Here is a 144,179-nt window from a genome sequence, read left to right as displayed (position 1 = left end):
CATTGAACCCGCAAATTTTTCCAGTCCCTATATTAATTATACGTCAACCAATCTTAGGAAAATTAAGTTAAATTAAATTTTAGTACCTAATACGTAATTGTCTTCTTTATTCGCAAGTTTCAGGAGAGTTGACTGGCAGCTGGGTGGTTGAAGAAAGCCCATTCGCCCGCCACCAGGGGCGCATGCACCCCTGGTTATACCAAATCCACGTGCGAATGCAAACCTAATGCGAACCTCGGGTCCAAGCATCCAAATAATGCACATTACAAACCTTCCTGTCCAGTTCACCTCTTCTCCTAGACCATCCTCTTTTGTCCCGTACTTAACCTGCACTCTCAATGCATGCCATACTGCACCCCGCATGACTGATTTGATTTGATTTTTTATTTCATTCAATAGACCATACAATGGTATAGAATATGTCAAAAGAAAAATTACAAATAAACATAAATACAAACACATAAACAGGTACAAGAACAGTATTAAAAGCATTACAAAATAAAAATAATAAAATATAACAGCTGCTCTTCCATGAATAAGCACCTATTATATATTATATATAAAAGATATTATATATAAAAGAAAAGTCATACATAAAAAAAAATTACGAAGCTACCTCCTGTTCATAGTCATATATATTATAAAAAGCCTTATGTGATAAATAAAGAAATAAATTATATTGGTCCATATTTTTTAGAACTGATGGTAATTTATTGAATAATCTAATACCAACATTTCTAACTGACTGTAAAGTTTTTTTCTTGTGAACCCTTTGCAGATGAAAATCTGCATTAATTCGTGTTAAATGCTCATGAATATTAGTATTTTTTAAATAAATTAATTTGTTTTTATGAATAAACAATAATACTTTGTAAATATAAATACAGGGCACAGTAAGAAGACCTAAGGATTTATAAATGTCACGACAACTGTCCAAACGTTTCATGTGGAGTATAATTCTGATTAATTTTTTTTGTATAATAAAAACTGATTGTAGATGATGTCTATTACTCCCCCAATACATAATTCCATAGCTGATTAAAGACTAAACATAGCCAAAGTAGGCAGACCATAGGCATTGTTTGGTAGTTATATGAGAAAATACTTTAAACATATAACACATACTGTTTAATTTATTTAGCAAACCAAACGTATGTTTGTCCCATGATAAAAATTCATCAATCTCAAGTCCAAGGAATCGTGAATGTGCCACAAAATTTAAGTTAGTATTTTTTAACAGAGTATTTGGTTTATTTGATTTTAATTTAGAGGGGAAAAAAATAAAATTTGTTTTACCATAATTCAGTAGCAGTTTATTTTTTGTAAACCAAGGTTTAATGTATGTAGTGTATTCATAACCAGAGCATCAAGTTTAGAAGCTGGATTGGCTTTAACCAGTACATTAGTATCATCTGCAAAAGAAATGATAGGAATATCGGTAAAATGATAACTTAGATCATTTACATAGACAAGAAAAAGAAGTGGCCCTAAAACGCTACCTTGAGGAACTCCTACATTCATAAGTTTAGGTAGGGAATTATAAGACTCTAATATGTTGTTACTATTGACTCTAGTAACTTGAACTATCTGCCCAGGGTTGGTTTTCCCAGTGCATATGCATGTTTTACCTGTGCCCAGCTTAACTAGTTATAGTCTAGAGTTGAGATAGGGGAGTTAGTCATGACATCAATCACTGCCATGGCTGGACAATCCCTGATTAAAACACATGATCCATGCTACTTTTTCTACATGGCATGATAAGGCATACAGGCTTCGTTCGGCCTGAGATGCACTCAAGAGTCTGCCCTAACCCGGCCCCATCCCAACCCAGTAAACTTATTAGAATTAGAATAAGTTAGGTTAGAGTAAAATATATTTTTTTTCACAGTTTTCTGAAATCACCCGCAAACAATACTGGGATGGTTACTGGTTACTTACTTTTTGTCTATAGTCTCAAATGGCCTCGCTGTCAACGATAAATTAAGCTAAGTCACGTCTTACATGTAACTATTCTGTATTTAGGTAATACTCGTGCTCCCAAAATTAATTTAGTTTCAAAAAGTAAAATTATTTGCAGTTAAATATAGTCAACTCGTGTGAAAGGACTTCCAAACCATGTTGTTTTATTCATTATTTGCATCTGGCTGATTCATAATCATAAATGTGTCCCAGGATATAGAGTGGCTTAAATATTATGTTAAATGTACTTAAATATATAAACTGGTCCAAACAATAACTTACAAATTGCCGTATTAAAAAAATTATCTTTATTTGCCAATGCATCACAAATTCATTTATTTAATTCAACAAAACTAACAAATATTTAATTATTAACAGTGACAAAAAACGAACGAAGACTGAGAAAAAAAGTTTACCCTAGACATGTCAACCCTCAGAGGTGTTAGTTTATATAGTGTGGGTGTCTGTTCTGAATTTTAAGTTAATTGGTTGTTAACTGGTTAGCAATTAGTTGTCCAGGTGGAAGAGAGGTTGGGGGTCGGTCTTTCTCATTTTGACTTCAATTATAAACATGGCAAAGCTTGATCACGCCAGGTACATTACTATTGCCTCCACATTGAAAACACCCATCTTTAAATGTGATCACCACTCAAAATAATTTAGAGGCAGTGGTCTCATTATACAATTTTTGACAAGGGTATTAGCAACTATATTTAGCATAGCCTATCTTATTGATATCTTTTTTTAATTATCTTCTTATAACGTAGGAAAAATTACAGCAAGTTTTTAACAAAAAACATAGGTTTATTTCTTTGGAAGTTTCTGCATAACGAAACACTACACAGGACAAATGTTAGCTTCGCTTTTTATGCTCAAAGATGATTATTTCCTGCAAAGTTTCATTTGCACATTTCCACAAATATTATGCAACTTCTTCGTTTTTATATCAAGTTATATCCTTAATTTTATAAATATTTGGTGTTAGTAAAAGACATTGCACAGTACTACAAATATTTGCTTGTTTAGTTTATGCTTTTAAATTATTCACATTGTTGAAAAAAATACATAAAATCAGAATTTACTGTCTTGATTTTGGTGAATACGTCAACACAACTGCATTCTTCCCTCCAAGTTTAAGTGATGATGTTTGTCTGGAACAAAATTAAAATGTTTATGTCCTTACAATCTTTAGCTTAAAAAGTATTTACACAAATAATATATCAAACGTAACCATTGGCCAACACCTTTGTAATTTATTAGTGTTCACTTAATCCAATCCTTTTGTCTTACAGGCTGCAGGCTAGAGTACCGGGCAATGGTTCATAGTTACAAAAAATTTATATCCAGCAGATACAAGACAAGATAACCATTCCAGTATTTTACATGGCCCAGGAAACAAAGGTTTCAACCTGTGAAAAATTTGTCCAAAGCTGAATTTTTGCACAGTGGTAGAGTCGACTATGCTTAATAACATACCGAAAGTTTACCGCTGTAGACCTTGTGCGTATAACTAAAAATTTGCAGTTAAGTCCTAGATGACAGCGACTTGCAGCAGTTCATTAAAATGCTTCCCATTTTCGCACTTTTTACCGTAGACTCTCGATAGCTATATGAAAATAATCTTAAAGCACTACTACTCACATGTATAATGAATAAAGTTCTAAAAGTTAATATTAAAGGTAGGAAAAAAAATGTTAAATTAATGAAATAAGTTTTTTTACATCAGTCAAGGCAATAAAAAGACAATTCACTTAAACATAAAGGGTCTTACGCAAATATTTCTTTAACAAAAGTTGTTGTATAGTTCTTAAGCTTTACAGGGACATATCTCTCAAAAGTCTAGCTTAATTTATATGATCAGTAGAGACTCCCGAGCTTATCAATGTCGTCTACGCACTGCGACAGAGCCACAGCCGCAAGCGCTGTGGCCACTCTCACTCCCACGAAATCGAAGATTTTTAATCTTTGTAAAATTTGCTCCTAACTGAAATTTAAAACAGTGGTAACATTCAAGTTTTCTAGCAACATTTGAAATGTTTACCTCCGCAAACCTTGCGCGGAACACCGAAAACGAGAAGTTAAGTCCTAAATAATAATTTATTGACCACTCAACAATATGGCACTATAACGTAATTACTATAGTATACTTTCAGAATAGCAAACCAAAACTTACTCAAAACATTATTCTCAATGATTAAATTTAAAAATCTTTCACTACGGTTTACTAAATATGATATTTATTCAAAAATATTAGAAGAGTGGTGTTCTGAAAAAAAGGGCACAAATGAAAATACGCATTACAAAAACACGTAGAGCCCGATGTGAAAACATTAAATAAAAGTAGTTGCCAAGTTCTTAAACTTTAAATTAGTTTATTTGTTGAGAGCTTGGTAGAAAGTGTCTGACCGCTAAAGCGATCCGAGCCGCGTAGTGTATACTACTGCGAGGTTGTCGAAGTAGGCTCGGGTCGGGACGAATTTCGCTGTAAAGAAACAAAGGTTTTTATTACATGGAAAATTATCCCAAAGAAGAAACTTTGTACAGTTGTAGAATGAACGTTTCTTAGTAACATATCAAAAGTTTACCGATGCAAACCTTGTGCGTCACACCAAAAACGAGCAGTTAAGCCCAAAATGTCAATTTTTTGCAACGATCCACAATAATGGATATTGAAAATGCAGTTTATGGACAAGACTAACAATATGGAACCCAAAATAATCTAGAAACATTGCCCTATCTGAGGATAGTGATAACAAGTACAAAGTTTAAACATCTTTCTATAAATAGACAATTTAAATCATTAAAGTCAATGAATTCACTTTCATTCAATTTTTAGGAAATATAAATACATTTTACATAAACTTAAAGAGCCCAAAATGGAAATCGCTTTCAATGAACGTTGTTGAATATTTATTCTTATTTAAATTGGTATATTTTTTAAGTGTCTCATACAATTAGTCTGACCGCTGAAGCGATCCGAGCCGCGTAGTGTATACTACTGCGATGTTGTCGAAGTAGGCTCGGGTCGGGACGAATTTCGCTGTAAAGAAACAAAGGTTTTTATTACATGGAAAATTATCCCAAAGAAGAAACTTTGTACAGTTGTAGAATGAACGTTTCTTAGTAACATATCAAAAGTTTACCGATGCAAACCTTGTGCGTCACACCAAAAACGAGCAGTTAAGCCCAAAATGTCAATTTTTTGCAACGATCCACAATAATGGATATTGCAAATTCAGTTTATGGAGTAGACTAACAGTATGGAACCCAAAATAATCTAGAAACATTGCCCTATCTGATGATAGTGATAAAAAGTACAAAGTTTAAACATCTTTCTATAAAATAGACAATTTAAATCATTAAAGTCAATGAATTCACTTTCATTCAATTTTTAGGAAATATAAATACATTTTACATAATCTTAAAGAGCCCAAAATGGAAATCGCTTAGAGTAAACGTTGTTGCATATTTATTCATCTTTAAATTGGTATATTTTTTAAGTGTCTCATACAATTAGTCTGACCGCTGAAGCGATCCGAGCCGCGTAGTGTATACTACTGCGATGATGTCGAAGTAGGCTCGGGTCGGGACGAATTTCGCTGTAAAGAAACAAAGGTTTTTATTACATGGAAAATTATCCCAAAGAAGAAACTTTGTACAGTTGTAGAATGAACGTTTCTTAGTAACATATCAAAAGTTTACCGATGCAAACCTTGTGCGTCACACCAAAAACGAGCAGTTAAGCCCAAAATGTCAATTTTTTGCAACGATCCACAATAATGGATATTGCAAATTCAGTTTATGGAGTAGACTAACAGTATGGAACCCAAAATAATCTAGAAACATTGCCCTATCTGATGATAGTGATAAAAAGTACAAAGTTTAAACATCTTTCTATAAAATAGACAATTTAAATCATTAAAGTCAATGAATTCACTTTCATTCAATTTTTAGGAAATATAAATACATTTTACATAATCTTAAAGAGCCCAAAATGGAAATCGCTTAGAGTAAACGTTGTTGCATATTTATTCATCTTTAAATTGGTATATTTTTTAAGTGTCTCATACAATTAGTCTGACCGCTGAAGCGATCCGAGCCGCGTAGTGTATACTACTGCGATGTTGTCGAAGTAGGCTCGGGTCGGGACGAATTTCGCTGTAAAGAAACAAAGGTTTTTATTACATGGAAAATTATCCCAAAGAAGAAACTTTGTACAGTTGTAGAATGAACGTTTCTTAGTAACATATCAAAAGTTTACCGATGCAAACCTTGTGCGTCACACCAAAAACGAGCAGTTAAGCCCAAAATGTCAATTTTTTGCAACGATCCACAATAATGGATATTGCAAATTCAGTTTATGGAGTAGACTAACAGTATGGAACCCAAAATAATCTAGAAACATTGCCCTATCTGATGATAGTGATAAAAAGTACAAAGTTTAAACATCTTTCTATAAAATAGACAATTTAAATCATTAAAGTCAATGAATTCACTTTCATTCAATTTTTAGGAAATATAAATACATTTTACATAATCTTAAAGAGCCCAAAATGGAAATCGCTTAGAGTAAACGTTGTTGCATATTTATTCATCTTTAAATTGGTATATTTTTTAAGTGTCTCATACAATTAGTCTGACCGCTGAAGCGATCCGAGCCGCGTAGTGTATACTACTGCGATGTTGTCGAAGTAGGCTCGGGTCGGGACGAATTTCGCTGTAAAGAAACAAAGGTTTTTAATACATGAAAAATTATCCCAAAGAAGAAACTTTGTACAGTTGTAGAATGAACGTTTCTTAGTAACATATCAAAAGTTTACCAATGCAAACCTTGTGCGTCACACCAAAAACGAGCAGTTAAGCCCAAAGTGTCAATTTTTTGCATCGATCCACAATAATGGATATTGCAAATGCAGTTTATGGACTAGACTGACAGTATGGAACCCAAAATAATCTAGAAACATTGCCCTATTAGAGGATAGTAATAAAAAGTACACAGTTTTAACATCTTTATATAAAATAGACAATTTAAATCATTAAAGTTGAGAAATTCATTTTCATTCAATTTTACGGAAAAGTTAATACATCTTACAAAAATATAAAGAGCCCAAAATGGAAATCGCTTAGAGTAAACGTTGTTGCATATTTATTCTTCTTTAAATGGGTATCTTTAAGGGTCTCATACAATTTGTTTGACCCCTGAAGCTATCCGAGCCGTGTAGTGTGTACTACTGTGAGGTTGCCGAAGTCGGCTTGGGGTCGGAACGAATTTCGCTGTTAAGAAACATGGAAAATTATCCCAAAGCAGAAACTTTGTACAGTTGTAGAATAAAAGTTTCTTAGTAACATGTCAAAAGTTTACCGATGATCCCTTGTGATCACACCAATAACGAGCAGTTAAGTCCTAAATGATAATTTCCCAAACGATCCACAAAATTGTGTTTCGTAAATAATTTAATAACTCTATAAATACTTTTTTTTAAGTAGGCTCCCAGTATACAGCAAACTTGGTTTGTCCTCAAACGCCATATTACTACGGTAATAGGAATATGAAATAACTACAGGCAAGATTTTGTTCCGTTTACTATGGTGAAGCCAGAGCTAACCGAGAAATGACCGAACGTCCCGGAAAGTTGTGATATTTGACGATATTGCGCGAGTAGCACACCCGTACGTGACTACAGAGAATGGATAGTTTCCTTAACCGTTAGGATTTCTGGTACGAACACCCTCTCACAGGTAGGGTCATAAAATACGGTCAAACTCTTGCAAAAACATCCACCACCGCTCTTTGCCACTAGCAATCCAACGACGTCAGCTAGGCGCAGTAGGCCTACTCAAATACATTAACTTATTAAAAAAAAAGCTGAATATGTAATGCTACCTATACGTTTTACAACACAACTCGCGTTTTATTTATTTTCTGAAAAAAAAAAACCTATTATTATAGGAATTATGTTGTAAAAGTGAAGAAAAAAAACTCAGAGTACATTTACGATGTATCGTTTTATTCAATTTTTATGTAGTAAACTGATTTTAAAGAAGTAAATATATAATTTTTCATTTTGTCGAATACAGGCTACATTAAAATTTTGCATTGTTCTGATCTAAAATAAAACGATGTATCAGAAATAAAAAAAAATTTGTTGCTAAAAAAATAATTTTTAATAATAAAATTTTTGAAACATAATAAATCCATGCAGATATAAAACCAGAGGTCCTCTAGAGTTTTTCATTTACAAGTTCCAAGCAGAAATCGTTTATTGTTAATTTTATTGTATCAAAAAACATTCATATAAGAAAAAAATGCATATCTCATTACATGTAACATACACCCTCTCATATGAATTAGCTATGTTTTAAGTAATCCCTAAATAAGACCCAGTTGAATGAGTGTCGCAGTACGCAGTGTGTCGCAATGCCGCGCTGGAACGGCGGTGGCCGTGAGAGATCAGTACGGCCGCAGTACACTGCAACGCTCGGGACGCTTTAATGAGCCAACTAATTACGTTAGACTCTTTATAAATATACTGTATTAAAGCTAAAGGTATAACCAAAAACATTTATTTGGACATTTTTCGCAATGGATTCTTCAAATTGGTGTAAATAGTATTTTTATCTGAGTGGCAAAGATAAAAAATAATATGCTATGAATTAATCGCTTAATATCACATCTTTAATATTAACAATTTATGCTTTTTACAACATTAATGGCTGTATTAGAGTCTCAAGATTATTTTGGTAGTTTTATGGATAGTCTAAATTAAAAACTGTACAAATGGGTAGCATTTTAATGGACTGATGTAAGTCGCTGTCATCTAGGACTTAAATGCAAATTTTCGGTGATACGCACAAGGTCTACAGCGGTAAACTTTCGGTATGTTATTAAGCATAGTCAAATCTACAACTGTGCAAAAATTCAGCTTTGGACAAATTTTTCACAGGTTTGTGCCTTTTTAAGTCTTGGTTTCCTGGACTAAATAGTGAAATGTGTACCCGCACATTTTAGAATACCAGTTTATATATTACACAAGATGCAAAAACGCAATGCAATCATTGGACAACAACATTTCTTGCATTTCGGCTTGCGTTTGAAGTGAAGTATTTCAAAAACTTTGAAAGATGCGGATGTCATTTGTATTGAAAGCTACAAATTTCTTTTCATTGCGTGCACAGCGTTTTAGCTTGTTTAACATTCGCGAAGTTAAAGAAAATAACACTTTTGAATCGAATTATTGAGAATGTCACACGTGTTCATGATAAAACACGAATTATTATCAATTATTACCTATTCGTGCGGTTATACAAATTCAATTTGCAGTGTTGACCAAGTCTTGGCACCGTCTTACGGATTTCGCACTTTTTGTAATAGACTGTTGTTTTCTTGCGTTAGTTGCGTTTTGCTTCCTTTAGTTTCTTGCGTAGTTTAAGTACCCGGTCTAAGAAGAGAGTAAACAAAATCCATCCGGACGATTTTATCTGATAAAGATGATGTAACATGATCAGAAGCGTAGCTAAGGTGACTGCCGCCCGTGGCCAAAATTTAAAATGGCGTCCCCTCTTGGTTTAAAATGGAGGGGGGAGGGTCGCGAAACCGTCGCGGCGACACCCCCCCCCCCCCCCGCCCCCAAAACTGCACCGGTGCCACTGGCGTGGGCCATCCCTGCTACACCACTGAACGTGATAATTTGCTAGTGACACTTACACTGTCTTGCCCGCGTCTTCGAGGTAATCAACGCTGCGTGCATACACTTCAGCCTCGCGGGGCACGTCTCGGAAAACGGACAGATCTGCGTCGACACTCGTGCTCCCCCAGTTCACCGCGACCAAGAAGCTTGCACTTCCTTGCTTGGACCTTCGAACACACGATCACGTGACATTTGAAGCTAATGCATGTCGTCTCGCCAGTTCGGCGGAACCATCCCCCCACATGGCGCGGCGCAGCACAAGATCGCAGCCTTCTGGTGTACGATGATCTCGTGTGTAGTCTGTCTCACACTTAAGACTGCAGTACAGAGTAAATGGCGAACGCTGTTGCCACATTTCACACTACCCGGCCACATTCGTACTACCTGTTAATATTGAACGTCTTATTTTGTATACCATCCTTAATCATAGTAAGTTTTACTATTTTTAATGTTACTATTCCTTGATTTTTCCAAGACCATAAAATAGTGTTCTACTGACAGTATTATTATACAGTTGAAGTCATTCTCTGTCAAAAAAAAAAATATTTAAATGCTAAACATCAATTTTTATTTCACAGGAGAAACTATTTGTAACAGTCAGCCACTACTGATAACAAGGCATTCTTTAAAAGTATATGCCATGCTGGAAAGCGCCAAAAGTTTTAAAACTAAAATATATATACAAACTGTTACAAAAACCGTTCAAACCAAGATGGTATCTTTCAATTATTTCTCCTTAAAAATAAAAATAAATATTAGAAGATAATGCTCTTTATGAAAAACAAGAAAATGTATTTCCACAAGCCTCATTTTAATTTAAAAAAATTGATTTAATTTAAAAAATATAAATTTTTTTAGATATCTCAAAAAAAAAATCTTTAGGTACGTTAGAAGGTTGTTTCTGAAACTTGCGCTCAATAGCGTACATCTGGCAACAACGCCGAAAAAAGGACAGGAAACTCAAGTCGTCCAACTTGTCAAACAAACATGGCTGCGCTAGTGACGTTTTCGGTGACGTCATAACCCTCCAACTTTATCGGACACAACATACAGGAAAAAGTTGGAAGCGAAAAATGGTTGTCTGTAAAGTCGGTTTACGGACGATGGTTTAACGTGACAACGTCATAACAAAACATTGATGAAATTATTGCATACTTTTATGAATAAAATTGAATCATTTTTATTGAATTATCACTTTTGTATGGATACAAAGAAGGAGTGAAATGAAATCTACAATTTCATTGATAAATTTACTTTAATTTGCACTCATTAATTCAAATATGTTTATTACTTTAACTAAGAGATTATTTTAATTATAACTTTTATACATGTTTGCCATTTAACTTCTTCCAATCTGTGTTATTCTGTTAAGGATAGGACGATGATAGGAAAAGTAGGAAACGAATGGGAGTGTTTCAAGTTTAATGTGCCTCGAAAAAAGTCAAATCGATGGTTGTTCCAATCGAGTGGGAAGAGAGAGATATAGATGCGGCGCAAGCGTACAATGAGCGTAACGGGACACGGCATAACGGGACAATGTGCGTTACGGGACACTTTTTTCGTGCGTGCAGCCGGCGTTCAACGATTTATTAGACGTTGTCACGTCAAAAAAATGCCGACAGTGCGACAGGGTCTAGACGTCGGAAAGAGAGAGAGAGCTACCTGGTGAAGCAGAGGACGGACCCTTGCAGCACCCGGATGTCTGTGGCGCCCTCCTTCACGGCGGGGGAGCTGCGCGCCTTCACCAGCGCCCGGTACACGCCCAGGTGGCTCCGGTCGACTCCCGCCTGCGCTCGCGCGTTCACCGTCACGTGGTTCCCGTTCACGGGCAGCCACGGCCTGTCCGCGCCCGTGAAACCTGCGCAAAACAACCCAGGTAACCAATCATAAAAATCTGTCTGTGTAATTGGGACGTCCTCTCAGCAATATTTGAGCACAAAATCAAGGGAATGGAATTTGAAACAATTAGAAATTAGTTCAGTTTATAGTTTTTTTTTTTTTTTTTTTTTTTTTTTTTTTTTTTTTTTTTTTTTTAGCTGCTCAGTAATGTTATGGCATATCAGAACAAGATTAGGTACTCTTGACATAAAATGGAACGTAATTTTTTCTTTTCTTCCTGGTACGGTTTTCTTTTATTTCTTTTACTTTGGAAACTAATCCTACCGTGAAAATACAGAAATACTAAATTATTCAAACCAATTACTGTTCCATCAAGTACGGCCATATGCAAAAAAAATAAAAATAAACGAGCTCCCATCACGGAAGCCAGCTCGGCAGATTATTATTTTCCGCCCAAAACGGTTTCTTTGGGTAGCCTGACTTGTTGCAAGGGATTTTAATTCGTATCAGACAAATGTCGCCACTTTTCTGAGAAAATCCGCCTTTGGAGGAGCCGAGCGGCGAACCCGGGTCCTACAAGTCACAAGTCAAAACGCTCTATACTCCAAAAGCCAAGAAGGTAGAGCAACGCAATCACTCAGTCGAGGTTGATCTGGAAGCAATGACGGACATGCGCCAATACGTCACTGCTGGGTAATTTTATGTCACAGAAATCCAAGAACCGTATGTACGGAACACAGAAAACCGGTCAAGAAAATACGGGATTCCAAGAAAGGAACTAAGTCAGTAAAATAGGCACATAAAATCAACTGAACTATAAGTCATATATAGTCTCATTAAATTTTATGCCATTTTTTTTTATATTTTAATATTGAAAACAGGAATTCTTTAAGGCGCGGATTTTCAAAGAACATGGTATAGAGACTCGCGCAATTTCGGGGTATTACTTAAGAAATGGACACAATACAAAACCAGGTGTATAAAAAATTGCAGTCATAATAAAGCTGTTTAAGAATTATATTTACCCCATCACACATTAGTTTACATAAATTAGATTTATTTTTCCCTTTGAGAATAATTTAAATTTCGAACGAATACAACCAACGACTTGGCGATGGATTTACCTACATTATCACATCGAGTGATTTTAAAATACAATTACAGTTGATAACTCAAAACGACAGCAGTGGTCTGATTGGCTTAAATTTTCATTCTCGTAGGAAAACTTCCAACAGCAATTCGTTCGAACACGACCGATTACCAAAACTTCCGTGAAACCAGGCCGACGCTCTGCAGAACGTTCCACAGAACCTGATGGCGTGGAAACTTCAGTCGTGGCACAGGGACTCTGGGGTCGCTCGTCGGACCTAACAGGTGGTCCTGCGGTGGTCACGCCTATGCCCTAGGAGGACCAACCCGCGTGCTTGTCGGCGCTCCACTGCATGGGCGTCCTGGCCGGGTCGCGGCTGTGCTCCGCGTAGCGGGCGGGCCCGGCCAGCAGCCCCGGGGGATCCACGGTCTGCTCCCAGCTGACGGGCGTGTCCTCCATGCCCAGCTCCTCGCCGTAGTAGGTGACGGCGGTGCCCGGCAGCAGCAGCAGGATCATGTTGAGCCCGTCCACCAACCCAGGGCCAAGCCGGCTGGCCACGCGCGGCTTGTCGTGGTTGCCCATCTGCGACACCGCCACGTCCCTGTTCCACGACCAGGTCTCTTATCCTTTCCCGGCCACAGCCACCAACTACTTCTCTGCTCCCAGTTTGAGGCCTCGACCATGGAAACAATGGTGCGCCCGACCGCCTACCTGGACACACACGCGGTGTGCAGAGCTTCTGGTAAAACCACGCCATTTCAGAACTTGTTTTCGGGCATGTAAAATTCCGGTACAGATCCTTGAAAGCACTCAAGAGACTTGCATTACACCATATAATGTCATGACCACCACCCAAATCTCATAAATGCCCTACGCACGACGGTAAATACTGCGCGCCAGTTCAGAGGCGACACCCCACTAGAAGCACCAGCGAGCGTCGCGCTTATCATCCCGCCTCACCAACACAAATTCACCCCTGACTTGGCGGATCAGTTAAGATGGCTGCAACAAGTCATGCCGAAACGTCGGGCACACCATCATTTCCATGTAAGTGGACTCAACCTTTAAGCCAAGATATAAGTTTATTACTTATGGACAGCGCTTTCGCCAACAATTACAAAATAATGTATCCTTCTTAATTGTTCCAATATCAGCTTTATCTCGAAAATATCTCCCAAGTAGTGATAATTGAGGTTCTGACATTGTAAAGGAGGAAAATGCCATATTTCACCACATTTTCATTTCCCCAGGAAAATAAGGATCTACTGGAGATGCGAAAGTGAACATGAACCAAAAGTACCACAAATTTTATCATAATACAACCAAATAAGTCAGTGGTAGTGTATTTCATTGGTTCACACTGAAAAACGATGTGAATCCCGACTCCCATATGGAGGTCGACTGAAAACGACGTCATTGCAGATGGACTACTCAGGCAGCGGCGCACTCCAAGAAATTTTGGAGGAGGAAATGGCCTTGGCCTACCAAATAGGAAATAACACATCCATCAAGGTTCCAGTAAGCTTGTTGTGAGAAGCCAACAAGACCGCAGCAAGCTTACGTTAAAATTCCCTTTCAATGTAAAACTCTTCAAGTCAAGTGCAAGGATTTTAGTAAGCTACTTAAGATTTTACAAACCTTGGTGGAACACGTTTAAGTCTGCAAGTCAAAGGCAAGGTTAGCCTAAAGCTGACATTTAGCTATCTATGTTTGATCGGAAATGTACCAGCTTTCATCTGGAGTTATTTTGGGAATCTATGAAAAACTAAAATTAGGGCACCTGGATTGAAATGTAATATTCCCACAAACGTATTGTTTTACATACACCTCATAGATGTATTGTTAACTTACAAAAACAATGTTACGTTTCTGCAACAATGCAGAAATATATCTTAAACTAAGGTGCTGTATGGGTAGTGCCAAATCTAACTTGGTTATAACAGGTGCTTTCACTGCATATAATTCCCACATGCACCTGCTGAAATTCTACACGATTCGGCAGAGATAAAATAAAAGCAACATTGTAACAGCAACACTTTGCCAAACAAATATATGTAAGTGCTAAGCAGCTGCGATTAACAATAATTTAAAGGGCATGCATTTTGTGTAATTGTTTCGTTTATATTTATAACCGATTCATCAGACTGTTCGTGAGTCTTCTTGGGCTATAACCTCCTTTACTAGATTACTGTTACTATGATGTTACTTTAATTACAATTGTTTGATATGAAGAATATATTTTAAAAAATTATAAAATAACAAGAACTTTCTAAGGGACCAGCATCAAAATTGCACGAAAACAGAAATTAACATGTTTCTTACCACCCAGTTTGGCCACTTCCCTTGCGGCACATTCTTCAAGTACAGTTCGATCTTAGCCTTCACATCGTCTGCCGTGGATTCTTTTTTTACTTCGTCGATAAAAACAAAGTTAAACGGGTAGTCCGCCAAAGGTTGATCCTCGTTGCCATAGAACTCGACAGTTTTTGGCACAGTATCATACACCTCGACCATCAAGAGTCTGTAAACATAAAATAAATAAATAAATTCAAAACTCTTGGACTATGTCTAGCGCTAGTGGAGATACTTATTTACTAACAGTATAGGCATATTTTATATTCATTGTGACATTTCATTACCCCAAGTTAATGGCATCATACATATTCGAACACGTGGTCTAGACCTACACAGTTGCGTGCTGCTATGAACTCACTAATTACTTTTTTTCATTGTAAGCCCAGCTTAATACATAATTGGTAAATAGTCTCCGCCACTGTGTCTTGCACTGGAGGCTAATCTACACAAGACGCTTTAGAAGACTGTGATGTTGGCGGAGCTCAGCGTAAAAGATTTGTTACTTGTTTACCTCGCTTATCTGGTGGTTACGAATTTACACACAGTCGAGGATGGTTCGCAACACAAAAATATAGTTTAAAAAACTAAATAAACATGCTTTTAAAGATTATCAAACTAAAAAGTAAAAAATAATTTTAAAATTTAATTTATGACAATAGTATATAAGCAATACTAGTATAAATGAGAAAAAAGCTTGAGGCGCTTTGTGCCATATTTTTTGTATATTAAGCGCCCCATGCTTTTTTCTCATTTATACTAGTATTGCTTATATACTATTGTCATAAATTAAATTTTAAAATTATTTTTTACTTTTTAGTTTGATAATCTTTAAAAGCATGTTTCTTTAGTTTTTTAAACTATATTTATTTTTAACTTTTTAGTTTGATATTCTTTAAAAGCATGTTTTTTTAGTTTTTTAAACTATATTTATGTATAATTATCATAGGGAAATGAGTTACCGACACTACCTATTACCATCTGAGATAACTATTTGGAGTTGCAACGTCACAAAGAAATGGTAAAGTCTCTCCGAATCATTTACAGTTAGATGTATGGATATAATCTTAGAATTTACCGAAAAAAAAAAAAAAAAAAAAAAACATTTTTTTTTTCGGCGTGGTTAAGCAAGCTGAAAGGCTAGCACAGAGGAAGGAACAATTGAAACTGGTAAAAGTATGTGCTTTGCAAGAAAAGAAAACTTAGTCGAAAGAGTTACAGACGGACAGACAAACATATACAGTACACTCCCTATTTAACGCGGTTGTCGGGGGACATAACTTTTACCCGCGTTGTTGCATAACCGCGATGTTTCGATGTGACCAAGGTCAAAAGTCATAAAACACCGCCTGTGTTCTAATAGGTCGGCAAGCACGCACAGTATAGACGGCCCGCCTTTGTGCGGACTTTGCATCCGCAGTTTTCACTAAACGCGGGTGAAAAAATAAAAATAATAAATTTTAAAGATAAATATTAAATGTTGAATTGTTTTTATTTTTCCGCGTGCCGCGCACAGTTTGTCGCACGGCCTACGAGCGCGCCACACGCCGCCATACACACGTGCGGCACACAAGCTGCTGCCAGTCTCGTGGTGTCAGCCACAGTATCTGCTTCGTCTGAGTGTCCGTAACAAAGTAAGGGCAGTGTGTGCGGTTACACACGATTCTGTGGTCAAAGTCTTCTAAATAGAAAGGCCACAGTAATACTTCAAACCGAATATGAATCGCAAAGTACCGAGTTTGATTGACAAAATAAAAATTCTAGATTTACGTACTTACAGATAGCGTGTCTTTTGCAGAAGTATGCAGCAGATACGTGAAAAACGATTCTAGCATTCGTACAATATAAAATAAAGAATCGTCTATCGTGTAAAGTGGCTAATCTTTGTTATCCATGCTTACATTAAATTATAAATGGTCACATGTGGGATACAAAAATTGCGCCAAAATAATTTTAGCGCAATAAGTGGCGCCGTATTAAAAAGTCTGTTAAACGTTGTCTTTACTTATTCCATCAAACGCTGTGTCGAGTTGCTGAGTGTGTGTGGCTCGGATCGGCAAGTGTTATATTCCCTAGCCTCTGGTTAAAGGTCGGGAGTCCGCTACACATAAACATATCCGGGGCTTGTTTACTACCTCACGGCAAAAGTGGTACAGTATGGTTCACGTAAGTATTGGACCACTGGGAATTCCTCGGCAAAGATTAAAAATACGCTAGCTGATTTACTTTACTATTTAATGTTAAAACATTATACCAAAGTAAAAAGATGAACGTGTATAATACAACGAATAATATTACGTATGTAGGTTCAAGTTATAACAAAACATTTATATGTCTCCGCTTGTCAACACACGTGACCACGAGAAGTGTGCCGACGGAAATGAGTGAACTACTCAAGGTCACCAGAAATTTTATTTTTTTCCTAGCCTAAGTTAATTCTAAGTGTGTAGGGGAGGGTCCAGGTTAGGGGAGGACCTAAGTGTGTCTCAGGCCGAAGCCTATACACTCTACCATGCGGGTTTTTAACCATGCAGGACAAGGGCGCGTGCATCGTGTGCTATTGGGGTTTACTGGCCAGCCATGGCTGCAATTGGCGCCATGACTGACGCCCCATTGGTCGCCTAGCTTAAAAGCTAGCTAATGTGACCCAGGTAAAACCTGCATAGACACAGGGAAAACCCTGGGCCGGTTCATGCGGGGATCAATTAACATGCATTAAGCAAGCAGGTAACTACTGGACAAGAGGAAGAAGGGTCCAGGTAAGAAGAGTTGGAGGGGCTGAAAAATCAACCATGCTGGAGTTGGGTGCTTGGGCCTTGCGGCCCGCATTTAAAGGTTGGGAACTCCTGGGTTATTATTAACCAGGGGCGCAAGCACCCCCAGGGGCGGGCGACTTCACTCGTCAGCCCAGCCACAGCTGCCCAGGCAGCCACAGTTAAAACAGAAGTGGGCAGACGAGCCAGTAAACCGGCTCGAACTGCTGGCTCTCGGAGCGAAAGGCAGCCTGACATTGCACCATCTTCATCTTCCTTCTTCCAGTCAACAGCCAACGACCTTTCAAGCCAGGGTGGGGGTAAGTCGTTCAGGCGAATGAAGTATCTTGCGAGTCGGACCCTCTTGCCCCCCAAATTCCCGGGTCGGTTGAAGGTCGCGCCGCCCAGGCTACCACTGGCTCCAACAGGGCCCCAACTTGAAGGCGCCGCCATCTCTTCCTTCAGAATTCCGATGCTGTTCAGTTCCGTTGCGCGCGCGGCAGTCCACAGCTCCGCAAGTTCCAGCCCGCAGTTCGTCTACACTTCGCTACTAAGGCACATCGAGCTCCCCTGCGGTGCCTTCGCCGACGAAGCTGCTTTCTGCCGCGCGCCGAGCTACATTCAGGCTACCTTTCTCCCCGACAGCCGTGATAACGACTCCAAGGTCACCAGACTTCCCCCCTTTCGGCTTAATCGCCCCTCTCATCTCTGGCGCTTATATTCCACTCCTCCCGTCTACCCGGGTGTCTTGGTCGCATATTCTCGGCTCGCCTCTCCCCTCCCAGCGCTTGCCGTCAACCAAACCTATCCAAAATCAATCCCCAGCCGAGTCACGCTGGATAATGTCGCTGGACGGTGGGCTTAATCGGGTCCCCTGTCCGATGCTTTATTTGTGGGTTAAAAAAAATGTTAAGAACTAGTGTTTCAGAAAATAACACTGGGCTGGATTGGACCATAATTTGAAAACACTACAAGATAGAGGAATAATTTACGGAGATATCTTGTTAAGAATTTCACTGCGGACATTTTCTACGCCTAGGCTTTTTTCTGCCCGTTGCTTAGTTTGTTAGTGACAACGCAAAATTATCCTAATCGGCTGTCAACCATTTATTGCATTATTATTACAGTAGAACCTCGTTAATCCGTGACGCGCTAATTCGGGAATCGGATAATCCGGGACGATTTAAAAGTGCAGAAAAAAAAAAGAGAAGTAAATATTGTCAGCGCCTAAAATTAACGTCACGCGGGCCGGCGGCCGGCAAACACTGCAAGCCTTCGCATGGGCCGCCAAACTCTGCAACGAAGTTTGTACCGACTCTTTGTGTCGCCCCCCTTTCAGCTGTCACATTTGTCACTCTTTAAACTTGAGGGGGATGTCCTGACTTCTGCTTCCCGTCTCCCTTTGTTTGTTTCCACCCGCCAACGCACGGCAGGCGCCTGGCGAGTGACGTGTCTGGCTGGCATTCGGCTGGACGAAGTTTTGATGAGGGGGGAAGGGGGGGGGGGGGGGGGCTACCCAAAATTTATGTGTGCAAGTTCAGCACGATCTTATCTTTCTCTCTTCGGCTGTTGTAAATGACCGTGAACTAATGGCTAGGCAGTGCCGTATTTTTTTAAGCCGAGACTAATTCGAAGACGGCCCTTACCGTGAACGGATTATCCGTGTTTATTACTTTTTTTTTTACAGGATTTTAATTATCCGGGCATCGGCGGGTCCCAATTAACACGAATAATGGAGAGTTTACTATTTTTTATCCATCTGCTGCCAAGGCGCAGTAAGCCTCGGTAGATGTTACGTCACATGACCTTGGCCTTAACCCAGCTGCACGCCGGTGTCTGAGAAGCTTGACAAGACCTTCCGGGCTTTTAATCGCTAGTCCGTGAAATTCGGTAATCCGTGATTATCTCGGTCCCGACCATCACGAATTAACGAGGTTCTACTGTTGTTATTATTATTATTATTATTCATTTATGATTGGGGGACATGGTTTGACCCGCGATATACCCGATTCCGCGATCTATCGGGGCGCGGTATACCGGGAGTTTACTGTAGGTGAAGCTAATATAAAGCATGTAAAAAAGTGATGAATTATGTTTACATTTGGAGATGATTTCGCATTTAGCACTAAAGGATGTTCACACTATTGTTTGTTTACTCATCGAGTTTACTCAATAGGAAGCTTTTACGAAGAAATTAATGTGTTATGGGGTCGATTAGAGTTCGTACGTATGTGCAAAAGAAGCGTTCAATGATATCCGATTTCCAATTTTTTTTAAATCCATAAATTGCACAATACTGTCGTGTTTCGCGATAGTACATAAATTATAATATCGTTCCGGTTGACGTTTTTTTTAATGAACTTTTTTAAAAAAAAAGGCGGCAACTCACTGCTACAGTAAATCCATCAGATAGCATTGTCGGCAACAAGGGTCACACGGGTCAAGAGAGATAGACTGCCCGAATGCAGCAAACACTTAAGGCTGGGTTTATTAACTTCGCAACGAACGCAAGAAAATAACAGTCGTTCATGAAGAACGTAATTTGCAAGACTTCACCAAACCTAGGCATAACTTCAATACATAGAACATATTTCCACCCAGGGCTTTTTTTATCATTCATATTTTAAAAAAATTGACAAAAAACATTTATTTAATTTTTTTTCTTCCAAGTTTAATAAGTATAGACATGGTGTGTATAATCAAAAGAGCATCGTGGTTTTCTATGCACATGACGTCTGCGTCTTTGAAAGCTGTCGGAACACTTCTCTTGAAATATGGCCGAAGAAAACGCAAGAAAGTTGGAAGTTTAACATAAATGCCTTGCGTAGTTCATGAACAGGTAATCTTACTACGCGATCGCTGAACATTTTGCAGGTTGCGTTTCTTGTATAGTTAATGAACCCGGCCTCAGTGGAGGAGCTAGACTTTGCGGGGCCCTGATATTCTGAAGATAGGGCCTTTCCGGGGGGGCATTCACGTGGTGAGGTAAAGAATAGTCTTCTAATAAAAATGGAGAAAAATTTCACAAGCAAAACTCTTGAAAAATATGTTTTTAAGCTACCCCAGTTCTTAAAATTCGACGATTGAAAATTTGTGTTTCTTCTATAGAAAAATTAAACCACGGTTAGTTTTATTAATACACGAAATAATGCAAACTCAATTGAAATAGAAAGGCGGGTACTTAGAATCATATGCGAATAAAAATTCTTTTCCTTTTCTCCGCCTCGTCAGAGGTGTATCTGTGTTAGTGAGGCGCGATGATAAGCGCGACGCTCGCTGGTGCTTTTAGCGCGGTATAGCCTCTAAGCGCAAGGCTGTGACTGGCGCGCAGTCTTCTCATCGTCACATGATAAATGTGAAATTTGAGCGGTGATAGTAACATTATATAGCAGAAAAATGAAGATAAAGGTGTAATGCAAGTCCCTTAAGTGCTTTCAAGAATCTATACTGGTTGTTTTACGCCAAAATATTACTCTGAAAACATGCGTTTTAGCCATTCTAACTCTTCTAAAAATAGGGTTTATAAACTTAATCCGAAATCAAAAGTACTTTTTGGCCCTAGGGCGAACTCTTAAATGCTTTTCGTAAACAGACCACACTCGGATATCTTGAGTACTTTTGAAATCGCGTTGGTTTCCCTTGAAGCTCTGCGCACCGTGTGCGTGCCCAGGTTAGGCGGGGGCACGGAAACACCAGGCAGACGAGGACCACGACCACGACGGCGGCATGGCGAGGGGGGCCCGCGCCTGTACCTGCGGACGAGGTCCGTGCGCGCGGAGTGCAGGTCCAGCAGGCGGCGCAACTCGGCCAACACGTCCTTCGCCTCAGGCAGGTTGTGGGTGCGCGCGTGCCGCAGGCTGCCGTACCCCGGCTCCCCGGGGTCCCCGGGGTCCTCGGACAGAGGCTCGTCCCGCAGCTGCTCGTCCTCGAACAGGTGCGCGACGGCATCCGCGCGGAATCCGTCCACGCCCAGGTCCAGCCAGAACTGCGCCGCCGCCTGCCCGGGGCCCGGGCGGGGGGAAACAGGGAGACACAGACCTGAGACTTTGAATATATCAGAGGTGCCCACCCCCCCCCCCCCCGCCCCCCCAAACGCTGTGACTCACCCCCCCCCCCCTAACCTAATGATGCGCCCCCCCCCAACGAAAATTTTTATGCCATTTTCTCAATGATTTACTCAATTATTTTATAATATTAATACTTTTTTAGTATTATATTTTATCACATTTTGCATTAATTAAAACTGATTTTCTAATAATAATAATTTTGGTCATATCAGGTAATATTTCCATCCCGAACCGACAGATGCCAAACTGCTTTTTTTTTTGAGGAAAGTGCGGGGTTGCCAATTTGACTTACAAGATCCCTTTCAATTATCAAAGCACCAGAAACGTACTTTCACATTAGAAGCTATAATTATGTAAATAATATATATTTTTTTTCTCGTCTTTTAACCACCCCCTTCCCCCCTGAAATTTTAATACGCAGTCTGCGTCGTTACCATCCCTTGTGGGCACCCCTGAATATATAATATACTGTATAGAAGTCGCAAGTGGATAGGATTTACTCTACGTTTTTTTCAGGAGCGTGTGACGAGCAGCTTGGGAACTTTCACCGCTGCAGTGCGCTGCCGTAACGCCCTGTATCGTCTTGGGTTGTTATTTACACGTTACAGCGCAGCACTGTCGCCCGCTGTCATTCCCCCATATCCCCCCCCCCCCACCTATCATTCACTGCAGCTCGAGGTCGTTCAACGAAAGGGGGAAGGGGTTGTTTGAAGAGTTCGACACTTGTCCGCTAGGGACCAACCACAAGTCGATGCCCTAGAGATGGTGGCGATTGCGGCGGTGAATTAACCAACTACCTCAAAACCGTATTAGAAATTTTAACCTGGGCTGCCCATTCCCGATTACAACCCGAACAATTCACCTTCGGCCAAACTTCGGGATTTTTTTTAGTTTTGCGCATGAAAAATGAATTCAAAAATATTAAAAGTGGTCGGTTTAGGTTAGCTACATTAAAAACACTTTAAAACACCGTGGACGGATAATCAGGTTGGTATAGCTACGTTAAAATAAACAGAGAAATATAAATATTAATAAATAAACCCGAGGTTGGCCGAAAGTGAATTGTTCGGGTGTAATCGGGAATGGGCAGAACTTTATGTGCGTCTTAGGCTTCCCGCCGGGGGACAACGTCCGACTGCACGCTTCCTCACCCCCCGTCTGTTGTCACGTGGTCGGGATGCGTTCACGTCAGCTCGCCAATCAAGAGCCGCCCGGCGTCCAAGCAAGCGCGTCCTGAACGGCCCGGTCAAATAGGGCAACGGCTTCTCCTGCGGACGGACGCCAGTTAGAAAGTGAACAATCACTGCTTATTACTGTCTGATTGTTTATCTTCAGTGGTGTAGCCAGGATTTGTGTATGGGGGGTGTTAAGAAGCATGCGCCCCCCCCCCCCCTCCGTATTAAAGCGGGGGGTCCGGGGGTCCTCCCCCGGGAAAATTTGGATTTTAAGGTGTAAAATAGTGCTATTTTAGCAGTTTTCGGTACTAAAATTTTAATATTGTAATGCTAAAATTTTTATTTATATTAATATGAAATTTGTTTGACTGATGAATACGAAATTAATTAAACATTTGGTGCTAAGGTGGGGGTGGGGGGGGGGGTGGTATGAACCCCTAAAACCCCCCTGGCTACGCCCCTGGTTATCTTGTTTGTTTTTTTTTTGTGAAAATAAATACATGCCCCTACTACAGAGCCTAAACTGTAGCAGGCATCAGCGTAGGGAAATCAACTCCAAGCTGTATACAGTTAGAAGCAGCAAAAGAAAAAAAAAAGCCTTGCAAAACTTTTTCCAGCCTTCGTTCAAGAGATATTTCACAAAATGTGATATTCCAACGTTGCACTACCTTACAGTATAAAAAAACGCTACTAATTTTAGATATACTACTTAAAGGGTACACCAAATACGATCCCACCGTTTCCACGACAACACAATACAGAAATAATTTAAGCTTCTGCATGGTTATTAATTGACAAAATTTCTACAACCACCGCAAAACGTGACGCTGTCGTAAAATATGATTTCACTGAAACTGTGTGGGCAGGTAGCAACACGTCACAAAACTTTGGAGAAAAAAAAGTTGTTACCTCCGCCAGCAATTACGGTACATCTGACACAGTTTACGTAGCATTAACTCTCTTCACATATCTATATTATATTCACAAGTATTTGCCAATCGCGTATTTATGACGGACTCCGCTGGCAACGAGGGATTATTAGCATGCATTCATTTCAACGCAGTGATTAGTACACTTAAATTATGTACTATAGTTTGTGTCATGAAACTTGTCTCAAATTTAACAGTTCTAGAAAGTATTAGTAGTGGTATCCATTTCCCAACTGTCACTTGCAAAGTCGCTATATTCAGGCACACAACCACATGAAATCAAAACATTGAAGGTTAACACTGTATGTCACAGAGAAAACTCAGAAGAACGGGCAAAAAAAATTTATGAATACACAAACACAACAGAAAACGAGCCCAAATCAGCCAAATTTTGAAACGTTAAGCTTTCTGTGTTTTTCTGTGATGTCGTTCCGTTGCCAGAATATCCGTTTCATCTCATCGCTGGGTTCGCCTGTGCGTCGCTGTATTGTCCAACGTTGTTGTTCGTATTATTTTTTTTTCTTGTTGCAACTGTCTCGTCAATCCACTGTGTGCGTCTGTGCTGAGATACTGCCCTTCCACGGAATTCTCTGGGCTGCCTATATTCAGTAAACATTTTACATCGGCTGATTGTTTTTTGGGCTTGTTTTTCTGTGTGTTTGTGTATTCATCTTTCTTTGTCCGTTTTCAGGTGTTTTTTATTTCCTCAGTTACATTAAGTGTAAACCTGTAACGTTCTTGCAGACTATATATATACATTTTTTTTGACGTGATAACGTCTTATAATTATAAATCGATGAACGCAGGCTGCACGCACGAAAAAGCATGACTCATTGTCACGTTCCGCCTGAGCCGAGCGTGCAAGAACCGGCCAAGAACCGTGCGAGAAAATCTTCTATAATATCAAACAGGTTAAGGCGGGCTTTTTAACTAATTGTTCGTGATTATATCCAAACAAATTATTTAAATTAAATTTGCAAAAATTTTAAATAATATTTGAAAAAAAAATTGTTGTCTGTAAAGTCGGTTTATGGACGATAGTTTAACGTGACGTCATAACAAAACATTGATGAAATGATTGCATACTTTTATGAATAAAATTGAATCATTTTAATTTTAATAATAAATGAATAAATACTTGAAATTATACTAGTAATCAGATTTTTTAAAATGCAAGAATAATTAACCTTTATTGCCGAAATTGTTGATGTAAGTTGTGTGCTGCCGCTGTCTTTCTTCTCCTCGGACGCATAGGCCAATCGAGTGTAAGAGAGATAGATGCGGCGCAAGTGTACAATGAGCGTAACGGGACACAGCGTAACGGGACACTTTTTCGTGCGTGCAGCCGGCGTTCATCGATTTATTAGACGTTGTCACGTCAATAAAAGTATGCAATTTTTCAGCAATGTTTTTTATGACGTTATCACGTAAAATTATCGTCCGTAAACCGACTTTACAGACAACCCCCCCCCCTTTTTTTTAAATCAATCTTCCCCATTGCAAGGATCACTCAAAGACGTTGGCAGAGTGGCAGGAGGGTACTCGGGGGAACTGCGACGTCTGGGGCGGACTAGTCGGCGCACCAGCATCTCCCGCAGCACGGCCGGGTTGCGGTAGTTGAGGTCGGGTTGCTCCCTGGCGAACTGGTGCAGGTAGAACTGGCCGCGCTCGGGACTCCACTGCCACGCCGAGCCGCTGAACACGCTCAGCTGCGACACGGGAGAGACCAGCGGGCTTCGCTTCGAGGCCCGTGCCAGAGACAGATGGAGCATTAGCCATCACACCTTACAAACCCTTTTTTTTTCCCCATTATGTTTTCTGATTTTCACATTCCAATATGGCGGACGTTTGTTTGCATTTATGTCAGATGTTCTAGCGTACTCTTATTAACGAATATAGTTAAGCTGTTCGGATGAAAATTAGATCAAAATATTACTGATTAATATGTTTATATACAGCCTATTAAAAGTCCAAACTAATCTTCATAATAAATACAAATGTAATTATATGAGTTGACATTTATTTCAAATTTAACCTCCAACTGGTGCATTTGTAAACAAATGTCCGCCGTTCTGGTATGTGACCTACACTGAAATCCCCCCTCCCCTTTTTAATTCACCCCCCTAGTCTAGAGTGGGACCTTATGCTCCATCTGTTTATTTCCCTAGTCTCTGACCCAAACACGCTCAGTTTAACTGTAAGTTTATCTGAATCCTGATCGGAAGAGAAAAAAACTGAACGATTAGCTGAACTGAGCGTGTGTATCCACTCCACAGATTTTAGTCCAGGTTCTTCAGTTGTGTCAGTTATACCATGTGTTGAACATCAAATATGCGCGTTATGGGCGATATGAGAAAATTATCATTTTGCCTTTTGTTAGTTGTTTCATTACTGCAGAAGGAAGAGAAAAATAGAAACCAGCCGGGGGGGGGGGGGGGAAGCACAGAAGACAAAGATTTAATTAACTATCACTGCTTTTAATGACGATACCTGTACGTTTCGATAAAAATAAGTAGGTTCTCCTTCTCCGTGGTCATCGCAACCGACATTTTCAAGTAAACAAGCAATAAAAACTGAACAGAGAACAACGGACCGACCTCCCGTTGGGAAGAGAAGTTGATTCCACAAGTTGCCTGGCGTGAAACAAGCCCAAAAAGAGCCTTCACACGGCATTCAACCAGGCAACTTAGTTGAATCAACCAAATCGCCTCGTCTGAAAGCTGAAAGGGGCTTAATACTCACTAAATTTTATTAATGTGGTACGACCCATTTCACGTTATGGGCCCCACCTCTTGAGCATAAGTATGTTAAATGGTGCGCAGTATTCTCGTCGTGCATAGAGCAACAATGAGATCTGAGCGATAACAATAACATTATAAGGCGGAGAAATGAAGATAAAAGTGTATTACAAGTCCCTGGAGTGCTTTCATGCTAAAAAAAATTATTATGAACATTCGCGTTTTAGCAATTTTCACTATCTTAAAAATACAGTATGAAAACGAAATACGGAACCTGAACTACTCAACAGCCCTGAGCGTATTCTTAAATGCAGACATCACTCGGATATCTTGAGCAGTTTTACAATCACGTGGTTTCTTCTAAAGGTTGGCGAGACCCTTACGACTTTGTTTATAGTTGCAGACAATTCGAGCAGCTTAACTTTCACAAACTGGAAAACACACAATTTGTTCCAGAACTCAACGTCCAGCCGAGAAATTGCCATCTTTTAAAACAACTTTTCAAGTTGGCATAACTTAGCTCATATATAGGGGCCTATATATATTTTTAACAGAATGAATAGTCAAAGTTACGCGATTAAAAATGGTTGCCACATTAGTGATACACAAAATATTTTTTTTTTCCAGAAGTACAGCATGGTATATTTATTTTGAATTGTTATCTTTAGTATTGTTATTCAGAAGTCTATAGCATGATAAAGTTTGTAATATTATAATATGAAAATTAATAGTCATAGTCTTTAATGATTTGGTTCAGTGTAGGGATTTGAAAATTTAAAAAACCTACAACTCCTGAAATGCGACACCTTTTTTGTTCATAACCATCATAAATTGCCCTAGGCTTGATGTTGAGTTCTGAGGAACTCTGTTCACCGCATTCCTTTTTTATATGAGTAGCTGTCAAAGTTACATTTTTAAAAGTTTTTTGACAAACAGTTCTGGTTTAAAAGTAATGCTACTGGCTACTTCATTATACAGTTTGAATTTCATTCCCAAAAGTTTATTTAATTACAATTTGTGCAAACATACGCGAGTCACGCGTAGTTTCCGCACCCGCCGCTAGAATTCGCTGCTGGAGCAGCTATGTCGAGTATCGAATCATTCGATTTGCAGACCAAGATTTTAAACTAAATAATGACACGGCTACGATAAAAAAACGAAAAAGATTTGAAAAAAAAAATACTAAATACCAGCTTTGGACCAGATTTTCGACAAGGAATTTGATTAAAATACCGCCCATCATGTTAAAATTCACTAAACAAGCAATACTAATAAATTTTTCCCTTTAGCTTTATAAACATTGTTTGTGCCATCCGCAACAGATGACATCACCGTGGTTACGAATTTCCGTTACATTCACGAAATTACTGTTGCCAAATACCGCATACCGAGAGCTAAGATGTTACACATGAAAAAAAATGGGCTGTGGCTGTCATGGACACGGCCGTGTGTTGTACGTGAATACGTGTATGTAACAGGTAATATTTTCTATACAAAATATAAAATACGCTATTTTTTTTCTTTTAACACCACATATATTCACTGTAACTATTTTACACCAATGTTTCATATATGCAATCGATAGCTTTTGACGAGAGCTGACGATTGAAACTGAAACGAACGTCGTAGCTTCTCCGAGTCAAAAGTTATACTAGATGGAAATCTCGAAACGCAGCAAAATGACCTCAAAATGGAGGCGCTTCCCCCCTCCAACGAGCGCGATGCGTCACAGTCTTCACTTAGCGTGACGAATTCTTTGATCCTTTAGCCATACAGTGGAGTAATTAAATTTTGGATGGAGATGATAGATGTGTAGCTGCAACCACCAAACTGTATCCCCCCCCCCCCCCCGATTTTGTTATCATTCTTTTTGAAGTGAAACTTCTAATGCGACTTCCAACAAGGTTGCGTTAAACGTTTACCGCTTCTGGGGAGGGGGAATATAAAGAGACAGAGCGAGAGTGAATGCGTGTTTCATAGGCCGGTATTCCACTGTAAAATATTTTATAAAACATCTTTTATAAAATATATATTTCCATCTTTTAATCAAATATTTGATGAGTGCTTATTTTATAAAAGTTCTTGGCTGTCAAGTACACTACATAAAAGATTGTTGTCAAAGAATTAGTCAGTAATTGCATAGCATTTGATTGTTTGTAGTGTATTAAGTGTTAATTAAACATTTAAACTTATTAACCACATTGAATTGTTTAAAGAAAACATTACTATGGATGACAGGCCCCCCACATCATTCTGTGGGCCCCGTTGCTAGAGGTCATGATGATCACACCCCCCCCCCCCAACCCATTTTTTATACTAAAAAGATTTAAAAGATTTTTTGGCTTCTATGTATATTAATTCTTAACCTTAATCACAATAATTTTTGTAATCTTCGTGCTTTGCACTGTATAGCATTTCATTACATTCATACTCAGCAATCAACATTTTTGTCGTTTCCAGACTCCAAATGTACTTATTTGAGGGCTTAGTGGACATTTTTAAAATTTACTACCATGAATTGATGTAAACAATCAAATTCTTTTATAAAATGTAATGCCAACCTATTACATTTTATAAAATAAATTTTATAAAAGATATAATTTATAAAATATGACCTATTACACTATAAAAGAATCTTGGTCAAAGAAGTTTTATAAAAGATGTTTTATAAAATATTTTACAGTGAAATACCGGCCTTAGACACATAAATAGTGAGTGTGTGTCATTTCTCTATGTCCACGAGGTCTCGCCGCGTCAATTTTCTCCTTGGGGCGAACCCGTCCGCTTAATTATATAAACAGCTTTTTATCGTTGAATGATTTCATGATCTATTTTTTTTAGTTTGATTTGATACAATATGATTTCACTAAAAATCAATTTCTACCCCTTCCTATTTTCATTTCCACATTACGAAGTTTCACTTCTTCCGCGCGGAGGGACTCCACGCACTATTTTTTTTTTTTTATTTGCCTCCCACTGTGGAAGCAATTTTAAATACGTATTCACGTCAAAAAGCTTTAGTAGCCTAATGTTTAAATATCTCGTGGCAATGACCCAGCGGAAGTGCGGCCTACCCAGTTGTTGGGGGCGAGGGGCCTGTCCCCGTCGTGCGCCTTGGCCCGCGCCCACACGTAGTAGTCGCTGTACGGCTCCTTCCTCCTCAGCGACTTCTGGAACCACTCGTGCTGGTCGCTGGTGTGGTTGAGTACCAGGTCCATCACCAGCTTCAGGCCTGGACAGGCAACCGCCGGGCTGGCTGGCACCGCGCCGAGCAAGGCTCGCTGTGGCCGAAACATCGTACACTCGCCCAGGGCCGGCGCGTCCATATAGGCGAACTAGGCAACCGCCTAGGGCGCCAAGTAGCTGGGGGCGGCACAGCACGACACATAACAGCTGATATGATATGTTTAACGATTATAGAAACTAGATGAAAATGGATTTTTGTAACAGTTTGGAATGTTTATATTGATATAAGTAATTATTTAAAGTCGACGGTGACCTGTTTATGATTTGTAATAAGTAAAAAAAGTTTTAAAAAAAAAAAATACAAGCCTGCTTACATTTGATTGTTGACAAAATCTTAGGCTTACGTGATGTATTTTGAGGCAAGGAAATTTTTTTTGGGGTGTCCGGCCGGGGGGGGGGGGGGGGATTAAGGTTTTTCGCCTAGGGCGCCAATTTACCTTGCACCGGCCCTGCTGCCCATGCTTTCGAAGAATATATTTCTTTTTAAATTAAATTGATATTTTGTAATCTTGATATGCAATCTCATTTGCTACGTTTCCGTGCATTGTGGAAGCATCAGACGGTTCCGGGAGATTTGTCTCCGTTTACGTGATCCGTCTCAATTTCCGTGCCATTGTAGAAGAACGGGCCTTAGTGAAGCTCGCGGCGGCTTGCTATCTGACCGAGTCTTTATCATTGTGGAAACTCATAATCTGTAATCGACGTCTTAAAAACGCGGCAGGATTACAAATAACATTACACTACAAACGAAACTCACATACATAAAAAAACAATGTTAAGACCGGACTAACCTACTACTAGCGCCATTAGTTCGCAAGCCGCAACGAGCTTCATCAAGCGGACAGAGAATAAAGGGAAGTTGCTAGACCTATCTATATTGTCACGTGCACCTAGCCGGTGCCACCGCCATTTCTGTCACGATCCACTTTCAGAGGGGGGAGAGAATCGTAGCTCTTTACATAGAAACAACTCGCTTGGCATCAACTAGTCTTAACTTCATAAAATACTTTACTGTACCTAGGATCATAGGTTCGTCATCCCGTACAGGATGTCTGGTGAGAGCTGAACTAAGGAGATTTTGCAAAATAACATAATACTTAATTAAAATTATTTTATTCTTAAAGTCAAATACTCAACATCATTTTAAAGAACATTTAAATAGCGGGATTACAATTTAAAACAATAATCTCTTTACTTCCTTAACGATTGAACGACCTTACAAGAGAGAGAATGAGAGAACTTCACTAAACACTTCCCTAGTCCTTCCGAATACCTCAAATCATAATTACTACTTAAAATTAAAACAAAGATAAGTCCATACTCACATTTTCCAAAAAGCCTTTCTTGATCGATTACTTAAAACTAACGTAGGGGCCTCTCCTGCCCTTAAAATCCGAACGAACATTACATTTTAAAAATTATAACTAAACGACTAGTGACGAGGGCCATTGCCTCCGCCCAAAAGCTTGAAGATGACTACATTATGACCTAACTTAAATTAAACGACTCGTGGCCTCTGGCGTCGGCCATAGCTTCCGCCCGAGAGCCTGAATTCCTACATCACGAACGAACTAACAACTCGTGACCACAGGTGAGACGCATAGCCTCCGCCTGAGTGAGCCTGAATTCCTACATCACGAACGAACTAACAACTCGTGACCACAGGTGAGACGCATAGCCTCCGCCTGAGTGAGCCTCCGCCTGAGTGAGCCTGAAGTCACCACTCACTTGCGCTTAAATTCGCGCGCCCTGCCGCGCCTACCATAACAAAAGCTCGTTATTGAAGTCAAATTTACTAAACAACTAACTAGAACATCTGGGAAGACTACCCCCCCTCTACCCCAATGTGCAGGCCACACCGCGCGGCTTGTTACGACAGCGCGCCCCAGTAACTGCGGCCCGTGGCTGCGCCAGCGCGCGGCCAAACAAACAAACAAAATTCTGCAAGCCCGCAGCGCGCCGCGCCGGCCCCGTGCCCCAATTACATGGTCACGCCACTTGCGCTGACGAGTGAACAGAGCAGCCAGCCCAGAGTCCCGTCAGTAAAGTCCCTAAATTTGATTTCAACAACCCTGCAAAATTTCAACCCGCGACATAACCCTCCCCTCACAGAGCTCGAGCCCCATCGAGCTACCTCAAAATTACAAATTGTCTTTTTCCATTAAACCATAACTATAAATTCCTCATTTCACAAAAATAATAATTTTCTTAGTTCCTTGCTGTCTGAACATACATCTAGATTCTGCATAAGATTTATTTTAAAACAACAAGTATTCATAAAATTAAATGTAAAACTTTTATCTGGTTTGTTCTCACAGGAACCTTCAGAGGCTCGAGTTCTCAATTCTAAAAAAAATTGTTCTGTTAGTGAAGCTCTCTTTACAAATTAAATTACTGTTCTTAGTTTCTCAGTATTCGTTAAACAATGTGCAAATTCTTGATAATTATTATTATTTTTTTTTTTTTCGGTTTCCGTTTATTACCATACTTCTTTCGTTCTTCAAAAAAAATTAAGTGTCCTTACAGTGTTTCAATTAATTAAACTCTTATCTCGTGAAGGTTGGTGCAACTCCTCGAAGTCAGTGTTGTCGAGAAGAGTAGCTCCCTGGGCTGGCCATCAGCAAACACCACTCAACTCCAACAGCTACTGGACTGGCTTCCAGGGCAGCTCACAACTTCTCCCCACATCTGCTTCGGAGTTGTGCCATCCTCATCACGAACAGATTACAATTCTGAAACATCATCAACAGGCATTACCATCACGCCTGACAAATACAAAACTAACTACTAAACTGCAATCGATGGGCAAGGATGTAAACACACAAAAAAAATAAAATTAATTAATTCAACTGCTAACATAAAGTATCCCACCCTTAGCATAATCTAATCAGGCAAATAATTTGATAGGAAAAACTTAAGGAAGGGAAACATGACCTCCAATGATTTTCCCTAACTCTTGAGTCTTGATCTTCTCTATACAGCAAATAGTCCCCACGAAGTAACTGGGTTGAAGGTCAGTTCACATGACCCACCCATAACCTTTCTACTCTTCTTTTCTTCTGGGGGCAACCACAATGCCCACCAATCTCTCTCCATGGTGCCGAACCAGCTATCCCATGAGAGTAAACAACGTAGTCAATAGAAGCGCAGAGGGGAAACACCAATCTCTGGCTTGTCGAGTCATAAAACTGCTTTATCTTCTTCTTCTTCTTCTTCTGAGTAAAACATCTGATTAATCTTGCTACTATTCTTCCCAACAATAAAAAAAAAGTTCATCAGGTATCTTCATGAAAAAACATTCTAACTAATACTAAGTCTTCTTTTTCTTCTTTTTTTTTCTTCTGTTAGATGTAATAGAAGGCCATGTTAGGGAGGTTATAGGGAAAAAGAGTGGCCAATTCCCACCCCATCACCCACCTAGATCATGACTAATTAACTTTTAAACTTTCTATTTCAAACAAATAAAAAAAAAACATTTTTTTTTTATTCAAACTTTTAAACTATAATTACTTTTACTTCATAACCTCAAAAGCTAATCAATAATTCTAAATGAAATTGTGATTTACTGCATCCTTGTTCCATCCGATCTGTTTGTTTATAACCTTTCTTGTAAAGTATAAAATTTTCAAACATTACTAATTAAAAAAAAATTAAATTCTGGTGTCCTTTGAGTTACAATTAACTTTACTATTTCTTAGCTTGAAATAATTTAAGTTTTCAGAACTATTTCATTGTCTAATTCACAACACTTAAAAATCAACTCAAAACAACAAATCATCAAAATCAATAAGATCATCTGACCTACCTATCAGTACTGTGAACTTGAACTGTTCGTACACATTTATAATAAGCTATTGTATTTAAATTCCAACCTAAATAAGGTTTAAAAAAAACTACTAATCCCTCTGTAAATTAAGAAAATTAACTTTAAAAATTAAACTTAAGGTATTAGTTCTTTTTGACAGCTACCACAACTCACTAGTTCCATTACATTACTATAACCTAAAAAGTTCTGTAAAGACTGTTTATAACAAAAAAAAAACTCCAGTTACTGTCTTCCATAAAAAAATATAACTTTACATGACCTTATTAATCTCCACTTGTAAGTCCATGGCTGCCAGCTTTCTCTTCTCTTGAATCTTCAGTCTTGGCTCTTGTTTCAGTGATCTTGTATCTTGTCTCTCGAACTCTTGTCATCTTGTAAACTGGACTGCTGCTCAGCTCATCTTAAGGAATCTGTAACAGTTTCAAAAATACATGTTAATTTAAATTACATAATTCCTGTTCTTTGGTCCTAAAAAAAAAATTGTATTATTAGTACACATTACCCTGAAACAACATTATTATTCATTGTTTATTACTTAAAAAAAATGCTTTACCATAAAATCCTTTTTTGTTCTTTTCATTAGGCCTATTTATTTTCCTTCTTCTTAATTAAATTCTGCTTCAAATGTTAATCCTAACTTAAGACCTACCATCTATTTATTATTCATTACCTACATTATTTATGTTACCCTAAAATTCCCATAAGTTTCTAATACTTCCTATCAAAGACATTCTCTCTAAAAAAAAATTTACTTGTGACTCTTAACTTAACAAACTTAAAAAAAACTTTTACACTAGACTTAACTTATTATTCATTCTTAGTTACTAAATTTCTATATGTAAACTTTAGTACTTACAAACAAAAACTGCCTATTTCTCTCTACCTCTTAATCTCTTTCAATTATTACAATAATAATGTTACCTTGCATCTTTAAACTTTCTTCTTTTCAATTAAATTAGACATCTCATAACAATAAAAATTCTGCCTATACTCTTCTTATGGGTGTACAAACCCAACAACAAAATTTCAAATTCTCAAGTTTCCTTATATTTAAATTATGCAATGCACATAACCTCTGTGGTGCCTGTACCCTTTTAGGCCTACCACCTTCTCCTCTCACAGCATGACAACTCTTATTCCTCGGGGTCTGTATTCACTGTTACAAATCAAATATCTCAAAAAAATTAAAAACAAATTTATTATTTTAAGAAAACAAAAATTTACATTGAATTTACTATGGAGCCTGGAAATCTTAATGTCTCACAGCAGCTAACATGACTAAATCCCATGGAACCCCAGGTTTACATAACCTGTGCCCAAAAATTTAAGCATACCAGGCTTTCTCTGCACTGGTTTTACAGCATCACACACTATTTAGGGCCCCTGATCTGCCATCAGTCCCAAGGAGTTTTCCCACAACCCCTCTCTACACAAGCGCCTACCGCATTCCTCTCAATTGGCTATCGGTTTTACGGCATTCTTTTGGGATCCGACCATCAAGTTAGGGCTAATCGAACACTAAACCTCCATACTTCCAAACTAATGTAAATCAATTAAATTTTCTCTGTAAATTCTAAAAATCAAAAAAAATTATTCCAACATGCCAAAGAAACTTCCAAAAAAAATTCATAATCTTATCTTCAAACCATTAAAATAAAAATAAATAGATTACTCTGTTTTCTCCTTAATAACTGTAAACTGTCAACAAATATCATGTCGTAAATTTTAACTATGCTTACTGACTCTTAATCATAAAATCTCATTTGTCCTAATTAATAAACAACCGATTTCCTTAAAATCTCACTGTATCTCTCACACTCAAACTTCACTGGCTGAATATCTCAATAAATTCAAAAACAATTATCTAAACTCTTAAAGAAACTCCTCCCCAATTATTCAAATTACTTCACCTTATTTTATTTCATTACTTAAAACACCTTACTCAAAAAAAATTAATTAATTATCTAGCTATCTTCCATTATTATTTATTTACCGAACAAAACTTTCTCCTAAATTAATTTAGTAAAATTCAATTTCACATTAGGCAAGTACACTAACTCTCTACAGCAATGTTTCTCATTTCCCTCCTTCCTAACTGAATCCAATCTTACTTAACCTCCAGGGAATTTACCTCACAAAATAACCAAAAATTTCACTGTAGTGCCTATCTGCTATAGGCCCACTACACAGCAAGGGACTCTAACCCCACCAACAAACTTCATTGAAATGGTACCCTATCCCATACAGGATAGCCACTTCGGTACTACCATGGGGAACTCCTGCCCCAAACTACTCACAACTCTCAGGATTCTCCTGACCCTTAATTCCGTAGTCAGCCCATCTCCTATGGTCTGCGCTACAATTCCCTTTCTTCCCAGGGACACAACGCCTCACCTTAGGGTCCCTCGCCCTAATGAAAACATTAATTTTGTCTCTCTGTTCTTTTGGAGTAAATTCCCTCTACACACAAAATCTAGCCTTCCCAGTTTTCTCAATGCTTATCGATTTTATAGTGTACCTCCTTAATAATGTTTACAAATCCCAAAAAAATATTTTTAAAACCGAGGTAGAATTTAACTAACAAAAACATAAACAACTTACAACGAAACACTTCTAGCCTATACATCATACACTTCTTAAATTAAATTACTTACATACTGAAAGTTCCTCTTCTCCTAAAACACACTTAAATTTAAATGTATTTAACCAATAGTCTATTTTCTTATCGCTAAGTTACCGTACAGCTGATCAAAACAAGGTCACGGCCTGTCCACGTCTCCGTATGAGCCCGTGACGTCACCGAATTCCATCAGGTGCGCCAACCCTCGCTTGCGGTTCCTCCGTTCTCCGCTAGGTCTCAGCACCTCCCCGTCACGTGTTCATTCTGCCACGTCCACTGACGTGTCGTTCTGAAACAACTCTCAACATTTTTCTAATTAAAACAAAACATCACTATAAATTCTATAACTCTCTTTTACATAAACTCTCGTTTTCTTTTTAATTCCTTTCTAACGTTTATCCTTCCCTCGACTGATTTAATTCGTACGTCTCGTCTCCTACGCGCACGACAACAAAACAAACTTCACTTGAAAATAATTCCTATTTACGAAAAAAACTTTATTTTAAATTTTAACTCTCTTAACCTACAATCTTAAAATTAATTTCAATTAAATTAAACCACTTGCATTATCTCTATTAATCATTTAAATTATAACGTATTCTCCTCACGTAAAAATCCCTGATAAACTCAACGACTTAAAACAACTTATCACTATAAACTTTATCCTTACAAGTATACTCAAATAAACATCTGTTACGTCAAAAAAAAATCTCAAAGACTTCCTCCACTTAGATTAAATTCCGTAATCCTCTCCTCAAGTAAACTCTTAATAACCTGCTATCAGAAGCTGAAACTAACTTAATAATAAACATAAAAATCTACCTATCTCTCTCTCCAGAAATAGAACCTATCCGGCGAACTCTACCATTTCTGTCACGTGCACCTAGCCGGTGCCACCGCCATTTCTGTCACGATCCACTTTCAGAGGGGGGAGAGAATCGTAGCTCTTTACATAGAAACAACTCGCTTGGCATCAACTAGTCTTAACTTCATAAAATACTTTACTGTACCTAGGATCATAGGTTCGTCATCCCGTACAGGATGTCTGGTGAGAGCTGAACTAAGGAGATTTTGCAAAATAACATAATACTTAATTAAAATTATTTTATTCTTAAAGTCAAATACTCAACATCATTTTAAAGAACATTTAAATAGCGGGATTACAATTTAAAACAATAATCTCTTTACTTCCTTAACGATTGAACGACCTTACAAGAGAGAGAATGAGAGAACTTCACTAAACACTTCCCTAGTCCTTCCGAATACCTCAAATCATAATTACTACTTAAAATTAAAACAAAGATAAGTCCATACTCACATTTTCCAAAAAGCCTTTCTTGATCGATTACTTAAAACTAACGTAGGGGCCTCTCCTGCCCTTAAAATCCGAACGAACATTACATTTTAAAAATTATAACTAAACGACTAGTGACGAGGGCCATTGCCTCCGCCCAAAAGCTTGAAGATGACTACATTATGACCTAACTTAAATTAAACGACTCGTGGCCTCTGGCGTCGGCCATAGCTTCCGCCCGAGAGCCTGAATTCCTACATCACGAACGAACTAACAACTCGTGACCACAGGTGAGACGCATAGCCTCCGCCTGAGTGAGCCTGAATTCCTACATCACGAACGAACTAACAACTCGTGACCACAGGTGAGACGCATAGCCTCCGCCTGAGTGAGCCTCCGCCTGAGTGAGCCTGAAGTCACCACTCACTTGCGCTTAAATTCGCGCGCCCTGCCGCGCCTACCATAACAAAAGCTCGTTATTGAAGTCAAATTTACTAAACAACTAACTAGAACATCTGGGAAGACTACCCCCCCTCTACCCCAATGTGCAGGCCACACCGCGCGGCTTGTTACGACAGCGCGCCCCAGTAACTGCGGCCCGTGGCTGCGCCAGCGCGCGGCCAAACAAACAAACAAAATTCTGCAAGCCCGCAGCGCGCCGCGCCGGCCCCGTGCCCCAATTACATGGTCACGCCACTTGCGCTGACGAGTGAACAGAGCAGCCAGCCCAGAGTCCCGTCAGTAAAGTCCCTAAATTTGATTTCAACAACCCTGCAAAATTTCAACCCGCGACAATATGACAGTGTTCGGGAGTTACTTATGATGCAGAGTGGGGATTATATAATATACACGAGACATAAAACTTAAAATAAATAAATAACTACAATAACAACTAGCAGCGTCCAAAACTAGGTTTCGTTCGATATAGCTGTCGCCATATTAAGAGTGGCAGAAGACTGCTAGCCTGAAGATGGCGACTGCAATGTTGACCGAAAAGTCGATGGACTATTCGCCTTCGAAGTGAATAGGACCCACAGGCCAAGCCACCTCATGAAGCGGTCGCGAAAGAATACGATCATTTTCAACAGCCTCATGGCTAGAAACTAAGTCCACACTGTGCTTCTCCAATGGAGCATTTCGCTCTGTGAATAAAGGCTTAGTTGTTTCGTGGTAATGTAATCGGATTGGATCACGGTAAAAAGTACAACAAATACTTCATTGCAGCACAAACCTTTTTTCTTCATTTCCTTCACCAGAGTTTTGAAATCTTCCAGCGTGCCGAAGATCGGGTCTATGTCCTTGAAGTCCTGTATGTCGTAGCCGGAATCTTTCATTGGGGATTTGTATATGGGTGACAGCCATATCGTCTTCACGCCGAGATCAGCGATGTAGTCGAGCTTCGAGCAAATTCCTGAAAGAAAAAAAAAAGTGGTTGTCTGTAAAGTCGGTTTACGGACGATAATTTTACGTGATAACGTCATAAGAAAACATTGATGAAAAATTGCATACTTTTTAATTTTCAAATATTATTTACAGTTTTTGCAAAATTAATTTAAATATTTTTTTTAAAATATAATCACGAAAAATTAGTTAAAAAGCCCGCCTTAACCTGTTTGATATTATATAAGATTTTCTCGCACGGTGGTTGGCCGGTTCTTGCACGCTCGGCTCAGGGGGAACGTGATAATTTTCCGTGCGTGTAGCCGGTGTTCATAGATTTATAAGACGTTATCACGCCAAAAAAAAAAAATATATATATATAATAGGTGCGTGGTCACCACGCGCGTTAGAAGTGAAACTTCACAAACTGGTAGTTCTACGACAACTCATTGACGAGGCTGCAAGTATTTGAGTTTTCGGCAAGTAACTTGATAGCTAAAAAATGGTACTTAAATTCGCAATTCTAGGGGTTTTAGTGTTACTGCTAGTGCGCTACAGTACGATTACAGGTTAGGTATGTTTAAATAATGTGTTTTTAAATTGATGTAAACCTGAAAATTCAGTTTATAATGTTTTTAAGAGATTGTTCGGAACAGTTTGTGTAATATGCAATTGACATAGCCGCAGCCACAAGGTCTCGTCACACCCAGTTTCTCGGTGTCGCCATATAAGTGTAAGTGGAACAAACATGCGACAAACAGCAATACGGTTACACAACACTCTTCCAGATCGTTATACTCATCGTAACGCTTTTAGAATTACACTTTATTTTTCCTAACACTACTGGTGGTTACGCCTGCCTCGATCGAATTATACGTACGTATGCAAAGAAGTTTCACTTCAAAAATTTGAAATCATTACTTTCCAATTTACGAAACTCAATTTATTTACCACAACCTACTCTTTGGTTTACGATCCAAAATTACGGTGCAGTTGGTTCAAAAGCGCTTATTTCGGTGCGAGGGGTTCTGATTTCAATCCTCGGAAAAGGCATGAATGTGTGTGGTGTTTGGAATTGTAATATTAAATATCTCTAAGGCCCGTAAGTCACCTGTCACCTTCCTTCCCCAATTTAAAGCTCCACCCTGTAGGGTCGAAAATCATTCGAGGTGATAAAACACTAGCAGGGGCGCAAATCTGTAGGATTCGCGCGTCCCGCGAGTATTGAACGAAAAATTTAAAATATACAGAAAGTTTTCCATAAAACATAGTTATGACGTTTACGTCTATCAACCCAGTTTCACGGTCACGATATTGCAAGCGCAAGCGGGCAAACACCCCCCCCCCCCATCACCCCATGGGGGTCTAAGCCCATGGAAACTACCATGGAATGCTGGTCCGGATTAGGGGATTCTTGTTCGTTTCCCATACTGAGCTCCAACAGCTTAGTTCTTTTTTTTTTTCTTTTTAAATATCTAGTACAGAGTTATTGGCAAAGAACACAGCCTAAATAGTTTAAGTCAACGTTTGAGATATAGTTTAACTAATATGACATTTTTAGTCGTTCGAAGGAAATAATAAATTAACTACTTCTTTCCGAATATTTCAGGCTGGAAACTGTTAGGATTTGAGTGTAGGCGCGTAAAAGAAGCATATATATATATATATATCCAATTTCTGATTTATAGTGGAAAATGTGAATTACAGCTAACAACTCTGATATACGAACGCGCAGGAATAAAAACGCTACGTACCTAATCGACACGAGCCTTTCACAAACAGAACATTATAGCCATCACACGACTCGTGTATCATTTTCCATTTATTAGATAAATCTATCAAATAAATATATGCACATTAAACAATCGTAATTTATTATATTAATGTAGAAATATTTGTAACTATTTACTATTTTTAGATCAATATTTTTGATATGATTTTTTTTTTATTTACTGCAAAAAAAATTGTTAAAAGCATGTTTAGATGACTGGTACAATTTGAAGAGGCCACTGAACACGCCCAGACTGCTCTTGTACGTAACGGCTACTTGAACTTGACCACGACCTCATTTTCAGAACGGCAAGTGAACGATGAAACACCCAGACACTACCTTTCAGGTCGCCGACGCCGTCGCTGTTGGAGTCCAAGAAGGAGCGAGGGTATATCTGGTAGATGACGTCATGCCGCCACCATTCTTCCCTGTCGCCGCTCTGCCTCTTGCTGGTCTTCGGCATCGCGGAACAGGCTGGAGGCAACAAGCCACGGGTCGTTAGGGTGACGACCATGTGGCGTAGCAAGCGGATGGCAGGGATGGTCCTCGCCAGGGGTGCCTGAGCTGTGGTGGGGGGGGGGGGGTGGAGAGGGGGGGTTTGGAGGGGCGCCGCCACGACGGTTTCGCGGATACTGAACCCCCCCCCCCCCCAACTCTTTTAAACCATGAGGGTGCGCCATTTTCAAGTCTGGCCAGGGGCGCCACTGGTGACGATCTTTCGGGACCGCCAAAATAAGGGCCCCGGGGAAAATAAATTCATCGAGCTCCCTCCCCGTTACTTAAGGGCCCCACCTACCTGGGCAATCTTCAGAAAGCAACCACGCAATTAAAATAAAAAATAACTGTTTAATTCATGCGAGTGGTGTCTTCGTAGCTGCACCTCCGTACACATCCACTCTTCTATTTGTGGCATCCCCGGCGACTCCAAAACCACAATCTCCGATCACCAATTGAAATTTATCTATGTAGACCTAATGGCATGGCTGCTATGAATTGTAAATACGTAGTATCGTACAATGCCGGAATGACAATTGAGCGACGGTGGCGACCAATCCCACCAATCTAGTTCGACAAATCTATGAATGACATCAACGCGACTGAAATGGCGGACACGACAGAATTCCCGATTATAAATATTTTCTGTTTTCATCGCGTTGTGGGCGCGTTGTTACTGAAATGAGTGACAGAATTTAGTTTTCGAAAGAGGGTTAAACTTGTACATTGGTAATACTATTATTTTATTTTTAATTAATTTATTTTAATATATAACTTTTTTGTGAAATCTCTTAAATCTCACGCACAATGATTTTTACAACTGAATTTTAAATCTGAATCAAACAAATTACTCTCTCAAACACACACACACACACACACACACACATATATATATATATATATATATATAAAATTACCCATGTTTTGTGTGTAATAGCAAGAAAAATTTTATGTACAATCGTTTATTTTTGGTTTCGCGCGGGAGAAAACAGTATGTTCACAATAAAGCGATATTTTGCTGTCGCATCGCCGTATTCGCATCTCGCCGTCGCGCTGTTATTATTCCAGTACAAGAAATAAAGAATAAAAGAAGGGGTAAGGGAAAGGAGGAATACTTTCAAAAGAAAAAGTCAAATTATAATAACTTTTCGTACAATTAGGTACACTTGCTTACGTTTAGTACGTACGTATTATTAATACGAAAAAGTTTACCTTCACAAGTTTTATAACGTGATTAGGTATTGTATATGTTTATTGTTCATATGGTCGGAAACGTAGATAAACGCTGGGTGGCTGAATGGTTGAATCATGTGAGTTTTTCGTCCAGAAGGTTTCGTTTATACTCAACCCAATTACAGGGCAATTCTTGTGTCCCTGACTGTTAACTAATTTAGCCAGAGAACTTACGGCGGTAAACACAAACATATTGCAACATTTTTTCCTATCGATACTTAATAATGTAAGAAGTTTAGTGTGCAAAAATTAATTGCAAGTTGTTAGATTCGACAAATTTAAATTAATAAAAATTGTCAATTTTTCCACTTTAATCTGAAAATCTGAAAAACGTAATAATATATAACTACAGCCTCTAAGTGAAAAATAATTAACTTTCTTCATATGTTCACAATCTACGTACCGCATTTAATACGTTAAGTCGAGATACCACTTAATAACTTTTTTAAAAATTAGAATTTCTTTGTGTGTAATAAAACGACTAACGCATTCTTTAGCTAATCATTAATTCCGGTTTCTCTGGCGCGAAATTCAAATGGAAGTGAGTCCATTCGTATTGGAATATGACAATGTTTTAAAAATATGTTGCAAATAACTAATATATTATAGGTACAACTTCGTGAATACTATTTAATTTTTCTACAGAATAAATAAGTTACGCTATACTTATAAATTATTGAATAATACATGCATGTTTACAATTATCCTTCGTTCCAACCTGACAGTTTAATTCATTACCATATATTATTGCATCTGTCTGATACTAGTTTATGTTTTAAAACAGATTAACTTTTTCATTTCATTAAAAATCATTTGAATTTCGAAGGCCATGCACATAACATTAAGCATAACATATTAGAGGATTTAATTTTACATTTAATATTAGTCACAAATATTTTGAAATTAAAAAGTCACAAATGTTTAAATTTCTTTTATGTTACTAAAACGACCAAGCCCGACAGTTTATTATATGATCGAAGGCGATAAACGATTTATGTAGTCATATTTGCACTATCGCAAATAACTAGACACAGCAAGATTAGTTTCTCATCAAACTAATTAAAAGTTGTAATATATAGGTATGCTTAGTACACGTATATTTCACTGTTTAGGAGTTATTGTTAAGCACACAATTAAGGTTTGAATTGTATTTCCGAAATTAAATTTCCACCTACCAAAGCAGTGCTGAACAGCTGATCAGAAAGCCAAATAGTTCTTATTTTAAAATTCTTCTATCTTGCCAAGAGTGGTCGTTGTTGCCAACATCTTTTGGTTAAAGTTGCAGCGAGGCTATTTAGAAGGTAGAAAATCTGTGTAGAGATTCACGAAAAAGATATATCTAGAGTCACCATGTTTGATATTTGCACGTGATAACTTTAATCTAATATTTAAATCAAATAGTATTTTTATAGACATTGGCGGCCTGTATAGTTTCAAAAACTTTTCTTCCTTTATCATTCTAATATTTTTTTTCTTTCTTTTAATTTATTAGACACCAACAAAAGCATTACTTTATTTATATCAAGCAAACTTTAAATATATAATTATTCCTAATTTGTTTATATAATCTGTGTGAACTAGCCAATATGTTTATGGTGAACTTTTACATCATTATAGTTAACTTATTTGAAACTCATTAGTTGTCTCACGTACTCTATGATCTCACATGGTCTCAAAAATTGCAAATAATAAAATAATGTGAATTCAATCCATAATTTTAGAGTAAAGAAAGCTATAAAAGGGTTGGTTCTTGTAGGGGAAAATGTTAAGCTATTAGTAAATCACAATTTTATAGTATTTGCAGGCAATAAATAAAGATGACTGGAGTCGAAAATAATGTTAATAACAGTTTCATTATTGTGTGGTATGGAAGTAGATGTTAAATGTGGTTAAAAATTGGTAAAGCCACCTTCAACCCGACATTTGTGGCCAACTTATATTAGTTATTGAACTGTCTTCGTTTATTTCAGGTAGGCATTATTTCTCACATAGGTACCATTAATCTTGTTTAATAACACCTGAGGTCGTACCTCATAGGAGGCCTGGAAGACCGGCTTCCCACTTACACAAATTTTCCAACCTCAATGGCGGAGTGTGCCCACCTAACATTTGCACATGTCAAGTTGTGTCCCCAAGTGATAATAAGGTGATTGCCCATGACTTATTAACTTACTGTGTGCCAGAATGCTAAAAAACTGTGAACACCCATACCCGTTTAATAATGAGAGAATGCTACCAACCTCAAAATGGGTTGGAAAGTCAACAATTTGATCATACTTATGAATATTTCAGAGGTGCCCCCCCCCCCCCCCAAACACTATGACTCACCCCCCCTAACCTAATGATGCCCCCCCCCCACAGAATTTTTTGTGCCTTTTTCTCAATGATTTTATAATATTATACTTTTTTAGTATTATATTTTGTCACATTTTGCATTAATTAAAACTAATTTTCTAATAATAATCATTTTGGTCATATGCGTGTGTGCGCTTATTGTCGAAGCGGGGATAGGGACCATCCTGAACCGACAGATGCCAAACTGCTTTTGTTGAGGAAAGTGCGGGGTTGCCAATTTGATATACAAAATCCCTTTCAATTATCAAAGCACCAGAAATGTATTTTCACATTAGAAGCTATAAGTATGTAAATTATATATATATATTTTCTCGTCTTTTGACAACCCCCCCCCCCCCTTAAATTTTAATGACGCAGTCTGCGTCGTTACCCCTCCTTGTGGGCGCCCCTGAATATTTAAATAATCAGTTACTGTAACTATTTAAAGTAAATCCATAAGCATAGCTTTAAAGTCACTACTATTTACTCAGGCATGTGGTCATTTAACTGATGTGATCGGGGGATTCACCTTCTGTTGTTATGAATGGGCGCCACCATGTCTGGGGAGCACAGACCCAGCATTGAATCTGTCCTCTGGGCATGATGTGTGTGAGCATGTCGAATATCCCTCTTATCCCAATTACCAACCAGGGGCGTAGCCAGGGGGGGGGGGTTTGGGGCTCAAACCCCCCCCCCCCTTATCAGCAAATCTTTAATTAATTTCGTATTCGTCACTCAAACAAATTTCATATTAAAATTAAAAAAAGTTTTGCCATTATAATATTTAAATTTAAGAACCGATTGCTAAAATAGCACTATTTTACACCTTAAAATCCAAATTTTCCCGGGGGAGGACCCCTGGAGCCCCTGCTTTAATACGGGGGGGGGGGAGGGGCGGCCATGCTTCTTAACACCCCCCATACACAAATCCTGGCTACGCCACTGTTACCAACTATACCAGGACCTGGCCTGCTCTCAGCATCGGGCATGCTATAAGAATAAGATTTTAATCAAGTGTACCTACTCTTAGTGGTGTCCCACACTTTGGTACCTATATGAAAATACATGCACATGTAGGCGAACAAAGAGGAAACACAAGAATTGCATACTGATATTTTATATGTGTTACATGCCTCTCATACAATTAATTGCAAGAAAAAGTTATAACTATACAAACGCCTAACTGCAATACTGGTTTACATGATGTCCAGAGCCACCTTCTGGTTGGATACTAGATTCGCGTTGTGGTTCCAACACTGGCTAACAGATTAATAAATAATTATTTAAACAGTCGAGCCTCCGAGGTAAGCTCCGAGGATGAAAGAAAACGAAACGAATAACTTAAGAAGCTGGGATGACGAATCTCAGTTAAAGTACAAAGACTAAGTCCTGGGAGTGCTGGAAGCATCTTATCTCAGGTGGCGATGAGAAGCAACTGGGGCAAGCGAAGGCCGCCGAGGCCGTTGGACAGCATGTCAGAAGCTAAGTTGAAAAGACTGTTAAACCATTCAAATTCGTATCATTAACATATTAATAGACTATCAAAACAGAATTGCATTCCTGGAATTATGCCATAGCTATTACAGACTCTAAAATATGTAGTAAATTTAAGTACTTAGATTACAGCTCAAAAATAATTAAACACGTAGGTGACCTTCAGCAAGTTCAGATTTGTTTCTGCAGAGTTGTAACTTAAATATGATAAACATGTAGAATGTTTGCATGTTCCTGAAACTACAAGAACTTAAGAGATAAGTGAAAGGAAGTTTACAATATGATATTATTTACTAAGGAACAAGGAAATGGCTCTACTGCGCCCTCTTGCAGTAGTTTATGGTATTTGAGGTTCATCTTTTAAAACACATTGATGCCAACCATCGGTGCTGCTCTGATGCGCACGCTGTTATGCCACATAGACACTTGCCCTTTAGTGTGTGCATACAGCAAACACACTGGTGGTGTAAGTGAGTGCAGCGAAGGGAACTACCCCGAGGTCAATGGGTCGATAGCCACTCGGGTGGTTATCGAATGTTGATGTGTTCATCCGCCTCTTCAATGTATGTATTTGTCCACCAGAAATAGATTCCAAACATTGTTATTTATAAATCACTATTTGTTTATTAAAGTACCATCACTTGTCTTTCCTATTTAAAGTAATATTATTTACTGTGCAACTATGCTGCAAATCTCAGCCCGAGACATTTCCGCACTCTGCGTACTTCGCGCAGGAAACATGACCCTGGTAGGCTGCCGGGGCCACGTCAGTCGTCGCTAGCTTGGCACAGGAGTCGGACGCATCAGCGCACCATGGGGTCATTTTGCCATCATCGACTGTAACCTTCATAGAATAAGTTTCCTAATCATTTTGCATCGGCCCCTTGGCCGGCCGCACTTTCAGGGCGATTTGAAGGAACCTGCTGCATAACTTAATTCTTTAGTTCTGAATAATAAATTTTTGAGTTTTACATTTCCTTCCTTTGTAGTTGACAGGCCGCATTCACACACCTATCCTTAGGTAGGAGGTAATATTTGTGTACTTTCCAACATCACCCAGGGCGAACATGAATTCTTTGGGGTAATAAATTTGTCGAAGATCACCGATCATTATGCTGTTAATTATAATTCCACTTTAAACCTTTACTTTGAATAATCACCATGTGTCCTAAGGTCATTTACAGAGCAGGAATTAATCTTGCTGCTTCAATTTAACTCCTCCACACGACTGTGCCACGGAGTTCTAACACATATAGTACTAACTCCATGACTGACAAGTCTTATTAAATTTACTCATGCATACAACTGCTGGAATCAGTAATGCCGATATTAACATTTTACTAATATCAAGTCAGAGCAGTGACACCTCGCGTCTAGTCTCTGAATTAAATTTCTAAACTTACAGTACTGGCTGACTCCAATCATGTACCAAATACAAAGAGACTGTCGCTAGCATATGTATGTTCTTTTTCCGAGTTCCTGTGTTCACATCAGACACGAATCAGTCGCCTTCACTGATTAGGTTTAGTGCTTTTGTGTAGTAGCGAGCTTCGATCCAGCAATCTTCTTCAGCCACAAGTATAGTACACTAGCTGGGGCTGACGACCCATGACATTGTTTGATTGTACATCACTAACTAGCCTTTCATCTCAAAGCCATGCCAGTAAAGTACTATGATCATCTCACACATCGGTTACACTAGTCCAGGTAATAGCACACCAAGTATAACTTATTGTTTTTTGTTAAAAACCAAAATGTAGCTAATCTTTTGCAGTATAATAAAAATGTAAGAGATGTCAAAATTACATCACTAATTAAAAACTTCCAATTTTTTAAACTTATTTTTGTTGAATAATTAAAATGTCGCCACCATGCTCCACAAGGTGTTAGGAACTAGGAAGCATGGCAACATCTCCGATCATGGAATGAATGGTTAAATTGAAATATGCTCGGCACCAATTTAGTGTTTAGCATTCGCATGCAGATATGGTGAATTCGTGGTCCAGTTTGCGATCGGATCTCGTGTGGATTATAGCTCTGAGCCATTCTTCAGCTTCCTCTGGCCACATGGCCAAGAACCCTACCCTGATGTTTCTCGTGCTCTAGCACTCAGTATTTCGCTAGTTGGCTCTTCGGGCACAACACATTGACAGTACATTAGCGGAGGCATATTTCATGACATCATAGCATTATGTTATGATAATTTTGCAGCGCACCTCAAGATGCTTTGTGTTATGTGCATCACTGTACTCTCCTATTTACCTGAGGGTGTTTAATGTAATTTGTTTCAATAATGTTTTAGGTAATTTCATTGCATCACTAAGAACATCAGATTGGATACTTCACTGTACTCTCTTACACATGTCCCCGAGTGTCAAATCATGTATCCCGTACGGAAATACGGCTAATGGGAGTGTATTTAGAGCAGAGGATCCGACAGTGCCTTCGTGGAACGGTTGCCTTCGGCCCACCATATCAATATGTGCAACAACGAATCGCCGACTTCGTGCAGGGTCATAGCCGAGCGTAGTTGTTATATGTGTACACCCGATAAATAGAGTGCACCAAGGCTGCGAGTGTTATTCATAGTAAAAGCAAGTACCATGGGGGGCCCTTCAACACCCCGGGATATCTCTGTTTGGTGTAACATGCTACTGCCCGAGATCTATGTGGCGACAACATGCCTCTTACCAGAATCTCATCGCTTTGTGAGTTGATGAATGGCAATCACACATCAACTGGCGCCCTGGCATCTTCCCCTTATAATATTCGCAGGTTGACACCTACTGGAAAGCGAACATATACACAATGAACATTAACTACGTCTATCTTCTTTGTACTCAGTATTATTAACAATGAAAGCAAATAACAACATAATGATCATTTTCTTTGCTTTGTGTTACTGTCATCTGACCGTGGTAGAGATTGCCAGTGAGCGCATTCCGTTAGCGTGGCGCGCGGCAGGCTGAAATGACATGGAGATTTAATATTAGTATCTAGTGTTTTGTGAAAACAATTTTCAAGTTTATTATACAAAGTAATAATATTAGGACTTTTAACTCCATAATAGTTTTTGTTTGTTTGAAACATGTTATAGGAAATAAAATAATCTCATACCAAAATTGTATATGAAAGTTATCACAACAGAAATCTAATATTAATTAGAATAACAATGAATTAATAAGTTTACTGTAAGCTCATAAGAGCTTATTAAAAAATATTTAATTAAATATAAATTTTATTTTTTTTTGTACTGTGGAGAAATTAATCTTACTTTCCTTTTGTAAAGACAATACTATTTTGAAAATACATACTGAAATCATCATCACTATCATACATTTAATTTTCTCCCGCTTAAAATTGTTAGGTCCATTTGTCAATTTTATAAATCAAATGTTAGCGGATATATTTGTGCGGCCATTTTATTGCTCCCCCGAAATTGCGCGAAACAAAGTTAAACAATATTTTGTGTAATCTCCGAGATCTCCCTCCTTGTTCTGTGTCCCCGAGTATATTAGTGAAATGAAATTAATAGTTAAACATTGCTTAAAATTATAACTGTGACAAAAATTAATTAACTATTGTACTGTAATTGGCTCTAAGTCAAGTTATTCTTCGGTTGTAAACCAATAGTACTTATAAAAAACATATTTTTTATACAAATTATTATTTTGTTTCTGAAATTGACTTTATTAAATGTATATAAAATTTCGGAATAATTACTGTTTATAAGTCTTTCTGTATGTGAAATATACTTGTCTAAATAATATTCTGAGTAATGGCCAAATAACCTTTACTTTGAGGTTATGTTTTTTTTTTTGACAACGAATGAAATTTGTACATGGGAAATTGGTAAAACTCTCCGATGCATAATAGGTCAAATGCAACAGTGACCTGCCAATTTTTATTCATTTGATCATAAATAGTTATGTAATACATATTGATTTGTTGTGTGTGCTAAAGTAGTCGTTGAAGCCGTGTAAATCATCACAAAAAGCTTTTGAATCGAAGCCTAACATTGTTAATTGCAAGTTTATTGTATGTAGCAGACGATGTCCGTCCCGGATAACACAAGGTGAGTGCCGAGCGGGAAATATTTAAATTGTTGTATTTTGGTTTTTTATTTGTTGCAAATAATGTAATGTCTAAATCAACTGAATACAGTTATGAAAAGAGGCACTATGCCGTTCATGGTTAAACTGTATTATTTTTGTAGCTTTAAAAATCAACTGTAAACAATTTCAAAAAGAGGCACCATGCCGTTTATTGTAAAACTGTTTTAATTTAATAGTTATATTTTTAATAGTGCATTTGCCGTGTGTTATAATAAATTCCGCTTATAACCTATAGAATTCTATTATGACAGATAAAACATGGAAAATAGTTACTGTAAATTCTATTTTTTTTAAACTAAATACAGCAAATTGTTTTTTTTATAGACTGCACATATTGATAAATTATATAAATATATCGTTCGAATGCTTAATCTATATCAAATTCATGTCAATTTGAAAAACTAAAAACATTATCAACTACAAGAAAAACAAAAAAAAACAAAACAACTTCCACAACAAAAACATAAAACATGGCCTCTCCAATGTACCTGAACAATCGAACCTAGCCAACCTAGGATTTTGAGGAGTGAACTTTATGAGATCCATGCCAACTTAAACGTAGGTTTCACAGGCAAAACATTCGAGTCAGTGTAACCGATCCTTATACGAACATCAGTTTTTTTTTGTTAGCGGCTTTTGCTCGCAACCTGAACAACTCATAATGGTTCGTCGTTAGTGTTTATGTTGTCAGTATATCTCATAACAAATTCCTTTAATCACTTGCTATCAGCCAATTGCTTATAAACATCAGAGAATACATGCTAAGCTATTTGGGTGAATCGCAGTGAGGCCATGCGAACATAGGGACGGTACGTGGTTTCATTAAATGGGAACAACACTAACTAATATTACTGCAGAGCATAACAACACAGCAGTTCACAAATTATAAGCAACTGTAGAAATTAGACCAGTGACATATGAACGAAATATTTTGTAATTCCCACCATGTAAGTGGAGATTTTAGGGGCTTTTGTGGGGGGAAAATATAGATATTGTTACGATTTACCACGGGGGGTTCGTAAAGGATAGCCCAATTAATAGATTTTATTTCACGCACACAGTTTTATTTATTACCACTACTTGTCACTTACAAATAATCTTCTAAATAATTAATTACACTTAAATAAATGTCAATTCCCTGGTCACTCGTTCCACACACCTCGCTGGGCCGCACCTCTGGCGCAACTCACGCCGCAGCACCCCTCGTGGGTCTCCACCGCGGGACTCCGTCGCCGCACTCCGCCGCTGCCCGACGCACTTCCACTTCGTCGACGATCCCACTCGACGCCTTGCTCGCAGCTTCACTCGGGACTCCGCCGCGCCCGCGACTCTATCGCCCAGAAACTCCGCCGCGGGAAAACTCCCGACTCCACTGAACTCTCTCACTCCCTGCCCTGGAACCTTCGTCCAAGGACTTCGCCACTCTGCCGCACCCGCGGCACTATCGCCCGGAAACTCCGCTGCGGGAGAACTCCCCACTGAACTCTGACTCGAAGGTCTGCCCAACCTCCTTATATAGCCCTTGGGTTCCCGTCCAGAACAATCGGGCATGTCTCCGAGATATCGCGCGACCTTCGCCGTCGAAATGCCCAGAAACGCGTCGTGAGTCCTCGAAGGACGCGGCGGCTGCTCAAAGAACGCCGATAAACGCAACAAGCATCGGGTTCCCACAAAACGCGCCGATAAACATGTCTGAATCCTTTTATTCCGCAGTGCGGCCTCTTTTAAGTAACTCGATCTGAGGCAGGCGCTGCGACGGTCAGGATGTTGCGAGACAGTATGACACGAGATACCAGGGAGAGGATGCGGGTGGAAGGGGGCGCAGACAGGCCGAACGAGCGCGGCGATGCCAAGCACTGCAGCCAAGCGCGATCGTAACATTGCCCCCTCCTTAAACCTGTTCGTCCCGAACAGGTAATGCATCTCCTCCTGGAGGTCCCCATGCTACTCGAAGTTTAGGCCTCCTGCCTTTCCTCCATCGCGGGCTGTACAGTCTCACCAGATAACCCTCTCTCTCATTAGATGTAGCTTCTCTTGTCACCCGGCGACACTTCTGCGTCGCAGATGCCCCATGTCGTTCAGCCAGCTGCCCGAGACGGGCTGACCGATGCCTTGGACGGACCCGATACTCTTGAGTGCATTGCTTATTGCCTTCCAACAGTTTCCTTGTTTCTTCCCTTTTTCTCTCCATTTCTTCTCTCGCAGCTACTTGTTCGCACAGCATTTCTTCCCGGCTCCTCTTTGTCTCTTCTTGGTTCCTCATTCCCTCTTCATTCTTCTGAATATCTTCTGGACTGCACTCAGTTACTCCTTGCACCATCTTCATCACTCTTTGTGTTCTCATTGTCTCTTCTCGGTCTTCCTTCCCCTGTTGTTGGTCTTTCTTCATCTCTTCTTGGTCTTCCTGCATCTCTTCTTGGTATTTCTTCGTTTCTTCTTTGCACTTCTCTATCTCTTCTTGACTCATGTTCATCTCTTCTCGGCTCTTCTTCAGTTCTTCTTGGCATTTTACCCTCTCCCTTTGGTTTATCTTCATTTCTTCTTGTTCAATATTCCACACTTTGTAACCCATCTTCACTACTTCTGTGCTTTTCTTCAGCTCTTCTTTCATATTCATTTCCTGGCTGTTATCTTCTCCTTGGCTAATTTCCTCATGACTGTTTTTCTCTTCACTGTTCTTCTCTTCACTGGTCTCCTCTTCACTGGTCTCCTCTTCGCTGGTCTCCTCTTCGCTGGTCTCCTCTTCGCTGGTCTCCTCTTCGCTGGTCTCCTCTTGGCTGGTCTCCTCTTGGCTGGTCTCCTCTTGGCTGGTCTCCTCTTGGCTGGTCTCCTCTTGGCTGGTCTCCTCTTGGCTGGTCTCCTCTTGGCTGGTCTCCTCTTGGCTGGTTTTCTCTTCGCCGGTCTTTTCATTGCTGTTCTTCTCTTCACTATTTTGCTCTTGGCTGTTTTTCTCTTGACTATTCTTCTCTTGGTTTATCTTCACTTCAGTCTTCATTTCATTCTTCATTTTTCCTGGCCATTCTTCATTTCATCCTGACTCTTCTTCAATTCCTCTACACTATTATTCGACTCACTCTTCTTTTCTTCATGGTGGTTCTTACTATCCTTCCTTTCACTCTTCATTTCTTCCGTAAATTTCTTTATACTGGTTACCATTTCTTCCTTAAAGTTCTTTGTACTAGATACCATTTCTTCCTTAAAGTTCTTCATACTAGCTAACATTTCTTCCTGACCCTTATTTATACTGGCTAACATTTCCTTGTTATATTTCCTCACACTGGCCACCATATCTTCCATTTTATTATTGATCTCTTCTAGGGCAACCCTTATCTTCCCGATATCTTCTACACTTAACTCTTCAGCAGCCATCTCTCTCTAAAGGATTTACTAACTAAACAACCTAAATAATTTTTTTCTAAAACTGTTCTTATTTTTAAATGACCTAGCCGAACCTTCTAATTAAACTAACAATAACTCTATTACATTCAAAACTAACACTGACTACAGTATACTCAAACTAGCTCTAGAAAATTACAAATTCACTAAATTTCTAAATGCTAACTTTACTCTCGAAAAACTAAATCCTATTTCTTAACTGAATCCTAAATCTATTAATTAGGGCTATCCCACTTCTGACACCAAAATGTTACGATTTACCACGGGGGGTTCGTAAAGGATAGCCCAATTAATAGATTTTATTTCACGCACACAGTTTTATTTATTACCACTACTTGTCACTTACAAATAATCTTCTAAATAATTAATTACACTTAAATAAATGTCAATTCCCTGGTCACTCGTTCCACACACCTCGCTGGGCCGCACCTCTGGCGCAACTCACGCCGCAGCACCCCTCGTGGGTCTCCGCCGCGGGACTCCGTCGCCGCACTCCGCCGCTGCCCGACGCACTTCCACTTCGTCGACGATCCCACTCGACGCCTTGCTCGCAGCTTCACTCGGGACTCCGCCGCGCCCGCGACTCTATCGCCCAGAAACTCCGCCGCGGGAAAACTCCCGACTCCACTGAACTCTCTCACTCCCTGCCCTGGAACCTTCGTCCAAGGACTTCGCCACTCTGCCGCACCCGCGGCACTATCGCCCGGAAACTCCGCTGCGGGAGAACTCCCCACTGAACTCTGACTCGAAGGTCTGCCCAACCTCCTTATATAGCCCTTGGGTTCCCGTCCAGAACAATCGGGCATGTCTCCGAGATATCGCGCGACCTTCGCCGTCGAAATGCCCAGAAACGCGTCGTGAGTCCTCGAAGGACGCGGCGGCTGCTCAAAGAACGCCGATAAACGCAACAAGCATCGGGTTCCCACAAAACGCGCCGATAAACATGTCTGAATCCTTTTATTCCGCAGTGCGGCCTCTTTTAAGTAACTCGATCTGAGGCAGGCGCTGCGACGGTCAGGATGTTGCGAGACAGTATGACACGAGATACCAGGGAGAGGATTCGGGTGGAAGGGGGCGCAGACAGGCCGAACGAGTGCGGCGATGCCAAGCACTGCAGCCAAGCGCGATCGTAACAATATCTACGTATTTTTAATTCCGACTGGATTCTAAGAAACTGCATACATTGGAAAGGGGTATAAAAACCAGGACAGTTATTGTGGAGTGAAATACATTAGAAATGAATACATATAAAAGGAAAAGTGCTTAAAATCATTATGAAAACCTTTACACGATTAAATAACGTAAAAAAAATCATCTACAAATTAAAAACTGCTGCAAGTGAGTGACACTGCGGGGGGTTGACTAAAATGGACGCAGCTCGCTCTCAAGGAAGCAAGAGGGCGGAAATAATCAATTTCCCTTTTAATAAATTATTTTGAATCAATTTCCTTACCTCAGTTTTATTTCGTGGAAGGGTTTAGTCAGGGTCAGATCTAGGCAAGAAAGGCTAGTAGCTGGGTTATGTGCCACAGTTCGGAGGGTACCAGATTTGGAGGTGCATGCCTGCAGACGTACCAAAAAAAATAAATTGACACCTTGCCCCTCACTAATTTTGAATTAAATCAAGGTCATGTTTATGTTAAAAAATTATTTTTTTCAACAATATAATTATTAAATATATCAAATTGCAACAAGTCTCCTTTATTTCATAGCCTCTGGCATCTAGCGAATTTTCCAGAATTCATTCGAAATTAAAAAACTCACTTTTCCAAAACTTTTAATAATAAATAACGATTTGTGACTTATTTTTAAATTATCCAACCTGACCAAAGTTTTTTTTTTTTTTTTTTTTTAATGTGGTAAACCGTTTGAAATGTACTTGGGAGCTGACGAGAAGGCATGGCTCGGGGGTGGGGTGGGGTGTTGGGCCGCTTCTCCCTCTGTTCGGTTGAAGCGCGCTGTAGGATTATCTACTAGCTAGCAATTCTGCCTTCTTGACAGTCAACGCCCGTCCACAAGAGTCCGAACATGTGGGGGGTCTGTGTCCTTACCCTAGTTTGAATGACGTCACATTGTTGCACGGAAAACGCCCTGTCCGATGTCCGAATCTACTGTTTTATAAAGTGTAGTAAATATAAAGCACCAAAATAAATGTTTTTCCAATGTTTTTGTTTATTGTTCTGGTGCATTGTAAATGAGCTGTGGGAGTTGTAGGAAGCCAAGAAGACAGAAAAAATATTGATCAGTACTGTCCGTTTGCGACCGGCGCTTAACTCCTCTAGCTCCTTAAAATTAATACCGTTCCACACGCTATGTTGATTTATATTTTGTCATTTTGTTTCAGGGCTGATTCTAGAATTTTATCGAGTTAAAATTCTATAAATAGCCTTTGAAAAAATAAATGATAAAAAAGCGACACATGACGTGCTAGACTGAGTCGTAAAGCAAGAATTTCGTCAAGAAAATGCAATAAACCTAACGACGAACCAACTTCAAGCCAGCTATTGCTCATCGGAAAATTAATGTAGTTCAGCTCTTGTTGATAAACAGTCTTCCATGCTCCGATAGGATGTGTAACCGTGACACAAATTTTGGAGACTGATTTCTTTGGCCTTATTTCTTTCATTGTTCATGGTTGCAGAAGAAAGATTAAGTTTAGCGAGATATTGTCTTCCAGTTTTGTATGTGACTTTTCTATCAAAATGTAAGTATGGGTTTATTTCAATGATCGTGTATAGCCTCCAACAAAAGTTTAAGATCGGTATAAAATTAAATATAAATTAAGGTAATACATTTTTTATTGAAATCGCTCTTTACCGAAATAAATCTTAAAAGAACTACAGTTTATTGTTTTTTTACATCCAGTTAGTAATTTTATAGTAAAAAACGAAATAACTACTATAATAAATATTTTTTTCTGAACGTTAGTTAACGTAAAGTTCTTTACTAATTAATAATTTTTAAAAATCACTGTATTTCTGTAGCAGTTATTTACTATATAGGCCTACAGGTTTGTCCAAATATACAAAAATATATGCAATATTAATTCAAAAGCCTTTTCAAAACAAAAATTTCTACTATAGCAAAGATTTTTTAACACTATAAATTTTGTTTTGTTTAGCTAATAATTACTATAATAAGAAATTATTAATGAGTTATTTTATAATGTAAAATTGAGTTTTTAATCAAGTTTTTAAATTCATAAATAATGTTACGATTTCCCTGCGGATTCGTAAAGGATAGCCCAATTAATAGATTTTATTTCACACACACAGTTTTATTTATTACCACTACTTGTCACTTACAAATAATCTTCTAAATTGGCAGATAATTAATTACACGTAAAAAAGGTCAATTCCCCAGTCACTCGTTTCACACACCTCGCTGGACCGCACTTCCGGCGCAACTCTCGCCGCAGCACCCCTCGTGGGTCTCCGCCGCGGGACTCTGTCGCCTCACTCCGCCGCCGCCGTCACACCCTTCGCCGAGATCCCACACGACGACTCGCTCGCAACTTCGCCCGGGACTCCGCCGCGCCCGCGACTCTATCGCCCGGAACCTCCCGACTCCACTGAACTCACTCACTCCCTGCCCTGGAACCTTCGTCCAGGGACTTCGCCACTCTGCCGCACCCGCGGCACTATCGCCTGGAAACTCAGCCGCGGGAGAACTCCCCACTGAACTCCTCACTCCCTGCCCTGGAACCTTCGTCCAAGGACTTCGCCACTCTGCCGCACCCGCGGCACTATCGCCCGGAAACTCCGCAGCGGGAGAACTCCCCACTCAGACTCAGACTCAACCTCCTTATATAGCCCTTGGGTTCCCGTCCAGAACAATCGGGCATGTCTCCGAGATATCTCGCGACCTTCGCCGTCGAAATGCCCAGAAACGCGTCGTGAGTCCTCGAAGGACGCGGTGGCTGCTCTAAGAACGCCGATAAAGGCGTCTGAGTCCTTTTATTCCGCAGTGCGGCCTCTTTTAAGTAACCCGATCTGAGGCAGGTGCGCGCTGCGACGGTCAGGATGTTGCGAGATAGTATGACACGAGATACCAGGGAGAGGATGCGGGTGGAAGGGGGGCGCAGACAGACCGAACGAGCGCGGCGATGCCAAGCACTGCAGCCAAGCGCGATCGTAACATTGCCCCCTCCTTAAACCTGTTCGTCCCGAACAGGTAATGCATCTCCTCCTGGAGGTCCCCATGCTACTCGAAGTTTAGGCCTCCTGCCTTTCCTCCATCGCGGGCTGTACAGTCTCACCAGATAACCCTCTCTCTCATTAGATGTAGCTTCTCTTGTCACCCGGCGACACTTCTGCGTCGCAGATGCCCCATGTCGTTCAGCCAGCTGCCCGAGACAGGCTGACCGATGCCTTGGACGGACCCGATACTCTTGAGTGCATTGCTTATTACCTTCCAACAGTTTCCTTGTTTCTTTCCTTTTTCTCTCCATTTATTCTCTCGCAGCTACTTGTTCGCACAGAATTTCTTCCCGGTTCTTCTTCGTCTCTTCTTGGTTACTCGTGCCCTCTTGGTTCTTCTGTGTCTCACCTGGACTGCACTTAGTTTCTCCTTGTACCCTCTTCATGACTCCTTGTGTTCTCATTTTCTCTTCTCGGTCTTTCTTCCCCTGTTCTTGGTCTTTCTTCACCTCTTCTTGGTCTTCCCGAGTCTCTTCTTGGTCTTTCTTCGTTTCTTCTTTGCACTTCTCTATCTCTTCTTGACTCTCTTCTCGGCTTTTCTTCAGCTTTTATTGGCATTTTCCTCTCTCTCTTTCTTTTATCTTCATTTCTTCTTTTTCAATGTTCCTTACTTTGTAACTCAACTTCACTACTTCTGTTCTTTTCATCAGCTCTTCTTTCATCTTCATGTCCTGGCTAATTTCCTCTTCGCTGTTCCCCTCTAGGCTGGTCTCCTCTTCGCTGGTCTTCTCTTCACTGGTCTTCTCTTCACTGGTCTTCTCTTCGCTGGTCTTCTCTTCGCTGATCTTCTCTTCGCTGGTCTTCTATTCGCTGGTCTTCTCTTGGCTGGTCTTCTCTTCACTGTTTTTATCATGGCTATTATTCTCTTGGCTGTTCTTCTCTTCTAGGCTTATCTTCACTTCGGTCTTCATTTCATTCTTAATTTCTTCCTGGCTACTCTTCATTTCATCCTGATCCTTCTTCATTTCCTCTAGGCTATTATTTGACCCACTCTTCGTTTCTTCATGATGGTCCTTACTCTCATTATTTTCACTCTTCACTTATTTCGCAGAGTTCTTCATACTGGTCATCCATGCCCTCATGTCATTCACCATTTCTTCCAGGATAACCCTTATCTTCCTGATATCTTCTACATTTAACTCTTCAGCAGCCATCTCTTTCTAAAGCATTTACTAATTAATCAACCTAAATATTTTTTTCTAATACTGTTCTTAATTTTAAATGGTCTAGCCGAACCTTCTAATTAAACTAACGATAACTCTATTACATTCAAAACTAACGCTGACTACAGTATACTCAAACTAACTCTAGAAAATTTCAAATTCACTAAAGTTCTAAACACTAACTATATTCTCGTAAACTAAACTATATCCTTAACTTTTATTCTAATAATGTAACTGAATCCCAAATCTATTAATTAGGGCTATCCCACTTCTGACACCAAAATGTTACGATTTCCCTGCGGGTTCGTAAAGGATAGCCCAATTAATAGATTTTATTTCACACACACAGTTTTATTTATTACCACTACTTGTCACTTACAAATAATCTTCTAAATTGGCAGATAATTAATTACACGTAAAAAAGGTCAATTCCCCAGTCACTCGTTTCACACACCTCGCTGGACCGCACTTCCGGCGCAACTCTCGCCGCAGCACCCCTCGTGGGTCTCCGCCGCGGGACTCTGTCGCCTCACTCCGCCGCCGCCGTCACACCCTTCGCCGAGATCCCACACGACGACTCGCTCGCAACTTCGCCCGGGACTCCGCCGCGCCCGCGACTCTATCGCCCGGAACCTCCCGACTCCACTGAACTCACTCACTCCCTGCCCTGGAACCTTCGTCCAGGGACTTCGCCACTCTGCCGCACCCGCGGCACTATCGCCTGGAAACTCAGCCGCGGGAGAACTCCCCACTGAACTCCTCACTCCCTGCCCTGGAACCTTCGTCCAAGGACTTCGCCACTCTGCCGCACCCGCGGCACTATCGCCCGGAAACTCCGCAGCGGGAGAACTCCCCACTCAGACTCAGACTCAACCTCCTTATATAGCCCTTGGGTTCCCGTCCAGAACAATCGGGCATGTCTCCGAGATATCTCGCGACCTTCGCCGTCGAAATGCCCAGAAACGCGTCGTGAGTCCTCGAAGGACGCGGTGGCTGCTCTAAGAACGCCGATAAAGGCGTCTGAGTCCTTTTATTCCGCAGTGCGGCCTCTTTTAAGTAACCCGATCTGAGGCAGGTGCGCGCTGCGACGGTCAGGATGTTGCGAGATAGTATGACACGAGATACCAGGGAGAGGATGCGGGTGGAAGGGGGGCGCAGACAGACCGAACGAGCGCGGCGATGCCAAGCACTGCAGCCAAGCGCGATCGTAACAATAATTTATATTAGAAAATTATATAAACAAATCTTAACTGTACTGATGGCCTTAAACTTTTGGTGGGACCTGTAAGTCATATTTGGTGTTCCGAAATGTGTTGTAAAAGCTTATCGTAGTACATATGTCAGGTGAGTCCATAACACTCCAGGTCAAGATTTATACCTATTATATAAGACCGTGGTGTAGTCAACTTTGTAAGAGGTTCCCAGTCCAACGTAGAGCGAATTTAATGGTAGAGTAGTTATGAAATAACTGAGCATGTCAAAATATGATCACGGGTGCATGCAGGCAAAACTTTCGTTCTTCCTGTTATTTCAGTGGTAAATTCTTAGCCCACATATGATAAATGAAGGTTTTTTTTCCTTCCTGTTTTGTGTTACTGGTTTCCTGGTGTTTGGTGATCAAGCGCAAACACAAGATGAAAACATGAGTTTTATATCATTATAACGCACTGATGAAGTAGCAGCGATAGCTAGCTTCATTTGTAATACAAAAAGGTTACTGTTGGTTGTGATATTGATTACGAAAAAGAAAATTTAACGAATAAATACAGAAAAAAAAAATTAAACTGACTTTCGGCACGTGTACATGTTGATGTTGATTGGTCAAGCAAAATGTGTCATGCAGGTGAAATCACCGTAAATTTTGCCACAAAAAATTGAGACCACCGTGCAGTTTGCAATCTATCCTTACATTCACGCTGCAGCTTCACGCTGCGTGCACAAGGACGTATCCAGCTCAACACGGAAAAAAGGGAGAAAGGCATTTTTTTCTTTTTAATTCGACAAAAAGGGGGAATTTTTCGAAATTATACTTATTTCACGGGGTAGGTGGGTCAATGATGCCATATAAATAATAAACAATAAGAAAGGGAAGAACCAGATTTATTTTAAAAGGTTATTTTTGAAACAATAGTTTTTGTTTGACGTTTGGTTCAACATTTTTATAGCTACACCAAATTACTCCTCGTTTTGTTTTTCTTCACTTCTTTAGAAGATGAAAATAAAAAAACCGGGGGGGGGGGGGGCTTGGATACGCCCTTGTTGGTGCCCTATTCGGTTTTGTTCGACCCTCGCACGTGATCGTCACGCCATAACACGCGCCATAACACGCACGTAAATAGAAGTGCTTGGGTGACTTCAGGACCAATAACAGGTGACATCGCAGTAGACAAAAATAAGATCGTCAAATGATCACGTTATTCCTGTTGCGCCGTAGCTATCTTGGATATAGTTAGGGACCGGAAAAATTCGCGGGTTCAATGACCTGTAGGATGAACTCCAGAGTTCTACGTACACTCGGTCAAATGTCATCCACTCATTGGCTGCTGTCTCGTGAGACGTTCCAGCGTAGAAGCCTGTGATTCGATAAAGCTTTGGTTGAGTGTTTCTCATTGGCCCAGAGTCACCCAGGTGAGTTGAGAACCAATAGCAGAGGCAGCACTGAGGTATAACGATTTGTATTTTAGCCTATCGCGAAATGAATTCGCGAATTTTTCCGGTCTCTAGATGTAGTTCATGACTGCGCTCTTTAATTCTGTTGGGAAAAAAAAGTGATTCGTGACGGAGCGGAATAAATGGACCAGAATTACAAGCGTTCATTTTAAGTGAAATATTTTATAACAAAATGAAAGGTAATCGTATGGCGTTGTGGCCATGCGAAAAAAAAAAACGCACATATGTGAAGCGCGCGCGCTCGCAGCGATGACGGGATGAGCGACGAAGCGCGCGAAGTTCACATGGGTGCGGCGGAGTGCAGTGTCTCGAAGGCGGCGTGTCTGAACATCTGCTGTGAAGGCTGATAACCGTTACAGGAACGTCAGTCATCATCTCTTCAATTTATTCAATTCAGTCATGAATCACTTTGTATATTTCCCAGCTCAACTCTGACTTTGAACGTAGCGATCTTTTTAGTTTACTTGGTTTATCAGCTTCTTAATTTAAAAAAAAAAAATGTAATGGAAGTGTTATAGTACGGTTCTAATCTAGGCCCATGTTTTTTCGCGAAAATATTTGCAGTTCGGCTGTGTGTTAACACTTTGTAGATTGGTCTGTGTTTCGTGGTTGGCTGGGTTTATTTCAAGTGTACGTCACTTCTGTCAGCGCACCAATCACAGCCATCCAGTGCTGAAGCAAAAAAGTCCTGAATGGCCCGGCCGAACAGGGCAATGGATTCTCTTGCAGACGGCCGCCAATCTCAAGGAAACAAGTCTCTAGCGCGAACATACCTTTAGTGCAGTCTAATGAGCGACGAGATTTTTTTTGCGAAACATACATGCCCCTATTCATAACAAGCCTGAAAATTTTCCAACTGCTTAATAGTGCTTCTCGGTGTTTATCTGTACCTTAAAAAAAAAAGGCGTGACTGGCGTGACCTCTAAAGCAATAAGCGCAGGCCAAGGTCAACTGAACTGAAGCTTATTTAGCGGTTTTCGCTGGAGTTTACTGGTTTCACCTTCGCTTAATCCTTGGTCATCGGTTTTTGGAAAATCTGCGAATCGTTTCCGTTGCTACAGAGCGTGCACTCGTCACCCCGCGCCGACGACATTGCTGATGCTCGACGAAACCTTCATTTTGTGTGCCGTCAGTTTTCCTGCCCCTTGCGCAAGCTATTATGTAACAACCCGGGTTTTCTTTTCTGTTTCGAGTCTGCTTATAAGAATAAAAAAAAAATGCGTTATGAATATTACCCAAGGTTTTTTTTTCATCCGTATAATTAACATTTTCTAAAAAAAAATTTTTTTTTTTGACGTGACAACGTCTAATAAATCGATGAACGCCGGCTGCACGCACGAAAAAAGTGTCCCGTTACGCACATTGTCCCGTTACGCTGTGTTCCGTTACGCTCATTGTACGCTTGCGCCGCATCTCTTCCACTCGATTGGAACAACCATCGATTTGACTTTTTCGAGGCACATTAAACTTGAAACACTCCCATTCGTTTCCTACTTTTCCGTTAAAGTAATAAACATATTTGAATTAATGAGTGCAAATAAAAGTAAATTTATCAATTAAATTGTAGATTTTATTTCACTCCATTGTATCCATACAAAATAGTGTAAAATCAATAAAAATGATTCAATTTTATTCACAAAAGTATGCAATCATTTCATCAATGTTTTGTTATGACGTTGTCACGTTAAACTATCGTCCGTAAACCGACTTTACAGACAACCAATTTTTTACGATTTATCATCATCATTGGTGTGATTTAATATTCTATCTGAACCTGTAGAGTTATTATAGTATTTTTTAAAAATTGTATTAGATAGTTTTATTTATAAAAGTGTGATTGCTTATAGCCTACGGTACAGCCATGGAGCGGCACTTTTCGCCGGGGGGGGGGGGGAGAGACTTTGTTACCCGAGTTCCTTCGCTTTAGTTTGTATAGCGTTAAAGGGGGGCGGAAGTATTTGTTAATTAATTCTGTCATAGTTGGGTTAACAGATAACTCCCCGCCAGAAACTGAGCTTGGAACTCGGGAAAATAGGTGAATTGGGGGGGGGGGGGGGGCAGTGATCTGAATAATCAACTGTTCCATTTCATAGTTGGTAATGGCGTGCGTATTACCAGTGGCGGATCTGTAAGTTCGGGATAAATGGGGTTGGCTGTGTTCAAGTTTTTTTTTCCTCAGTTTCCCCGAAATAAAAATATTTTACTGACAGGAGAAAAGCAGGGGTTTAGCCCCTCAAGAAGCGCTTTCTCTTTTTTTAATCCGCCTCTGTATTTTTTTTTTCTTACTTTACGGAATTGTCCAATTTAATAGCTGCATTTTATACTGCGAGTTGGGCAGTTACAGAAAAGTGGAGTTGCGGTAAGGGGGAGGGGATGAGAAGTTAGGCGAAATTATGTTTCTGCGGGAATCGGTGCTTCAAATCAGTCGTTTGAAGGTGTTTTCGTGTCCCAGCTCTAGATCGTATGAAAAGTGAAAAAGTCTCGGAACGTATTTATTTATTTTTTAGTTAAGTTTTATCTGGCAAGGAAATAGAAAACGAGCTGCCCAGTTTGCAGTATGGATGCTCGATCATATTCCACGTTTGTGTAAAGTAACTCCGGACGAAAGGTGGAATGTTACATTTATTCTACGTAAGAACACTGATCTATTGGAAGTCTAGCTAGAGCCTTATCTCTCAACTTTTATCAGTTATCAGCCGAGAGCAAGGTTTATCAAACCAGGGAGATCAACTTGTAGATAGTGTGCGGTCTAATAGCCGGGTTGAGATTTAGTGATGTAATTTTTTTTTTTACCACGTTTGTCGTGAAGACCACAGAGTGACTAGCGATAAAAAAAAAGATTTAAACAATACAGATTTACTAAACCCTCACGATGTATGCTATCATGAATTAGCTCCCAAAGAACTGTAAAAAAAGAGTGAGGTATTATATGAAGAATATAAAACGTTTTATTAGGAAATATGGCGAAAAGTAGGAAAGAAGGTGGACAAGCAAGTAAAACAAAAATTGAAAAACATCGGCGAGGGGTCCCGATACGCGCGGGACCCTAGCCCCGGAGCCGCCCTGCACTGCCCTACTACTACGCGTCGCTGTTAGTTCGCAAACACGGGGGTCAAATCTTGTGCATACCACCCGTGTCCTGTGAGAATGTTCTTTTCTTTCAATTGTGAATCCACCTTAACCCTTTGAGGCACACAGAAATATATTAAAATAAATTAGAATCTATTGTGTGACTTTTAGCAGATGTGGCGGAAGGAAAATTAAAGCAGCCAATGTTGCTTGTTCTTGTTAGGGTCGCCAGATAGCAACACAAGGCTTACTCACGCGAGGTATTTCGGCAATACCACTGAAACATTGCGAATAGTAACATTTTTCAAAGTGGTATCATGGCAATACCACTGTAAAACAAAGGGTTAAGAGGCCACTCCAGTGTTTCAGGGGCACTACGCAACCCGCGTTAACCTCATAAGATTCAATGCTATTTTCATTTTGCTTATAACTTATTAACTAATATAGATTTCGAAATGATGCTTGCTTGATATGTAAGACAACGATGCTCTTATCTAAGCCCCTTTCTTCAAAAATGTGCATAAATTATGGTTTTATACTAATCTTTACTAATATGCATAAGTGTATTGTCTAGGTTTGAACAATAATTTATGCATGTTTTTGAAGAAAGGGGCTTTGATAAGAGCATCGTTGTCTTACATATCAAGCAAGCATCATTTCGAAATCTATATTAGTTAATAAGTTATAAGCAAAATGAAAAAAAGCATTGAATCTTATGAGGTTAACGCGGGTTGCGTAGTGCCCCTGAAACACTGGAGTGGCCTCTTAAGGTGGTCGGGAATGTAATTCTCCTTCGTCACGTCTCGGGGGTTTTCCCCGCCGGCGCGTCGTTGCCGTATTGTCGAGGGCTTCCCGTTCCAGGAACTTCGGTGGGATACAGTTTCCCGTAAGCTTGCGTCACCGCAGCCTTCAAAGACGGGCGCGCCAGGTCTCCAGTGTGTGCCCGCGACCGCCGAGCTGCTTCTCCAACGGATCGTGTCTCTCAGCTCTTCTACAGTTCTACAGAGCAACATGGCGTTAGAGGCAAAAAAAAGGGGGGGGGGGGGGCGCTCCCTACCGTGCAACGTAAAACTGTTCAAAACCTCACTGCCCTCGATTTAAAAAAAAAACTTAAGAGGCCGTGTCAGTAAATTTTTATTTCCAATATTCTGGTCTAGAAGTTCTCTCTTTTAACAGTGAGATTTAGTGGCTTATTCAACCGAAGTAACTGTAACCGCAGCGCGTGATAAAGCTACTATACCGCCAGATTACTCGACGAAAAATGTATCTGGTTCCTCGACAATCTGAGAGGATGACAATCTGACCGGCGGCTCACTAGGAAATTGCGGATGCAGGGATTCAGAATCAAGAAATCTCACATTTACAACTGTAGTATGAGTCGTATCTAAAAATTTTAATACTTTAAATGTATCGGAATACAATTAATCTTCAAACATGTGGTAATTATTCTTTATCTGGATGTAATATTCCGTGAAAAATAATGGTAGTTGACATTAAAAAGTATACGAAATTCATAGTGTAACGTTTTAAAAGGATAATAACATAAATTCTTATGCTTAGATATTGCATATGCATTACACACAATCTAAATACAATCTCACTTAAGTCAGACTACCTAATTTTTTTACAATGCACCATCATACAGTTTAACAGAGGTAGGAGAACCTCTTATCGATGTTGTTTCAAAGAATCTAAATTTACAAATATTACTATTGATCTTATTATGATATGTATCTTTATGAATAAGAATTTACAAAAAAAATGAATTGATTACATTACACTTTAACATTACAAAAGACTAAAACACTAACAAAACTTAGTTTTATATATTGCTGTAGCATATTAGAAGACGAAATAACTCACTAGACTAACATTAAGAGGGCTGTATCACAAATTTACTTTACAGAGGAGAAAATATCTTTTAAATATATTTCATTACCTCATTGATTACATAATACTGCCGTTGATGTGATCGTAGATATAAAGTATTGAAAAATTAGATTTCATTATGTTTATGTAAATATTTAGAAAACGTTATTGCTTATAGATGCTCATTATTTAAATAATAGAGAATCTTTTACTTTAATGTACTGGACAAACAAAATACTTATAAGTTAATAAGCTTAGTTGAATAACATCTTCAATTTGTATTGAATTCAATGTACAAATTGAAAATCATGTACAATGAATGCAACTGATTGAATTCAATAAATATTTGATCTTGTGAAACGGCCATAATGGTGATGTAGATATTTATAGATACTCACATGCATTTTGAGAGTCCTTATAAAGCCTATTACAATTTTATAAGTATACATTAAAATGCTTTTAAAATAGACATGTGTAATATAATTAACACTTGTTTAAATAAGATCATAACAATAAAAAATAAATGAAAATCCTTCAACAGTAAGTTATGTTTTATAAGATTTTAACAAAACACACATACCATAAGAGAATATTAATCATGCCACATAATTCAACACAAAATATTCATTCCAATAGGCGCTACGTAAAAATAACTTCTATTTTTATGCTGATAACTTTGCATTGTTTTATATATATCATTATTTTTAACTTTTAATATTCTCCACACATTAACTGAAATTAAGTATTTTCAGAGCCTTAGCAAATGTTGGTCTGTACCACATACAGTTCGTACGATATCTCTACGTGAAACACATACAGTTCATTATTTGTAATTTTAATTATATTTCCATGAACATAATGAAATTAGTATAGGGCCTAGGTTGTTCACTGTTGAGTACTTCTGAAGTATTTTCATTGTGAGTTAACATACATACCAAATGCCATTCTTCCAGCAAAGTTACAAAGAAGACAACAAGATAATATATGTATAATATATATAATATGTATAATATATATAATATGTATGTAGTACCATATTTTAAACCCCTATTAAATGCATAATAACTCAATCTCTTTTCTGGACTATTAAGTAATAGTTTTTGATTACTGTTATTTGTAACTTAAATAAAATGACAACTAACAAATTAGTAAAATATATAATTACGTGCGATATAGTGTGACAGTTTTACTTGGACGGCAAACGAATATAATAAAATGTCTATGACAATGTTAACTTTACTCATTATTATGGAAAGAAACAAAATGGGCAGATAAGCATATTCTACGCTGACATTTAAAAATGCTCAATTCAAAATGAACATTTCTTCCCGATGACAAACAAAAAAGTTGTATGGTCGCGAATAATACATTCGTATGGCGTCACATCAGCGGAATATTCCCTTGGCATAAATGTGTGAAGTCTGTGACACAAAAACAAATGAACGAACAGCTTTTTTTTTATCGGATGTGCAATCGGAGACCCTTGGGGTGGTTGAAGAGTGTCAGGTCGGTCGCCAGACCAGATAGTGAAAGCTCAGGGGCTTAGGATAGAAAAGGCCTATCTCCAAATTATTAAGTATAAATGTTGTCATGAAATAGTTAAAGACTTGATTACAACCAGGTTTTTAAACCCATCATGATCATGAAGACACTGATCGGAAGGTAATGTACAATACATTTCAATGGCCTTTTCAGTTTTTGCTAAATAATTATAAATATAAGCAAAATTCCACTGTATCTGGACAAATCAAAATATTGATTATATTTTTTTCATCACAGAAATAATATATGATATGATAACTAAATTTGAAAAAAGCGGTTATGTTAAATGTATTGTATACTTTCAGTAGGCAAAATTTCTGGCCCCTACCTCTTATAGACTTTGAGAAAAACTGCCTTTTAAAATAACATTGATATAGATAGGAGCGCAAATTTGTGACACGGCCTCTTAAGGACTAAAAATTACAGCGGACGTAACTGTGAACTTGCTCTGTGGTTATCACGTTTCTTGTAAGGTTTCCCGTGAATCATATTAACGATAGGCTTGTAATTTTCGGCCTATCAGGGTAAGTTCAAGCCAAGCCTAGTCAGAGGTGTATCTGTTTTAGTGGGCGGTATCGCCTCTGACCTGGCGCGCAGTCTTCTCGTCGTGCATAAGGCAACTGTTACGAAATTTTGAGCAATAGTCGTAACGTTAGATAGCGAAGAATTGAAGATGTAATGCAAGGCCCTTGGTTGCTCTCAACAGTCTTGACCGGGTCTTTCTTGTCTAAAAAATTATTGTGAAAACAGGCGGTTTAACCCTTTTCACTCTCCTTAAAAATACAGTTTAAAAAATGAAAATACGGAAACAGAACTACCCATCCGCCTTCAGCGGATTCTTAAGAGTGGTATATACCCCTTTTTAAAACCAGTTATACATGCGTCCACTACTAGCCTATTTTCTCGAGAATTATGATAGCTACAGCTTCCAGATTATTAATCTGACGAGAAAAGTAATGCAGTTTTTCCAATATAGTTTTATATTTTGTAAATCGTGACGCAAAATATATTTAAAAAAATGGTAAAAACAAGCAATTCGTTGACGAATTTCTAGTTATTCGATGAGAAAAATTAAAATTTGAATCTATATTGGAAAAGATTATATTTTTCTGAACAAAATGGTATATTAAAAGTATAAGGTCACCGCATTAAATATCAGTTTATTTGGTTAGGAAAACTGGCTAATTTGGCATTTTTAGTGTCTGCCTTGTGCTGCTCGACGTGAAAGTTGATGCCAAGCTCCGGGAAGACGAGCAGGGTGGGGATGACACTGACACGCCTCAACGTCGCCCGCTGTAGGGGAAGTGCTGATCTGTAACGGTGATAAACCTCCCTCCTCCCTTCAACCTCCTCCCGCTACACAGCAACACCGTTTCTCTGAAGGATTCATAGTCCAGGCATTTTATGAGAAAAAGGGGTCGATTTACGGACAAATTGCAAGAAAAGGTTTTATTATATCAAAATTTGCAGAAAAATTTGTAGAATAACATATCAAAATCCACCGAAATCCACTTTATTTTGGTAACGTTTTTTCCGGGATTTGTCCCGGAAAAATGCGGAATAAATTAATAACTGGAAAACGGTGCGTTCTACGAAGAAAGGTAGAGACACTAAAATTAAAGAGAGCCAAATTTACCATAACATACAAAAAATTTACAAAAATACACTAATAACTACTATTTTGTTTTCTGGAATTCGTCACGGAAAAACCTAAAATATTGAAATAAATTGAAAATAGCGCATTTTACAGCAAAATGTTTCAGGACAAAGTTAAAGTACACAACGATTTTCATAATATATTACAAATTAACAAAAATCAACACAAAATAGGTTTTTGGTTTTCCAGAAAATTTCCTGGAAAAAAAAGGACAAATCGAAAACGTATCGTACGTCAAAGAAAGTCGTGACTAAAATTAAAGACTTTTTTTTGTATTAAATATAATTTAATTTCACCAAAATCTGCTCATATATATAAATGTATATATTTTTATATGAATAGTTTTTTTTGTGACTCGTCCTGGAAAATCTTTAAAAATTCAATAAAACGAAAACGGAACATCGTATTGAAAAAGTTTCGGTGGGACAAACAGAAGCACACAAGATTTCCTTTACCAGATCCTAAATTCACTGAAATCTGGTAAATAGATTTTATTTTGTGATCGGCCACGGAAAAAGTATTGAATATGTAGGCAAAATAACAGAAAGCATTGTATCCCATGTCAAATTGTCAGATCCGAACTATATTCATTTTCCATAATATATATTTAAAGTCACTTAAATTATATTCCTTTTTTCAGTTAGTGATGTGTTAAAACGTTTTTGAAATCTACCAAAATTATATTCCAGAAAACAAAATCAGACTCATTTCAACTGCTTATCGTTTGAAAGAAAAATTCGACACGTCCATTCTCACAAAACATACCATACAATTAAATTTACACAAGATTTCCAGTGACCTGTATCGAGAAGAAATTGAAAAATATACACACATTGGGATGCACTCTAACACACAATACTGAATAAACATGCATTAGGTAACATACATAAGTACTTTAATTTAAAATATAGGTTACCTAAACAAACATTAACGTGATTTTATATTTCTATTAATGTTAACAAACTGATCCAACAATTCGGAAAATTACCTACATATAAGCTCGAAATGTTATTTAACAGAATCATCCTGTTTAAGAGTGGTATATACCCCTTTTTAAAACCACTTATACATGCGTCCACTACTAGCCTATTTTCTCGAGAATTATGATAGCTACAGCTTCCAGAGTATTAATCTGACGAGAAAAGTAATGCAGTTTTTCCAATATAGTTTTATATTTTGGAAATCGTGACGCAAAATGTATTTAAAAAAATGGTAAAAACAAGCAATTCATTGACGAATTTCTAGTTATTCGATGAGAAAAATGAAAATGTGTAACTATATTGGAAAAGATTATATTTTTCTGAACAAAATGGTATATTAAAAGGTCACAGCATTAAATATCTGTGTATTTGGTTAAGAAAACTGGCTAATTTGCATGGATATGTAGGAACACCCTACCTTAAAAAGCCGTCACAGTAATTGCAGTCCTCGGGAGGTAATTCACGGTTTTTACAGGTTGATCCATGACAGTTTCCACAAGCCGAAGAACATGAGATGCCGTGTTTCCTAGAACTGCAGTTGGATGCACCGCAACCATCTTCCTTGCAAGTGCACCTGATTACCTTAAAAAGGCATTCCGGAACTGTTGGCTTGTCTGTCGAAATTGGCAAGAGAAGGTAGCCACATTTTCTCCATCCCCATTCTTCTGGATTCATCTTAATTCCCTTCCATTCTTGTATCTGATAGAAAACCCTTAAGAAATGGAAACGAGCTGAAGCACTAGTTGGAGGTAATTGTTCTGGTTGTACACATTTGGAACTAGTAGCTGCATTCTCACTAAACACTTTACAACGCAAAGTGTCGAGTGTGTCACTTCTTGACCCATTGTACAGGCGTACTACAGCTGTTCTGCCGATTTTACAGTGTCTTCTTTTGACACACTGGGAATACTATCTGAAATACTTTCGCAAGTTGCCTGAAGGCACTGTCATTCTGGAGCAGATCCAATGTTTTCCCCTTTCCTATACCATAGATGTGTGATGTGTCACATCCCATGAATGCATGACAGAAAAGAATATTACTACAAATTTCATCACCGAGCTTCAGCTTTAGCTCCTTAATGTGATATGTTTTCTTCTGCCTTTGTTCACTTTTTAAACACAAACATGTGTTTGTGAGCCAAAGTAGTAGAGTAAAAGGACAAGTAAATCTGTGTCTGTTCCTATAACTATTGTCAACTGTTATTTTGCACATTTTAAAGCTTCTTGGACAATGTAAATATCTGCATCACCTGGTGCTTCAACAACAGGACATTCTGCTTCGCGTAAATGTATTGCTAATAACCTTACAAATTGTCCTTTATTTCGCTCGTTCAAAAGAAACATATCTTTACGGAGTGATAGATGCATTTCTCCTGTGAATTCAACTACGGGTGATGCATTACCTCTTGTTCTTCTCATATGTGCTGTGTCTTTAGTACTGTGAGTTTTCCCATATCCATCAAATACAGTAGTTGCTAATCCATAATTTTTCAAGATGAAACTCACGTACAGCTGAGCGATCTCGTTGTATGTTGCAGTATGGGGCCAAGGTAACTGATGAAGTAAATATCCTCCGTCAATGACATATTTAATTTAATTTTATATATTTTATCGTTTGCAGAGTTATAACACATGGATACATAAAATCACTCAGTACAAGGGAATGGGAATTCAATCGTATAAATAGTAACTACATATACCAGCCAGGACAATAGTACACAAATTTTAAGCACAATTTGATAAAGGTCAATTATATAATGCAATTTTTTTGCCCATAATTTAATTCACGATTTATTTTGAAGTACAGTGCACGATTTCCGTTTTTTTTTGCTTTCGATAACTTTTTACCGGGACATTTCCTGAAAAACAAAAAAAAAATTAAATGTTGATCTGTGTTAAATTCTCATATATTATGATAAACATTGTTTACTTTATCTTTTTCCTAAACCATTATGCTGCAAAGTGCACAATTTGCGATTTATTTCATTTTTAATATTTTTTCCAGGACTAATCCCGGAAAACGAAGCAGAATTTATAAGCTGATTTTCTTGAACTTTGGATATGTTATGGAAAAGTTAATCTTTAATTTTTGCCTCTACAGGTTTTGTCGTCACATGCACCGTTTTTGAGTTATTATTTTATTTCGTGTTTTTTCCGGGACAAACCCCGGAAAAAAGTTACCAAAAGAAAGTGGATTTCGGTGGATTTTGGATATGTTATTCTGCAAATTTTTCTGCGAATTTTGATGTAAAAAAACCTTTTCTTGCAATTTGTCCATGTTTTTTTCATATCTTTCCTGGACTATCATGGGACAGACGATTTCCTTGGCGAGTAGCTTGAAAAGAATCTTCACTCGGTAGCAAACTACATTGTAAAAGATTTTTAAGTCTGCTGATTCGTTCAATGGTTCGTTAATGCTGTTTGTGAGCTTTCGCATAATATAAAAAAGACGCAATTATCTGTTAGTCGGTACGCATGGAAAAAAAGCAAGACAAATTAATCGGTAAGTTAGGGCGACTTTATTTAAGTGCGAAACGGAAGAAAAGAAGACCAACGGATCTGATTGAGTACCAGAAACAAAGGTAAGATATAGCGATACCGATATTAATTTTTCTTTTATCAATGTAAAAGAACACCGGAGAATTCCAAAACCGGCTAAAAACTATTTTAAGAAACATATTTTACAACTTAGTTTGTACAATGCATTTAATTTTTTAGAAAAATCCGAAGAGTTGAAGAATATGGTGCAGTTCAAGAGGAAGTCAACAGCACAATAACTGATCCCCAAACAGCTAACTTGACGGCTCATTTTTCTTTACCAGGATCAAGCAACGCAGGGAATGAAAATATGGTTCTGAATCCTGATGAGGAGTAAGTAGCCAGTGTTTTATACTACACAAACTGCGAACTGTATTTAACGATAACATTTATGATTAGCATTTTATTACGTTCAGAGTCTAATGAAAGGCTTAAATTTTTCATATAAATAATTTTCAGTTCAGTAATTGAACTTCTATGGATTTGTTCTTGGAAAAATATATATATAGGCCTAGTGTTACGGACAGATTAAAGAAAAGTTAGATACTCGGTATTACTGTTGTATGCAAGTCATAGGAAGTTATTATGGCTTGACGACCATACATACGTCATCGATTATCAATTTCAATTAGTAATTTTAAAAAGTGAACTAATAGGGCATTTATTCAGTCCAAGAAAAGTCCATGTGACGTGAAAAATACTAGTGCTATTATAAAACAAGCCGAAAGATAATTAAATTAATCAGTATGGGTGAAGTTATGAGGGTGGGGGAATAATTGCGAGAATGGAAGGCAAGCTATTGATAACTCACTGTGTTCGGTTCCAAAAGACAGTTTCTTCATCCCCCACCTCATTTCCCTTGTTTGAGCGTGTCTCAGTTTACAAATGCGTTCGACTATCAACAAATTATTGTGTTACTTGTGGTAGCCGCTAGCTGTAAAAACGCCAGGAATCCTTACTGCTGTATGTTGCAATATTCAAGTGCGTCATTGGGTGATTGTCCATGTTTCCTTATAAAAAATATTGAGTGCGAAAAATTTTCGCCTCGTAGGCTTTCTAGTAAAGGACGATATACAATATGGCTCTCCTGCAAACAAAAAACATTCAGTAAATATATGATGACATAAATTATTATTGTTCCACGTAGCCTTTCCTTTTTTTTGAATGTTACTTCTTTGTATGCAAGTTTGTACGTGCATGCATGTGTATGCCCGTATCTCGTGCTGTACCTACATTCTGGAATTAGACTTGTCATATTAGTGTACAATAAAACTCTCTTACATCATATCCCACATTTACTGATTAGTTTGCGAACAGTGGTAGAGTTTATAGGCAGGATTATAGAATTAACTGAATATTTCACTACCTTTAAAGAGTAATTCATCAACATTTTGAGCGGAACACACAACTATAAAATTGTACTCAAATATGAGAGCCAAAATAGGAAATTTCGTTACTTTTGGAATTTTGATACTCAACATGTCACAAATATATTTTGTTTTAATCTTTGCAGGACAGTCACCAAATCGTACGCCAAACTTCAGCCACCAATCCAACTGCTGGAAACGGAAGCCGGTGTTTTTCATTGGTCCACGGAAGTGTCTGACACCATCATCATAGAAAACATCAACATCGTTGAAAACTTAATAAAATGGCGTATGAAATGAGCAGTGTTCAACAGGAAAGAAAGGTATTTAGAACAAACATTTATTGCTGATTTAGAATTTTTGTAATAAAACGTTCGAACCTATTTGAAGCCAACAACAACCTGCTAGAACCTAGTAAGAGCCATAATATACTCTCATGACATACTTAATGTTCCAGCAGTACAACATGGCAGGCAGTCCGAAGAAATAGTCATCAAACAGCTAGAATACCAGGAAAAAATTAATATAAGTAAAGCTGGTCTTTTTATTGACCAAGAACACCCATTTCTTGCCGCAACACCCGATGGCCTTGTTGGCGAAGGTCGTCTCGTAGAAATAGTGTCCTGCTTCGGCATATGGAATGGACATAAATGAAGCCATGCGAGAAGGCAAAATAAAGTATTTGAAATATTCTGAAGAAAGTCCTACTGTCATTTCATTTAAAAAAGATCCTGAATATTTCTACCAAGTCCAGGGTCAACTTCACATAACCAGAAGGGATATTTGCTTGTTTGGCATCTGGACTTCGAGCCAAAATAAATTAAAAGTACCTATTGGAAATTTTCAGAGACGACACATTCTGGAAAAAAAAAAATGGAACCAAAACTCGTTTTATTTTACACACAATGCGTTCTTCCGGAATTAGTTGATCCTAGACACACAAGAAATATGGAAATTCGGGATCCGCCGCACATAACAGAGGCTATCAGAAGTCATAAGATAAAATGCATGGGAAAACGAAGATCGTCCAAAACAAAACCGAATATTACACCCTGATTACATTAAACGTGAACATTTTTCAAGCTTTTGCAGAACTTTCAAGAAAATGTTGGTCTTGGATAATCATTCAAACTAATTTTTATAGTGACCTGTTTGATTTATCAATCTAAGTCGCCTGCTCACTTTGCTTCATAAACTATCACCTTTCATACTGGAAATTATTCTTGCTCATTGTTTCTAGAACGTTTAACCATGCCAAGCATTTTCATGAACCTTCATTTTTAGTATGCCAGCACCTACGTGTGCATAAGAAAGTATAGCCCGTGTGGTCACGTTCAGTGGCTACCTAGAGAATCATTACCGTAATTATTTTGGATATGTAAAAAAATAAAATGTCTTACCTATAATGTAAATTTTAAAGCTGAGTTAAGCTTTCCAGAATGGTTAAATGCTCAAGTGAGCAATGGTGTTTAAAATTATAGAAGACATTGCTTGTTTAGGTGAATAAATACTGAGGTGTTCGTAACTGTTACTTTTGAAGGAAATTAATTCATTTGGCAGCCAATTGAGAAATTTTGTAAAATTTTTAAATGAGAAACAAGAGAATTTCATAAAAAGAGTGTTCGGTATGCATAAACTTCTTGTCTGGTAAGTCGTAACAAAAAGGAGAAACGAAATAAATGTATAATAGCGACCATAAAAATATTTTGCTTCAGTGGTAAGCTGAATTAAATTCTGTGTTTTGTTGTTTTAAAAGTGTGTGTGCATTAAATCGAATAGTATAAATGCCTGTCTAGTTAAAAATATAAAGCTTATGTACATTTTTTGTGCGTCACAGGTAAAAACCAATTTGTGTGTAATTCTACTAAACTTGTTTAAATAATCTGTTGTCGTTTACTGTATCGGATTTGTAAAATTATTTCTATTTAAGCATTTGTTTCTCTTAAATACCTCTCTAAAGGCCATCTACATACTTTTAAGATTGTTGGACTTTTCTGCAAACTGTTTTGAAAAAGGTTTTTGTGATGTAAAAATATTTGTGTTTAAAATGTCTATTATACCGTACAGTTTTTTTTTTTTAATTTGTCTTTCTTGGAAGTAACTCGTGCCCACGTTGGTTTAATTTATAGTGCTCTTTTTAAATTTATTTGTCTTTTATAACATAATGAACATTGTATATTGGTGTGAAACAAAATGTATGAATTACGTGTGAAATAAATACATGTTTTATAATGTGGAATTATGTAACGATTTTTTGTATAGTGCCTTTTTATACCACGTCCAAATAAAATATATGCTACCTGCATGATAACTCATTGCCATGACACAAGTGAAACAATTACAAATGAGATTATTCCATGTTATAAAAACACGAACACTTTTTTTAAAAAAATAGTACATAATATGTATGTATTTCGAAAAGCTTTTACAACTATCATTGACAGATGCGAGTTATAAAAAATACATAACATCGATTCGGAAAATATATTTAACTTTGGCAAGATTTGTTTGCAGAATAAGGTAATTTCATGTTCCTTGGAGGATATGTAACGTTTAATATCCACGTGACTTCGAAAATTACGATGTAATATCACTTTTCCCACTTCATGTAAAAGTTTGTGTTTTTAGCAAAAACATAGTAATCCATTTTATCTTTTTTTTTTACTTATGAACTACTAAACACGCGTAAAAAAATTCTACCATTACGACAAACATACTTTTCGCGTTATTTGACATTTGTGTTGAATGAAACGTTGTGTGTAGCCACAGCTCGCGCGGCGCTCCGCTCGTACGGGGAAGGCAGGCAGGCAGGTAGCAATGCTGTCGAGACATCCCGACCCGTACCGCGCCGTCATGAGGAGGGAATGACCATGGAGTGAGGGAGGGTAAACCGAGTCTATCCCCTCCACCGACATCATTTCGCCAGGACGCGCTCCTAGTAGGCCACTCCTCCAAGGCTAAACTCCGCCCAGGCTAGAAGTATTTTGTGCTGCTCGCGCCGGATTCTGAGTAGCCGCTTCTCTATATACCACTCTTAAATGCTTTTAGTAAACAGACACCACTCGGATATCTTTTCAAATCTCCTATTTTTTTCTGAAGCTCTTCACATCTTAAAAACCAATTAAATAAATAATAACTGAATAAATTCAACGCGCGTCGGTTTTAACCAGTAAATACATGGCGCCGAATTTGTCTATTTAATCTGACCTGACGATTTTGCTATCCCGATAATAACGAAACACTTTCAGTAGTAGAGCGTATATGCAACAGACATGGAACTATAATATTGTCAGATTTTCTTTGTTAGAATCCCTTTTGAAATTTAAAAGAATCATCGCCCATTATTAATTAGTTTCGGGTTACAAACCTTTGACGGCAAGAAATACGGTGAAGATTCAGGTTAAATAATTCGTGAGAAAAGAATATTGTTTTGGAATGGTTCCTAGCTTAATATTAATGAGAGACGTCTGTTGCACATATAACACGAAACTAGTGTTTGGCCAGGTAGTGGTCACGACCGCATTACTTTATGAATATTGCGTGAAACTATAGATCTTCCCCATGATGGCGGGACAGCGAAGGATATTTTTACTGTGGAGGAAGTTTTAAAGGAATGTATTTGATGAAAATGATTGTTTCATACGAGGGCGTATCAATAAGTAACGCACATAATGTACAAAAAGAACAACGCAATTAATGGCAATATTAAACAGAAATGGAAGTATTACCCATTTATTTCTTTTCCACATAGCTTCCATGCATGTTGAGGCATTTGCCCCAACGATGGATCATTTTGAAAAACCCGGTCTCAAATAACACCGTTTGCGAAAAGAGCCACATTCGCACGGGCCGTTTGAGTTCGTCGTCAGAGCCGAACTTCTCACCACCGAGGAACTTACTTCGTGGTCCAAGCAGATGAAAATCTGAAGTTGCCAGGTCCGGGGCTGTAGGGTAGGAGCTCCAAATCTTCCCAACCGTATCCCTGCAGTTTTTCCAGGAATTGGCACGGCCAATACAGTCTTTCCCGTAAACTCCCACCATCTCCGAATGGATCCCTCCAGCTTTCTTTCCTTTAGCACAAAGAAGTCTTATCGCAGCCCGTTGCTCCTCCACAGTTGACGATGTAATAACTAACGCCATTTTACCGGCGGCTGACGAACGCTATCGGTAAGTGGACTCACGAGATCTTGCATTGCGCCCTCCAAATTCCCTTGTCAGTTAGTAATTATTATTTTATTAATTATTTTCCTACTTAAAAATTGAAATGGGCGTTACTTCTTGATTCGCCCTCGTGCTTATAAACCATCATCAGGCGTGGTCAAGCATCAGGTCCTCGGTGTTTTGGGTGTTGCCATAACGGCGATGGTGAGGTAAAAAGTGACCTCAAACACACGCCACAGCGCGTGCGATCTCCTTAAAATGTCAGCCCCGTATGTATGGCAATGTTAGGTTGGCCTAGAATTGATTTTGTTGTCAGGAGCCATTTTTACTCTACGCATTTTGATGTCTTCCGGCTGGCTTGTTCCGTCGCTAACGACGCGCCGGAGATTTTGCCCCCTCTGCCCCTCCCTCTTGATGGTCCTGCTCTCACTAGGCGGAGCGGCACCCAGTGACATTCAGATAACATGAACTGACGGCGACCTTGACATCCGCGCTGATGGCTGCAGTCGGCGGCGGACGCGATCTTCCAACTCTAACATGTGTGACATGCGTATTAGCTTAACACTAAACCACGTGTAGATAAGCAGGTGCATGACATTATGTCGAGTCTGTAAACTGATGAAGATTGATTCGTATAGCTCTACTTTTAAAAATATTGCCGGTGAAGTAAGTATCCATGCGATGCGGGCGGTGTTATTGCATGTGACGTCACGGGCTGATTATATTAATCCGCTTGAGATGTGCTGGTGCTAGCAATGCAATGTATGACTTAACGTTAATCGGTTCGTACATTGTTTTTAGGCTGCGGATATTTCTAAGCGCACTGATGCACATGTTCAACTTTTTTTTTCAATTGCTAACTCGAAAGTTTCGGAAGATGACGTGTGTTCACTTTCGGTGCCTAAATAACACCCTAGTGATTTTTTACGGACGTATTAAAGCGATGGGAATGTTTTATTTTTCTCAAATATTTGATCCGTTGCAGAGGGATTTTTGTTGGGAACAGAACGACTGTGTTATTATTTAAACAGCTTTGCGTTAAAATTCTTTACCAAATAGTTTAAATCGGCGATCGTCAAATTTGCATTGGTGGCACACCTGGCAGACAAACTCGCCGGTTTCGCTGTGTCCCTGTTTTCCGTGACAAATGATCGCCTGGGTGTTTTGCACAATAAATTTCCATCACCAAAAAAAGGTGATCATCTCCGAGGTACATTATTTTACGTATAAAAAAAACACATCTTCTATGTTCTTAATAATGGGGAATAATGTTAATCATTAAGTTTTATCGATCGCGAGTCTCAATTCAAGAGAAAACACTACCTATAAATTTAATTTTCCTTCCCAAGTAGTGTCCAGGTATATTAAAATAAATAAGTTGAAATCATTGAGTACGTCTATGTTTCATCTTTGTGTTTTTACGTGCAGTTTAGAATCGTTATGTGTTAAAAAATAACACGAAAATTTACGATATTTTGCTCTTGATTTATCACTTTTTTTCTGTGGGTATGCTATTTAAAAATACACATCACTAGTGGCATCTCAAAACAAATGGTTAAATGTTTCACCTCGTGGGGAAACTTCCCGCAAAAACTGCACACGAGACACGGCCGAACTTCCAGCAACACTTCCATAGAACATTTTACACTAGCGGCCATGAAACTAGCAGGAAATGTTCCTGGAAAACTCCCATCGGAGGGGCTGGCAGGGAGATAGCGAGCACTCGAAAACCCGAACATATCAGAAAGAGTATTTCAAGTTTCGTTCGGGACGTGAGTGCATACCAATAATCGAGAAAAAGAAAAAAACGAAAACATTAAGTGGTTTGTGGTAAGACCTTGAGTTCCTCGCACTCCACGACGAGTACTGTACACACGCAAAACTACAGTCCGAAGTCCGAAAGGAATGTGTTAACGAGCTGCAAATTTTCACGACCAACATGGAGGATTACTACAGCTTCCACAACCAGTTAACAGTCAAACAGCCCTCTCTGTGACGTCAGGAGTTTGCGAGAGGGAACGAGTGTCCTCTTTCGACCAATTGGAACACGACCTTAAGCTCATCGCACACTAGCGCGCCGTCTCTCGCCACGCCACACCACACCACACCACACCACACCACACCACACCACACCACACCACACCATAACCACGCCACGTTACACCACACCAAGCCACGCCTCATTTCGGTTTTCCTTTGTTTTTTCCCTTCCGAAATATTTCCAGGCAAATGTTGGGATGCTTCCTTAGTCCTTACCATAGACCAGGGGTCGGCAGGCCGCGGCTCTTTCCACAGGATTGTACGGCTCTCCAACTCACTGCGCTGCCACACCACAAAAAAACATATGCCTTACGAAATCAAACGGCCCAATCACAGCGCATGTCCTCAACCTGCGCTCGCACCTACCATCGCACCGCCCGCCAGCACTCGCCTAGGTGATTTTTATTATAATAATCAATTAATTAAAATAATTTAGGCTTTCTTTTTTAACAGTTGATCTCTTTTAATGATCACCATTATTTTTACAATTTTTTAAGTAGCCTTTATTTTAAAAACTTTATGTTCAATTAGTAAATAAGATATTTGTATTTTATCTTGATTTTTATCGTTTTAAAATTTCATGTAGATACAGAGAAAATACATGTGGCGGCTCTCTAAAACATTGTAGAACGTGTTTTGCTTATATTTGGCTCATCTCACTCGAAAGTTTGCCGAACTCTGCCATATACCATGGATACATTTTCCAGAATTCCGTGGTCTGCATCGCGGTTTGTTGAAGTCTCTGATAACCTCGATATTGGCGAAAGGTTAGGCCCAAGTTAAAAAAAAAAAAAAATCAACCTTTGTACAGATATTGTGAATGCAGTTTGCGAATATACATTTCTGCAAGTCTTTTGCTTTCTAATGATTTATTTTACTTGTCTAAATGTTCAATACAAGCATGATGCCAGTGACAATACAACTTGAAACTGCTAATGCATTGTACTGAAACGGAAATAAAAACAAACTACTTTAGTAAAAGCCAACCCCACGTGCTCCGAGACGATATTTTGGAAAAACATTTCTGCTTATTTACCGAAAAATTTTCTGCAAAACTGGAACATTTTCCTTCTAGTTATGATTTCACATAAAACCCAAAATAAATTTTGTCAACTTTTTTTCATGCAAACAGAACCAAATAAAACATTTTGATTTTCTTTACCACCTAATGGCTCACTTAACGTTTGAGAGTTGGGTGGGATCCATTCTACCCTCTACGAACTGATAGGAACAAAACCTTTTTGTTTGAAGTTTTAGACTGTACCTAGTAATCTGCAGAAAATAAATAATTGCATAACGTGTATCAGCATATCGGAAGTTATGAAAATCTATGTTGGTAATGGGGAATTAAGAAAAACTCGCATCTCTTTAAATGATGAACATTCGAAATTATTGAGTAGGGGACTCCAGTAAGGGTCAGTAACGTCAGAATTACGTAAAACTACATAATTTTTCATATTTTCTTTTCTTTCACAAACACGCAAGTAGTAGGATATTTTACTGGTTAGACGAAATAAGCCTGTTTATTGTTCTTTTGTTCTGATGTTTTAAGTCCCATCTCCGTTAAGTCTTGTTTGCCCACTAACTTAACTGTGGCAGCTTTTCAAGCGTGCTTACTGTTGATATATGTACATGCCTACGCTATCTACAAAGCGTGTCATAGTTTGTGGTGGATTACTCAGAAACACAACACTAGCTATTGTTAGCGGTAACGTCTGTTACCTACCACGGAGCGCAGTCTTTAAATACTTTGTGAGTAATGCTCATTAGAAATTTATTTTTAGACGTTGGACTGGCGTATTATTCCATGTATGCCTAAGATCGTGAGATTCTACAGGGGAAGTTGAAATACCGCGGGAATAGTTTTCTCAGAACTTAAATTTTCAAAACTTACGGATTGAGCCAGTTAAAAATAATTTATAGTGCCAACTTCTTTATTGCTGTACAGGACATCACCAGGGGTCATTTTTATCCTAAAAGTGGGCTATAGTTGAAGTGCGTCAGACACTTTGTAAATCATACAAAAAAATTGTGTTGTCTTGTGTAAGGTAAGTTTTTAACTAGCTTTCTTGCAACGTCTGAATTGAACAATTTTCTCTGTAGATGATAGGTTTGTACTTTGTATGTTTCTCTCACTTTTTTTTGGTACTTTTGTTAGCAATAACAAGCATTCTTTGATACCCCGGTGTTCACAAGTAAATCTAGGTTCCTTTGGTTCATTAGCCAGAAATGCTTCATCTCTCTCTCGTTCTCTCTCTCTCTCTCTCTCTCTCTCTCTATATATATATATATATATATACACATATACATATACATATATACATATACATACACACATATACACATCTTATTAATTCAATATAAAAATATTTTTCTCGTTGGTAACGAGTCAACCATTTGATTGACATCCACTTTTTTATTGTGAAAGTTTTATCGACTTTGATAAATTTTGTGACAAATCTACTGCCATGCCTTACCCGTGACTCGAACCCATAACCCCTCACACTAACTCCGTCACGGGGGTTCACCTTCAAACACGTCCGACTAGGCGACAAGGTAGTGGAAGATTAAGGTAACTTGTTTGTTTGACGTCACACAGTCGTGCGCAGGTAATGGGATCTCCCAGTTTGTAGTGGATTCTTATACCTCTGTGCTCAGAATGTTTGTGAGCTGAGTCATGCTGTGGAAAGTTCCTCGCCAGCTTCTTTTTTTGGCTTTTGTGTGCCTTTTCACCAGACACGATAGAGCACACTAGAAACCTAATACATACCTTGAGAAGCTCTGTACTAGCTACACGGAAGAGCGTGTGAAAAATATCCTGGCGGTAAGAGGTGTGACTAGAAAAATGATTTTATTTTTAAATTGTGTATTATTTGGTGTAAAACATCATTAACTTCTGTGTATGAAACATGAAACACGGGTGGTTTATTTCCCCCATAAATCTGTACAATTATTATAAAAAAAATAGTATTTTCATTGTCATATAGCACCATATGTATTAAACAGATACATTGTTCATACTGGGAAATTCGTCTGCCATCTATTGGCCTGACATGTAAACAACGCCAGGTTGTCACACAAAGATCTTGTAGCTTTCCGATATTAGTATGTAGAGTATTTGCCTTCACCAATCACTGCAGAAGCTTCAGTGAAAGCGTGAATGACGCCATATTGGTTTGAACAGATTTTAGGCAAAATACATTTTTTCTATCGATTTATTTTCAAATTTTGGCTTCGTTAAAGCTTATTATATAATTAATGGGATGCCTGAAGATAACGATCACTGGCTGCCACAAATAGTTGTCCCTGTTAAGTCTGAATTAATTTTTGAGGGCTGCCATAGACGCCATGTTAAATTAATTTTGAAGGCCTGTCTGGTGTTTTGGCACAGTGTGTGAAAGGTAGAGACCTGCAAAATTCGCTGATTCATTCGGTGATAGGCTAGAATTCAAACACATATACCTCTTAGATAATTTTGCTATTGGCTTACTGTTCATCTGGACGAATCTCAACCAGTTAGAAACCCTCAACCAAAGAAGGATCGAATCACAGACAAACCAGCTGAGACGACTTACAAGTCGGCAGCCAATGAACTTGCGTTATTTGCCCGAGTGTACAGGGGTATGTGCAGTCTATCCTGAAGGCCATCGAAACCGCGAATTTTGCAGGTCTCTAGTGATAGGTTCCAGTGGGCGATCATGATTGATGGAGGTTCTGGAATGTCAGGATAAGTTAAAAGTGCTCAATTTTTATTCCAGTTGTTTGCGGTGTCGGAAATGATCTTGTCCCCATACAGACAGGGTGTCCACAGTTAGTACTTTCGTACTAGATCTAGTACTTTTTAGTGGTCTTCTACATTTACGCTCAGATCTAGTACTTTTTTCTTTGATATAATAATATTACAGTAACTCCAATATGTTTTATTATTAAGCGTAATTATTTTTAAAAACTATGGAATGTATGTGTGTGTGGTGTGATGTTTAAGGTCAAGCATTGCAATGTCATCATAACATCCTAAACTGTTAAAACCATAACAAATTATAATTTAGTACTTTTTTCAAATCTAGTACTTTTTTCTCGCCTAAATTGGTACGAAATATTTTTTCCTTGTGGACACCCTGCATACAGTCTTTCGTCGGCTTCGTGTGAACAGAGTATTAACTTACGTCATAGGCACGCCATGATTTACACGGAAGTGTAGGGTTGCAGGGAAATTAAATTTGTCAGAGATTACCTGGAAGAGTCAGGAAAATCACAATATATTTTTGAAATATTTTCTCGTGACAGCAAAATTAATCTGAAAATACCGTTTTCTTCCGACATGTAGGCGTCAAGAAATGTAGTTAAAAACTCACGTTTGCGTATATTTATCACGCTCGGCATTATTTTAAAGAGTTATTATTTAATTTCGTGTCCGAGTTTCGTATTACTAGTGTATTTGCAACGTGAGTACACGTGAACTTGTTCGTTAACGAGGATAGATGTTACACATCTCTGGCGAGTTCTAAAAGACTCGCTAGCATTTTTTTCTTTGTTTTTTTCTTTTCTTTCTCACCCCTTAAATTGTTCACCTTGTTACACCGCGCTCGTCTTTGACACAACGACTCGGGAGGAAATTGGTACCAACCTATGGGAAGTTTACATACGCATTATAGCAAGACAAAAAAAAAACTATAAAAAAAAAGATGTTGTTGGCCTGTGTATTTTCTCCGCATGAAACGTTTCCGGCCATCAACCATAACAAGTAACAATCATTATTTCGGACGACTGAACCCGCTGCTCGTCAAGACTGCCAATCTCCGAAAAAATCACATCCCGTGCCGATACTGTATGAACCCCCATTGTGCCGCGGAAAACTGTCCCCAATCAGAATGGGTTGCAAACACAGTAATAAAGAAAACATGTAGTCTACACAGTGTGTTCATAATCAGGGGGGGGGGGGGAAATCAGTGTAGATTTTCATTGTCATAAGACTATAAGCCTGTTTTTATTCACTTCTGAATATAGTGGGTTGTGACTTTCATTTTAACGATTTACATAGGATGTATAGCATGTTATTATATCTGGTTGAATATTTTCATATGTTCTCGCAAAACAGGATGTAGAACAGTTTCGGTCTACCACCAGTAATAGTTAATTTATGATAAAAGTATCGTTAGAGAGAATATTTTTTGATAATTTAAATTATTTTATGAAATATTTGGTTAGTTGGGTTTCAGTGATTTTTGCATTTTGGACTTGTAGTTACTTTTCCTTTTTTTTTGATGACCATTATAAATTTTATTCATGTGTTTAGTGAAACTTTTCATGTATGTGGTAAATATTTTAGACTAATTAGACGAGAGCAAATCAATAATTTTATATTTTATATACCATTGGATGATTACGGAATAGTTGCTATGCCTATTTTTTTTATCGTTTTCCCTTGTATGGTTTAATGAAAGGGTTGTGAAAACATAGCGTTTAAAATGTTCAGTATCGTACTATGATATTGCTATGCAAATTAAGCCTGGAGCTTAAGGCAAGTTTAAAAATAACTACAAAGGTGGGTTACAGGTGCGTTAGTTGAACTTTGAATAGCACAACCAGAGTCATGCATGGGTGTATTTTGGAACCTCATCCATAGATGCATTTAATAAAGTGTTGATGTTGGGCTTTATTGGAAATTGATTTGTATAACTCCCAACAATAATGCATAAAAAAAGTTACACTTCAAAGTAAATATTCGGGAGAACTGCGGAAGTTTTAAAGAGACGACCAACTGGCCCAATTGTATTTTGGGACTTTTTTTTTTTTGTAATTTTCACTAGTGTTCGGAAAGCTAGTACAAAGGTAGAGGAGTGTGGGATAGTAGCGGGAACGATCGTAAGTGAACTTTTAGTGAGGATCAAACGTGTTATAGCTAGAGACCGAAAAAATTCGCGAATTCATTTCGCGATAGGCTAAAATACAAATCGTTATACATCAGTGCTGCCTCTGCTATTGGTTCACAACTCACCTGGGTGACTCTGGGCCAATGAGAAACACCCAACCAAAGCTTTGTCGAATCACAGGGTGCTACGCTGGAACGTCTCACAAGACAGCAGCCAATGAATGGGTGGCATTTGACCGAGTGTACGTAGAACTATGGAGTTCATCCTAGAGGTCATTGAACCCGCGAATTTTTCCGGTCCCTAGTTATAGCATTTACAACCACAATGACCCAACAGAGCCACAGAACCATGAGTTATATCAAAATACACTTTAGTTTGATTTTTTTTTTTAGCATAGGCTAGCATATTACTAGGAATGCGGGCTGTTAGACTTGATACCTTCGCCAACTGCGTATACCAAAAAAATGTTAAGCCGTACTTAAATTGTTGTGTGTACGCTGATTACTAGTTCTCGGAAGTGAGCTGCCGTGCTGCTGCGTGTCCCAGAAAGACGGTTGGTTCGTCTCGTAATGGTTGTTGACCCCCGGGGCTACACAGCCCAGTTCCTCCAGCTGCGACCGTACACTCTGTCCGCCGCGGCGCGGGGTCGGACTCCGTGGTGCGCTACACCCCGTCCGCCGTGCGACGTCCAGACAACGCGCTCGCGTTCCCTTGCGCTCGGATTCCACTCTGTCCAACTCTTCTTCCAGAAGCATCTTTCTGTTTCCCGTGAGCCTGCTGCTCGATATTAATGCATGGAATTTTTGCACCCCGCATGTCAGAGCCCAGGGTTTTCCCTGTGACTATTGCAGGTTTTATTTGGGCTCAACTTATCTGGTTTTAGTCTAGTATAGTCAGTGAGGGGAGTTAGTCATAGCGCCAATAGCTGCCATGGCTGGCCAAGCCCCCTCCTAGCACATGATGCATGCTACCTACCCCTCCTGCATGGCTAACACCCTGCATGATTAGAGTATATAGGCTTCGGACTGAGACGCACTTAGTCTCCCTCCCTAACCCGGAACCCTCCCCAACACACTTAGTTTTTAGTTAGGTTAGGAAAAAAAAAGAAGAAAAAAATTGATTCGCGTGTGCGACGCCGACGAACGCATCGCCGTTACGCATAGCGAATGTCAAGACCAACGACGTATACGTTCTTGGAATTATTTTAACAATAGTGATAGGTGATTAAAATAAAATATATTTTTTACACACACTATTGCTGTTTTTGTACTGCATGCCATAGAAAACAAAGAGAAAAGAAATCTCTTCGGTACAGCCTACAGGCGTAAGTATATTTCGAAGTAACTATTTTTTTTCTTCTGGAAATGTTTTGGAAACTTTTATAAACTCTAGGAACATTTTAAGAACTTAATGAACATAACCTATATGTTCGCCATATTCAGAAAAGATTGATTGAACATTTTGTCATATTCCATGCAAGAATATATTTTGAATGTTTTTAACTTGATGTATCCAGCATTGAATGTCTTAAATAATTTAATATTATGCCTACTAACGTAGTTTATTTTTGTCATCTAAACAGTATTTTTCTTCCCTTGCACTAATATATGGTCGTATATTTTTTTTCGGACAAAGGTTTAAGATAATATTAAGAGGGTTATTTATAAATTCTGACTAATTTTATACTAAGAAAGTTTTTTTAATACAACCCCTGTTTTTACAGTAATAGTTCGTTTCATAAAACATTGTTTCAGCTAAAAGATTCAGATAAGATTCTTATCGACGCACGAGGCACTCACGGAACAATGATAAGTTGGTTCGAAAGATTACCAAACTATTCTTAAACATATATATATTTTTTTACCCTTACCACTGACTTACACCACTATGTTTGTTGATTAAAAACGTGCTAGTCTATGAACGTAGAAAATAGTTTAAACATTATTTTTAACAATAAACATTACCAATAGTTGGAAAAATGTTTCACTAGTATAACGTTTTGTTTTATTGTTCTGCTGAATCAAGGTCTTCATTAATTTTCTCATCTTGATTGAATATTTACTTCCCTTAGGCAGGTATTCCAATACACAAAAACAAGGATTTATGAATTAAATATGCTACACCTGTACACTAACCGTATTCCTAGTGCACGATAGGACACGGCCAGTCCTTTATTTTTAGGGAATGGATTTGTGTCCTATCCGCGACCTCTTTGTTGGGCCAATTTCGCATTTTAAACTGGAAATTTCAGTGTTAATATTTTTACTTTATTTTATACATTATATTTATTTGCTAAGGTATTGTCCAACAAAGTGACGCTAAAATTTTACTTAATATCCATTGAACCAAAATAGGTAAAATTTGATTGTGATGCAAGATGTATTTTAAATATTTTATATAGCATAGTTTGTTATTAGCATATTTTAGGACTGAGTAAAATGAAATATTAAAGATTTATCGTCACGATTAGTTTATTTGCAAGAAAGTACCAAACGCCAGAAATATATATTTAAAATGTCAGTAGAGATCCATTATTTAAGAAAATAAATCTAATTTTTCATATCAATTTTGTCTTTATATTTGGGTACCGATTAATGCTTTAATAAATTGTAATAATTGAATTTGATATTTTAAAATATTAAATTTGTTTGATCAACATTATTACGAATTGATAAATAATTTAATTTTATTTGTCTTTTGGTGTATTAACTTACATTTCAGTTTTTATGGTGTATTGTGTATTGGTGTGTTTTTTGGTGTTTTTTTTTAAGATTTACCGTAAGTTACCATCAATCCATGTCCCTAAAGCTGGTATACAAAATCGATCAACTCATGTCTGTCTCCTTCCTCTTCCATTTTTTTTTTCATACAAGAACTGTTTATTAAAATATGGTCTACTGAGAAAAGTATACTTTTAATAAAATATTATTTCCATAGTCGTCGTGTCTGGAGCGTGACGGAGTGAATATGAAAACCGAGATAAAATAAATCGAATACATTAACGTTAGTAGTCAACTGCGTGAGATTTCGGAATACCAACGGCATCTTCCGATATCAGTTTATTTAGGAGATTATTCCTGAATTCAGGTCCACCTTATTTCTGTCGTGTCCACCGTCGTCTTATTATTATTTTTTTTTTCTGTTTTGAGTATGAAAAATAATTACCGCGGGAGCCGGCCATGAAGAATGTTCCAACACACACACACTCGGGACTGCAGTCGTGAACGCCTGGGCAAGTCTCCATATTGTTTCGCAACTTCTTCACAACAGTTTACAGACGACTTCACGGCGTGCAGAGCTCCCCGTGTTTCGACGCGCCATTTACAAACCGTTCAAGATGTTGAAAGTGTCTGATCACGAATAGCATTTGAAGTCTATGCACTCATCTTGATTTTTTTTTTTAACCACGACAAACAGTGAAAAACTGAAATGGCGTATGTCCTAAAAATGTTTTCACTAAATCGAAATTCCCCATTCCACGAATCATTTAAAGGAGGAAAAAAACACTTGATAGTCTTAAATGTAAGTAAAATAGAATAGCTTGCCAAACACAATATTCAAGGCGATATAGGTAGGTAAGTCCAGCATATAATTAACCCCCCCCCCCCCCCCAACGCACGATGGAGGTTTCCTTGGAAGGTCTTCCAGGGCAGCAGGCATGAATGGTTCTGTGGAAGGTTTCCAAGGAGGTAGACATTTTATCCAATCAGAATGAAGTGTTAAAAAAACGGTAAATTATTTCGGAGGGATTGAAGTTTTATTTGATGATTGATTTGGAACGCGGTGAACGTGTCTGTTTTGAAGCAGTTGCAGTATTACGCGTCAATTGTGAGAAATTTCGTGACCGAACATTGAAAAAAAATGTGTTGACCAGCGTAACAAAAAAACAATTTGGCACACGCTAGGCCCAGCGTCAGCCATAATTTTACGCGTTTCTTCCGTGAACAACCACACCTGCTGCCATGAAGGCTTGGTTGGCTGGCAGTTTTGCTGGAAGCTTCTAGCGGAACCTGTATAAACTTCCATCGTGTAGCACAGGCCTTACGGGTTCGCCGCTTGAAGTGTCTCATAGAGGCGCGTTACCGACGAAAGGACTCGGTGCCTGGCGCGCGTAGAGACCATGGAGTCGCGTGCGCCGGGCGTGACGCGGCCGTGTGACGTCAGCGCCGCGCCGCCTAGCGCGCGGGGGGGCCTGCCCCAGCCTCGCCGTCAGACGCCGAGCGAGGTGCGTGCAGAGAGCGTCTCGCGGCGACGATGGAGGGCGCCTCGCGCCAGCTCTGGTGAGTCCCAGGCCCCGTGCGACCTGCCCCGAGTTCTCATAACAGCTCAACGCTAAGTCGAACCTAGAAATAAACTTACCAAGCTATTTTATTTTACTATTTTATTAGTTCTTTAAATGATTCGTGCAATGGGAAATTTCGATTCAATGCCAATTTTTTTTGGACTTACGCCATTGCAGCGGGGTAAAAAATTACCAAAAAAAGCAAAATAATAAATAAAAATGAAAACCAAAAACTCTCGGAGAACAAGCCTAATTTGTTGGTGTCGAACAGATGGAGCACACGATGAAACTGAAACCGGTATTACGGATAACACAGAAGAAAAAAAAAGAAAATATCGGACAGCAATGGATTTCCGTTGCATGAATTTGTTCGTCTGTGCGCTATGGTCGTTGTTTTGCCCATAATACCTGATTTAGTTACATTGTTGGGTCCATCTGTTCGACACCTGCTGATTTAGACAGGTTCTCTGTGGGTTTTGGTTTATGTATGTAAACTGACCTACCTGGCAAAGCGAATTATTTATTTATTTATTTATTTATCGTCTTTATTGGTGGCGAAGTTAAGGCGGCCCGCCTTTTCTTACACTTCACCACTTTTCTGCAATTACATCAAATAGTGGAATATTAAAAATTAAGCATGATGTAAGCAGATGTTGACTAAATATTAAGAGAACAAATTAAAATTTTAACTTAATGTTCAAATATTAACTGTTACAAAAGATTCAACCATAACTAAATTAAAGTAATTAAAAATTAAGCATAGAATACATAAATGTCTATAACTTTAAAAAAATATCGCAGAACGAGTTTTAATCTGATTACTTACAACTAATTAAAAAGATAAGAAGTATATGAAAATCATAAGAATTTCAAATTTTCTTCCATTCAGCTCTGTGGGGCATCAATTGTTTCGTCCAGTACTACTTCTCAGAGGGGACGCACCACAACGCCGAAATACCACAACGCCGAACGTACAATAACGCCGAATACCATAACGCCGAATTCCAAATTGACCACAACGCCGACGACCCGAAAACTGCCGTGTACCACAACGCCGAATGACCACAACGCCGAAATACATTAACGCCGAAAAATGTCATTGCAGTACTGCCACAAAAACAAACTCAGAAGAAAGTCACTAAATATACTGAAAGAGAATTCAAATGTACAACAACGCCGAAATACCATAACGCCGAATGCCACAACAACGAATCTACAATATGACCATAACGCCGAAACCATTATATGACCATAAGGCCGAAACCATTATATGACCATAACGCCGAAATTCTAATATGACCATAACGCCGAAACCATAACTTGTTGCCTACCTGCCAGGCAATGAAATGCTGTATTCGTAAGATAAGCGCACTCTCTTGCAACTGTGAAGCTAAACATACAGCCAACATGTTTATCTTTTTGCACATTCAATATCAGTACTGATTTTTCCCCTAGTTAAAACATAACACTTTATTATTTTTTATAGGGCAAATGGAACATTGATCGAAATGAAATATAGTTTTGAAAGAATAATTTTTTTTTTTTACAATTGGACCCGGATCGCCTAGGTGGGAGGCTAATGCTGCAGCTAACCTCCACTCTTGCAGTTACTAATATATTATTCGATTCAGACTTACGTAGTTATAGCAAAAATGATAAGGTTACCGCTTAAAGTCCCGTAGGTACACGCTGCACAATGAAAACGCTGCATGCTCGTTCAATTGCTTGTGCGTGAAGGGCGACTCAGAGTTGGAGGCACCGAGGATAAGGGCGGTATATCGATTTAGTGTCTCATTCACACAAGTCACCTGTGAGTGGACGAGCGTCTTAAAACATTTGTCTCAATAAGTGTAGTAGTTTGTTGTTCGTAATTTACACATAAAGTATTTGATGTTTATTATAAATATCGTTAATTCTGTATACATTAGTTGTAAGCAAAGTTTGCATATTTTTCTCAAAACAGCTTGTTAAAGACAAAATATGCATGTTACACGAGCATACAATAAGTAAAAACCAATATTAAATTATTCAGAATGAAATTACATGCGATAGGCAATATGCTGAAATATACCCATAACGAAATAATTTCTTCTTTTTTTATAATTGCTGAGTTTTCGAATTTTTTTGTAAAATACGAGGTTCTTCTGGTATTCATGTGATATCTTTGGGTTATTATATCCAGTTACGTGAAATTATTTAAGGAGGTTGTTTAGACCGGCCACTATAAATACTGTGCAGAGCTTCAGCAGTTCACGTATCACACAAGTGTACCGCGTGTGAGCTCGGCACTTGCTACCAATACCACTTAACATATGTTACACGTGTTCCTAGACCATTGCCAGCTTATACAATCCTCTATATAAATAACCTCTTTTGGAAGCTGAAAATGGCTAAAATGGTTATTTTCACCGTCAATTTTAGGTTTGAAAATAAAGTTTCACTGACTTTAAAATGGTCTAGGAACGTGCAAAAAACCTTCACATTTAATATTTCGTCATAAAATGATAGGATCCCCACTGAAATTGCCTTAGAGGGGAGTCTTCGACAATGTTGCTGCATGTCAGAAGACCGCCTGGCGGATATAGGCGTTAGGACCTTGATGCGCGTGTGTCTATCGCTCTTAGCTCTCCCGCCCTTCCCACGCCTCGAACATTAAAAACATACCCGCTATCAGATGGCCACCTTAAATCGTTGCGCAATATTTAGGATTCCTGCGTAGAACTGTTTCACAGCGGAAAGTTTTAACATATTTATGTTGAAATCATCTAATAAGATTATATCTTCATATTTTTCTAACATGTTAAATAATTCATTTTCAAGGTAGGCCGTTCACGGTAAAGTGGACACTTTGAAAATCACTAGGGTCTCGATAATCCGAGCTCCGATAATCCGAGTTCCCAATAATCCGAGTCAGTTTCGGGGGTTATGAGAAAGAAAAAAATATGAATTTTGCAAACACACATACACGTAGGGACGGCCAGGGCTACGTTGAGGAGGAAGGCCTGATGGGGTGAGTTGGGTAAGTGACTGTACATAGCAGGTAGCCGCCCACCCCTGCAGAAGTCGCAAGCATCTATTTTTAGAACATTGGGGGAAACCCCTTTTCTCCGTCGGCCTAGATCCTCCGCCCCCTCGTCACTTCCCCGCGTTCCCTCCAGAGGGCAATTTTTAGTTCCCATAAGTTCTTCGCCGTGAGCACATCTATGTAGTTACGTCCCAGTTCTATTACGAACCAGTATGAGTAAAAGAAAACATACTGAAATATCATTAAGTGATAAATTAGAAGCGCTGACGCGGGTTGATAAAGGTGAGCCACTAAAAACAATTGCGCGTGATTTAGGAGTGAGTGCTGTTACTGTGGGTGACTGGAGGCGCAACAGACAGAAATTGGAGTTATGGCAAACTCAAAAAAATCTTTATCAGGCTACAACATCCAGATCTCGTATGAAAACAAGTGAGTACGAAAAAACAAGTGAAGCTTTGTTTTCATGGTTTTTAGCACAGCGGCAAAAAGGTGTCCCTCTTTCTGGGCCTATATTACAAGAAAAAGCGCAGTATTTTCGTAATAAATTACAAGAAGGTGAAAGCAATTTTAATGCCAGTAAAGGATGGCTGGATAAATGGAAAAAAAGATACGGTGTGCGGCAATTGCATATCACAGGAGAAAAGCTTTCAGCTGATGCTGCTGGTGCTGAAAACTATGTTCAAAAATTTCAAAGCATGATCGAAGAAGGGGGCTACACACATGATCAATTATATAACTGTGACGAGACTGGGTTAAATTTTAAAATGCTACCTGACAAGAGTCTAGCATCCAAAGACGAGATTTCCGCTCCTGGGCATAAAAAGAGCAAGGAACGAATTACTGTTATGCCATGTTCCAATGCCTCTGGGACACATAAGCTTCGTCCCTTGGTGATAGGAAAATCAAAAAAACCTAGAGCTTTTAAAAATGTAAATATGAACGCACTACCCGTCGCATACAAAAATCAAAAGAACTCGTGGATGAATACGACCATTTTTAAAAATTGGTTCTTCGAGGAAATTGTTCCTTCAGTAGAAACTTTTTTAAAAGAACGACAATTACCGAGAAAAGCACTGTTGGTTATTGACAACGCTCCATCCCATCCAAACGTAGAAGAGCTTTCAAGTGATGAAATTAAAACTGTTTTCCTGCCCCCAAATGTGACTAGCCTCATTCAACCTATGGACCAAGGCGTCATTGCGACAATAAAGAAAAAGTACAGACGCATGCTTCTGACATATATTTTGCAAGAAGAAGAAATTTCATTAGTAGATATGCTAAAAACAGTTAATATAAAAGACGTTATCTATTGGTTAGTTGATGCGTGGTCAGAAATTAAACAGGAAACTATACAGAAATCCTGGTCAAAACTTATAAAACCGAGAGTTTCACAAAGTGAAGAAGAAGAAACAGTTGAAGATGACTGTGATAATATGACTCTATTGAATTTAATGGTGGCAATCCCTGGCTGCGAAATGGAATCCAGTGCTGAAGAGGTTAAGAAGTGGTTAGACAGTGATGAAATTGAAGAATTGACAGATGAGAAAATTATTGAAATGGTCAACAACCGGGATGAGGACACCGAAAAAGACGAACAAGGGGAAGAAGAAACCAACAAAAAAATTAGCCATGCAGATGGGTTTCTACGTTTAGAAAAGGCACTCGAATACGTGGAGCAGCAAGATGACGTCACGCCAAATGACGTAATGTTTTTTAAGAAGTGGAGCACACGAGCAGCTGAGAAGCGAGGAGCATTAAAAAAACAAAAAACAATAATATATTATTTTAAAAAATAATAATTATGTATATATTTCTAATCTGCCTTTCAATATGTTTGTATTTTATTTTTATTAAAACATCGACATATGTATTAGAAATTGATTTTGCGTGTTTTTATTCGTATTTCCAATAATCCGAGGTTCTGATAATCCGAGTTGGCCCCGGTCCCATCCAGCTCGGATTATCGAGGTTCTAGTGTTATTTGAATAACCTAACAACCAATATTATATTTCGTAGAGGTTTCGGACATATAATTTTTGTTGGGTTGAAAAAACAGACTATCCTGAATAGAAAAATATAAATATTTAGCATAAATAAGTAGTGAAAGGATACAAATTTATCGAGAGAAAAAAGTAACCAGGTGCTCAGAAGTGTTAAATTTACCATGAACAGTCTTCAGTTTAATTAGTATATGGAATATACCTACATATTATTATTTTTTTGCTTGTACAGGACCCTTACGGCAATATCCCTGTGCTTATGACGTACTTCTGCTGATAAGTATTCATGCCTACCTGGCATGAGAAAGTCTAAGGCAGTCACTTTTATGCTTTTGTGTATATATATCGCTATTCCTACACCTGATATTCCAGTGATTCATTCTCATTTATGAACGTCTTTAAAAGCGCAGAGGGCATGCTAACGTTCCTTACACTGGACACATTTAAAATACACTTTCTTTTTATTGATATGTTATTTAAAAATCAATGCTCAAACGATACAATTACATAAATGTTACAAATACACAAAAACACTCCTAAGTGGCAGACTAAGTACTAATATAAAAAATTACAATTCTATTACGTTCATGAACACTCACACCCACAATTATACAGATCTGAATAAACATTTTGCGTGATGTCAGTGTCATCCCCTCAGCCATGGGATGACTAATCTGATGTCGGTAAACTGTTCCAAGCTTATGACAAGGCATTGGTGGATGACTTTGAATATAAATTAGTCTTGCATAGTGGTGTTAACCATCTATTGTCACTTTAAGAGCGGTGTTTACAAGGTGAAAATAATTCAAATATGAAAATATTTTTTTTTTTAAGTTATCAAGCGTGGAAGAATTTAGTATTTTAGCGCCAGTGGTATGGCAGATCACAACCAGCATTCAGTATTTGCGTAAATCTGTAAGTATTATCATCATCTTTAGTCTATTATATCCCTCACATTGTTGACACACTACTAAATGAACGTTTATAATAGTAGTTATAGTACTTAGTAGTTGATGGTAGACGTTGTTTGTTTACAATGTGGGATATGTACCACCCCGCCCCTTCCCCCCACTTAAGTCCCTAAACAGGTTTATGGTAGTGTGAGGATGGTTCAACCAAATATTTTAGGACAATATAGGAAAGTCGTCGAAAAAACGGGCGACACTTTCATTAGCGCATTCTGGCGGCCTAGCCTGGACATACGTTGTAAGCGCATTTGAGACAATGTTATTTTGATAAGTTTGAATGGACGTTTTTTCTTTGTTTTCTCCTGTTTAAGTTATTTATAATGACTGGAAAAGTTTGTGCAATGTTTGGTTGCAATAATTACGATGTATCTAGCTTTTAGAAGTCGTTTTTTAGTTTTCCGAAGGCTGAAACTATAGCCAAATATCTTAATAGGAACTACAATATTTGCTATAGCCATGTTTACTTGTGTATAGTTTAAATCAAATATTCCTTTTCCACTGTTTAAAAATGATAGTGTCTTATTGGAAACAATGATGCATATTTCAAAATTCAATGTTTTAAAATATTTTTTAATCTATTTTTAATATAATTTTGTTTTTAAATTTTTATTGTATATTTTTAAACCAGAGCATTACCTAAAAAATAATTTAAATATCCTCAAATTTGTATTTTTGCGCTCCACTCATTATGCTGAATGACTTAGTTGTCACTGTAGTATTTCAAGCAGTTTACCTAAATTATTGATTTCAAAGGTTTTATGTTTGGTTTTCAACATAAAAATAATGTAAATTAGTTTTAAGTGTTTGGTTATGTTAAATAAATTAAATTAATCTCAATTTTATAAGTGTTTGGTTGGTTGACTTCAAATTAGCAACATTAAAAATACTTAATTTTGGTTCGGGACAATTCATATTCAATTTTTAAGTTGTTTTTTTCACTGTAAGCAGTTCCTCGAGGAAATTTTTTTCAACTTTCACGGAATATTTATAAAATATGTGATTTATAAAATTTCAGGTTTAGAGTTAAGTATGTTTCATTATTAAAAACTGTCTGATTTGCGTCATTTGGTTGTCTGTTATGTTTACAGTAACACTATATTTAATGGTCTTAAAAATCAATATAGCTCTGTAAATTGGGTAACTGTTTTGAAATATGAATACTCTGTTTCAGTAAAAATATATTGACCGTAAATTTATTTCACGATAACAACAATATTTCAAGAGACGAGAGTAAATCTGTGCTGGTATCTCCCATTGTAATGCATGGGAATTTTAATTTCGCGGGCGTTCCTTTAGGCAAAGCCACCAGGGTCGCTGCTGTCGGGTGTCGCCAGCTTTCACCATGTTAAAAGGCTCGAATTTCCTATATTGTCATTCTAAAATATTTGGTTTAACCCTCCACCACCACCCCCACACTCCTACTACAAAACGCTCATTCCGCACAGTGACCTTGACTATCCAGGGTGGACGGCATAACCTCCCGCAATTTGTTTTGATTTATTTTTGTAAAATTTTTATTTTTTTATTTTTATTTTACAGAAACAAAATGTAAACAAGTTTTGTGATTTAATTGTTCGTGTGTTTTTCGTCGTGATGAATTTTAACGAACTGCTGATTTTCATGGTAAAATATTTACTATATATATGACAAGTTGGAGAAAAACTTTAAAATGAAATGTTTAAACGTAAGACGAGGAGATTTATGCCTTCCGTTATTTCTGAATTCCTTTCCAAATGTCTATTTAATATATTTCCAGATATACTACCGTACATATACAAAGATTTAAAAAGTAATTAATTTGATACTCTTAGTTTTATGTGACGCCACGCTTGCTATTTACCGGCTGTTTTTCTTACGGGTCTGTGTAGTTGTAGAAAGAGAAAAATACGGACGGAACGGAACAACGATCCGTTTTCGTTTTCGGTTCCGTCTGTTCCGTTACCGTTGTATTTTAGAACAGGCCTTACTAGAAAAACGTAACGATTTTTCACTATACGCACAGTACCTACTGCATCACGGCAACGTAAATTTATGGCAAACCCAATAAAATATCTGACCTACGCTTTCGAACTGAACATACATATATTTAGTTTACATAAATATTCACACTGTCGACTACGAAGTTGTCACGTTTTGTGTTCTGGACTTTCCGGCGCACTTCGTTCACTTGGAAAAGAACAGACGAGTAAGTGACAACAGCGCGCCTTCCTTAGCACAATGGCCGCGCCAAGCACCTCTAGCAGAGCACTCCACGCATTCTAGCGGGCTCTTCGGAAGCAACGTTTACCCTCGCGGTATAGAGAATAGTTAGTTCTTGCGCTCCTGCACAAACCAATTACCTTTCTTGAACGCAGTAAACTTACGAACGGGACCTAACTCTAGCTCTATCAGTTTACATACATGCTATTTTACTAATTCGTCGCTACGCTTTAATAAGATAAATTTATAATTAGGTGCATACAATTTACAGTATCCAAGTAAATAATATTTAATTTATTATTTATTGCATCACACTAATTTCTATCTATGCTAGGCTCAAGATAAAGCCCCTGGGAATAAAAAAAAACAGCAAATATGTTCGCTAATTATACTTTCATAAAATCTGTAACATAAATACGAATGGTTCAAGAAAAAATTATTAGGTGTACTATGCTTATTTTTTTTGTTAAACACATTTATATCGCATTTAAGAACGCATTTGCGGCTAGAACAAGATTTATTCTTAACATGAAAAAATTCACAAACCCCTACGATATGTAAGGAATTTATGAAATGTAATTTTCAAGACCCTAAAAACGCCCGAATATCTCAACCGCGCCATTTCAGCATTATCCTTTCGGGAAACCATTGAAAACCGGAATCAATGGTTAAAAGTTGGACATTGTTTGGTACAAATATAAAACTACAACTATTATTGCGTCCAAACCACCTTAATATAATGCATAATTATGTTATGTAGTCATCTTGCAAGACTTAAATGTTTTCCAAGCATTTGAATAGCTACTTCAGCTATATGTACCTCCACAGTGCACAATGAAACTTAGGCATGCGGGTTAATAATGATACATGGAAGTGAGTTTAAATGCTATCATGAAATGATAACGAAGCATTAACTGAGGAGACAGCTCGAGAGGAATGATTTTATAAATAACTATTCCGTTCACCAAGTATCCGGGGCTACTAATCATCGCTAACAATTCATATAATAACTGACAATTATAACTTACTTTAATTAATTGTGCCACTTTACAACTACAGATAAGATTCTAAACTTTGCTGCTTTCGTTATAAAGAAAATAAGTTTCCAAATACTGCGTTTAGGTTCCTGGCTGGTAGGCAACACGCTAGGGATTCGGCGCTGTGGTCAAATACGGATTCGGCGTTGTGGTCAAGTATGGATTCGGCGTTATGGTCAATTTGTATTTCGGCGTTATCGTCAACATTTAATTCTGCGTTATTGTCAATTACCGATTCGGCGTTATGGCATTCGGCGTTGTGGTATTTCGGCGTTAAGGTACTTTTGAGAAACACACATAAATTCATTTAGTAGTTTTCAGTTTGCTCATTTGGCACTCCCGCAGCAACATTTTTCGGCGTTATGGTCATTCGGCGTTGTGGTCATTCTGCGTTGTGGTACACAGCAGTTTTCGGGTCGTCGGCGTTGTGGTCAATTTGGAATTCGGCGTTATGGTATTCGGCGTTATTGTACGTTCGGCGTTGTGGTAATTCGGCGTTGTGGTAACGACCCCTTCTCAGACTTTGTTGTTCACATTTAGTTAAAGAGAGAAGAGAGTCACGGACGCGCCCGAGGACGCCTTGTAGCGACGCTTTAGTTCGCAGGGGAGCTGACGTAAACGATAAGCTAATCGCAGACACGGCTACGGGCAATCGCCGTTGAGTAGTCGGCCGGTCAGGAGTCGACCTTGCTACTGGTCTCTTCTTATCAAGAGCATTCGCGAGTGGGGCGCCTGGATGAGTGTTTGGATTGTGAAAGGCCGTGAGGAGGGGGGGGGGGATGACTAGGCTCGCCTCGTGGCCGTGGCCGTTGTTCCCGACCTCCCCTCTGCCACCCCCTTCTCCAAGCACTCTCTCCTGACCACGCGGTCGGGCAGTTATCACCATCGCTATCGGCCGGCGCGTCACGCCGTGCGGCCGCCATATCTCTCCGCGGACGGCGTCGCGACGCCCTGAGTCGCGCGGGGACCCGGGGCTGGCGTGTAGTGCGACCGCTCCGATGGCAGCCTTCAAGTGAGTGTCTTCCTGCCCTGTGGGTTGTGACAGAGGTGTTGGATAGGCCTCCACCGGGGACCACGGGTTCACTGGGTGTTTTTGAGGGATCCCAGTGTGATGTGGCAGATCGGGGTAGGCTCCAGCAGTGCTGAGAAAGTCTTAGGGCTCGGGACACAGCCAACTCGTCGCCTGAGAATTGGAGTGTTCTATGTCCATTGAAGTCGGAACTGAGATATAAGCATTTGAAAGTTCAAACAACTATGAATATCATGACAGAGAACAAAATAATATTGGTCTTAAATTAAGAACAAACATTTTATGTGCGTAGACGTGTGTGGATATAGTACAAATGAATACTAATATTAATTTCGTGTCCATAGCATAAAAAACCTAAAAAGTGGACATAGAACACTCCAATACTCAGGCGGCGAACTGTCTGGTCAACTGAGTGTGGTGGAGGGACTGAGGCGGCGACTATGCTGGGTTGGTGGCCCTATCCGCTGGTCATTTCCGAAGCTCTAATACCTTCGCGATCAAGCAAGAGGGAGTGATCCCCAGCAGTTCTGTTTAAATTTATTGCTCTGGAATGTATAAACGAACTGGAAGTTTTCCCACTCTACCCTGATAGGGCGCTCATGTAGGAGAGACCGTGAGAATGCCGGCAGTTGGTCTGAACAATCTGCCCTCAGTTCGCACCGGCCGCGGCCGCATCGTTTCCATCTTGCGGGAAACCAATCCGTGCGTTTAAACCTACCGGGACCCAGTTCAGTGTTCACCGTGCCAACAATTACTTTCTTATTGGCTGAATTAATTATTGATTATTCTTTTTTTTTCAATATGCTGTACGCGATTCGCTTGATTTGCTGATAGTAATCCCCCCCCCCCCCTCGCGGGCGTAGATTTACCATATCATCTCCATAAATCATTTCACTAACTCAGCGTAAAAAAAATACCTTTTATTTTTTAAATATAAATTTTGATCAATTGGATGTACGAAATTTTCTAGCCTCAGATTATAATTGCGAAAAAAATTCGTTCAGTATAATCACGGCGGACAGATAACTTGCAGTTCAATTTAATCCAGCCAGTGGAGAATGATTGAATGAATGAATGAATGAATGATTGAAGGAATGAAAAGTCTGTGGAAAATCGAGGATAAGTCAGGGGAAATTGTAATGGCTCAGGGAAATGCATGGAATCTAATTGAAAGCTTGGAAAAGTCACGGAAATTCCCCAGTGTTTGTATTTTTAAGGTACAATATGCCATCACGCGGACTGAAAACATTTTTTTTTGTATACTTGAAGTCATAGTGAATATATATACATAAATAAATAGTGCATGTAAGAATTATGTTAAAAATAAAAATAAAGGAAGGTAAAAGAAAATTAGGCCAGCTACGGGGATGGTGGAGTTTTGATTTTTATTCTTTTAAAAAATTGCAAAATAAGTAAATTCAAAATTTTGGTTACGGGAAGTCCGGGAAATTGTACTGTCGACATCGGGGCTTCGAGTTCGTTATAAATAGAGAAGGATAACGAAATAAGAATGTATCATCGGCAAAATCATTGGGCGAGGGAAACGTGTCCACTCCGGGAAAGTCCACCTGTATGCGAAATAATCCGACACGTTTTCCCCTTACGTAAAAAAAAAAAAAAAAAAAAGATCCGACTTTGATCCAGCCAGGGATCGAACTAGAATAGCAACTCAAATTAGAGGTGGGTTGGGACAGCAATTTTCGGTATCAGTCCCAACCTGATACTGATACAGTAATGTACCTAGGTACAAGTCTCTGATACTTCTGTATCAGACGGTCCCAGGAGGCAACAAAGCTCCGCGTACGCAGACCGTGCGACCGGAAGGAAAATCTGATACATTATTTATCACGCCCGGTAATTCTCTACCTCTGATACTCTCATGACCGCCTGATACAACCAGTATCAATCAGTTCAACATTCACTGCAGTTCGTCCTGGCCGTGTATCACCATGTTGCGGGCTGTCATGCTTTGTAGTTAGTATCATTATAGTGAAATAAGGAATTGATAAGTGCACGAAAAAGACTTCATTTGTGTGGAATTTTTTCACGGAAAATAATGAGTTTGCTAATTGTAATTTGTGTAAACAAAAACTGAGTTATAAATCATCGACTAATCTGAAGAAACATTTGAAACGTAAACATTGATATAGTATGCTCACTAATGTACCTATCTGTTTTTTATTTTTGATAAAATCGTGCATTTTTAATGTATAAAAACACTAGTTACTAATTGTTTTCGAAAAAATAAAGTCCATGTGTTGATTACATCTGTTATTAGTGTCAACTGAGAATTTATTTGCATTTTCATAGCTGTTAGGTGCACAAATATAAATATTATATCTTGTATTAATGTACTTTTTAATATTAAATTTTCATTAGTTTTATTATTGAACGAGACGGTGCACGCACTGCGCACTGAGCGTACTTTGAAGTAGGAGAATAAACAAAACGACTTGTAACCAGGGCTGCCACTCTGATATTCATGAAAAACCTAGATAACCTACAAAAAAACCCAGACACATGGGTAAAAAACCCAGATGCGTCTAAAATGCTATCGTTGAAAATGTTTGCGTACTAATTCAAAAATATAAACATAACTGGTTTTAATATAAAACAATTAATTACCTTACAAGACTGAAAACGGTTAAATACAACCAATACAAGAAAATTACACTGCAGCAAAATGGCTGTATAAGTAATTCTTGGACCAGTACATATCATAAAAAAACCTACAAATATATACATGACAAAACAAACACCATCACTGCATCCTTTAAACCGGTAATTGTTTTTATAAAACTGCATCATGTACGTTAGTCTTTATTCAGAGTCTGATTCTACAAGATTGGTTTGAAGGTTAATTGTTGCATTGGTTTTGTGTTCTGCAAGCCTCTTTGAAGAATGTGTCTAATTTAATATTCGACTTAGCTTCTTGAAAACTAGTTTTGTGTTTATATGTATTTTTGTGTGTGAAACACATAGACTTGTTTGCATTTATCAAACAGATATTGCAACAGATACAGTAGCTACTACCTTTATTATTGTTTTAGGTATAAAAATAATTAAAATTATAAAAAACCTAGAATTGTTGGAATTCATTATTTAAAAACCCAGAAACCCAAACACCATTGGAAAAACCCAGATCTGGGTGGAAAAACCCATGAGTGGCAGCCCTGCTAGTAACAATATCGCTTTGCGCCTCTCCTTCAAGGCTTCAACGCCTTCCCCTGCGCTTCCTCCCCTACATTCTTTCCCTTCTTTATCCCTTATTCGTCGTTCCTGCTCCCTCCCCTTTAACAAGCTCCGCCCAAGTGACCGTCATCTGCGATCGGGTACTGTATTCATTGGCCGTGGTGTTGTTCCAGCTGAATTCTGAACTGATACTAAAGTCTCTGATACTTTTCAAGTGTACTCGTTTGCCGTTCCTGATACAGGCGCGTATCAGTGCCAAAGTATCAGGTTGATACTTTTCGACCCACCTCTAACTCAAATACCGTGGACTACCCTGTTAGTAAATTTGACTCCGTGGGCGTAGATCCTGGAGGGGTGCAAGGGAGGGGGCAGAGAAGGAACAAAAAAAAGGAGGGGGGGGGGCTGGAATAAAAAAACGTAAACAATAACACCGAATCTTGAGTTCCAAGGGAAAAAAAGTTTTTTAATATTTCTCAAGTTGTCCGCTTATTTGCATGCACGTATGTATGCCAAGAGCGCTCAGTGAGATGATTTGTCACTGAGCTGAACTTAGCTCTATCCTGCGGCTCTATCCGGCCGCCCGGGACTGAGAGCTTGGAACAACAACAGCATAAGTCATTCCACGCAAATACGGCAATTACCATCCAAGTTTTAATTGTTTCCCAAGAGAATGAGCAGTCATAACGTTGAAGCAGTTACAAGATAACATAAATGCATCTGTTTACTATTAATAGAAATTAAATTTACTGTGTAAACCAACGTACAGGTTATCCCAGGGACTCTAAGCGCGACCAAAATGTTGTTTTATGTTGCGTATTTCAAAAATGAAGATGACCCAAAATCCTCCAAGAGATATACAGACCAAAATAATATATAGGGGTGTTCCTACGGGTGTCCTTAATAAATAAAAAATAAATTTGGAAGGACTTACAACGTATCCGTTGCACAAGACCCTCTTAGGGTGTCCAAAGTGTTGTTTTTAAGGTATTTAACAGAAAACTTTATTTTTTTTCGAAACTTTGGCCTAAACGTAACGCCACGGCAGGTTCATAGGACCTTTCCTCTATGATCCTTCTAACAAAAAACTATTAATTTCCAGAGGTAAGCCCCGTACGAGACTCTCCAGGGCCTCCTAGGGCCTCCAAAGTGTGGTTTTTAACGAACTTATCACAAACATTAATTTTTTACATCACTTTTTGCCGCTGGAAGTGATACAAATGGTATATAGGGGTGTTCCTACAGGTGTCCTTAATAAATAAAAAATAAATTTGGAAGGATTTACAACGTATCCGTTGCACAAGACCCTCTTAGGGTGTCCAAAGTGTTGTTTTTAAGGTATTTAACTGAAAACTTTATTTTTTTTCGAAACTTTGGCCTACACGTAACGCCACGGCAGGTACATAGGACTTTTCCTCTATGATCCTTCTAACAAAAACATATTAATTTTCAGAGGTAAGCCCCGTACGAGACTCTCCAGGGCCTCCTAGGGCCTCCAAAGTGTGGTTTTTAACGAAATTATCACAAACATTAATTTTTTACATAACTTTATGCCGCTGGAAGTGACAGACGTGGCATATAGGGATGTTCCTACAGGTGTCCTTAATAAATTTGGAAGGATTTACAACGTATCCGTTGCACAAGACCCTCTAAGGGTGTCCAAAGTGTTGTTTTTAAGGTATTTAACAGAAAACTTTATTTTTTTTCGAAACTTTGGCCTACACGTAACGCCACGGCAGGTACATAGGACCTTTCCTCTATGATCCTTCTAACAAAAACATATTAATTTCCAGAGGTAAGCCCCGTACGAGACTCTCCAGGGCCTCCTAGGGCCTCCAAAGTGTGGTTTTTAACGAACTTATCACAAACATTAATTTTTTACATCACTTTTTGCCGCTGGAAGTGATACAAATGGTATATAGGGGTGTTCCTACAGGTGTCCTTAATAAATTAAAAATAAATTTGGAAGGATTTACAACAAAAAAATATTAATTTCCAGAGGTAAGCTCCGTACAAGATGATCAAGTGTTTTCTTACAAGTGCCTATGTACAATGATTAATGATAGAATATTGGTTTTATTGTTAGTAGTTATATGAAGTACAAGGTAATAGTTAAAGTTATCTTATATCTTTTTTGTGTTTAGTATAGTAACCATTTTTAGCATTGTAATTGAAAACCTTCCCTGAATAACTTTGTTACCAGATAAATTCTGACATAATGGCATTACCAACAGTACTTCTTAATGATTGAATACTATCAACCAACTTATTTACATTAATAAATTGAATAATCTCCAGTTACCAGACGTCAGTCAGAACATTTGTTTTGATTATATTTTACCAATTGGGATAACTGAGTCACTTTTTTATTACTCAATAAATTAGGCCTCGTGTTCACTAAGCAATTGTATAGGTATGTCCAGTGCTGTTTTCTGTTAAATACCTTAAAAACAACACTTTGGACACCCTTAGAGGGTCTTGTGCAACGGATACGTTGTAAATCCTTCCAAATTTATTTATTATTTATTAAGGACACCTGTAGGAACATCCCTATATGCCACGTCTGTCACTTCCAGCGGCATAAAGTTATGTAAAAAATTAATGTTTGTGATAATTTCGTTAAAAACCACACTTTGGAGGCCCTAGGAGGCCCTGGAGAGTCTCGTACGGGGCTTACCTCTGGAAATTAATATGTTTTTGTTAGAAGGATCATAGAGGAAAGGTCCTATGTACCTGCCGTGGCGTTACGTGTAGGCCAAAGTTTCGAAAAAAAATAAAGTTTTCTGTTAAATACCTTAAAAACAACACTTTGGACACCCTAAGAGGGTCTTGTGCAACGGATACGTTGTAAATCCTTCCAAATTTATTTTTTATTTATTAAGGACACCTGTAGGAACATCCTTATATGCCACGTCTGTCACTTCCAGCGGCATAAAGTTATGTAAAAAATTAATGTTTGTGATAATTTCGTTAAAAACCACACTTTGGAGGCCCTAGGAGGCCCTGGAGAGTCTCGTACGGGGCTTACCTCTGGAAATTAATATGTTTTTGTTAGAAGGATCATAGAGGAAAAGTCCTATGTACCTGCCGTGGCGTTACGTGTAGGCCAAAGTTTCGAAAAAAAATAAAGTTTTCTGTTAAATACCTTAAAAACAACACTTTGGACACCCTAAGAGGGTCTTGTGCAACGGATACGTTGTAAGTCCTTCCAAATTTATTTTTTATTTATTAAGGACACCCGTAGGAACACCCCTATATATTATTTTGGTCTGTATATCTCTTGGAGGATTTTGGGTCATCTTCATTTTTGAAATACGCAACATAAAACAACATTTTGGTCGCGCTTAGAGTCCCTGGGATAACCTGTACGTTGGTTTACACAGTAAATTTAATTTCTATTAATAGTAAACAGATGCATTTATGTTATCTTGTAACTGCTTCAACGTTATGACTGCTCATTCTCTTGGGAAACAATTAAAACTTGGATGGTAATTGCCGTATTTGCGTGGAATGACTTATGCTGTTGTTGTTCCAAGCTCTCAGTCCCGGGCGGCCGGATAGAGCCGCAGGATAGAGCTAAGTTCAGCTCAGTGATTTGTCACGCGCAAAACTCTTGGGCCGCAGATTACGCTCCCTCCTTCCCACCCTAAGGTTAGTCATAGAGATTTGCGCCCTTGCTTGTCTGACCCAATTTACTCACTACTCGCTGTGTTTCTTAACTGAGTCACGGTCCAGCCGTCATAAATTATGTTCGCCCGCTTTTTTTCTTGAAATCACTCCATGAAAATTCACAGCTTGTTTCTTAAAACAGGGTAACGGACGATTCCTTCCGCTGTTTTCCAGACGTCAGTATCGTGCTGCTTGGCTCAACTCCATAATGACCTAGCTGCCGACGAGATGTTAAAAGGGCCCGCCTAGTCAGGGGTGGAATGAAGATCGGTGGTGCTTCTAGCGAGCTATGTCCTCTGGAATGGCGCCCTGTCTTCTCTTCCTGCAAAGGGCAGCTATGGGATACAGCGGAGATAAAGGGTGTGATGCACATGTCTTGAGTGCTTTCAAGAATCTTTACCGAAAGTTTCATGACTAATTTTTTTCTTTCTTTCAGAAAACACGCGTTTTAGCCATTTCCACTCTTCTAAAAAGACAGTTTTAAAAATAAATACAGAAACAGAACTACCTCAACCGTATTAAATTATTTTCGTAAACAAACACCGCAGTTTTCAAATCACGTGGTTTTTTTTCTTTTCTTCTGAATGCCTGCCTGCCCAGGTAGGCGGTACCCTTAAGCTCACCAAACACAAAATAAATTTTAAGTAATACGAAATTTATAAGGAATTATCGTACTTAGTTGTGTAACAGTGTTGTCTCCATGACGTGGGTGAAACGAGGTCAAAACGTGTCGGGAGCGTGCTGTCCGAGGATATCGCTGACTGAGACAATGGGCAGTACGGCTTATCTTGAGTGAACGTTACGCAAAGAACATCGTAATTAACTATCACAGCATTACTCAAATGGCAAATATTGATGGCATTAAGCTGTTAGCTTGCAAAAATATCCCGGCGAAGGGTAATTTTGCACGATTGTTTTGCTGTTGGCGTGAAAATTATTTCTAAAGTAAAATTGAGTGGTTTTATTTTTTACTTATGTAGATCTTTCCTCTGTTCGTACAAATTCAACCGTATTTTTTTTCCTGCGGATTTAAATTTGAAATGTATCTGTTTTCGAATAGCCTGGTTGTGTCTTTTGCTGATGCAGCTTTAACCAAAGGATTCTTTAATTTCAAGTTTTTATTCGTGTAGAAACTAGCAATGAAATAACGACAGAATTCTTTGGACTATAAAATATCCTGGTGTATCAACAAAAAATAAATAAATACGTTTCGGCTCTCATGTGTTTGCGTTTACAAATTTTTCACACTTAATAATTCTGTTCAATTTTTCAATTTTGTATTGTGTTCAAGTTAGTTATATGATAGTAGGCTTAACATATAACCATAAAATAATCTAGATAGCAGTTGGCTAGCCAAACAACGGTTTATTGTTACATTAAAAAATATATATATAACGGCAAGAACCCCTCAAATGCCACAAGGATTCACGATAGGATGCGAGCGACTTGTATTTTAACAAAAGACTGCATCGGCGATTCTTTAAGGACGTTTGCAACTGTTCGGAAGATCAGCAAAAATAGCTGATATTCTTTAAGGATCTTTTAGGACAAAGTATTAGGAAAGAACATATTCAATAGCAACCCATAGTTTATTTCCGGTCATTACAGTTTTTAATTAATTTAAAAATTATTTCCTGTATAGCAAAAGGAAAAAAAAGCGGAAATTTATGTGCTAGTTTGCAAAACACGGATGAATTTAAATATACAGTGTTAAACTCGTTTATAAAGGGAAACGATGGAAGCCGTAAAATAAATTGAAATTGCAACGAAAGCTTTTTGTTTGTGATGGATTTGGCTTCGTTATTTCAAAAACGAAGCACTGATAATGTGAAGATTTAGTTGCTGATTTTTTGCGCTGACGTTAAATAAAAGATAACGAAATAAAGAAACCTGCATCTGAACGTAAAGCGTGATCATAATGCGCTCAGGCTTCTTAATGTCGTGAGGGTTCCGGAGACTCGTTTCACCGACTGAGTTAAACCCATAAGCTTCAGTTAATTCTGCGCGTGCTCAGTTGCGACATGCGTGAACGCACGCATTTGTGCTTCCTCCTCAACCCCTTGATCGCTTGTACGAGATGCGTCACTACTGCCACCAACCAGGATGCAGGGGAGAGGACTGTGTATTCTGTAGTCTTCCAGTTGCACGCAGATAGGCTTGTATTCCACACTCCCTACCAGCTATTACGTGTACTTACATTCAAAGTTGAACATAAAGGCTTTATTTAACCTACAGATTTTTTTTTTGTAATGGATGTAATTATTTTAACTCTCAGACATGAATGTAAAACGTTATGGGAGTTAGTGCGTGTACAATGTTAATAATTGAAGTCAAAATGAGAACACCTTTCACAACTGATTGCAAAACTTTTTTTTGTATAGCTTATTATGTTATATCTCTAATTCCTTGCTAAAGTGTTATTAGCATTTTTATAGCAACACTCACATCATGATGCCATTTTTTTTTTACGATTCTTACTAGCGATTTATTTTTAAGCAACCAAGCGATTTCAGTTAGTCTCAAATTAAAATGCACTCTCTAAAAGCTGAACAACTTATTTAGTTACCAAACAATTTTCTTTTGACTGAAAAAAAAAAAAACTGGCGTTTTTGAGAATTGATGATGTTATTTAGTCACTAAAATAATAATTAGGCTTTAACTGGTCCAGTTGGAACAATTTCGACTGATTTGCAATCATATAGATCTTTCGTGGAGCAGTATAGTAGGTACATACGCAAAAAAAAAAAAAGATGAATCGTTCACTATTAACATAACACCTACCCAAGAAAGAATAGTGAAAAAATATAGTCGTCCTTGTAGCGTACTAACTGGTCCTTGAATGCTTGTTAGCACTCTGTATACGGTAGTTCGCGGCTTACGCATGTGGCTAAAGCTAGATTCACAATGACACGTCTCGTCCGTCCGTCAATCACGTGACATGCAGCCAATCAGATGGCCCGGAGAATTCGTCCGTTTTTCAGAGCACCGCCAAGCTTTAACTTTCAACGGACGGACGGATGAAATAACCTTCACGGTGTTACAGAGGTACCTATTGTCGGCAAACTTTACTATATTAAAAGGTTCAAGTTTGTTTATTTGTTTAGCTGCCTCCTTTAAAAGTTTTAAAATTATTTTTGAAAACATTTTTTAAGTTTGATGTTTGATACAAAAAAAATTGCTCAAGGACTAGAAGTGTAAGGAATTACGTATGTAAATCTGGAAGAAGAAAAAAGTATTCATAAATGTGAGATCGAAAAAAAAAATTGAGTCTGGTTAATAAGTGCTTCACTTCAATGTTCGTCGCCTAGACAAGATTTTCACCAATATTCAAGACTTTTTGTAATTAGAAAAATTCAATTTTGAAAACGTATTTGACGGTCGGATGGCGGACGGACGCGGAGGTTACTAAAGAAGTCGACATCGATCTCTGTCGCACAGCTGGGCGAATCGCCAGCCAACTTGGGTGCAAGTAGCTCTGGGATCGAATCTCTTACAATGCCCGTAAAAAAAAAAAAAAAAGATTCATTTAACCGTGTAGGTTATGTTTTCATTTAGTTCTTTTGACTTTTCTTTCCGTTCTTCTCCTCCCCTGCGAATTTTTCTTTGATGATTACGGAGACCTCAAGGCTCTTCGCATATCGAATAGTACAGGTTAAACCATGCGTAAAGACAGGGGCGTAGCCAGGGGGGGGGGGGGTTTAGGGGTTCAAACCCCCCCCCCCCCCCCCCCCCCTTAGCACCAAATCTTTAATTAATTTCTTATTCATCACTCAAACAAATTTCATATTAAAATTAATAAAAATTTTACCATTAATATATTCAAATTTAAGTACCGAAAACTGCTAAAATAGCACTACTTTACACCTTAAAATACAAATTTTCCCGGGGGAGGACCCCCGGACCACCCGCGTTAATACGGAGGGGGGGAAGGGGGGCGCGCATGCTTCTTAACACCCCCCATACACAAATCCTGGCTACGCCACTGCGTAAAGATAACGCTTCAATGGTCACAATCATGGAATTAAAATCATCCTGATATTTTAGGTTATTGCCGCTATTAGCGATGCTATTTATCGTCTTGCATTTTCAATATTTTAAGCAACAAGCACTGAGTATCAATATACTACTCCCATATTTTTTTTACCCTTTCAGAAAAGTGTGTGTCTCAGAAACTTAGTCCAAGACTGAATCGTTATTATATATATACCCACACGTGCAAATGGTATGTACGCATGTGCACATGGCAGCCATACTTATTTCATTGCTACCAAGATAATTCAACATTTTAAAAAATAATTCCAAATATAATATTTTGCTATTATACTCAATACGCTGCTCTGTTAACACACCATTTCACGAATTCACAAATAAGAATGTTTCTAAAATTACTTTTTATTTTATTTTAGACATTGTTTTTTTTTTTTTAAGAAATTTCAACGATTTCTTCACATTTAAAACTACATTTTTGATGTTGGAATTTCTCAAGCGCACAGATATTTTTAGTGGGCATGTTCCGCCTATTCGGTTGCGGTTCTAAACCCCCCCCCCCCCCACCCTTCCCCCTACCGAGAGTGCAGCCACTCCGGCGACACCGTGCAGCAGAAGCCGGTGAAGACAAAAGACAGTGTTCCGCCTCGGTTGGTTCTCCGTCTCTACGCTCTGCGACCTTGAGCAGCAGGTGCGAGGTGACCTTGCGTTTTCTTCTGCAGCAAGGAGAGTAGTTGCGACAGTAAAAAAAAAAAAGGCATTCGCCTTAAAACAGAGATGAGCCCTCTTCATTCTACGATTTCGAATATTCTGATACCGCTTGCAATGAAGCTTCCGTGCTAAATAAATGTTTTATATATATATATATATATAAAGTTGACATGGCACAGGACTTAACTTTGGTTTACTTGTTGAAGTCAACACTTGTGAACTGGTTTGCGATTTTTGTTTTTATTCGTGAGCTTGCTTTTATAGAGAAACGAAAAAAAAAAAAAATACAAGTCTACTTCCAATAGAATTGATTGGAAACCTTACAAAATATGTGATACATGCAGATCATGTTTACAGTTATCACCACAGTAACACGTACAGTCTTTTTATATGTATATATACACACACACACACACACACATATATATACACACACACACACACACACACAATGTTGTACATTAAGTTGGGGGCGAGGGCAAGCAAATATTTTTGCTCCCGTGCCCTTAGTTTCTCTCGATGGCCCTCTAATTTGCAGTGGTTTGCCACTGCCTTCCGCAGTATGGTGGTGAAGGGATAGCACGACACCCAAAGCTTGAACCCGGTGTTAGTTTTCAAAACTCTTTCTGCACACCAAATACATTATCTCTGTGATATTTTTTGAGCAGAACGTGAGGTAGTGCATTAATAATGTAGTTAATATTTATTTGCAGGATTGGAGATGAGGAAGAAGTTGACTCCCTTAACAATGGGCACCTCCACCCAGACTATCTTCTCCAGCCTTGCAAGAAGACAGAGTTTGATCAGCTGTACCAGTACACGAGACCACGGAAACCAGGTGGGCGCATGCAGTCGGTCTGTGTATTCCAGATAGATTCAGAGTAGATTCATGCCAGCTTTCTATATGCTTTATATTTAGGACATGGTTCTACTTAACTGTGTGCTGGCAGGTATTTTTATTTTATTACATACTTCCTTTTACACAACCCATTCATTTTGTCAGTGGTCCATTCTCATCTTTATCACCCCTCATTGTCTCGCATAACCCTGATGTCTATGAGACATTATGAAGTAATTCATTTTTTAATTCTTTGTATTTTTTTATTCTTTAATTTTTGCTTTCAGTTTTTAATTCCTCTTTTTTTATTATTTCTTTCATTCATTCTTTTAATCATGCGTTATATTGTACATTCTCCTCAATTTTTTTTTCATTCTTACTTTTTCATTTTTTTCTTCCACACTTTTAACTCTTGTTTATCCTTGCATTCATGTTTAAAGTGTGGTTTTCTTTGTGACAGAGTTTGCCATGTATTACATATTCCTCTTTTCTCAGCACTTCGCAAGAGGTTGGTCAAGACGAACCGCTGCCAGCCCCGAAAATTTGTGGTGTCACTGTTCCCCATCCTGAGCTGGCTGCCTGAGTACACTTGGAAGAAAAACCTCATACGGGACATCATTTCGGGCTTCACCGTCGCGATCATGCACATACCCCAAGGTGACTTGCGTTAGTCTCCGTGATGCAATCTTTGCCATGCTAATGCACATTCTACACTCTGCTTTTAGTATAGAAAAAAAAAAAAGAGAAATCATATTGTTACTTTAGTTTCCAGTAAACTTTGTGGTGGTATTTTTTTTAGCTTTTAGAGAAAAATTCAGTGGGAAGTTACAAATTAACTATGCAATAAATATTTTGTCATCTTACTCAGTAATATTGATCATTTAATTGTGTGTTTAGCAGTATTCAGAGGGCCCTAAATATTGATCCATATTAGCTGCAGGGAGGCATCACTAATTCTGGAGTGTGTCAAGAGTAACTTTTTGCAACCTACAACAGAATTAACTACATTACATATTTTAGTTTTATTTAGATTTCTCGTGGTCTTAAAATGCTTCTCATCCACTAAATATGTTTTTTTAAAGGTTATATTCAATAATTATTCTATAGATAACTAGTTAGCTAGATTCCTTTAACAAAATATAAATTAGAAAAAAGTATTACTGTCATGACAAACAGAATTGTTTTAAGTAATGTTGCTGATGGAAGAAGTAGGTTGATAAGAATTACATTGATATAGTGCAGTACAAATATTAATTAAGTCATTAGTTTTTCTTTTTAATTAATGAAGAGCATTATGTATATTCTCTGTTGCCAGAGTGTTACAATTAGTGCACCTATCACAATGCTAGGGCATGACATGTTGAAAACCTATTCACATTGTGGAATTGCTTTCTTGACTTTATTTGTTGCAGGCATGGCATATGCAATGCTGGGTGGTGTGCCTCCCGTAGTCGGGATATACATGGCGTTCTTCCCAGTCTTGATATATTTCCTCATGGGAACATCAAGGCATGTGTCAATGGGTGAGTATAACAGATGCTTTAACAAGAGTTTGTGAGTATTAGTAACAAGTTTTCTCTTAGTGCAGAGCCTTACTCATATTTTTATTTATTTAAACCACTTTGGAAGGAAGAAAAGATGCCCCCATGGTCCCTCTTGTATATGCCCATGGAAGGTGGTACATTGTGCTAGACATATAATATTTTATTAGAATAATGCTCTGAAAGTCATATGACAAAAACAATTTTTTTTTAATGCAATTTAACTGGCTTCCTATTGAGTGAAAATTGTGTAGACGGGTTGATAGAAAAATGGTTACTATTTTGTGGGTGTAATAGTTTTGAAACTAAAATACTTTGAGTGAGTGGTTCTCATGTGGGTGGTGTGGTACACAGGGGCGTGATTGGGGGTGATAGGTGAGGGAGTTCTTCAGGGTGCTCCCACTGCTTCATTCCACTCTGGTCACATCGTGAGTTTTTCGTATTGATTAAAAATGATTGGTCTCTGTCTGTCATGTAGGCTCAATTGTTAACCAGAAACATCCTATCGTTGTTGATTCTGTAAGTTCTGGTGTTGAGGGAAAAGGCCCTGGAGAGCTGTTGGACTCCTTCTTCGCTGATGTATAAAGTTTTCTCGAGACTCATGCATTTTGATGGTGAAGCATTTGTTCTGGTCTTTAAGATGGAGGCTCTCATGAGGCATGAGAACGCATTGGAGAGGCCTTCAAGATACTAGTCTGCGGTACCCTGAATCATTCGGGCTCTGACTGTGCTGGGTGTTGAGGTCAAACGATTTTTCCGTGCACTGCCACGTGTGCATGGCACAATAGCAATTGTGTCCTCTGATACCGCTGTTTTGTCCCACAGTGGTTATATAGTAAAACATTTTGTGAAAAATCTGTTTAACATTTTTATTCTTGATATGCTACCATAATTTGTTCCCTTGAACTTTTATACAGTACAGTACAATTTTTACCATGATATAAAGTTTTCCTTAATTTCTAGTATAACTTCAGGAGTTCCCTCTGAAAAATCCGTCAAATATTGTTACGAATGGAAAAATAGGTCCGGAAAAAATAGGCCAATTAAATAAATACAGTTTTATTTATTACCTAATATTTATACTATCTATTAAGTTATAACAAATTAAATTTTTGTCCACAAATTAATCACTCTTGCATTTAGTTCAAAATTTACTCTCCCCACTAGAGCTTGGCGTGACAGTGGCTCTCTCTACTGCTCATCACTCTTACTCCCCACCTCTGACTCAACATACTGCCTCGCACTTCTCGCTCGTCCGCCGTACATACAACATCCAGATGCTTCGGTCCCCGATGCACCAATATTCGCACATGAAGTTCGCCTCTCGCTGTCCGCTATCACTTACCCTCTTCATCTAGGTCAGTCTTTTCGTTTCTATACCTGCCAAGTCCTGCCTTGGAAAGATCTCATAGTTCTCCGAAGTGTCACACCAGCAGACACTTATACAGACTACCTCCATGGTAGGCAGTGCGTAAACATATTTAATACTTCGAACAGGTATCTTGTATAGAACTCCACAAAAGTTATTTGAAAACTGAATTTAAAGTTTATTCAAGCTTAGGTTTGTATTATTACTGGTCAGGAATCAAACCAATGACGGATATTGATTGAATCAATCGGTACCAAGCTCCAAGAACTCCGAGAACAAAGGTGTCCTTGTTACCTCACTTCACGCAAACGGGGCTCTGAGAACGTGCCAAACCCTCGAGAGCAGCAGAGAATTCCGCAGGCTGAATGGGAAAGCGCTGGGGAAGGGGTAGAGGGGTAGCGAGGTGCAGCTGCTAATCGTATTAGACGTGAAGCCATAAAAGGCAGGCGCACGAGCTGACTAAAAAGCCTCGTCGCTTGAGTCCTTGCAATAATTATTCTTGTAGTACAGTGGCGGTCTTGTGATGGGGACCAACCCCCTCCCCCCCCATAAGCCCACAAAACGAAAAATCTGTAGATAAATACAAAAAATTAAACATTCCATAGTTCCATAGTTACTTTTCAAGAGGTCAGGAATACATTAAAATAATCTTTTAAGGGCTATTAGTTTTCCAAATTTCAGACTCACCATTTAACTGGGAGTCCTTCCATACCTAAACCCTTCCATCGTCTTCCTCCTCTCCTTTCCCCTTCACCGTCAACACAGAATAAAAACGATAAGCTGGGTCTACCACTGATTATCTTGTGGAATCCAGGAGGCCTCGGCAGGCACTGAACTGGACGCGTGGCGTTGCTGTGGCAGGAACGTTTGCGGTGGTGTGCATGATGACGAGCAAGTCGGTGCTCCTGTACTCCACCCCGGAGGTGCCGCCCCCCGTGGCCAACTCCTCCCTGGCTGACTTCGGGAACGGTACCGCGGCGGCAGCAGTGGCGGCCGTGACCAACTCCTCGTCCGGGCTGTACACCCCTGTGCAGGTGGCCACGGCAGTCTGCTTCATGGTGGGGATGTGGCAGGTAGGCCCGCCTTTTTTGCTGATGCGTGTGCCGCTTGTCTTCATATTGTCTTGCTTGGCCTCAGCAGTTTGAATTGGGAATCCTCAGGAGATGCATGCTTGGACATTGTTGAAGTCACTTTCTACCTCACGTTTGCCATGACATTGTGGAAATGGTGCTCGTCCACGCTGATAACCCGATGTTTTGGATATTCCGAAAACGTGGCACGGGCCATCGGCTGGGCATGAGTGATTTCAAACAATATCCATGAAGTGAGGATTGAGTAAACACGAAAGTATCTTGAAAATTCACTAACGCTGTACAAGCTAAAGCCGTGTTGTACAGCTTCAAACAATGCACCATTGAAGTGTTGCTCAAGATTTTAGATAGGCATCTGTTTTCAAAACGCCTTTGAGTTAATTTTGATGTATAATGCTAACATTATTCTTTTGAACTGTTATCAATTTTTTTTTCAGTGTGACAAATAGGTGTAGTCAACATTGATTTCAAAATTTTAAACTTGCTGTACAGACTCTTTAAGGCTCCACATACTGAGTTTATTTAAATTTTTTGTTATTTCTATTATGCAAGCGATTTTCCTGTAAATTGGGTCGCCAATTTTCTTGCCAGAAGTTTACTAGATCTTATTATCGAGTCATGGCTTCTTGTCGCTATTACATAATATTTAGTAAATATCCGTGAAGAAAATTTGAGAGGAATTAAAGTGCAGGAGAGCTATTGTGACAGATTTAGAGGAATAACCCTTAAATAACAGATATTAAAAAAAAAACTGAAATGATCAATGATACAAGCAGCAGAGAAATGTGCATCCCAATTTTTAATTTCTGACATGCCACAAAATGTTAGGGTCTCTGATGAAAGTCTCATAGAGGTGAGAATCTGTATTGAGAGTTTCATATGTAAAAATTATTCTGAAAGTATTCTCTTTAGCCCTTTTCACTCTCCGAAAAATACATCTTGTAAATCGTGATCCGGAAACAAAATCACAGTTCTGTTTGAAAAGTGTATTTCTAACCAGAGACTAGTCTAATATCTTGAGCAGTTTTTAAGGGGCCCGCCTACCTGGGCACACATACGGTGTGCAGAGCTTCAGGAAAAATAACGCGATTTCAAAACTACTCAAGATATCCGAGTGGGGCCTATTTACGAATAGCATTTAAGAGTTCGCTGAGGGCCGAAAAGTACTTTTAATTTCGGATTAAGTTTTTAAACTGTATTTTTAGAAGCGTTAAAATGCCTAAAACACGTGTTTTCAGAGTAATTTTTAGGCATAAAGCAATCAGTACAGATTCTTGAAAGCACTTAAGGGGCTTGCATAACACCTTTATCTTCATTTCTCCGCCATATAATGTTACGGTCACCGCTAAAATTTCACAGTTATCCTGTGATGACGAGACAAATGCGCGCCAGTTCAGAGACTTGCGCTTAGAGGCTATACCGCGCTGGAAGCACCAGCGAGCGTCGTGCTTATCATCCCGCCTCACTGACACACATACACCCCTGACGAGGCGGGCCCCTTAAATGACTTTGGTTCTTCTGAAGCTCTGCACACGAATGTGTGTCCAGGTAGGCAGGGCCCTTAAAGTAAGGGGACGGTGTAATCCGTACAAGCGTGCATTTTTTTTTTCAACGAGGGTTGCCGACGGAAGAAAGCGCCTGGTGTTTTCGTAGGTGGCCCTGGGCGTGCTGAGGCTGGGCGTCGTGAGCGTGCTGCTGTCTGACACGCTCGTCAGCGGCTTCACCACGGGCGCGGCCGTGCACGTGTTCACCTCGCAGGTGTCCAACCTGCTGGGCATCAAGACGCGCAGACACAGCGGCGCACTAAAGTTAGTGTATGTGAGTAGGTCTCGCCTCTACCTTGCACTCCGTTCGATTCGCCGACCACAGGCTTTCTTGGCTTTTCTGGTCACGAACCGCTTCTTTGCTTCTGGGTCGAGACCAGGGGCGCAACAACAGGGGGCGGGGGGGCAAGGGTATTTTGCCCCCATTCTGAAACCTTGAAGTGGGGGCAAACGGGGGCAAAGAAAGTGATGTGTAATCAATTTTTAGATAATAAAACTGCTTAAATAGCACCATTTTCCACCTTGAAATACAAATTTTCCCGTGGGAGGACCCCCCGGACCCGCTTCAATAGGGGGGATAGATGATTCTTTATAAAAAGGTATATTGCCCCCCCCCCCCCCCCCACCTTTGGAAATTTAGTTGTTGCGCCCCTGGTCGAGACCATGGAGGTGCGGTAGTCTCGCTAATCTGGACCCTGCTCATCGGAACATCCAACTAACCCGAACTGGATTTTTTAAAAAAAAAAAGCAGAATTGACTAATTTTCGTATGTTGAAAACTTGGTCTACATATATGGTAGCATTAAATCTAAAATTAAGCTCAGGAGAAGTTATATTATGAAGATTTTTATTTTATATATACCCATCCAAAACTTCTGTTACGGGCATTTTAAGGCAAATACCTCTACTCCGGAATTTCCGTGATCCGGACTGGGTCCAGTCCCACCTAGTCCAGATTAGCAGGTCTCTACTGTATCTGTCTATGGAGCGGGTTAGCAATCAGTTAGCAAAACAAACCTTAGCTGCATAAAGGCTAATGCAAGAGTTTTTCATTAATAGCTTGAAAGGAATTTGCTAAGAAGAATAGTGAAAAAGCCATCTTGAAGTCAGTGTCTTTAAACAAAGGTGTTAACTACACATCAGCTAGGAATTAATGTTTAACTTAATTATAACCATAAAATGTTTTGGGAAAAAGGTTGGGGGTCATTTCTCATTTTGACATCAATTATTAGAGACAGGATTTTATGGTAAGTTGTGATAAAGCCGAAATAACACCGTAATGCAACGAAAATATCATGAAATCAATCGGGATATTTAATCAAAACTCAACTCAGATTACATTTATTGAATTTGATATATTAAAAGATTACATTTTTGTGATTTTGAGTGCCTTCATTGCTTGTTTCCTTTTTTCACTAAGTTCAGTATCTTTAACAGTTTGAAACGAAGAAAGAATTTTGGAATGTCACGTATTATGATTAGAGGCAAGATTGAATTGTTTAAAGTTTAGGCCTGTTTCATTTTCATTTTTAAAACAGGATTTTTGTTTTTTTTTAGCATTATTTTTTATATATATATATTATGATTGTACATTATTATATGTACAAATATTACATTAAAATGTTTCAAAATACTTACTTTACCAAAAAATATGAATTTTGAAATGTTACATATTTAGAATAAGAATAAAAATAAATTCAGAAATAATTTCTGTTTTTTTTTTACAAGAAAATTTACAAACATCAGTAGTTTAAAATTAATTCAACTTGAGAAGTACCATCAAAGAATTTTTTTTCTTCCATATACTTTTGTACAAACCATTCTAAAATAATTCCACTCTTTGAATTCAATCATTTAAATATTTTTTTTTTGATTTGAATGAAGTTTTGTTTAAATGCTTCTTAGTTCTATGAACTTCCATTTCAGTGATATACCGTGTTTTGACATGATCGTCGGTGTTACTTGGGTTTGATTTCAATTCACAATATCATCTTGTATCTACCTAATATAAGGAAGGCTGTTCATGCTTGAGTCTTTCTATAACGGCTTAGAGCAAAGGAAATTATAGCTGGATCAACATTATGTTACATCCATGCAGGATTTCATTTCAAGCGGGGAGGGGTTGAGCTTGCCGTTTGCTTTCATATTTTTTTTTCCATTTGTTGGTGGGAATAAAAGAATTTGTTTTTAGGAATTTGAGGGGGATATATAAGTACCATATTATTATGAAATAGTTATTTCACATTCATTCTAATGTTTTTGCAGACATACATTGACATCTTCAAGAACATTCAGTCTGCAAACGTGGCCGCCATCGTAATATCGGCAGTCAGCATCACCATTCTGGGTTTCTACAACGAAGTCATCAAGGTGAGTGGACTTAGTATAATTTCTTTTTCTGTTTGTACCACAATGTCATTATGTAGTATAGAAGGGGTGCTCAATGATTTTTTTGCTGTTCTGACATTGGAAAAAAACCCTCTTTTTATGATTTTTAGGTGGTCAAGGAAAAATTGTTGCAAAATTTAGGAGGATGCAAAATGAGAAAAACTTAGGTAGGGCTACACTTACATAATGTATTATGAATGAAAGTGTAGAAAGTTTCTACAGAATGTTTTGGGCAAAACATTGAATACTATGAGTTATAAATTTTTGAGTCATATGGTAGGTGTCATGTTAGAATCTTGATTGATTAGCTACCTGCAAATAATAAAACAAATTTTCACTATGTTTTTTGCAGACTTCACAGAAACATGATGCAAGTATGCCTTTGCAAAACTAAGGCATGTTTAAATAAAAATTAATCTGTGTATTAAAGGGTTAAAACTTTTTTGCTTGCCTATAAAATTGAACAATGTGTACATGTTGCCTCTCTGTGGTTAGCGATTCAACTACTTCTGATACCTTAAGTCAGATGAAATAATTTCAAGTTACCACATTTTTTTATTATAAAATTTGATCTAGAAACCATTCAGAAACAGCCAGTTGTGATTCATAGAAGCTTAAGTTGCTGGCACACATAGCCACCAATTACTTTAAAATGGCGATATTATGTTTACAGAAAAGACTTTATGAAGCATCATTTGTAGAAATTTTTTTTACTACACAGAACCCAATTTAAATTAAACTCTTGCTTGAGAGTAACGTTGATATACCTCACAGTTAAAGTCAGTGCTCATTTCAGTTAGCATGAGATTTCGGTGGTTGAGTTGTCAAATCACTCGCCTCTTACCAAGGCCATTCCAGGTTCAATTCCCGGCAGGTTCAAACCTGGATTTTTCTCAAGTGAGTAGCGTAGTGACATTGCCGACAGCCGATGTTTTTTTTTCTGGGAGTACTTATGTAAACCACACACCATCCCCTTCCCCCTCTTCTCCATCTATGCATTCGTTGATGTTTCATTCTCATCTTGTAACCCCCTTTTAGTATTTTATCAACCCATATGTGTATAAGAAATCAAGCATTAATTAATTAATTAATTAATTAATTCATTCATTCATTCATGTTTCAGTATTTGGTCATTTTAGTGATATTTCAATGCAGTTATTGAATCAGGAACCAATTCAAATAACACTGTGAACTCAGAACGGTTTTTTATTATACTTCGACGTCAGGTTACACAGTACCCACGGCACGAACTGATCTAGGCGAGAGTCAGACCACTCGGTGGTCGCACAAGATGATATCGCTTAGCTGTCTGGCAAAGTCCCGCTAAGGGTAAAAAAAAATACTGAATTGAACAGTTTGCCGGCCTAGGCGAGTCCCGAGGATACGAGGATAATATAAAATTGATTGAGATTGAATTACGTTAACAGATCTAAGTACAGCTCGGCGATGCAAATGGATGAAGTTCACGGGGTGCGTTATGTGTTTCACCTCGACCATTGTTAGACTGGGTCGGAAGGGCGCGCTCCCACCGGCGACATGGCGTCTTCCGCCGAACCACAGAACCGTTACACTAGTTTAGTTATGTGCAGCTGATAAACAAGAAAAGCACTCTTAAAATACTAACATAAAAAAAAAAATTCCTCTCGTTACTTAGCTACATGCGAACATACAGTTATTAATAAACTAACTTATAAACAGGATTCAGGTTAGTTCAGCTCCGGTCCACTACTGCGCCTTTATACCGAAGCACTGAGCTTAAAACACAGTCTTCCGGTAGTTTGCAACGCGCTGGTTGAAAACACACAACTACATACTTTGGTAATTCCATGCTGAGAAGGAACAGGTGAAGGTGAAGGCAGGGAGTTTAGTCCAGCCAGACTTAAGGGGCGAAGCCCGGGTCGACGTCAGTTAAAATAAAAAGGATTAATGCTTGTTTACTTTGGAAAGGGAAGTGTGTTTAAATTTAGTTGCTGATTGCATAACTGCATCAATTTCTTTTCTTTTTCATTCAGTAAATTTTTTAGACATTTCGGGTGGCATAGGTATATGAAACTATTGTATTATCTGCAGTAAATGTGATAAGCCTTTGTTTTGTTGTGAGATAAGTTGCTTAGAGGCCTGCATGTGTCGCAGCCCCGCATCAACAAGAAGCTTCCCATGCCGTTGCCAGTGGAGCTGATGGCTGTTATAGCCGGCACGCTGGCCTCCATGTTCCTACACCTGCAGGAAGAGTACAGCGTGAGGACAGTTGGCAACATACCGACAGGGTGAGGACCATGCGTTCCACGTCCTGTAACACCTTTATTGGTGAACGTGCCTTTTTTATGAAAAAAATAACAATGTGCCTGCCATCAGAGAATCTTGACTTAGTAAAGATAATAATAATAATAATAATAATAATAATAATAATAATAATAATGGATCAAAATAAAACTATATGCTATTTTCTTTGTTTGCAACTCAAAATTTGTACAGCAATCAAAATGTTTGCTATTTTATGTTCATTTAAATAAAAGAAAAGGTTAGTGTGATTTCTGCTGTTGCAAATTGGATGCTAAATATCTTATGTTAGGCTCGTAGTTTGTTACTTTTAGCAGAATGTAAGCTGAACTGCACTCATCTGACAAACGGTTCTGGTGCAAGTTTTTAATGTTGTTCATTTTTGAAAACAATGACTCGCAAGCATAGGTAGATGAAATATTGTTAAGATAGCAAAAGCCAGCTTCTTCAGGCAGCTAAATATGTCTGGAATTGAATTCCACGTTTCCATAATTTTGGTATTGGCATTTTTACTCATATTGCCCGATAGTCTTTCTTTTTCATTTAATTCCAACCCTTTCCTTAATTCAATAATTTTTGAATTGGACTGGAAGTCAATTAGCTGATCTTCCTTTCTTCAATCTCCAACCAATCAAATTTAGATAAGTTTAATTAATCCACTGAAGTCACTGGGATACATAATAAACTTGAATGTTTCAGATAAATCTTTGAACAGACAAAATATTGCTGAAAATTCTTCAATCAATGAATGCATTACTGAACTGAAATCTTTTGACTTTCTTCATCTGGCTTTTTGTGTAAATAGATTTTTTTCAAGTTTGAGAAATACTTGTAGTTTTCGGTAGCATTATTCTTATTGCAAACTTGCAATTTAGCCTCAAAAGCACGAATGAGGTCTATCATGACGATAATCATTTTATTTGGACCTTGAAGCTTTATGCTCAATTCATTGAAATGCTGGCATAAGTCTGTTAAGAAACATTAATTCTGAAAGCAACATAACATCCATTAATTGAGGGTATTGTTCAATTTTTCTTTCAATTTGTAAAAACAGCCTGATTTTCTTTCAAACAATCATGAAATCTCTGAACTACGTTACCGCAACTCAACCAGCGAACATTATTATATGTCACTAAGCCATTATACACTCAGTTGACTTCATCCCACAAAGTATCAAATTTTTGTTTATTTAAATTAAAGCCTGCAATGATATGATATTCACTTTTTTTGTGACTACTGCCATTATATTTCCAAGGGAGGCAAAACCACCCTTAGCACACAAGGCTTGATGATGAATGATGCAGTGGAATTCAAGAATTGAATGTCCTATGTGTGTTTGAAATGTACTGATAAAACCATTTGTTTGGCCACCATACTTGGAGCAGCATCAGTCATTATCAAAATAATTTTACTTAAAGCAATTTCTTTCTCAGCAAGTGATTTCTTAACAGCTGTACAAATATCTGTTCCCTTAATAGTTGTTGGCAACGATATTTACTCAATTAATTCTTTGACATTGTTAGCTACACAATATTGAGCAAAAACCGCTAATTGAGCAGATTTAGTTACATCAGTAACTGGCATAGATTTTAAAAAAAAACACTGAGTACTGAAGATTTTTTTAGCAAATGGTAGCTCTATAGTTCATTAATTTCAAAGTGATGAACAAAAGTATTAGTTTTCATACCTAATTAGACCTTATATGTAATTATGTTTGTCACAGTTTGTGTTTGGCTTAATGTTATGCTCTCTATGTACCGTACTTAAAATGTAGGTAAATATTATGTTTATTTCAAGACTTGTGTTTTTTATATGTGTTTAGCATTATTAGATGTAAGGAGTAAATAAACTAAGTTTAAAATGGCCTCCTTTGCTTAGTGTTATCTAAACATCTTTAATTATTTTATGATTTTTTTTTGTTGCTTAAATTGAACACTTTGCCTTCATAAATGTTATGTTTAAGAACTACCTATCTTACCCTTCATTATTTTACTGACTGTTTTACAGTTTACCACTGCCTGAAGCACCTCCGTTTGCACTGTTGCCGAACTTGGTAATAGACGGCCTGATCATAGCAATCGTCGCATTCTCAGTCAACCTGTCAATGGCTTCCATTTTTGCACGAAAGCACAACTATCCTGTTGATGCAAACCAAGAACTACTTGCGTCCGTAAGTTAATTTTACGAATTGGTTTGACAATTCTTGTTTTTTTCTTGTTCATTGGGTACACATGTTTCGTAGTCCAAATGCTTTTTTTTTTAATTTACGTGCACAATCAGACGACTGATGCTGAATAAAAGGCTGACATGTTTCTCTTCCTGACATCTTTGTTTCACTATTTAACCCATTCACCCACCTGTCCACTCACCTGCCATCCTGCCTGTCCATTCACCCACCCAAGCCTTATCCCCCCCACTCTTTCATTTACCCTCAAACCTACTCACTGATAAACCCATTTCTTCACCCGTTCACTCCTTTATCTATCACCTGACCCCTATGCCTACCTAACCTTTGGCTCACTTGCATGCTCAACTACTTACTGACATTTTATCTACACTCCTACTCTTTCTTTTTCAAGAACTATCTTTCATTCCTACTGCTATAACATTTTGGATTTCTTTTTAATGATGGTTTACAGTTGTGAAATTTGATTGAGGTTTAATATAATTTTTGATTGTATTTTAAATAAATACCTTTGTATATATTGGTGATGAATGATTTATTTATTTATATTTTGTGTAGTATACAGGGAAATATTTTCCTGCCCATTAGTCTGTAACACTGATTCCATGGTTAATGAGTGCAATCCAGGGAGACTAAGGGCCCAAGGGTCAATAATTACCTAATATAGTATAAATTTTCAAACCCCAAAATTTTAAAAAAGTTTAAATAATGTGAATATTACATAGCCATGACTGTAAATGTGATCTGTTCATGCTGCATAACATGTAAGCTTTTCAATGAATTCTGTTAGCAATAGACTTGTAAATTTTTTCCTGTCAGCTATCAGGGTAAACCCCAGGGCCTGCCCCAGGGAGTTTGCCTCCCTCCCTTCTTTGCCCCTCCCTCTTCTTGGCCCTTGGCACTAGTTTGGCTTTGGAACATAAATTTATCGGCACATTGTGAGTTATTAGCGAATGTTCTGTAACCGTTGAATGTGTCTCGTGCCTGTTTGTTCCAGGGATGTGCCAACATATTTGGCTCGTTCTTCTCATGCATCCCGTTCGCAGCATCGCTGTCTCGCAGCCTGATCCAGGAGACGGTGGGCGGGGTGACGCAGTTGGCGAGCGTGGTGTCGTGCTTGTTGCTGCTGCTTGTGCTGCTGCTCATTGGCCCGTTCTTCGAGCCACTGCCCAACGTAACCACTGCTCAAATACGCACACTTGCCAGCCTGAAGTTCCACTGTTGTCCACTTCTTTGTGCTTTGGATAACTAGTTTTTTTTTTTTATTAATTTTTTTTGAGCTTAACGGTCCCCATGCTAATTGAGCAGGGAAGAGCAGCTTACAAACTTAACCTGTTCTTACAGTTGAAACCCACACATATCCATACCTTACTATGCCAAATCCAGAACCCCTATACCAAAGTTGGTGCTTCAACCAACCACACTTCAAAGGTCAACTAAGAAAACTAGTATAAAGATTGCTTACCTTTCCTGTGGCTTTGATTTTCACTGAACTGAAATAACAAAAGTTTTTATCTATCTGTACAAGTTTTACCTTTCATGACTTGCGCCCACTTATTAATGCAGCTATAATTTTTTTTTTCTGTAGTTCGCAGGTTTTTGGTTTCATTTCTAAATTTTTTCAGGGTACTTGGTTTTAGGGTGCTTAGAAATAGTAGAGTTCACAGATGTTTCAGTGGATTAATGTGTTTGTGATCTTGAGTACGTAGTAGGTTAATGTTACTCAGAAGATAGCTATTGTAAAGCACAGTGGAATCCTTTACGTATTTCACTTAAAAGAAGAACATAGCAAGGCTTTTAATAGGTAACATTTTAAACACCATAACATATTTAGGTGGCGTATTGATTAGACACTGGTCTCACAGTCCGAAGAACCTAGGTACCAAATTCTCAAGTTTTCCAAAACCACTCCAGATACTTCATTACCGTAAGACAGGATTGAAAGAAAAAAAAGTTTTTTTATATTTATTTTTTAAAAACCTGGTGTTTTTGGTTCTCAGCGTGCTCAAATGAAAGCCATACAACATTCCACTTTCTCCCATTCATGTTGAACCATAAAACTTATAACATCAAAGAACTGAAGTCCAAAAAATCTGCACATCTGACTGGATTTGACCACAGAAAGGGTATTTTCCCACAGGAAGAGGATTCTCCATAGAATGGATGTTTCCTACAGAAAGTGGGTTTACTGTGCATTTAGGGATTTCCCACGAAATAGGATTTTTTAAAAATAATAATTTTATTTATTTCCTCTTTTTTTTTACACTTTTCACTACAATTTACTAATTAATTTAATTTTTGAGGATTATTTAGCTGGTTATAATGTACAACTTATTCTGATAATTTACATGATAAGATCTAGATTAGTATATATTAGAAACATTAATGAGAAAACTATGGTTGTTATTACAGTGGATTTAGATCTTTCATTAAAATTTATTATGATGATATATTTAAAAATACAGTTTAAAAAAACTATTTAGTTTTTGTTTTTATAAAAACCACTTGATTTAAACCATGGTTTAAACTGTTGTGGTTTAAATCAGCCAAACCTGCCATAAGCCATTAAGTATTTACAGTAGAATCCCGCTGATGCGACCCCTCACGGTTTCTGGAAAAACGGACTTATAAACGGAATGGTCGCAATAGAGAATTCGGGGTGTCACCGCATCGTCGGATACATACACGTGAATGCCGCTTGGGCAGTGTCTAGCCGAGCTCGGCGCGTCCACTATCGCAAGTAAAGCCGTCTCAGCTGTCATGTTATCTTACCCGCCCGCACGAAAATCCGCTGTGGTAGCTTCTGCGAGAGCGTAAGAAACTCGTCCGGCCAGGCTGGCGGTAGCGGCGGCTTGACGTCATACGTCGTACGTGACGTGACGCTTACCTCTCCATCTCCTGCTAATTCTTCAAGGTTAATCCCTCCCAGAGCCACAAACCATGTAAAAACACCCCCCCCCCCCCCCCACACCCTTTTCCGACTTACATTTCAACACATTTCCTCCCTTATTTCAACCTTCTGCGTGAAAAACTGTCAGCATCCTCCTCCCCTCCCACACCGTGTGCGACAACATTCCAACGTGTTTTTTTTTCTTCTTTTTTTTTACGCTGTGAAGGGACGTCAAAATAAACATCGCTGACGGAAAGGGTGGGAGCGCATCCCGGTCTGTCGCTGTGATTATCTACTCTAAAAACATGTCACAGCATTTCAGGATAGCATTGTTCTTATATCTTTCGTTTATAGCCGAATGTTTTCTACCTGAGCCACACAAGTTCCTTCGCCACGTTTTGAACCAAAATAACCACCAGCCCGCTAGCATAGCCGAACTCGCATGACGTGAATTCACTTACAGCGAGTATTTATCGGAACCCATTGTTCGGGGTATGCGTGTCCGAGGTGTATAGCATAATTCCATGCATTTTTTTTTGTTTATCTGCGCATGTGCGAAGTCAGCGATGTTATAGAAAAATAGCAGAGAACCAAACACCTTACGACGTCGTTAACACAGTGAACACAGCTTTGTGTGGCCAGTGACACCTGAGATGCAGCTGGCAAGATCACACTAACCAGTCGCAAGACAAAGGCACGGGACTGGGACGGCAAAAGACACACGCTTAGATGCTATCAGGTAGCTTGGACAGTCTAGAGGGGTGGTATCTATTTTTATCCGTCTTTTGTATGCCTGCCTGCCAAGATAAACGTGAACACATAGCGCCCAACAAAGTGTAACAGACTTGTATTTCAGCCTATTTTACTTAAAATTTCAACTTTCTCTGCTCAAATTTTTCACCGTTTCTCAAAAAAAACGGTCGTATAAACGGAATGGACTTATCAGAGGGGGGTCGCATCGACGGGATTCTACTGTATTTTCTAACATCAAACTTTGAATTAGAGTCTGTTAATACTTCATCTTCGATGAGCTGTAGATCTTAAATGAAATATTAACAAATGTAGAGTCAAAATTGAAGGTTTTTTTTTCCCCAGAGACATTGTGGTAAATGTAGACTAAATGTAGGCACCTGTAATCCATGATGAGCAAACTGAAGTATTTTTTGTTTTGTGAAGTTTTGTGAAGTTTTGTTTGGCTGGTGTGCAAGTATTGAAGGATGGTTTCCAGCAGTGCGGTGGTGTGTGTGCGCAGAGCGTGCTGGCGTCCATCGTGGTGGTGGCGCTGAAGGGCATGTTCATGCAGATGAGGGAAGTGCCCGGCGCCTGGCGGCTCTCCCCCGCCGACGGCCTCGTCTGGGTGACCACCTTCCTGTGCGTGGTGCTGCTCGACATAGACTACGGCCTGGGGGCGGGCATGGCCCTCTCCCTGCTGTGCGTGCTGGTCATGGGCCAGCGGCCCAAGGTCTTCCGGCTGGGGCACGTGCCCTCCACCAACATCTACCTGGACGTCAACCGCTACCAGGCGGTCAGTGCGCTGCGCTCTGTGTGCCCAGTGTGTTGGTGAGGCGACACTCGCTAGTGCTTCTAGCCTCTGGACTGGCCTGCGGTCTTCCTGTTCGTGCACAGGGTGTCATTATGTGCTGGAGAAATGAAGATAAAGATGTAGTGCAATTCCTTTAAAATCTTTCAGAATCTGTACCTGGTGTTTCATGCCAAAAAAAATTAATCTGAAAACATGCGTTTCATCCATTTTTGCCCTTCAGAAAATATAAATATGATGATAAAAATTTTTTTTTTCCGGGAACAGAAGTGCTCATCTGCCCTCGTGCTTTTCGTAAATGACACCGCTCCGATATCTTGAGCAGTTTTCAAATTATTTGATTCTTCAGAAGCTCTGCACACCGTAAGTGTGCCCCGGTAGGCGGGGGCCTAACGGCTGACAGTCTCTCCAGTAGATGTGATCACGTGCATGTGCGTCGGTGCACTGTGTCATCACGCTGGGTGTCGACAAATCTGGTGTGCTGTTTTAACTCTTCACTGTCTCTCTCATGAGGGTCCGGTGATGAGCTCGTGCAAAACAACTCGCCCGCACGGTATCGTAGGAACTGGCTAACTTTCATAATTTCTGAAATATGTTTTCTTACATTTCGGTGAATTAATTTATATAGATTTTTGGATGTTTGAAATAACTTACTCATTGTAAAAAATTTTAATATTTTTTCATCATTTTAAATTTTTTACTAAATTTTTACTTTCTAGCACCAAAATATACGGTTGACGGTACCTTTGTCAGAGGAGGTTTCAAACCTGCTAATGAAGATACAACAAAAAAAATATTTAATTAGATTAATAAATAGGGTTCTCTTCTATAATAAATGAAATACTGTAGTGATGGGTTTTGTGGATTTTATGTCACTCCCGTTTCACCAGTGTTTTGAAACTGAAACAGTATCCAGGTTTTCCTCTACTGTCTTCAGGCAGAAGAGGTGCCGGGTGTGGTCATACTGCAGATAGCTGGCGGACTGCACTTCGCGAACAAGGAGCGTGTGCTCCACAAGATCTACCAGCTGGTTGGAGACCTACCACCCGTCAAGTCTAAGGTATGTGTTGCTAGTTTCTTTGCAGTGTATTTGCAGGAAACTAAATTTGTAGGTTTATTATCATCATATTAAATTACTTTCAATGGATATAACATCTAATAAATAATTTTTTTTTTTTAAGTGGAACTCATTTGTAATTAGTAGGGTGAGTCAAGGCAATGACTCTTGGAGCGTAACCTTTGAATATATATACTGTATAGAAGTCGCCACCCAGGTTAAAATTTCTAATATGGTTTGAGGTAGTTGGTTAATTCACCGCCGCAATCGCCACCATCTCTAGGGCATCAACTTGTGGTGGTCCCTAGTGGACAAGTGTCGAACTCTTCAAACACCCCTTCCCCACCCTCCCTCAAACATGTGTTGTCCTCCACCCACCCTCTATCCCACCTCTCATCCCTACAGTTTTGTGATGCACAAACTCCCGTTGAACGACCTTGAGCTGCAGTGAATGTTGGGTGGGGGGTGCGGGGGAATGACAGCGGGCGACAGTGCTGCGCTCTAACGTGTAAATAACAACCTAAGACGATACAGGGCGTTAAGGCAGCGCCCTGCAGCGGTGAAGTTCCCAAGCTGCTCATCATACGCTCCTGAAAAACGTAGAGTAAATCCTATCTACTCGTGACTTCTATACAGTATATATATTCAAAGGTGTAACGAAACCCAGGAGTGGGAAGCTGATGGAATAACAAATAAAGTAGAGAGTCGGACAACTGTAAGACTTTGTAGGTTATTCGTCACCATGTTTTTTACAGTTATGAACCTAAACCTTCATTGTATACTTCATTAGTTATTGAAGAGTGAATATTTACTGTGTGTGGCAGCCACGTACCTATTATTATTATTATTATTATTATTATTATTATTATTATTATTATTATTATCCTTAAGGGTTTAAGAAAAAACCTCAGTGAATTCAATGAATTGCTGAATTTTAAAACTAGAGAAATATTTACAGTGACTGCCTTGTCTATTGTCTGTATGTGTCATTCTCACCACAAAAATTGGTGGGTATGTGACAAATATAAATAAATAAATGTCATTACAGTGTTTTGTGTTTTGGTTTCATGTTAAGGTTACATTTCACATTTTCATATTTGGTGTTCCAGTTAAAACTGTATGAACTTTCAATAAACCGGAAAAAAATACTGATCCATGCGGTGTTACGGACATTTCACTGTAATATGCACAATGCAAATATTTGTGCACAATAAAGTTTGAAAGATGATTTAACAAAAAGTCTGTACTTAAAACTGACAAGAATATTGGATTTTCATTGCGATAAAATAGTCATGTTCAACCACTGTGTATCGTAAGTCATTCTGAATTAATTCTTTTTTTGTTTTCTTTTCCAGAAATCACCTATAGTTAAGAACACTGCGGGCAATGAAAGTTCAAAAGATAAAAAAGTGGATCAACTATTGGATAAACAGGTTCATATTTTACATCTAATGATCGGTGTTTTGAATTAGAACTTAATTTTTTTAATGTATATTGTAGTGTTAAGTAAATATGATGGCATATTTCAAACTTATTATATTCTAACATTTCCATATGTAAACTGGTTCAAAATTTGTAATGTTTTCTCTACTGTTACTTTTTAGCCCCTTAGAAGGTAGTCTCATGACAGAGTAGAATATTTCTTACAACCGTGTAATTTGTTAGTAAATTATGATTTAATTTTTCCAAGTGCATAATAATTCATGGCGGTATTAAGTAGATTAGACCATCATGATCTCCAATGAAGCTGAACGGAAAACTTTAAATCTCACCATGTGTTCGTAAGTTAATAAGCCATAATGATATGAAAGCGTTAACTAATTTTGATATGTTCAGGGTTCCTGCACTTGCAGACAGGGAAAACTCAGTTATTTGAAAAGGTGTCATCTAAACTTAGAAAACATGGGGAAATTGACAAACGTTATCTAACTGAATCAGTAATTTTTTACTCCAGTATTTTCTGTAATGTCTTAAAACCAGTCTGAATTTCAATCCTAAATGCACGTGTAGTTTAAATCACATTTGTTTTCAATATTAACTATTAGGGACAAGATTATATTGTTACAAGTGGGGAAAACTGGTTCGTAAGGATAGCCCAATTAATTTTATACAGTTTTATTTGCTACTAATATTTACATTACTAATTAAATCACCACACTTAATGTCTGTTCACAAATCACTATGTATCTGTCAAGTCCACAGTTCGCACTCCTCACTGGAGCTCGGCTCAACAGTGGTTCGCCCGTAACCTCGCACCCGACCACACACACAGTCTCGTGCCACTCAGTCACACATGCACGGTCCCGTCGCTCCGCGTTGAGCCACTCGCAAAAGGGAGGGGGGGTGTCTCTCGTCCTCGCCGGACTCACACTTCACTACACTCGCCTGTTGGAACTCTCGGAACTACCGTGGAGGCCGGCGTCGCTCGCCGCTTTTATACCCGTTGGCCGTCTTTCCGGAATGGGCTGGAGGTGGTTGTGATGTGTCGCGTCATCTCGGGCCGACCCGACACTCGAAGCATCCAGAACAACGGCGCATTATTCACGCCACTCTACAGGACGGCCGCTGTGAGCCCGTGGAATTCCCAGGCCGCTAAGGGATATATAACAGCGCTGAGAAAGGATGGCTCTAGGGCGGAGGGGTTGTGAGACCGGGCCGCTCTAATTCCCATGCGGGGCCTGCCAGGCCGGCCGGGAGCCACAGGCTTGGTTGACTGACCAGCAGGCACCTGTCCCACACCGCAACCCTGGCTTTGTAACAATGTAGTGAATTGCATAAGACCGAAATAACAGTGAAAATTGTGTCAATATACCATATAATACCAAAATGCAAGTCAATTCACCATAAAGTCAAATAAATGCAACTTAAATCACAAAATCAATTAGCATTTTTAATAGAAATTTAACTCAAATCACAAAAACTGATTTCTTTTAATTTATTTAACTCGAGGAATGTAACATATTTAGCATGAAGGTTGTACCAAATTGATGTATAAAATAGATTGATTTTTTTACTTATTATTATTATTATTATTATTATTATTATTATTATATATTTTTTAATAGTTTAACTGTTATTAGAAATCCATTTTACAATACGGCATTGGTACATTATTCAAACACGCAATTGCTCTTGGATTTATTTTTTTGTTCCAAGCAATTAAAAATGCTTATATATTACAAATTAATTATATTGTAAGAGAGCAACATGTATCAGTCTCAATAAACTATTTTGGTAAATTAATTATTATGAAACATTTGAGTGTCATATTTGTTTAAATAATATGCTATATTTATGAATAAGCAGAGTTTTTAAAAAATAAAAAACAACAACTCCAAAATATCATGTTTGAAATAGGAAATTTTGTCTAAAAATAAAACAGTAAAATAAGGAACTCTCAACCAACCCAGGAGTGACACCTCCGCGTCTCCTCACGTACTCTCTCCGGCAGCGACGGTTTAGAATTTGGTGTGTCCAACAGCTCAGATCGGCTGGAACGCACGTACTCTCGACCCCCAGATGCGATTGCAAGGCGCGCGGTGAGGTTGTGATGATGATGGTGTGCCTGCCCAGGTGTCGTGCGTCGTGCTGGACATGATGGCAGTCGCCTTCGTCGACCCGTCGGCGGTGCGCGCGCTGCTCCTGCTGCACAAGGACCTGTCCAGCCGCGGGGTCCTGTTCTGCCTGGCCGACTGCTCGGGTGAGAGTCCTCGCAAGTTCACCCCCCCCCCCCCCCCCCCCCCCGGCTCAAAAAATATTATTTTGGTTTCACGTCTTGTAAATGACGAGCTAATGAAAGATGAAAACTCTCATCGCTGATTGTGTTGAATTGAGGAATGAATCCGTCACGTTCCGTTGTGAGGTGCTACTACACAATCTTGTGATTCCATTTTAGTTACATAATGGTTTACAATAAACATTGAATACTTGGAAAAATTGCCCTTATTTTGTGGGCTGTGAAAATTCTGGCATGGAGTTAGAAATTTCAGCACTGACTGGTGGGACTCTTGCCCACATTGTTTAAATACAGTGTAATAAATTCAAAGGATCGCGATAGTGGGTGGGTCTTATTGCCTCGAGAGAGCCCATTCGTCTTCAGTAACCGGTGCCGCAAAACTCAACTCAGATTACAAAAATGTTACCTTATAATACTGTATATTAAATTCAGTAATGTAAATTTTTTAGCATGGAATTAGTAACAAAATATATGTACTGAATAGATTACAAAAAAAATTTTTACTTTATTTTTTAATTCACAACTGTTACTAGTAATTTTTTTTTACATTATGACGTTGGTACATTTTTCAAACGCACATATACTTGCTGATTTATTTGTTTTGTTCCCAGTAGTTAGACAAGCTTATTACAAATTACCTATTATATTGTTACAGTGCATCATGTTTCAGTCAAAATGAAACTATTTTCGTAAAGTATCATTGAACAAGTGTCATATTTGTTGAAAATGATGCTATCTTTATGAATAAAAAGAGTTCATAAAAAATAAAAAACATTAAAATCAAAATCTCCTGTTTTAAAAGTGAAATTTGTCAAAAAATTAAACCATTAAATCTCCAGTTATTAGGTATGAAAGTAAAAGCATAAATACATATGTAGAGCTTCAGCTCTGAGCCTTTAATTTCAAACAAACTTTCTTCTTCAGAGAAAATAAAATTAAACTTAATTTAAAATAACCCTCGTACATGATGACCACAGCTGTTCCATTCCAAGAAGATATGGAAAATAATATTTAAATACAAATAGGACATTTACTCAATGAATCATGTAGTTTTGATGTGTTTAAGACTAGGAAACTTTGCTGTGGTTCATAAGCCTGACAAACATTTTTCACCTTTATTTTTAAATTTTTCTTAGTAACTAACTATATTTTTATAACTGTACATCAGTTTGCTACGTGGTTAGAATGCTTTTAATTTTTTTTTCTTCCTGTCATATAATACAAAATACACTTCAGAACACTCGATAACTGTCTACAGTACGATCAAATGTGTTTAAGACGTTAAAGGAAAGAATGCTGACTGACAGACAAAAATACCATGCTCGTATAACATACGAGGGTCATCCAGAGTGTGTCTAGTTCCAGAAAGTAAAAAAAATTTGCAGTGCGACTAATTTCGAGAGGTTAGTGTTGGCATCTTGTGCAGATGTGCAGAGAATACACCCACGCCTCTGGCATACGGGTCTGAACCTGAGCTGTCACGGTCGAAGGCCGGGATGAGAACCGCATGGACGCCTGGCCTGGTCCACGTCAAGTGCTGAGGCTCTGTGATGCTGTCTGGTTCTTTCGTCGGCAGTGACGCGTCTTGTGTGTTTTGTCTGCAGCCACGGTGTACGAGAAGCTGATCCACTGCGACTTCTTTTTCGACTTCTCGGACTCGTTCCTGTTTGCGACGGTTCACGATGCTGTCCAGTACGCGTTGTTGGAAAAAGACGCGTGATTTTGAAGGTGTATAGTTTGGTTAAGGAAGGTGGGACTTGCTACTTAAACCATTATGTAGTTAAATTCATAGTATATATTTTTTATGCAAAACATGTGGAATTGTTGAATTCAATTGCAAAATATTAATGTAACATTTACTTAACTTCTTTTATTTTTAATTATTTGTAATACTTTTTTATTTCAGTAATTTTTTTGGATGACATTGTACTTAGTTTTTTTTTTTTTTTTTATGAATTGCAAGCACACCTGTACTTTAGTCCTTGGTTGTGTACATGTTCTCTTTTAATAAGCTACATTATTCCTCAAGAGACAAAAACTCTATAGATACTTTATTTTGGCTGCAAAAAAATTGTCAAAAAAAAATTATTTTCATTGTTTAGCTAAGCATCTATCAGTGCAGTTATTTGAAGATTATGCAAGTATGTTTATTTTCAAAATAATTGTGGAGTTTAGACTAACATTAGAAATTTTAAAATTAAAATGTTGTAAAATTATTCCTTATAACTAGTGATGGGCCGAGACTCGAAAATTCGAGTCGAGTCGAGCGAGTAGCATCAGCTCGGCTCGGCTCGGCATTCGAGTTTATTTTACTCGACGGGGCGAAACTCGAAAGGAAATTCGGGTAAAACTCTATGATAAAATATAATAAAATTGAATTACAATAAATTCTTAATATCTCCTTACGTGACTTCGACCGACACTAAAAATTACGTACGTAAGACCGAAACACGTACTTACAAACAATGACGACAATCGTCCATATTATTTATATTTTAGTTTTACATATTGCCAACTTAACAGGTGTGACCACATAGCAAAGAAGACGAACATATTTTTAATAAACAAAACACGAATTAAATTTTATAATCATAATATCGGCAGAAATATTACTTTTTTTTTTTAGTAAATCCGTGCTACAATCGGCGCAACGTTACAATAATAAATTAACGGTAGCGTTATATTTGTGCGCATGTTTGCGACTGATACGCCACCAATCACGAAATGGCATTTAAAAAAACTTTGCTCCACTAATTTTAGGAAGGATAGGTTGGCGAACATGAATTTTTTTTCCGTGTTTGTTTACACTATTACGTTCGGCGAGATTGCGTTTTGTATAATTGTTTGCTATCCAAGTTAAGTGGCAAGTTAAAATTAATTATGAAGTATAAAGTATTTTATAAAGTGTAACTATTCAATACAAATACAGAAGCATGTATTGGTTGGAAGTGCCAGCTTGCGATTGGCCGGCAACGTAACGGCGTTAGTGTTGTAGCAATAATCTTTAAATGTATTATATTTGTTATGGGAATGTTTATTGTAATGTTGCGCCAATTGTAGCACGGCCTTACACTTCCCATAAGTGAAAGTTTTCAAAAATGTTCTAATGATTGTGTGAAACTTACCCTAACCTTCGCGCCAACAAGCCTAAATTATATTCAATGTTTTTTATTGACTCGTGAATGCTACAGGCCGCAGCTAACTCGTTCGGTTCAAAATAAGGTAAATATGTAGTTGAGCGGTATTTGCGAAAAAAAAAAAAATGTTAAAAATCTGAAAATACTTTTATTATATGCTCTTTAAATTCCTCTTTTCATTAAAGCCGGCGGATATAAGAAATTCCAAATACTTTAGGAGATATCGATTGTTTAATTTTCACAGTTGGGCGATATTTGTTAAATAAAATTTAAAAATTCCGAAAATACTTTTATTCTATGCTCTATACCTCAATTATTGAATTGTATTATATCAGTTAAGAATTTAACCTAAATGAATTATTTGTATTAATACTTGTATTTTAAATATATTTGATTAAGTGTGCCATGATATAACAAGACAACCATCTAAGGACTCTTAGCAATAAAGTGCAAATATTCAAGCTCGACTTAAGTGTCAAAGATTCAAATAAAAATTCTGACTCGAATCGACTCGACTTGAATTTATGATCTACAAACTCGACTCGAATCGACTCGAACTAATTATTGTAAAATTCAACTCGACTCGACTTAAAAATTTGCAGGTTCGTACATCTCTACTTATAACATTTATACACATAATATTTACATTTGTACAAATTATTTTTAAGGTCTGTGTTTGTTCCCTTTTAGTGATACAATTTTTTTTTTGTAAATTTTGCATATTCCTGAAAGATAAATAGATTAGATCTAAAATGCCTATGAGATCAATATGGTTATATCTAGTTATATTTTGTTTACAAGAACAGTGGATACCAAACTGATACACAGTATCTAGGTAATAATCAGAAGTAAAAATATTGTTATTGCTCAATTTTTGAAATCAGACTTTTAGGGAAAAAAATTGTGTGTACGTAATTTTTTGTCTGATGCAGATATTTAAGTTGCAGTGGAATTTATTGTGTAACCTTCGTTAGTTACTACAAATGTTGCATGTCACAATTCTAATCTTTATTGAAATATTCCTCAACGTCCTGCCAAGACGCCTCATGCTAATTGTAACTAAGAAAACTTATGCATGTTTGGACTTGTCATTTTCTCAATTAGTTTGTAAAATTAATTTTTTTAATGGAATAGGAACAAAAAAATTTTTTTTGGGAATAGCTATTTAGTATAAGAATTTTGATATTTTAAATCAAAACTGTTATAGCAGGACAAGATATATTTTTTTGGGGAATTTTATATTAAACTAAGCCAAAAAAATGATAATTGCAGCAAAAGGATCATGGATGCATATTTACAGCAAAACTACTGCACATAAAGATACATTTGATTGATTTCCCATTCACAGTACTTAAAGTGCTTCAAAGATTATACATAAATGTTTTATTTTTTCTCTTAGGCAGGGTTATTTGTTAGTTATTTTGCAGAAAATTTTAAAGAAATGGTTAATAGCTGTAGATTTTTAACGAGGTTTTCATAAACATATGTATTAAGTGCTATTATGATTTTCTCTGAAGTAATATTTTAATGCAGCCTTCATAAGTAATTACAATGGTGGTTTGTAGTAAAATTTACATCTGATGAAATTTTCTCTGTTGAAATAGTCAGAACTCTCAAAGTGAATGTAAAAAAGTTTACAATCTTGGTTCAAACAGACAAAATAATTAAATTTGAGCAAATCTGTTAAAACACAAAATTCAGTGCATTGCTAACTTGATATTGTAACACTTCACTTTGAAAATTAATAGTTCCGTGATAATTGCCAGCTGGTTTGGATAGCTTGGACGAGTGACTTCTCCCTTTAACGCTGATAACGGGCTAGTCCTCACTGTTCCAGCTAAGAAACTTGCATGTAACCTGCGTTGAGTTCAACCAACTTAAGTCCTTGTTCAATGGGAGCTACTAGGTTGTGTTGGATGTAAAGAGTTTTCTTTAAATAGGATATGAATCATCAAAGCTAAATGTACCATTTAATTTTGCTAACCATTTGCCGATTCCAGAAGACACTGAAACGTAAAAAATGGTGACCAATGAGATTGTTTGAAAATATTGTGTCAAACAAAAGTAATTGAACATGACAGTTAAGGTAACATGAATACACGCATTAAAAATGGCAGAGACAAGGACATAAACCTTTTGGGATTCACATATAAAATTAAAATAAACTACAAGTTAATAAAGGACACGTGTGTACAGGTATTTGTGTACTTGAAAAAAAATTTTTACGAATTAAATTGTAAACAAAGATGACTACCATCTCGACCAAATAATTTTCTCCTATTGGTCACCCTGAGTCACACAAACAAGGGCTGGGAGATGCCCAGTTTTTTTCCCCTGTAATCCATACATGCCCCGTTTTCACGTGCGTTCAGTTGTAGATACTCTTATGTTACCATATTCGTGAACTGCATCCACTTCTGTGACATTGTATAATGGGACTTAAACTTATTATATGTGATACTGTAATTGGTGTCAATGAGTGAACTTGGTTGGACAACCTTTTTCTTTTTTTTTAGGCCAACAACTTTTCTTACCTATGATGGTTAACTGAAAATTTTTATGACAAATGGAGTAAAAACCTTTTAAAAAGTTGGTCAGTCAATACTTTTTTGTGCAAGGGATTGCAACACTCAGGATCGAATTTTTTTAAGAATTTACTGTTCAAACTTTTGGCTGTGTAACTGTAATGTATATTCAGTGATATTAAATTTATCTACTGTATTGTCTGCTTGGTTACAGATGAGATAAGAAAGGTACTTAATAAATTATTATTATTTTTTTTGCATTTTTGCATAGTGCCTTAGAACAGGAAGTAATGTGTAAGAAACTTGCATCCTGTTGAAAATTGTGTCAAGTTGCAGGAGTGTACGCAGAATTTCAATGTGTGTGTGTGTGGGGGGGGGGGGGGGAATATCGGAGTAGAACGGAGTAGAACGGAGTAGAACCATGTTGCCCACTGTTTGCTTTCAAAAACTTTCCTTTTCCTGGGGAGTGGCAGATATTTATAGATTTTTTTTTAAATCTATACGTATATATAATATATTATATTAGGATTTCAGTGGGGCAGGTGGACATATCCCCATCATCCCCTTGCATATGCCCCTGATGTGTTGAGATGTTTAGTCTTGTTTTTATATTCAAATATGTACCTTGTCCAAAAATGAATTAGACCTTAATTGAGTACTTATTCTAGCAAAACTATTGCATTGTTAACTTAACAATTTACCTGTTTTTAACCAATGTCATCATGTCCTTCTACATTAACTAAGAGTCAAAATTACTTTGCACAAAGGAATAAAGGAACCCCATGTACAAAACAGTGTATGTGTAAAATTCAACAAATTTCTAGGGACTATGGGGATTATCTTGAATAAACAAGTGTTTTGTTTTAATGTAATTTTTATTGTATTTCTATATTTTTAAATGTCTTGACTGCATTTTTTTCTACCCAACTGCTTTGTCTCGAAGCACTGTTGGATGAAGCATGTGATATAGTATGTACAAAAGTTAAGTGGAAAGTGGTTTAAACTCAGTGGCCTATTTAAATATTGTATTTTTTTTTTTACCTAAATTCTAAACCTTTTGACAGAGACCAAAGTCTTTGTATGTTAGCTTAATATACACTGTGATATGTACAAAAATTGTTAAATTATAAAGATGTGACTAAAAAAATCTGTATTCATTAAAATTATTTTTTATAAAATGATCTTTGGGACTGTTTTAATTGAATTGGAGAGATTAAGATTATTGAATAATCACAAGTTGTTGTTTAGTTCATTCTCTCTGGGTTCTCGTTCAGTAATAAGGTGCACATGATTATGAGAGTACACTATTTTGAGCCAGATTGTTTGTCCCCTTATCTTGCATAAGCATTCATGTCTTGCGTACACCATAGACTAATAACTAAAGAGAAAATTTTATGGTTTTATTTTTATTCCAATTTCAATTTTAAACCAGAGCTTTTCGGTGGTATTGCTTTTATTTATATAAAAGCTGTTTTATAATACTTACTCCACCAAAATAATGTCCAAATAAAATGCGGCATTTTTACGATAAAATAATTTGTAGTAAATTGGTCTGAAACAGATATTTGAGAACAATAAAAATAAATTAGCCAGCATTTTTGGTTTGAAAGTCATTCATAAATTATGCACAATAAAACAAATTAAGATTAATTATTCTGATCCTAACACTTTGGTACAATTTTTTGCCCAGTAATAATAACATTCCTTAAATTCCAAACATTAAAAAAATTACTCTTTATATGATTTGAATTAGGTAAGTTTGGGTTAAATGCTACGTAATTCCATGGTATAACTTGCATATTGTGCCAAATGGTGTATTAACTTGTAGTATTTTGGTATTATCTTGTTTTTTGACAAGCTTTTCTGTGTTATTTTGGTTTTATCACAAATCCACATAAACTTGTCCCTACTTAAAACAAATACATTTGAGACCAATATCAGCAAGCTCCAAGATTTTTGTGAGTAAACCTGGTGCAGTTACATCAGTCCACTGGATGGCAGATGGTCAAGCACAGAATGAACAATGTATCTGTTTAATATTGGTACCAACATGATGACAATGAAAATAACTGTTTCTCTTAGAAAAATTCTTTGGTTTAATATTATTCAGATTTATGGGGAAATATAAACCTCGAATGCTTCAAATTTCTTAAAAAAGAAGTTATTCATACTTGATACCAGGTATTATAGTTTGTAATTTAACAATAAATTCATCTATAAAATATTTTTGTAGTCTCTTCTCTTGCCGTTAGGTTATTTATCACACTCGCCTGTGTTAGTTTAGAGCTGTCTGGTATTAGTCTAGAGTGTATTTGCTTATAATGTGTGTGTAAGCTGTGTGGTAAACTGCGGTCCCCAACATCAGAAAGCTTATTTTCCAGTAGAGCCGTTTAAATGTGCGTCATGGTGGCTGCAGCCGTCATAGTGTTAATGTTAAAAAAATTTTTATCTGCTCGTATGTCATGGGCTGGTTTTATCATGCCCGTTTCAAAGTTACTATTTTGCAAGCACAAGTGAGAGACATTTTAATTCCGTGAAAAGGGGGGGAGGGATTAGCTCCAGTGCCTCCCCTGGGATTTTTGCCCATGGTTGGAGTTATGCCCAGCTTCAAGATTCTGTAACCATCACCACCACATGCACTCGCATGTGCACATAGTAATTCTCTATGACATACGTGCACATTCACTAATGCACTCGCACTTCACTTACTCTCTCAATCACTCGCATTCTGTCGCAATTTCTTACTGCAGCTTGGGAATTGTCCAGTTCAACGTCCTGGCTTTGACCGCAGCACACAACCACTACTAGCTGCACGGACTATGCCAACGACTCCACTCCTCTTAAGCGACCCACTATACCAGTCACAACAAACAACATTTGCTCATTATCTGTTCTATTTCAGTATGTACAAGATTATGTTGGCCCTTAAAATATCACTGTAGTTAGAAAAGTTCTATTTTTCGATAATTCAAATATTCGTTAATATTATTAGATGATGACCGTAATTTCACTTGGGCCCGAAATTACCTATCAAGCAGCA

The 144,179-nt window shown here is 38.3% G+C and overlaps 2 protein-coding genes across 15 annotated transcripts; one reads left to right on the top strand and one right to left on the bottom strand.

Moving 5' to 3' along the window:
* Positions 1 to 2,250: 2,250 nt before the first annotated feature.
* On the bottom strand, positions 2,251 to 43,691 carry LOC134535965 (maltase 1-like). 11 transcript variants are annotated; one of them, XM_063375419.1, is made up of 12 exons: positions 43,631 to 43,691; positions 41,067 to 41,201; positions 38,808 to 38,987; positions 29,665 to 29,822; positions 25,436 to 25,561; positions 22,900 to 23,016; positions 21,434 to 21,678; positions 14,899 to 15,097; positions 12,903 to 13,158; positions 11,310 to 11,505; positions 9,665 to 9,814; positions 2,251 to 3,110 (listed from the first exon to the last, which is right to left on the bottom strand). In XM_063375419.1, the coding sequence occupies exons 2-12, from the start codon at positions 41,188 to 41,190 to the stop codon at positions 3,038 to 3,040; spliced, it is 1,824 nt and encodes a 607-aa protein (XP_063231489.1). In that variant the 5' UTR covers positions 41,191 to 41,201; positions 43,631 to 43,691; the 3' UTR covers positions 2,251 to 3,037. The 11 variants fall into 11 exon arrangements, with proteins under 11 accessions (XP_063231489.1, XP_063231491.1, XP_063231497.1 ...); XM_063375421.1 differs by having other exon boundaries at positions 12,903 to 13,177; positions 43,631 to 43,673; XM_063375418.1 differs by lacking the exon at positions 2,251 to 3,110 and adding an exon at positions 4,912 to 6,676 and having other exon boundaries at positions 43,631 to 43,674.
* A 6,385-nt stretch (positions 43,692 to 50,076) lies between these two features.
* On the top strand, positions 50,077 to 137,865 carry LOC134535964 (prestin-like). 4 transcript variants are annotated; one of them, XM_063375416.1, is made up of 15 exons: positions 50,077 to 50,358; positions 113,733 to 113,857; positions 114,353 to 114,514; positions 115,270 to 115,380; positions 117,629 to 117,840; positions 119,512 to 119,676; positions 121,667 to 121,771; positions 123,923 to 124,056; positions 126,077 to 126,239; positions 127,252 to 127,428; positions 130,397 to 130,669; positions 131,622 to 131,744; positions 133,097 to 133,174; positions 135,315 to 135,441; positions 137,082 to 137,865. In XM_063375416.1, the coding sequence occupies exons 1-15, from the start codon at positions 50,336 to 50,338 to the stop codon at positions 137,195 to 137,197; spliced, it is 2,094 nt and encodes a 697-aa protein (XP_063231486.1). In that variant the 5' UTR covers positions 50,077 to 50,335; the 3' UTR covers positions 137,198 to 137,865. The 4 variants fall into 4 exon arrangements, 3 of the variants coding, with proteins under 3 accessions (XP_063231486.1, XP_063231485.1, XP_063231487.1); XM_063375415.1 differs by lacking the exon at positions 50,077 to 50,358 and adding an exon at positions 91,102 to 91,202; XM_063375417.1 differs by lacking the exon at positions 50,077 to 50,358 and adding an exon at positions 101,314 to 101,445.
* The last annotated feature ends 6,314 nt before the right edge of the window (positions 137,866 to 144,179 follow it).

Source organism: Bacillus rossius, chromosome 10 (genome assembly GCF_032445375.1).
Source record: "Bacillus rossius redtenbacheri isolate Brsri chromosome 10, Brsri_v3, whole genome shotgun sequence".
Classification (NCBI taxonomy): Eukaryota; Metazoa; Arthropoda; class Insecta; order Phasmatodea; family Bacillidae; genus Bacillus; species Bacillus rossius.
This window is presented reverse-complemented; position numbering and strand designations above follow the sequence as displayed.

Excerpts from the sequence above, each read along its gene's own strand:
- LOC134535964 (XM_063375415.1), top strand. The coding sequence starts at position 91,177 with ATGGAGGGCGCCTCGCGCCAGCTCTG. Across the intron at positions 126,240-127,251 it reads ACCAAGAACTACTTGCGTCC|GGATGTGCCAACATATTTGG; the intron begins GTAAGTTAATTT and ends TGTTTGTTCCAG. Across the intron at positions 127,429-130,396 it reads TCTTCGAGCCACTGCCCAAC|AGCGTGCTGGCGTCCATCGT; the intron begins GTAACCACTGCT and ends GTGTGTGCGCAG.
- LOC134535965 (XM_063375418.1), bottom strand. The coding sequence starts at position 41,190 with ATGCCGAAGACCAGCAAGAGGCAGAGCGGCGACAGGGAAGAATGGTGG. Across the intron at positions 11,506-12,902 it reads GAGCGCCGACAAGCACGCGG|GTTTCACGGGCGCGGACAGG; the intron begins GTTGGTCCTCCT and ends TGTTTTGCGCAG. Across the intron at positions 9,815-11,309 it reads TCCGTCCTCTGCTTCACCAG|GTCCAAGCAAGGAAGTGCAA; the intron begins GTAGCTCTCTCT and ends GTGTGTTCGAAG.